The 118,043-nt window shown below is 35.4% G+C and overlaps 3 protein-coding genes across 3 annotated transcripts in view; 2 read left to right on the top strand and 1 right to left on the bottom strand.

Annotated features, from left to right (window-relative positions):
• The window catches only part of LOC142341294 (uncharacterized), a 36,648-nt gene extending 7,744 nt beyond the window's left edge, over positions 1-28,904 (bottom strand). The window contains exons 1-12 of the mRNA XM_075392215.1: positions 28,107-28,904; positions 24,768-24,911; positions 23,358-24,446; positions 22,893-23,035; positions 21,852-21,978; positions 21,292-21,417; positions 20,718-20,956; positions 12,992-13,181; positions 12,039-12,329; positions 4,454-4,597; positions 2,177-2,362; positions 1,050-1,706 (exon numbers count right to left, since the gene is read on the bottom strand). Coding sequence (XP_075248330.1) covers positions 1,050-1,706; positions 2,177-2,362; positions 4,454-4,597; positions 12,039-12,329; positions 12,992-13,181; positions 20,718-20,956; positions 21,292-21,417; positions 21,852-21,978; positions 22,893-23,035; positions 23,358-24,446; positions 24,768-24,911; positions 28,107-28,572 — 3,802 coding nt within the window. The 5' untranslated portion in view covers positions 28,573-28,904. The remainder of the gene's footprint in view (positions 1-1,049; positions 1,707-2,176; positions 2,363-4,453; positions 4,598-12,038; positions 12,330-12,991; positions 13,182-20,717; positions 20,957-21,291; positions 21,418-21,851; positions 21,979-22,892; positions 23,036-23,357; positions 24,447-24,767; positions 24,912-28,106) is intronic.
• A 21,154-nt stretch (positions 28,905-50,058) lies between these two features.
• On the top strand, positions 50,059-109,328 carry LOC142341293 (anoctamin-7-like). Its single transcript, XM_075392214.1, has 8 exons — positions 50,059-50,235; positions 64,449-64,588; positions 74,986-75,911; positions 97,962-98,180; positions 98,558-99,096; positions 102,381-102,456; positions 103,048-103,338; positions 109,144-109,328. The coding sequence occupies exons 1-8, from the start codon at positions 50,059-50,061 to the stop codon at positions 109,326-109,328; spliced, it is 2,553 nt and encodes an 850-aa protein (XP_075248329.1).
• A 2,915-nt stretch (positions 109,329-112,243) lies between these two features.
• LOC142341292 (anoctamin-6-like) overlaps positions 112,244-118,043 on the top strand; it is a 9,363-nt gene continuing 3,563 nt past the window's right edge. The window contains exon 1 of the mRNA XM_075392213.1: positions 112,244-112,247. Within this exon, the coding sequence (XP_075248328.1) occupies positions 112,244-112,247 (4 nt within the window). The remainder of the gene's footprint in view (positions 112,248-118,043) is intronic.

The raw sequence follows: 118,043 nt of genomic DNA, 5'->3' as shown, positions 1-118,043 counted from the left end.
CTTCAACCTGTAAGAATCGCCCTTCACACCATAAGTATAAGTCTCCAAAACAGTTTGAGCTGAAACAGAGCTGAAAAGCTCTAAGAGCATTTAATGCCCGCTGGGCGCTACCTGTTTATCCCGTTTTTGAGGACGAAAAGTCAAAAGCGTCAGACGAAAAATCGGTCAAGCGAAAAATTGCATTAAAAAAGACCGACAGGACTAATATACTTGCTACAAACTCCATTTGAGAGCAATTAATTACTCATTTTATTTTGGGTGCTACACTTTAAATGCTTTTATAACTTTAACGCGTTTAGAGTTCGCTTAATGCGTGTAACAGGTCATTAGAAAGTGAAATAAATCACTTCGGATAAAAAAAAAACTGATCATGGCATTCACGTCCATGTCGTCTGAGAGCAATTAATTAGTTAGTATTTTCACCTAGCTTTAGATCTCAACTTATGAAAACACCAGGCTCAAACAAAAAAGTGCAGAAAAAATCATGCTCAGCCCAAATAGCTCTTGAAAAGAATTAACCCCGAGTTTTGTTAATACCTAGACTTTAGCGTGAACAAGTTTTCCAAGCTGAATTTTATTGTGACCAAAAACTTGAAGCTGAGCTTAAATATGACTAAAATTTTGATGCTGGAGTTCAGCTTGACCAAAACTTTGGTGTGAAACTTTGATTTTTTTTCTCAATTGACAAACTTGCAAATGGCCAATATATCCAATATATTTTAATGACAATCTATAAACATTTCTAGCTATGTGCTATAGGCCATCGGTTATTTGGCTTGACCTATAGAAAGACTTCAGCTCCAATGTTTAAAATTGTTTACTTGACCCATAAAAACTTTTACACGATTCAAAAAAAAATTTGGCTCGATTTTAACTAGGAAACTTGACTGTCTAATTTTAGTCAACAAAGCCCCCCCCCCCCCCCCCCCCAAAAAAAAATAGAATTTTAAAGTTATTTTCATCAATCTAGATCTAAACCTGGAAATTTTCCAAGGGGTTTCTGCTGCAGCATTATGAGTCAACCTTAAAAGTTGTCTACTAAGTCTAACCTAGAAAACTAATTGCAGTTGAAATGAGCAGCAGAATGTAACACCTATCTTTGAATATCTTCAAGCCAAGCATCTTCCTCGCCCCTCGTTTAAATTTCACACACCTCCCTTCTGGTACCCTTTCAGCAATTTCATTTTCCTGAATTGGTTCAACTGCAGGTCCATTGTCAACCTTGAATTGATTCCTCCCTTCGCTTGACAAATTCAAACTGCTCTGACTGTAAAAGATATCTTTCTTTTTAAGAGGTTCCTCGTTATCCGAACTCAAAAAGGATGAAGTGCGAGACATTTTATCCCGATTTCTATGGCGAACTTTGCTTTCAACCTGTGAGGTCTGATCTTTCATTTCTTCAAACGATTGATCGCTCTTTGGCAATTTATTCTGTCTTAATAAGTCTGCCTGGCTCGCTTTTTCGGAGCCAGATATGCTTTCGGTTTTTGGCAACGATCGCAATCTATTAGACGATTGCTTATCTGTATGTTGAGAATAGTCTTCGGATAAATTTTGCACCTCCATTTTGGAATCGATATGAGACCGACTTGGAATTAAATCTTCGTCTGCGGATTTCAAATCGTCGATATCGGCTGCTGGGATTCTGTAATTTGCGGGAACTGGTCTGTAGAGAAGGGCAAGTGAACCAAATAAGACGACCAGGCCTTTGAACTGTTTCCTCTAATTTTCGTTACAAAAGATGATTAAATGAATTGAATGTTTTTAAACCGTTTTTTTCCTTACCCAGGTTGAGGTCCCAGACGGAAAGTCGATATGTCCAGACCTAAATAACCTTCTATAGAAATAACCTAAATTAGCCGGAAAATTTAGAGAGGGCTTTTTAGGACTGCTGTGCTTTCTTAGCATAAATATTGAGATCATATATCAGCCACAAAGTCTATTGAGAAATTTGGTAGAGTTTTGAGAAAGTGTTGAGATAAAGATATCAATGAAGCGCAATCAGTACCTTAAGGTCTTTTCCTCAGTCAAGTTTTTAGGAGACTGCCTTTCCACAACCAATAGAAAATGACTGTTACACAAATAATTAAGAGTGCTCTAACACGCATGATTAGTCAACAGGGAAATATAATAGATCTAATTTTAGCTACAAGAGAGGAAGCAGTTGGGAAATGACCTGCAACACCGTAAAGAGAGTTTCTCCAACCCCAGTTATCGATCATGAGCTGGGTTAAGGGGGCAACTACGAACATTCCCACGCCACTGCCTGTAACCGCTATCCCAGTTGCAATGCCTCGTTTCTTGTTGAACCAGAGAGATACTATCACGATCGAGGGAAGGTACATGAAGCCAAGAGCCAGACCTGAAACATCCGTGTTTGAAGTCATATGGGATCTTGTCACCAAACTTAGAGTTTGTCCAGATTATTTTCTAGACTTTCTTTCAGCTTTCCGGACAACGTAATTTCAAGAGCAGATGTACCCATTGTGCTTAAATGTGGTCTAGCCCCCGTACTTTACTCCAAGTGCGTTTCAGTGCTGGGCCAGTGTAAATGCAATTCCTTGTCATTAATGAATCATAGACTGATTCATGTCACTTTTTTGAATTGCCAGACTTGCGTTCATCCTGATTTTACAATGGTCAGACTTTCGCCAATTCTGATTTTATACTTTTCAGATTTGCGCCAATTCTGTTTTTTACTTTTCAGACTTAGGCCACGTCTGATTTTTTATTTGTCAGACTGTCACTCATTCTGTTTTTTATTCAAAAAAATGTCAAAAATAGCCCGGGAAACGTCAAAAATAGCCTGAAACCACGTCAAAAATAACCGAAAAAAACGTCAAATATTCATTAATTTTTCTGTGAAATCGGAACACATCTACTCCAGACCTAATAATTTAGTTAGCAAACATAATGAGCTTACTCATATTTGCTCACATTCACTCAACAAAAAGTTATTAACGAATGAGCACACGGCATGACTCATAATTTCGGGGTACAGGGTCTGAAATCGAGAATAATTACTTAAATACTGATCAAATCGGACACAAACCCGGTTCATTAGACTTGCCGTAAACTCAGATTTATAAACATATATAGGACGCTGTATTTTGACCAGTGGTTCGTGAAATATTGGTAACCGAGTGCAGCGCATGTTGTCCCATATCGGTAAAAGCCACCCTGTGCTTGTTCGTAAATTTTTCCGTGAAATCGGAACACATAGACTTAATAATTTAGTTAGCACACATAAAGAGCTCACTCATATCAAAATTTGAGCCCAAAACATTCGCTCAACAAATAGTTATTGACGAACGAACACACGGCATGACCCATATTTTCGGGGTACAGGGTCTGAAATCTTGAATAATTACCTAAATACTGATCAAATCGGACCCAGACCTAATTCATTAGAGTTGCCGTGAACTCAACTTTAAAATCAAATATAGGACTTTGTATTTTGACCAGTGGTTTGGGAATTATCGGTCACCGAGCGAAATGCATGTTGACCGATTTCGGCATATGCCACCCTGCTCTCGTTCGTAAAATTATGACCATAAACATTAGATTAACTAACTGAGGACAAGAGCGGCTCTTTTACTAGCTGGTACAGAGGGATAGAACACATTTCTTCAGAAACTTCGCCTTGACTATCTTCGGGTCGAGACAATACAACAATCTGAAAGGTAAATTTCGTTAAATTCCTGCCAGAAACGGGCTGAAGCGGCTGAAAAACGGCCCAGAACAACTGAAATACCCTCAATTGGTCCAGATTTGAGCAGAACATACTCCCGGGTGCTATTTTACTGTTTTGTACCCCCTGTCATCATTTCATAGCACCCCGGAAAAGTGAGCACCCCGGAAATGTGAAAATCGTGGCACGCTATAAAATTCTTCGAAATTCAAAATTTTCACATCAATTTCTTTGAAAAGTTAATTTACACTTGGGAATCACTTGCTCAGTGTAATTAAAGTCTGATATGACTAATACACTTGATATTGTACTGAATCAGTACTGATTTTTGAAGAAAGACTTGCCTTTATACTGGTCCAGTACTGAAACACACTTGGAGATCGGTACGGGCCAGAGGTTATTATGGTGTAGGGTCCCCGGTTGAGCTCTTATTAGGAATAAAGTGCGATTTGCGGCAAATAGTGGTGAAACTTTTTCGCCTCGAAAATGCCCATATCTTTTAGCTGTCAATGCATCATAGCAGTGAATTTTATCATTTGCGGTTAATTTAGAAGTGACACCTCGATCCGGGAACATCAACGTGGGATTTTAGAATTTAAATGCGGAAAATGCCCCGGTATAAATTTAAATTTAAAAGGAACGACGTACAACGAATAAATGAAAATTTTGATTAAAATGAAGAAAATTTGTTTATCCATGCTTTAATTTGATGTTTACTTTCAGTGGAAGCTCCTATAAATCATCCAAATTAATTTCATTTACCTGTGGATGCACCCATGAATACAATGAGCATGTCTATGTTGTTTGCGAATGAGGCAACAACGAGGGAAGAGGCAGCCCAACCTGTCCCTATCAGAGATGTCACCCTACAGCCCATCAGATTGGTCATGGCGGCCGCCATCGGAGCTTAAATAAGTCAATATAGCCTTAAGATCACATCAATAACAATAAAAAGCTAAAATCAATCATCTCAGCGGTATATGAAGTTGCGTATGAAGAACTTAAACAGTTCGCAGATAGCCGGAAAATAGCCGTTGTTGATCCCCTGAGAAAGATACAAAATGACCGTTTGTTTTTCAAAGTGTCGAAAAGTGTTCTAATTTTATGTGCACTTTAACTTTTTTTACACAACTCTTTGAGTTCTAAACTAAATCGTTGGATTCTAAACTAAAAAATTCTAAATGAATTATTGAATGAATCTATTCAGTTGAAACAGCGGATGAGTTAAGTCAGGAGTGAAACGTTAAAGATGTAAAACGAAACACGTAATGCAAACGTAAAACGAATTTAAAAACATACACGACACGTCTTGATGCACGATATTGCACAATATTGTAGTCAGAAACTTTTCACTATGGACTCAATTCAAACGTTCTCAGCAACTTCAATACATTAAGCACTTCAAAAATCACTAAAAACAGCCGAGTCTCAATTGCAAATGCCCGTCGAGATTCACCAATTTATCCCGTTTTTAAAGCTAAAAGTCATCAACAAAATGTGTGATAACAGGACATGTCTTCAATTACAATCCACAGAAATGAGCAAACTATTTACCCGACAATCAACATTTTTTACTTTAACAACATTTAAGACAACTCACAAAGCGCCTGACCATATAGTACGCACAAAAAACTAAAAACAATTTGAGGATTTCTGTTTCCAAGATCCAGTTTTCAATAACTATTTTACACATCAAATTATGAAAAAATTGAGTCTACTTATTCTTAGACTTAGATTGAGATCAAAATAGAACAAAACATGTGGGAAAATAACGATAAACAAAGTAAACTAAAGCAAAATTAAAGAAACGGCAAAAAACAATTTGGGAAAAATCCAAAATCAATTGCCTTAGAGCAAGAAAACCACATAACTCAATGCCAAAATTCTTAGCCAGAGCATAAAATTAAACTTTGGATGTCCCTTAAAAACTGCTCAACTGATAATGGCAGAAAAAGAGACAATATAACTACAAAGGAAAATAAAATTCACCTGATCATTCACAAAATTTTTCGATCATCTTGAAAACAAACGGTATCTCAGTCAACAAAAATGTAAGCTAAACTTTGAATTTTAATATAGATTTGAATGCCAAAAAGAACTCTGTTACTTCCGAGAACAACAATAAAACTACAAGAAAAGTAACAATCACATGCAAGACTAAACGATCAACTTTAAGTTGTTGAAGAATGAGTCAAAATCACGCTAAAGTTTAAAGTTTTTGAAAACAATTATTTGTAGAAATTATATGTATTTCGATTAAATTAAATATTTATGGCATCAACGCCACTTGTCATAAATGAGACTGAGAGATAAGTGACAAAATTAGAAAAAAAAATTCTCAAAAATTGGAAAAAAAATTGAATAAAATTATTGTCAATGTTACAGAAAGCCTTAAGTTTGAGCAAAATTTGTTACATCGATTAAAATAGCTTCAATTAGAGCCCCAAATTTTTTTTTAATGCAATTAAATGATGAGAGTGCAAAAAGTACATTAATTAGTAGCAGAAGAAAAAAAATAAGTAAAAATTTTAGAGAAAAACTGTGAAAATCATGAAAAGCAGTAGCTATTAAATCAAAGCATTAGTTATGTTCTTTTATGTCTCATTAGCAATCACTCAGATCTATCATGACACTCATTGATACTAAGTAATAAAGAAACAGAAATAAAAACACAGGGACAAAAAAATTCACCAACATGTTATTGTGTCAAAGTGATAACAGGCGTTAACTGACCGTTGATGAATTCAAGAATTTGAAGAAAAGCGCAATTAGAATACAATATAATATAACAATATGCGTCCGTGGAATGACTGGGCAACACAAAACACTTGTGGCTTAATCATGTTGAAAGCTACGACAACAAACGATATAAAACATACGCAAAACACAAAAATTCGCTAAATAATATTGAAAACAAATAATGTCAAAGTCAGTAACGCCATTAAAACAAATCTATTACCATACTGTTTTACGCCTCATTATGAATTGACGAACACCTTTAGTAATGAGAACTTCAAAACTGGACAAAACTCAAGACACCCCCTCTTTTTTTAACATAAGTTGTGAAAAATTAATTAAAACCTTTAGACTTCAATTGACACTTGTACATAGCCTCTTTTTTCAGATCTCATTAAAGAACCAATCCAACGATTCAGTAATGGGACGATAGCAGTACAATAAAGAGAACAAACGACAAGGACAAACAAAAAATCACTGATATTTTATTTAAAGAAACAGTGCCATGGTAATATAAACCATTAACAGCCCTTTGGTGAAAAAAAAAGACAACTATACCTTATTAGAACACATGTCTGATCTTGCGACACCATTAGCATTAGTCAGAGTCAAAATAAATCAGAAGAAAAAAACGAAATGGCTGTAAAATTGCCAATGTGAAAAAAGAATTCGTTTTCGAAAACCCAAAGTTAGTTGAAATACAATTTTCTTGATCCAATTTCATACTAGTTCGAAAAAATTAGGTTTAAACATACTCAATGTATAAATTTTTATCTACCTCAGCTCAACTAAAAACACCACTTCAACTTGACTTCTGATTGTCATAAAAAGTAGACGAAAGTGTGAATAAATTTTTAGGAACCAAAGTGCACCAATAAAATTCAAATCCTGCTATAAGTACAAAATATAACCAGATTGCTCTGAAATGCACTCAAAAAATAACCTAAATAAAGCCCTGACCAACCACTAACTGACCTAATAAAGCTGTTTACTTCCTTACAGATACCAATTTGAATGAGCAAATGGTAGAATGCGATTAGAAGGGAAAAGCAAACCTAAAAATGTTTTCCAAAAATGTTGTTAAAAATTGAGAATCAAATCAATAATTCGGATTAGAATAAGTGATACATTTACTTTCCGTTCAATATGTCTATCACAAATATCAGGCACAGAAACAGACAAAATAAGTTGACAACATCAAAGTTAGAGAAATAATAGACCAAATTTAGAATTAGTTTAATCAATTTTACTTATAAAAAGCTACTCGAAAACCGATGTAATTAAAAATAAATGTCGCCAAAAATCTCTGGAAACGCTAAATTTATCCACAAAGATCCCTGATGTAAATTGAAAAAAGATACCGAAATTGCTAAAAACTAGACTCAAAAGGCAGAATGACAAAAAAAGATAAAAATACAATCATAAACTCTAATGTTGGTTGCCAATGGATAATTATTGATCCCAATTTACAGTTGTTTGTTGATATAGCTGAAAAAAACTTGACTTGTTTGAGTTGTAGTTAAAATTTAGAAAAAATCGGCTTTCAAATGTTGCACAGGGACCAAATTTTTGCTTGCTTACCAAAAATGAATTAAAAAAACAACAAAAAATTCTCTCCCAAATTTTGACTTTGGTGCAGCAGATTGACGTAAACACTTTTTTACGAGGGTTATATGACTTTCTCTAAATTGCGTTCTCTAATATAGAAGTTAACGATTAAAATAAACAAATCCAGAAGAATTCCGAAAACAACTCGAAGAGTCGTCTTGACAAAGACACTAAATAACCTGCCCATGGAATAACGCTAATGTACTGCAACAACACACGGTATCGAGAATGAATCTGAATCCAAATACAAAAATAAGCCAAAAGAGTTTATAGTACGAAATCAAAAATTTTGTCTACCAATGGATGACAAAAATTGAGTGAACGGACAAAAATCGCTAAATTGGCCCCAAAAATCAAAAATTAATTTAAAAATAATTACATATGCTCAAAACTAATTTTTTACTAAAGTATGAGTTGAAACATTGTCAAAATGTATCATTCAAGAGTCTATTTTAATCTTAAATACAGAAAGAAAATTTAATATAAAAGCTCGAAGAAAAATCCCAAAACATTTTGCTAGCTTAGAGGAAACATTTTCCCACCTCAATTTCTCGATCACAGAAAACTGGGGATATGAACAGAAAACCACTCACTTTGGTTGAGCTCGTCGCATTTGATCAGCCGTAAAACAAAAATTTCTACGAGTTTCACTTCCTTTATCAATTTACTCCATTGAACTTTTAATTAAAAAGACACTTCTCCAAAATTTTGCTTCAAATCTTTGTAGTAAAAATAGATAAATAGATCACGAGTACTTTTTTAGTCATAAAAATGGGATCGCCAAACTAAAACTCTTTGAGAGGCTGAAAGCGGCTTTTAAAAATTATTAGGCGATCTATTGTTTTGATTGTCCCTTTTTACGTTATATGAATTCAAACATTAGAAGCTCAATTTAATTTCCTTTGCGAGTAATTGAGGGAAATTTGAAAAATTGACCCTAAAATGTTTTTCATGGAATAATTAGGTTGATTGGCAAACCTTTGCTTCCTAAAACTGTTTGAGAACTATTAAGTTTACATTAAAAATAAAGCTGCTAGCATCTTGATAAAATAATTGATTTTGATGAATATTTTAATATTTTATTCAACGATTTGGTCACGAGAATATTATAGATTTTTTCCCAATAAAAAATAAAAAGGCATGTGAAAGGAAAGTAGCAATGCAGCTACCCGCTGCGTTACGAAAATTTTTGTATTCAATAGGAGAATCATGAGTATTACATCCAAAATGACTAGCAGTTGTTTAGAATAATTTAAAACATCAGACAAACGAGTCAATAGTAATAAAAGTTATATGACTGCTAGTACTTTTGAAAAATGCAAAATTAAAAACAGTTGTAAGCTTTTGAATGAATGATACGAAAAGTGTTATAGCTTCATGGTGTCCTGCTATTGTGTCATGACTTTAATGAGAGATCAATCGAATGTACAGAAACAAAGGGTTGCTCTCTCGATTGTATGCGATTTTTACTCAAGATAATTGAATTAGGAATCAAGAATTGTAACACAATCAACTAATAAATTTTATAGCCAGAAACAATTAATTTGAAAACTTCAATAAAACAAAAGTAACTTTTATATCAAATGTAACTAATGGCCAACACTAATTCAAACCAGTTCAATCAATCTATCCACAAGTATCCCAAAACTCATGAAATTAACTTCCAAACCCAAATGATTCCATTAATCTCTGCCTGCCAGTCGCTATGTTACTGGTCAGAGACTTATAGATTTCGCAAGCAACGATATTGAATAACTTTGCAGTCTCATTCTGCAACTAATAAACAATGTTTTTTCACAAAAAAACTCACTATAACACTACATTTTTCACACCGAGAAATTTTTGAGCTAACTTATAAGGACTATAGTAAACAATTCCGGAGGAATTCCGAAAACATCTCGAAGAGCCATCTTGACAAAGACACTAAATAATCTGCCCATGGAATAACGCTAATGTACTGCATTAACACAAGGTATCTAAAATGGATCTGAATCAATATGACAACAGAAAATAACAAGACAAAAAAACTTAATTTACGAAATCGAAAGTAATGTCTGACATTGGATGACAAAAATTGAGTGATTGGATAAAAATTATGGTTTTTATCCTTTTCCAATTACGGATACGTGTCCAATTTAACCTATGGTTACCTTTTGCATCCCTCTTAGAATGTAGCAACGTTTGTGTACCCATTCTGGGTAGTGGAAAACGCTCGTTGTTTTTTTTATTGCTTAAGCAACTGTCCAAGAGTTCACCTGTTTAAAATTGATGTCGATTTGGCGCTAGAAAGGTGGTTTTAGTGAATTGTGGGGAATGACGACTTTTAACCACCCTGATATTTTCAAAAATGAATTTCTCTCAGCTAAAACTCTTCTAAACAATTTTTTTCTGTTGTACATTTCAATCTAGACTAAACAACCTTCTAATCAACAATCTGTCCTATTTCAAACTTAAAACCTACTTTGTAACTCGTTCTTTCTATGCAAAATTCGTCCTCGTAACATTTAGTTTTTACAAAGTGTTCACAACTCTTATTTTTGCATCCTTCTTGACAATTTTCATTCTTTCCGATGTAAGATTCGAACAGTTTTAGAGGTTATTTTGTCCTAGCTTAAGATTCGAGTAGACACTTTTGACTTTTACAAATTTTAGCCGATGTTCTTTCTAGTCCGACAGGATATGAGTTTTGAAACTCCAACATCTAACTGTATTATTTTCGATAATTCAAACTTGATTTTTCACGTAATCTCAAAATTACTTCAGAATTATCAATCCAATGGATATTCATAATCACTGCCCACTAAGTTTTGATCCATAAGTGTACTAGTACCTTGAAAAACAATCATTATTCCAATTCGGTTTTTTTAATTCCAATACTTCATGCATATCTTTGCGACGACTTCAATGCTATACTTAACTTTTTTCTTGGCTTCTATCATGTACAGCTGTTCTACCTAAAACTCAAAATTTTGCAAAATTACAACATAAACATCAAATTTTAATGAATAATTTCTAGGAATATGAATGCTTTCAAAAGAATATTTTCTAGGAATCTGCTCAAAATAAAAACACATAGTCAACATTTTCATGTACAGGTTGCTTTGGTTTTCCCCGCATTGTGGTTTTTCTGAAAACTTTTACACCTTTTATCCTGTTATCTGTCCCCACTAGTGGTAATCTTTAGTTTGCGAGCATATAAGTTTCTAATTCCATGGAATATTCCAAAAATTGGCGAACAATTTCTTAAAGCATAATTTTAGATTTTCTAATCTTTTATTGCTTTTCCATTTCGCTTTTCCTGAAAATATTATATAGTCCCCCAATGTGATTTTTTGTTATACCCAGCAGAAGTAACTTTCTTTAAAAGGAAACGTGAATTTCTTTAAAAGGTAACGAGTATTTATTTAAAAGGGAACAATTTTTTAATACTCATTGGGCTTTGATAAGTACTTTCTAAGTCTTTTTGTTTGGAATTCTGAACGAAATGCCCGAAATATCTTCAACTTACGCTGCTTAAGTTCGCTCTGATTGTTGACATAGTAAACATGTTTAAGATTAGCTCCGAAACTTTGCAACTTAATTAATTTTGCAAAAACTTTAATGTCATGCTTGAACGCCTCATATTAACAATTTCCACAGCTGGCTTTGCAAAGTAGTACCGGCTCTGTGGTGATATGAATATTGCTGCTATCCAATAACAATTGAAATATTTTTGGTTAGATAGTCGTATATTTTATTGTGACAAATTTATATTCAGTCCCATGATCCGCACAGGCATTGCCATGACACCCGATTCATGTTCAAACGATCTAGGTCACAACAAACAATGTTGAATTCTATTGCGACCGAAAAGGGTGCATTCTTCTATAATACCTGAATGTAATATTTTTTTGTAATAAGAAACGTCGGTTTGAAAACTCGTGGCCTGAAATCACTTGTCGTTCAATTTAGCAATCATTAACTGTTTGGCAATGTTGCTTATTCGAGATGCGTATTAACTTACAAACGCCTAGATAGCAGCCAGCTGTTAGAGAACTGATCCAAGCTGTCTTAGATGCCGACGCTCCGAATTCATCTTTGAATACTCGAAAGTAAACCCCGCTTGAGTATGCTATCCCATCCACAACTAAGGCATTGAAAAATGAGCCCACAACCACTACCCAACCCCAACCCCCATCCGGTGCCGCACTCTCTAACTCGGTGTTTGTTGTGCTCGGTTTTGTACTTGCTGTTTCTGCGGCCCGCTTGCCGTTTTCTTTTACAATTTCGTTATTTCCTAAATTTGCTCTAGCATATAGAAAATGGTGGAACTGTTCCGATATTTCAATTTCTTGAAAGCATATTTATATGATTAAATCTCTAGTTATTCCCATGTCCAATTGTGAGATCAATCGTTGAGAGACAAAGGCCAGAATTACTTCCGGCGCATATTCTGCGCTCGAATTGCCTAACTGCATGGACTGTCAATCGTATCAAAAACCGCAAAAATGTGGAAAATGTTCAATGACTGTCTGCTCAGAGGTCATTTTGGTAAGGGACTTCAACTTGGGAATAGATGCTACCCGTTTTGGAAGTATTATTAATAAATTGGTTCGCCGTAGTAGATTATGACTATTTTTGGGTATAACAACCCTCGAATCTATTCTGTTTCGGCTTAGTGGCTATGCAAATTTTACGTACCCACGCGCACGTCCTATTTTTTACACAGAACGTGCTATATAAAACGCATAAATGGTAAATAGGTGTCATAAGGGGACTTGGGGGGGGGGGGGTAGAATAGATCCTTACCCTTATAACGGTTTGTTAGTTTTTTGTTTAATTTATAATAACATGCATGCGGGAAAGAGGAGGGGTGTCATTTTGGAAAATAACATTTTTCTTGAGACAGCGCAAAAATCGAAAGTTCATCCAGGAAGCGAGAAGAAAATGGAACAGATCCGTCATATATAATGATACTTTTTTGGGTCCCTGTTGAAATTTCTTCGTTCTTTGAGACCACGTCTTTCGTTGCGTCTGTAATTGCAGGAACTGTTTCAGTCACTTCTTCCTTTTGTTCAACTGGGTTTAGGTTTTCCTCGTGTTTATCGTTTTCGTCTTTGTCAAGTTCAGACTGGTTGTCAGCCATGATGTTTTTACTAGTTTCAGCCTAGTTGAGTAGCCGGTTAGTTCTTTGTCAAGTCGATTCGATTTAGTTGCTACTTTTTAGCTCCAAAATTGCATGGTTTCTGTTTTAGTCTTCCATTGTTTATATTGGTTGAGCTCGCAGTTTTAGTTTTTGAGATGTTGTTAGTTTTTTATACAGATGAAATTTAAAGTCACATCGAAATGTACGCGTATGGTGGAGGTGAGTGAAGTTAAAAGTCACAGAAGAGAATTGTACTAAATTAGAGGACAAGCTTGAAATTGAACAAATTCAAGTGATATCAACAAAGCCAAGCAACAATTTTTTGAAAAGAATTGTTCATCATCGTATATGGCAGAGCAGAGAATTCGAAATCCAGGAAAATTTAATTTAAGAGCAATTAGCTCACTAACTTTTGTGCATGTCAGCCTTGTGCTACGCGTCTTGAGCTATACTTCTAGTCTACACACTCAAGAACAAAATTGTTCTCATTTAAATGTTGCCTGGTTATATTCTTAATGATAGAGAAAAACAAAAATTACAATGTTTAGTTCATATCAAATCGAATTACAATAATATAGGAACAATAATTTTTCAACCAAGGATCAGCAAATGATTTGTTGCCGGTCCTTGATTGAGAAATTATTTTTCAAATGTTATCGTTATGTTTGCTCTTCGAAACTGATGGTTCCAAACCGACATTTTTTCTTTCAGGCTGGCCCGTCTGAAATCAAAAGAATTAAAAATAGCTATTTCAATAGGACATAATAAACTTATGCGACTTCATGAAGCCAAATCCTCTCTTATTATATGATCCCATGCCATAAGGCCTTAGACCAGATTTATCTACCAGACAATTTGTTTATAAAACCCTCTTGATACCCAATATTTGTTTACTTCAATTTTTTTTATCAAATGATGATCAATTTTTTCCTACGCTAACAATCTGCTCCTTATGCGGTGCAAAATATCACAAAGTTTGTGTCACCGTTTTATTGGGTCCACTCAAAACTTAGTTAGTTACAAGAACTCTGACATGAAGTTAGCAAATATGCTGACGTTTATTTGAAATAAAAAACATGTCCATATCATTGTCCAATATTCGAAGAAGAGTACAAGCAGCTGTCCCAACGGCCAGTAAGTTTTCTTTCCTCGTAGGCAAATTTTTGGCTATAAATTACTCTACAGTGTACGGTTCTAAATTTAACTCGTTGTAACGCTTTAAAACGCTTTCATAGCCGGTTTCGACTTAGTCTAAGTCACAATTCAATTATGTGATAATGATAAATTCGTTTGTGTATGTTACAATCCATACATAACGTACGTCAATTAGGCTAGAAGCCTGTTTTCAGACGCCGTACAAGATTTTCAAAAAGGGTCGCTCAATTACAAGATTCTTCCTTCCTTACTTTCATTTTTAAAAAAAGAAAAAAGAAAAAAACCTAGAGACAAAAAAAGATAAATATCACTTTAAAGAAAAAGAAAAAAAAAAGGAAAAAAAAATTGTTCGGCTTTTTTTAATGCACGACATCTTTTGTGATGGAAGACTTCTTTGTGGAAACGTTTCAACTACCTAAAAAAATGGTTTCTCGTAAGCGTTAAAAAAGTAATTTAGGCGAAAAAAAAAAGATTTATTTAGGTAAGTTTTCAAACATTCTGGAACTTTATCTCAACAATAAACCTGAAAAAATGATGGGCGGCCCTTTTAGATTAATCTGGATTGACGCTTAAATATGTATAGTCAGTTCACATGCAAATTCTAGCTATTTCAGTGGAAAGATTTCACTCTGAAATTTTACGTTTAGTTTTCTATATGTGTTTTCTATTCTTTGTAGTCAACTAAACAATTAACAACAATAGTGTAGAGGACAATTTTAATTGTAGTTTTGTTCAACAGATGATCAATAAAGTTGGAAAAACCCTCCAGTGAAAAAATGACCAGGCCAAAAGAACGTTTTCGATATAGGTTTATGTTTCAAAAACGATCGTTAACTAATTAAACATGTAGTAATTTCCTGATGTATTAGAGTGCCTTCAAACTATTAAAGCATTTTCGAAGTAGAGAAAGGCATAATTAGCGGTACAAAATGCCCAAATATTGATCTAGACACAATCTACAAAAACAAATATTGATAATATTGCCAGCATCATTCAGAAGCTGGAATTTTTTTAAATGCAAAATAAATCATTCGTAATTTGATTTTCATATGGTGTCTTGTGGCGCTGAAAATACAGCGATGAAACTTAAACGTTTATCGTGGACAAACGTGACGAAAAAGCATCAATTTTGTGGTTACATGACAATATACCCAATGCCAAAATACCCAATGCCATTATATCCAATATGCCAATATACCCAAAGCCAAAATACCCAAGGCCAATATACCCAATCGTAATAATAACAATAATCGCTTTGATGCTAACTTTGATAAAGAATGCTCATCTTAAGTTCAAAGGCGAATTGGTATGGCCTAATTGTGCTTTAAAGAAATGACGTCAACTTTTAGAAGGCTTGCACAGAAAAACTTAAAAGAGAACAAAAAATTTTGACAATTGAAATGCCACTTTTAGGTTAAACAGCCTTTTAGGTCAAACCAACTTTTACGTCAAATCGCCTTTTAGGTTAAATTTCTCTAAACTTAACACGTAAAAGATAACAAAAAATATCACTGCAAACATCAAAGCGGACTTGGCGCAGCGGTTAATGCATGCAACAAAAAACATGGCGGAAGTTCGAATTCCGGTGATTAAAAAATTTTCACGAAAAATTAAAAGTTGACTTAATAAAGAGATTGGAAACTAAAAAACTGGGAAGGAGTCGGGAAACCTTGCCGATACCAGCTATGGGTGGTGTTGCGGTGGATGGGGAATGGAATGTAGAAAAGTACCCCACACAGAAATTCTGCTGTCAAATTATCAGCTCTCTAGCTCTTCTAGTTTTTGAAAAAAATTTTAACAAAAAATTTATTCAATAGCACCACCAAACGCACAAATAACAATTAAAAAAGCTCAGGAGGGTGTATATTAAGCAAGTGAACGTAAATATGGGACAATATCATCAGTTTTAAAGTTTTTTGTAATACTTTTGACGTTTTCATTCAGATCTCTGTACTTTTTTCGGCTCTTGTTCTCCTTTCCGCTTAAAGCTGTGATAAGGTTGAGTTTTTGGTTAGCGGCATCAAGTGATATATTCTCCGGAAAAGTCCAAATGCAGGGAGGGTTGCCTTGAAAAAGAGATGTAACCCCCAAATGCCAGCCTTCAACTGCATTTGTTGTTCTTGCTAATCCTTCAGCTGCATCTTTGTTGTGGTTCCAAAGTGCCAAAGGGTTTTGAGGTTCTCTATTGATTCGGCCAATTGTTTCGCCTCAGATATACGTCCTCTGAAAGTAGGAAGCGAGGTCGTCTATCATCTGCAAATACTCTGTGTCTAATTTAGCAATTTCACAGACATCTTGTTTTTCCTCAATTACAAGATCGAAAGAGGCCGATACCATTGGCTCAGGGACGAAACTGAGTGCAGGAATCATTCGCAAAGTCAATGTTAGTTCCGGGTTGTTTTCGTAAATCTTTTTCAGACCGAGTTTGCATATCTTCCTGTTAAAACTTTGACAAAAGTGAAAAAAGCAGCCTTTTATCTCACTTGCTGGATATTGTTCTGAGAAGATATTGATTGCCGCTTTTTCAAAATCCAGGAGAATTTTTTCCGGCCAAACTCCACCAGTAAGTTGATTCAAGCCAACAAGAAGCTTCCGATAGGAGCTCTCTCTTTTGTTGCTAAGTAGAGCATAAATACAAGGTGGATAAAATCCTCCAATCTGAATATGAATGGTGTATAACTGAATGGGAGATACTTTGAAAGTTCCGTCACAGAGCCAAAGCGCATTGTTTGTTTTCAAGGATTCTAGATATTCTTGTGTTCAAAAACGTAATTGTTTTCCAGTGGTAATGGCCGTAACTTTACATTTATAAGGGCTCCATTTTGAACATTTCCAATGCGTAGTAGTTTTTGTTTCTAACTTCTTTTGGAACTCATGTCCATTAAGGATTAAAGTTGATCGGTTCTGTTTAGACGTATCCCAAGTTATTTCGCTCATGTTTAGCGTCTGTATTTGGCCAAGTTTAAAGACTAGAATAACGCGTCAAGTTTCTTTGAACAATTCAGCTCCTGTGATAATTTTGCGTCTTGTTTACTTAAATTGCGTCTAATTAGTTAGTTTGAATTTAATGGTAGACTGGTACTCTAATTGTGGGATTATACCTTAATTTCAAGATTATAACTATTAATTTATAAATAAGGTAGTTTGGCATTGGGTATAATTTAATTGGGTATAATGGCATTGGGTAATTTGGCATTGGGTAATTTGGCATTGGGTATTTTGGCATTGGGTATTTTGGCACATTGGGTATTTTGGAATTGGGTATTATGGCATTGGGTATTATGGTATTGGGTATATTGTCCTGACACCCAATTTTGTCACTTGTATTTGTGAACAATGAAATCATTGTCCACGACTTTGATTGTTCAGTTAGACTACAATCTAACTGTGAACAATTTTCACGAAAAATTAAAAGTTGACTTAATAAAGAGATTGGAAACTAAAAAACTGGGAAGGAGTCGGGAAACCTTGCCGATACCAGCTATGGGTGGTGTTGCGGTGGATGGGGAATGGAATGTAGAAAAGTACCCCACACAGAAATTCTGCTGTCAAATTATCAGCTCTCTAGCTCTTCTAGTTTTTGAAAAAAATTTTAACAAAAAATTTATTCAATGGCACCACCAAACGCACAAATAACAATTAAAAAAGCTCAGGAGGGTGTATATTAAGCAAGTGAACGTAAATATGGGACAATATCATCAGTTTTGAAGTTTTTTGTAATACTTTTGACGTTTTCATTCAGATCTCTGTACTTTTTTCGGCTCTTGTTCTCCTTTCCGCTTAAAGCTGTGATAAGGTTGAGTTTTTGGTTAGCGGCATCAAGTGATATATTCTCCGGAAAAGTCCAAATGCAGGGAGGGTTGCCTTGAAAAAGAGATGTAACCCCCAAATGCCAGCCTTCAACTGCATTTGTTGTTCTTGCTAATCCTTCAGCTGCATCTTTGTTGTGGTTCCAAAGTGCCAAAGGGTTTTGAGGTTCTCTATTGATTCGGCCAATTGTTTCGCCTCAGATATACGTCCTCTGAAAGTAGGAAGCGAGGTCGTCTATCATCTGCAAATACTCTGTGTCTAATTTAGCAATTTCACAGACATCTTGTTTTTCCTCAATTACAAGATCGAAAGAGGCCGATACCATTGGCTCAGGGACGAAACTGAGTGCAGGAATCATTCGCAAAGTCAATGTTAGTTCCGGGTTGTTTTCGTAAATCTTTTTCAGACCGAGTTTGCATATCTTCCTGTTAAAACTTTGACAAAAGTGAAAAAAGCAGCCTTTTATCTCACTTGCTGGGTATTGTTCTGAGAAGATATTGATTGCCACTTTTTCAAAATCCAGGAGAATTTTTTCCGGCCAAACTCCACCAGTAAGTTGATTCAAGCCAACAAGAAGCTTCCGATAGGAGCTCTCTCTTTTGTTGCTAAGTAGAGCATAAATACAAGGTGGATAAAATCCTCCAATCTGAATATGAATGGTGTATAACTGAATGGGAGATACTTTGAAAGTTCCGTCACAGAGCCAAAGCGCATTGTTTGTTTTCAAGGATTCTAGATATTCTTGTGTTCAAAAACGTAATTGTTTTCCAGTGGTAATGGCCGTAACTTTACATTTATAAGGGCTCCATTTTGAACATTTCCAATGCGTAGTAGTTTTTGTTTCTAACTTCTTTTGGAACTCATGTCCATTAAGGATTAAAGTTGATCGGTTCTGTTTAGACGTATCCCAAGTTATTTCGCTCATGTTTAGCGTCTGTATTTGGCCAAGTTTAAAGACTAGAATAACGCGTCAAGTTTCTTTGAACAATTCAGTTCCTGTGATAATTTTGCGTCTTGTTTACTTAAATTGCGTCTAATTAGTTAGTTTGAATTTAATGGTAGACTGGTACTCTAATTGTGGGATTATACCTTAATTTCAAGATTATAACTATTAATTTATAAATAAGGTAGTTTGGCATTGGGTATAATTTAATTGGGTATAATGGCATTGGGTAATTTGGCATTTGGTAATTTGGCATTGGGTATTTTGGCATTGGGTATTTTGGCACATTGGGTATTTTGGAATTGGGTATTATGGCATTGGGTATTATGGTATTGGGTATATTGTCCTGACACCCAATTTTGTCACTTGTATTTGTGAACAATGAAATCATTGTCCACGACTTTGATTGTTCAGTTAGACTACAATCTTTTTGCTTGCGTTTAATACGTAATTACTTAAGACCTAATTATTCTTGTGAGATGTGATATGGGTGGGTGTAAATTTGGTGCCTTCTAAATCCCCAATTAGTATTGAGGAAATTTTGTGGATTTAGTCATCAAGTATTCTTTTTTGATTATGGTTAAATTAACATGTTAACTATCATTGTTAGTAATCACGGACAACAGTGATGATGAGAACAAATTTGAAAAGGGGTGAGGGCCAAATTGTTTCACTGTTAATGCTCAAAAACGCATCGTGGATAATAGTGACAAATATTTCTAAACTTGAAGGAACTTTGAACTTAATTTGTTTACTGGCCCAAATGTCCGAACAAACTTATTACTTTAATCCGGAATCATGGTCGTGATATAGAGTGACAAACTCTATTAATTTTTTTCTACTACATACCGTTGGCTTTGCTTTCCTTTTCAAATTTTTGTCATAGTACTCGCCTTTAAATCTGTCGTAAAAATTTTGATGCCGTTTTATATCTCTCCTCATCTTTCGCATCGAGGCCAGTTCAGCAGATTGTTCATGGTCTAGTATTTGGAGAGCGGTCAAAAGCCAGTTGCTGAGAAAACCTGTCTATTTCACGCAGACTAATTTAATCAGACTAATCAACACGAAACCATTATGTGCTCCAAATCAAAATTTTTCACTCGCTTGGAAAACAAACTGATGTGAAATATTTTTAGAAAAACATTCAACATCAAAAGTACATAATACCAGGCCCGCAACTACAAACTACGCGCAACATATCACTTCACAACATTCAGTACATAAACTGCAGTAATCTACTCAATATGATCAAAATATACTAGAGCATACTCTCTATCTAACTAATCTAAAATTAGCTTTCTAACAATACTTGAATGGTGATAACTTGATCCATAAAATGCCACAACATTTAAACTAACTAAACATTAGCACCTCTTGGTTTCATCTTTACACTATTTAATCAGGTCGTTTTTACAAATGAACGGTTATATAAAAAAATTTTTAAATCTTTTTTTAACCATTTTTTGTAACTAAAATCATGAACGAATGATTGGAAAAGCATACAAACATAAAGTTGGCCGCACTGTTTTTAAGATATATAGTTGTTGTTGACCTTCTGCAAATCGAAGATAAGTATTTTCTTGTATTTATTGCTCTTTGTACCATTTATTCACATTTTTGTTTCATTTTCTGGATGAATGAAGTTAGACTTCGAGTTGATTGTTGTGCGTTTCAGTTGCGTCATTAATTACAATGCCGTTTGTAGTGGTAGCGGTGCCGGGTTGTTTGGGCACGTTGACAATTTGGGTTTTCGATGCCATTTTCCGTCTTTTGATCCGGTTTGAGATTGTCTGCAGAGGGAGGCCCAGAATTCCACCCACCATTAGCATAACTCCTGCCAGAATGAACACCAACAGGAAAGATTCGTTCTCCTCGTTGTAGAACAAACCTGAAGAAGATCATTTCTGCATAATTTAAGCTATTAAACAGTTTTAAATTCTTTTGTCGCTTTCATTGTACATCGAATTGTTTTGTTGACATTTTTTTGTTTGACAAAGATAACCAATTTTAACTTTATCATATTTTTCAAGCTTTTGGACATTATTTTTGGTCAGATTCATTCAAGTCAACCGTTTTTCAATCAAAAATAAATTATTCTGTCTTGGTTTCCCTCATTGCGAGTGGAAGGGCGGTTGGAGGTACCCAAGAACCATGAATAGTACTTCATTGTGGGTGGTGGGGGTTATGCCATGGGTCCTCGTCAACAGGAAAGTTGTGACTAACCCAGGAATGGTCCTCCAAGCATGGCCGAGACTCCATTCGAAAGCAGAACAAATCCTAAACCGTTTGTCAGTGCATCCAGGCCCATCAATTGAACGAGAGCCAGAGACTTCATGCACACGTGACCGGCTGAAAAGGAGCAACGTAATTAGATTAGTTACTAAATTAACTGACATGAGAATATAGCATCTTATTACAGCACACCCCATTTTTTTAAAAGATCTTGCTTTGAAAATCGGGATTGCTATAGTGAAATAGTCTGTAACAGAATGAAATTTACCCTATTAGATTTGAGATAGGATTAACAGCGGAGAATCATGTTCAGGAATAACAATTATTTGTTATTTAGATAACCAAAACATATATGATTTTATTAATTAAGGCTGTATTTCTGCCATCTCTGTAAATTGGCCATCTCTATAATAGCATTTCATAATAACTAATATTATTTCGATGTTCCTACATTTTTCGTTTTGAAGTTCTGGTTTCTGGTTGAGACCTTTTTCATCAAAGAAAGGTTTAGCAGCGTCTATATGGAAGGTTTAGAGATGTGAACACAATACCTATTGAAAGACCGAAAATGACACAGTATGCTGCAATGGCCCAGTAGGACTGTAGGAAGGGCAGTGCCATTGTACACAATCCAGCCACAATTATAGTCCAGTTCAACACTCTCACGCTGTCCAAAATCTAAACATCAAAACAGGACTCAGTGAATGCAATTGTACATTTGAGGAATGGACGAAATACCGAAGTTTTATTTGAACAAAAAATAGCAGGGTTATTTTGGGTTCATGATGATCTTCAGGAATATTTTAAGCTATTTTCAAAGTTTTGATAACATCTTAAAACTCGGATGGGTACTTCAAACAACCCAATTTAACAATGTATACAGACAAACTCCGTTTACTTTTATTTTCAAGACAAAACGACGATTTTTTATCTAATTTTCAACGGAGAACAAATAAAAGCAAAAGATAACTGCCGATATTTGAATTCTTGTTTATTCTAATTTATGTTTTCAAATTCAACTCAATTAAATTCTCTTTAAAAAATGTCTATGGCAATCAGATGAAGAGATCATATACGGCATCAAATACCTCTTGAAGCATAATTGTTGTTTTTCAGGTCCATGCTACTACTCTTACACATAAAGTTTAATGCAATAGTTTTTCCTGAACCAATTCTGAACAGCTCAGCAATACAATGCATAAATTGACAGATAAACTGAGGAATCTAAGTATACTACATGAGAAACAAAGAGAGGTCAAAAGATCTTTTAATGAAATTGAACATAATAAACATATTACCAGCAGAATTGTTAATCCTTTAGATGATCGTTTTAATGTTAATAAGTATTCATCTAAATATTTAACTATCTGAATTTACATGTTTGGAACCCAAAATCTAATGCGTTCAAGATAATAGACCTCAAGCAGCCAAAAGCTTAATTCACCAATCACGGACCAGAGTAGAATGCTACGTAGAAGCAAAAATGAGCATCCAGCGAAAACCCAAAAAATTTTGAATGAAATTAAACACAAAATCTTTGTCGTCTTGATAGAGGTTCTTGATAACTTAAGTTTATATATTAAGACACTGACCTTAAGGGAGACTAGCATTCCGAAGAGAGGTCGCCCGAAGGTGTTGGCAATCCCAATGAGGGAGATGAGGAAGGCTGCACTGGATGAGTCGATCTGGTTATTCTGGGCAAAAGCTGTGAGAAACGAGAAGGGCGCGAAGAAACCTGCAAAACGAATTTATTTCATTTTAGTCTCTAATCCAGTTACAATTTCCTTAATTAGCAAAAGTTTACCAGCAGAAACAGGATTTGGATTTATTATAACTATGTATTGTCACAATTGAAATATTTCCACAAGTCTGTTTAATACATACAATCTACTCCAATCTAAGTAGAAAATTTTTGCCTAATTTATTTGGAAAAAAACTGTGCTCCAGATCTAAATTCAAAGAACTTTTCCCTGTGAGTCTTTTTATAAGAGAAGCGGAGGTGTAAAAATTGAATGCTCTCAAATCAGAAATTACTACTACCAAACAATGACATATACCTAGGAATCCGATAATGCCAGAGACCATTAGAAGATCGTAGCAGGCATCTTTGAAAATGTCCACTCCAAGCATGCTGATCAATCCGTTCAAAAACTTGTTCTTGTGCATTACTTTATGCAATTTTTCGTCCTCTTCGTTTTCTGCTGGCACATTGTCATTTGTGGTACCGGATCCTGATGCAATTACTTGTTCAGTCGTCGCATTGGTGTTCAAACCTTCTTTTGACAAATTGATAGTGCTTCTACTATAGAAAATGTCCTTCTTTCTAAGAGGCTCAGCTGCCGAAACGCTCAGATGCGACACATTTGACGGCCTCGCCCGGGATCGAACCTCTGCCGTTGGCGAGCATTCAGAGACAAACACAGAAACAAATGCCGACGTCTTCCGTTGATTGGAACGTGAGTTTTCACCGAATTCAGAATGTTCTAGGGTTCGATCGGTCAAATCTTCCAGGGTTCGGGCGCATTGTGGTTTGAGACTTCCGCATGATTCCTGGTTTTCATGGACAGCAGTCATGCTTTGACACATTGATGCCTTTTTCCTGTTCAAAACAGCTTTTTTCAGAAGGTTCGGGGCTTTGCTATTCTTGGACTTACTTGAAGTCGCGGCTTGCTCGACACTCTGAGAGCTACCTCGCTTTTCAAACGAGGTCTGGCGAATTGTAGGTACAGCTATTGAATTTGGTTCGTCAGTAAAACTCTCCGAGAAGGAGCTCGAATCGTCCAAGTTTCCGACTGAGTTTGAACCCTGGTTCTCGGGAAGGCCAATCTTCATTTCCTTATCAATCAGCGCAACTTTTCTGGACTTTGAAATTTTGGTTTTCTTCATATTCTGTCCATTTTTATATGTTGAGGGAACTGGCCGATAAAGTATGGCTAACGGGGCACACGCGAATACCATAGTCGCAAGTCCGTACATTGAGTTTCTCCAACCCCACACGTCAATCATTAGATTACAGAGAGGGGGTACCACGAACATTCCTACCCCACTGCCAGCCATAGTTATACCCATAGCCACTCCTCGCTTCTTCTCAAACCACAGACCAACAATCACTAGAGAGGGTAAGTAGAGAAATCCAAAGGCCAGACCTGAAAATGTACAAGATTTGCGTTTTTCAAAAAATTCGAAGATCTTGAAAATGTAATTCAAGAATACTACGCTAGAAAGGTACTCAAACTATTCATTAGTTTTCTAAATAAAGAAAAGTTGCGAAAGGATAAGGAGCTCTACGTTTTTCGAGCATAACTGACTTTGAAACAAATTTTGCTTAATTCGTAAAAACTTACGACATATTTCACAACAAAAAATGAGAAAAAAAAACAACAAAATTGTTAACCAATGATGATTTTCTGGTGTTATTGCTTCGAAATTGCTGATGAGCATTAAATTTAATGTTTATCAACACGTACCTGTTGAAACTCCAAGTAACAAGATAAGCAAGTTTATGGTGGGCGCAAAAGAGGCTATGACAATGGATGTTCCCGCACATAGACACCCAACTATGGACACTTTTCGACAGCCAAATCTGTTAGTCGCACCAGCAGCCACAGGAGCTAAACACAGAATAAAATGCAAAACTTGAGAAACCCAGGTCCATTTGAAATGCCGAATCTCTTCAGTGCCAAATTCTAGGTGTTCTGAACTCATCACCTGGCTGAATTTTCATTTAAGTAGTAATAGTTAAATAAATGATGACAAAAAGTCTGATTTCTCATCATATAGGTGTCGAGGCGTTGTATAGTAGAGACATAGTTTGCGAGCAACTATACGTAATACAAAACAAGGAGGCGCGGTAATGTGCGATCACATAGAAGGTTCCGACCCCGCTCATCCACAATTTTGGCATAATTGTTTACCAAATGAGGAACAGATAGAAAAACACAAAAATTCAAGTATTTTTCAAAAAAACTGGCGTATGAACGAAAAGATAGCCTCCAAAGCAAATAACTCAGTGGAATAAAAAATGATGCATTAGATTGATGAGATATGCCGATATTAAGACAGCGAGCGAAGACGAACGGCAAAATCAAACAACAACAACAACAAACATTAATTACATAAAAAAATTTATGTCCGTTTTAAAAAACAAAACTTAATAACAAAGTCAAAATAGCGTCCGATAAAACTGAATATAAACAAAATAACTTGTAATTCAGCAAGAAAAAATGGTTATTCACCAGTTCATAACAAGGCTTGGTAACAATTAGACAAAAAAGCACAGAAACTTTTAGAAGTTAGAAATTTCGCTGAATTTTTTTTCAAAAAAAAACAATTAATTTCAAAGTAAGGAAAACCATTAGGAATCAACTAAAATATTCCATAGGTTTACAATTACCAATGCTTCTCCAGAGGGTATTAAGATTTCTTGGTATTCAATTTTCTATGCTGTTACAAAAAGAACAACAAATAGGCAACAAACAAAAAAATCAATTAAAACTTGCCAGAAAATGATTTGGAAGCCGTAAAGCCATACTTTGGCCCCAAAATATGTTCAATTGCACCATCGTCGAACACCGCTAATGTATTATGTGACCGCTCATTAATGAAACTAAGTTACAATTAGACAAAAAAGAAAAAAAGCAAAATTATGTAACACTTGTTTTTTTCGAATAAAATTTATTTCCAAAAGTCATGTAAGCCATTAATTACAAAATGAAAAATTTAAATAGATTCGTCCATTCTTGCAAAGGAAGCCCTTGAGACCTGCAATTATCTAGAATATGTCTTACGTCTACAAAAAGAACATCAAATATGACGAAAATCAAAATTTCTTTTAAATTTTTTCATTTACACACTGAAAAACCCGAGTGGAAGCCAGTAAGATCATAACGAATACTCTTAAAACATTAGATTATGTATTACTTGTTTTTATCGAAAAATTCATCTCCAAAGATATGAAAGCCACTAATTACAAAATGAGAAAATTGAATAGGTTCGTTTATTTTTCCAAAAGAAACCCTCGAGACCTTCAATTATCCAGAACATGTCTTACGTCTACAAAAAAACGTCAAATATGACAAAAGTCAAAAATTAAATTACTTTTTTGTCAAGAACCCGTGTCGAACTCAGTAAAGTCATAACGAATTCTTTAAAAACAATAGTTTTTTTGACAACAATCCCTTTTGACACCTTCTTTTGATAAAAATAATGTCATCTTTAACCTTTAATAAACAGGACAAGTAACAAACAGACAAAAAAGGGAACGAAATTGCGAATTGTTTTTTTTTCATTTTGGAAAACAATTGTTTTCAAAGTCATGAAAGCTATCGTCTATCTTCTAATATCAGAACATCGGCTCATGTACTCTTCCATGAAAAGCCAATCAAACCGGTCATTGTACAGAAGCCAGTCATTGTACAGGAAATTGAATACGACTAAAAAGACAAGTTAAAATGACAAATAAAGACAAAATTAAAAATTTCAATTAAATTCTTCGAGAAAGTATTGTCGAAGTGGTAAAGAACCACAGTCTAGATCTTTAAGGATTTAAATATTATAAATTGTGCGTTATTGTGAACGCAAAAAGTGTGATATATAAACTGCCGATAACGTGATAATTTGACAAAACTAGAAAACCTGAAAATTGGGCAAATATCAAAAAATTTTCAAAAAAATGTGAAATCTAGTAGTATCAAAGCCAGAACACCATAACTTAAGGCGTAAAATCTCAATAAAGACTAACTTTGAAATCAGCAGAAAGATGGGGCATTCTTTGATTGCTGACACTAAGCTACAAGCTGACCAAATTAAGAGAAAAATGGAGGCAAAGTTCAATAAGCCATTTTTATTTAAAAATCAAATATTTTAAAAGTCAAAACGAACATAAGCTTTCAAGCAATCATCTAGAAAAATTAATTTGGAGCTAATTAGGAAGCCAATAGGACCAATCACTAGTGAGCTTTGATTTGAAATGTTCTGTTATTAAATTAATATAAAAAAAGATCGAATTTTTTATATAAAAAACCGAGTGATGACAATTCGAATTATTTTTTGGATTGTAACGGTCCAAGATTGGTACACAACTAGTCCTGCTAATGATGACTATCCATAAGGAGTATTTAATTTTTCTAATGTCATTGATATAGATATTTTGTTAGTTAAAAAACCAAAATAAATGCTGCATTTTTGATAATCAACGAAAAAAGTTAGCAAAAAACGGCAAAGTTTTAATTACAGAGCACTCTCAAGGGAAGTTGAAGTAGAATTAGCCCCCTTTACAGTCTAGAAAGATTGTGTTAGTGGTGTTTGGGTGTGCACTTCATGCAAATTTAATCAGAGTTGACTAAAAAAAACTTATTTCGTGCTGTTTTTGATGAAAAAGTCTGAATTTTGTGAAATATTTGGCCCGAATTTGTGACAAAAAAATTCAATGAAAATAGCCGACAATATATTTTGTCTTTAAACGTAAAATCAACAACGTTATTTTGAAAAATTCTATTAACTTTTATCAAAATTGGCGATGTTTTAGTCAAAAATTTCGAAAAAAGTGAATGAAATCAACGGAATTCATTCTATTTTCTCGAAAGTTTAAACCTCGATATCTCCCTGTAAAAAAACGAAAATCCAAAAAATCTTTTTAATTCCATATTCTACGCTGGACAAGCTTTCTAATGATACCAGTCTCAACTCTCTACGATGAATATATCGATCGGCCAAAATTGACTGAACAAAAAAAAACCCATTTGAGTATATACCTCATCCCCCCCTCAAGAGGGGTCGGAACAATTACGCGCAAAATTAAGACTTACAAATCGCCAGATAGCATCCGCAACATAGAGATCCAATCATGGCCGTTTTTGCCTCCGAGGTGTTGAACTCCTCCATCAAAACTGGCAAGAACACCCCCCACGAGTACGAAATCCCGTCCAGAACTAGCCCATTTAGAAACGCAGCCAGAACAACCAACCAACCCCAGCCTCCATCAGGAGCATCTTTCAACTCGGGTTCTTTACCCGATTCTATCTCCTCTTCGGCTTCGACAGCATAAAATCCGAGTCGAGGATCGTTCGGCTCCAGTTCGTCTGGGTCGATTTGGGTCACAGACAACAATTCGGTTGCCCGGATTGTGTCCAGATAGTTTGGGGGCACCAAAAGCGGCGGTTGTTTAACGTTGTTGACCGACATTTGTTTATCGTTGTTTGCGTCTTCCTTGCTATACTTTTTGTTGCTGTTTACCCCGAAGTTATTCACTTCTTCGGTTGAGTTTCGATCCATTTTTCTGTCGCTCGATATTTTATTGTTCGTCTTTGATCCAAACGTGCCTTTATGTGTTTTGTTTTGATGAAATTTTGCTAAAAAGGATATTGGAAATAAATTATTACTCAGTTATTAAATTAACTAAAATCCGCGACAATAAATAAGTGTTGAAGTTTTGATCTTAAGATTTTATGGCTTACACAGTAAAAATAAATTAGTCTTATTAGGTGTTGGCTAAAATAAGACGTATCGCTCTGATGTTACATTTTTGAATAATGAAACTAAATTTGGCTCCGAAAAGATTTTTTATATTATTTTTTGGCAAACCGCAAATCATATGACGTTCGAACTTTTTATACAAATACATGTGAACAGATTTTTGTAATATTGTATTTATAGAGGAGATATAATAGTTAAAAATGACTGCTCAGTCGGTGGTTCGTTTTCGTTTTACAACGACAATCGTCACGCTGTTTTTAATTTGTTCCGTTTCAATACCAACTTAAGCACTTATGCTCTACAAGCTCAATATAATGCGCAAACTGAAGGAGAAAAAACACATTTTGTAAATTTCTGCCAAAGTGACTTTTAAATCTGCAGAAAAAACAGCAAGTTTTGCAACGAGTTAAACTTAATTTGCAAAGTGCATTGATGCAAAAACGTTTAATTTGCATGTTAAAATTATAGTGTTTATTTATAGTCATCTGAAATAACTATTACGTAAAGCCTATGTTAGGTTTAAATTGCTTGCAGATACTATTTGTTATAATATGGGAAACAGAACGGGAAAAGAGTAATCAATGAGAAATTGCTAGATAAAAACTGCCCATTTTTCAAACAAGGGGGTATCTTATTAGAGCTGAAACCTATTCCATATTGTTTCTAGACTGCTTTTTATGCCTGAACTACTTCAAATGAAACTCAACATGTAGTCGAGAATTGCGTCAATACATGTAAACGGAATGATCGACGGACTTATTCAATGAATCAAAAAGGCTCCCTTGAGCTTCAAACAGTTCAATTAGTTCGCATTTTTTCTCTCAAAAATGGGGAGTTGAGCTAAGCCCACAGTAACTAGAGATGCAGACGAAATTTAGAATTGTACTGGAAACTGGAACCAATGACGTTTGAAGGTGTTTCTTCGTCAGCCTGATCTATTGCCACTAGAACTTTTTTGTTGACTCCATGGTGTATTATTCTGGTTACAATTTTTTTTCAATTTGGGGCAGCATATATGCGAGGCTGGCTTTTTTTCTACAGTCAAAATTTCACTCTTTGTTTACAAAAAGTAGAAAAACAGAGAAACATCATTTTTATTTTTAGATTTTTGTTTTTATAATTTTATTTTTAGATTTTTATCTTTAGAATTTTATTCTAAATCCTACACATTTTATCGCACGTACAGAAAGGTAAGCTATTTAAAAACAAATGAAACAGGAAAAGAATTGGGGGAGGGGGAGGGTATTGAATTTTATAATAACTTTGTTGCAAAAAAATGTTAATACATTATATTAAGGAATGTGCTGTTAAAATGCATGTTCAGATACGGTTTTATAATTTTTTATAGATAAGCCGAATTTTATATTTTTGAAAATTTCAGCTATTTTGCGAATTTTTAAACCATTTCAGCCGTTTTTTGGTCATTTCGTTGGTTTATCGTGTTAAAAATGACATGAAATTGATAAATTTTGTAACTATTTTATTGCCTGTTTCTTGCCGTTTTTCGAATTTTCTTCAAAAATATAAGAGTTTTTGAGCCTGCGATGGCTCTTCTATTGCTGTGAGAGGAAATTGATGGCAGCAATTTCACAGAAAATAGACTTTTGTTAGGTGTACCTTTATTATAAATAAGCTATATTACTATGTTCTTTATATTACTATATTACTATAAGCTATGTTACTATGTTCTTTAAAAACAAAAAATCTCTATACTTTTAAAAAAACATTATATTCCAGACAAAACAAGAAACAACTTTTTTTTGCAATTTTTACGGGCTCCTTAATTACTTTCTGAGATCGTTTTTTATTTTAAAAATTGTTGGTGGTTAAATAAGTTTCCACACAGGTTCAAAAGAGAAAAAAGTTTAAAATTTTAATACAGAAAAAGAAAGAAACGTTTGTAGTTTCATCTTTTTTTCCTTTGAACTCTAGAACTATTGCTAAAAATAGTGCTTTATTGTTTTTTTTGTGAACTTTGTTGCCTGAAAGTGAATCCAATTGGACAACTGTGATACACTTGATTAAAAAAATATATGAAACCATTTTATTAGAGAACGAGGAGAAAACTATATTGAATTACTTCTTTCATCTTTACTGATTTCTCTGACTTCCTGAACACGCTATTTTGTGTGAAATGCTCATTCTTGAGATTGTACGCTTGTCCATTTAACGGAGGCAGTATTTGAAAATTAATTACACATTTTCGATTAAATAAGATAAAAGAAATTCAAAAATCATTCTGCCAAATTCTGTAAGCACGTACGCAAAACCCAGATCCCATAAGTCATTTGACAATTCAAATATTACAAAATTTGCAGATTTGCACAAATTTGAGTTACTTGCCAGCAGAGCAACAGAAAATTTGTCTTTTTGAGAAAAACAGTCCTTTTTCTATTTTCTGTTGATTATTCTTGATGCTTCCAAAAAATTAACAACTTCAACTCTCAACTGAGTTGCCATTAATCAGAGATTTCTCTGAAAATTGAAAATGAGAGGGAGGCACTTGTATATTTATGCTTTCATTTATAATTTATAATTCAAATCTCAAAACATTCAGAAAGCAAACTTGGAACATTTGGTAATATTTATAAACACTATCGCTATTTCTTATAACCCTGCGTCCTAAAGTTAACGGCGTTTAATTTCACCTAAAAATTACGGAATTGGTTCCCTAGGCATGATTCAGAAACGTAAAATAAACACCTGGCAAAAAGCGAATAGATAACGTTTCTTTTTCAATTTCCATGACTTTAGAGAATGACTTTAGATAATTTCTTCGATGCCTGCAATGTCAAGTTGGACCACTATTGAACAACACTTCAAATAGTTTTAAATCAGAATGAGTAAAACTTCGCTAGGATCCAATTTAAAGTTCTAAAAAGATCTGTTAGTGAGGTGGAAAAAAAGTGTTTTGCTGCTAGATACTTTCCAGAACCCTGTACTCTAGGTAATCAAAGAATCTCTTTGACGGAGCAGTGTTGGTTCCATTCCACAGAATACTTTTAGAAACTTTGAAACAACATCAGAAAAAATATTTTAAAAACATAAATTCATTAGACTACGAGTTCATCACTACTCTTTTATCGCCACTGTTACTTAATAACAGTGGCGATAAAAGAGTGTGATAAACTCGTAGTCTAATGCTGAAGTGTTTTTCCAGTATCGATCGGTCATTAAAATTTAATCAACGCCTGTTGCGATAATATCAGTTAATTAAACTGCCAGTGTAATGAATTTTAATGCCCGATCGACACTGGAAAAACACTTCAGCATTAGACTACGAGTTTATCACACTATTTTATCGCCACTGTTACTATGTAAAGAGTGGCAATAAAAGAGTGGTGATAAACTCGTAGTCTAATGATGGCGACAGTTTGATAAACTTGTAGTGTAAAAAAAACAAACTTGATCGCAACAGAAGTTGATTAAAAAAATCACCACACGGTTGTTATTGCCCTTGAAGTTATCATAACACCTCGGCTTCGCCTCGGAGTTTAATAACTTCTCGGTGACGATAACAACCGTGTGGTAATAATCATTATTACAATGGCAGTTTATTTAACTGCTGTCATCGCAACAGGTGTTGATTAAATAGTATCTTTAAACCAGAAATTACAGAACGTAAGACGAATTTATTGACAGATTTCAAGTTGCAAAAGAAAAAAACGTAACCAACTAACGTCGGGCGAACTGCTCTCAAGTGACAGCAGGCTAGCTCGTTTTGTCAGTAGCCAGCTATGGTTTAGGGAGACTAGCTTTAGCTTAATTGAAGAGGGGTGGGTGAGTGCAGCGGGGGGATTGAGCGGGATAGGTTACAAGCAGAATGATGTGCATGCGCTGGGATTTGAGGATGAAAGGGGGGGGGGGGGTGATGTGGTCGGAGGGAGGGAAATGTGGGGAGGGGGGCAAGTGGGGGGAGGTGAAACTCCTACGGACCGCGCTTCATACCATGAATTTATGTCTGCGAAACAATTTTGGCGAAGTATATTGATATAGTTTTGCGAAAGGCTCTAAGAGCGCTTAATGCCCCCGGGCTTTACATGTTTATCCCTTTTTGAGGATGAAAAGTCAAATAGGTCAAACGAAAAAGCGGTCAAGCGAAAAATGGCACAAAAAAGACCACAGCACTAATGAAAAAGACTACGGCAACAAGTAACTCCTTTTGCCAAAAAAGTTCACTTTATACACCAATTTTTTTCCAAAAACGTCTGAAGCAGTTGTTTAACTAATGTTGGCTAGAAATTATAAGTATTGAAGAGAACATAGGTCAGTAACGTCATGAAAACTTGGGAGCAACCTATTTTGTACTCCATGAAACAAAAAATATTCAACATATTTCAAGGCATGCGGCTTTTCGGTTGGTAGAACTAGCAAATTTTAAACATAACCGACTAAACGTCGGAAAAATTGCTCTCGAAAGACTAATTGGAGCTCTAATAAATTGCAGCCTGCTTTAGTCAGGCGGAGGGGGAGCCTAAATGGGACTAAGAGGCTCATTAGTGGGCTTCAAATAATCACATTAGAGGTTAACATATACCACTATTAAAATTTAAAGTGAAAAATGGCACAAGTTTCGGCGCACTCTTCGTCTGAATTTTAGTATTAAATTGCCGCCAATTGAGTTTAGCTGCTTGAAATTGTGATTGAGAGAGAATTTTAGATCACGCGAAACGCAAAAAGTCAAGGGCGTAAAAGTCACTCGAGAAGTCAAAACCTTCAAGCGAAAATTTTGCATAAAAAAGACACACACGTGTACAATAATTGCTATGAACTTCGTTCAAGAGCAATTTAAAAAAATGATGACGCGATATGAGGATTAATCCTTAGAAGATCAATACACCATTCAGATGAAGCATTCAGGTTGACCGCAATTTTACAAGACCAATGAACAATACCCGCCTGTCGTACTATTGCCCCTACAGTTCCATAGCTTCATGATGTCCAAATCAAACATACTTGCCTATCTGATGCTCACCATACTACAAAGGATGATAAAAAATAAATAATGATCAAAGTCTTCAGGCATATCAATTTTAACAAGCACAAAGTTTTCAAATCTGGAAAATTAGAGGAAATAGGTCGGTTGGCTTGAATGAAATAAAGCTGTCCGAGAAAAAATAGAACTCACTTCATTGAAAAAAAAACATTTTTCAGTTGATTCACTAGTTTATTTGAAAAAAAAACATTTGAAAAAACGGATAATAATTTCTGCAACCGAAAATTACATAGGTCAATGACGTCCAATAACAGAAAAAATCCAGGAAAAATCTGTTTTGTAGAGGCTCGATTTTGAGAGTAGGTTGATCTTTTACTAATAAATTTGCTTAATGACTATTCATAACACCCAGTTTTTGAAACAAAAGACAAGTGCCGTGCGATCTATCAACTTATCTAGATGAGATATAACTGATCTGTGAGGTTCCAAAGTTTCAATCGCTGCATAGAAAAAAAAACAAAAAAAGGTTATGCCATGCTACCCATCATTCAAAAGCTAACCCTAACAGAAAACTTAAGTAAACTTGATGAAGCTCATTGTGGTCTGGAAATCCTTAGATATAATATTGCCCATAGGGGGCAGTGACTCAAAGTGACGCACTCACTTTGAACCAAAAGACGGAGACCCGAAATAAACGCAGAGCTCAAATAAACGGGTAATTTACAAATATTAGACCAAAACCATTCAACCATCATTAATGTCAAAGCTTTTCACCGCATCTCAAAATGTGTAATCATGCCAGAATTCAGCATCAGGAACTGCAGGACCAGATCAAGATCAAACGCCACAGTTTGTTGCATATAGAAATCTTTCGCTCAGCATACCCCCACGATTAAATCATATATGCTTTAACATTATAATCATTGCATTTGAATTACTTCGTACTGGCCGTATAAATATGCACGAGAATAAAAAACAGCGGTAGGTTAATATTGGTGGGGAACTGTACAGTGCAACTGTACAGGGCGATAACTTTTTGGACACGAAACATTGATAAGGGACAAAATTTACTTCACTTCTAGACAATTGGTTTTTGTCAAAATTACTGAGAAACAAAAAAAAACATAGCAAGACAAGTCCTGACGTACAATTCAAAGAATTTTCATTGACTAAACAAAAAACTAGACCTAGAACGGACTATGAGTGAATTGGGAAAACCATTTAGAAAAAAAATCCGATCCAAAAAATCAATAAAACCATAAAAACCGAGGTGAAATTGCCGCATGTCAACAAAAAACCACCAGCGAGAGAGCAAATTTTTGTTTGTTCAAACACCGTTTTCTCACTCTACTTTAAAATTAGAGCGAAAAAATTTCACGCCGCAAAACCACTCGCTTTTTCGCTCCATTTCCTGTTTCGGCGTGACCAAAATCACTACTCCAATTTGACTTCAAAAATAATGAAAATGTGTGAACAGATCTTTAAAAAAACATATCCGGAAGAATTCCGTAAACGACTCGAAGGCAAAAATTGCCCATACTTATGACTAAACAACTAGAATAACTATTGTGAACCTTGAACCTCCACAAATGCCATAAAAAATTTAAGGAAGAAAAGAAACGGCATTCAAAAACAAATTGAACAAAAAAAACTAGAAAAACTTAATGAGTTTTTTTAAATAGTATAGGGAAACATAAAGCCGAGTAAAGTTCCTTTGCGCAAAACAATGGGCAAGTCATAATAAACTAAGAAACTTGTCTAAGATTTAAAAAAATAAAAAAAAACTGCAAAAAAAGAGAAAAATTGTTTATATTTTCTCAATTTTTATGTCAATTTTCCTAAGAAAAAAATGATTTTTACCATGAAAACTTAAGTCAATTAGTATCTGAATATTCCATAAGAAACAAGCTTCTATTCAAATCCCACTTAGAGCATTAAAACAAAAAAACAGGTAAAAATCATTAAATTTCGTCTAAAAATCAGCAAAACTGATCAAAAACCTCCAAATTAGCATTCAAATCAAAATAACTACTTAATACCTTCATTTCCTATCAAAACAAGCCTAAAACTAAAACAATATCATAATCAAACCTCATAACCATCAAAAGTTGCAAAAAAACTGCTTTTAAAAGCCGCACATGAACAAAAAAATTTCGCTCGCTTAGAGAAAATTTTCTCACACATAAATTTCTCGCTCTCTCAAAAACAGCGATATGAACGAAAAACGGACTATTATTGAATTGTAAAAACAGTTTCTAAAAAATCAGATTATAAAAATTTATTAAAAAAATACAGAAAATCAGTGCCCCAATGCCGCATGTGAACAAAAAACCACTGGCGAAAAATGGAAATTTGGTTCGAACACAAAAAACTAGGCCTAGAATGAAATATGAATAGATTGGGAAAACGCTTCAGAAATAAATCCGAACAAAAATATCGAAAAAACAAAAAATCAAAGTTAAATTGCCGCTTATGAACAACCATCCACTAGCGAAAAAGCAAATTTTTATTCAAACACCGTTTTTTTTGCTCTACTTCAAAATTAGAGCAAAAAAATTTATGCCGCCAAACCACTCGCTTTTTCGCTCAACTTCCTGTTTTGATGTGACCAACGTCTTTACACCAAATTGACTTCAAAAATCATGAAAATATTTGAACAGATCTAGCCTAGAAGAATTCCGGAAACGGCTCGAAGGAGAAAATTGTCCCTGATTATGACTAAACAACTAGAATAACTATTGTGAGCCCTAAACCTCCACAAATGCCATAAAAAAATCAAGGAAAAATAGAAACGGCATTCAAAAATAAATTGAATAAAACAAAAACTTGAAAACTTAATTAGATTTTTAATGGCACAATGAAACTTAGAGCCGAATAAAGTTCTTTTGCAATTAAAGCAATGAAAAGTTCGCAAAACAATGGGCAAGTCATAGGCTAAGAAACTTGTCTAAGATTTTTAAATAAGAAGTGCAAAAAAATAAGAAAAATGGATTAAAATTTCTTTAATTTTTCTGTCATTTTTCCTAAGAAAAATTATTTATACCAACAAAACTACAATCATTTGGTACCTGAAATTTCTTTGAGTAACAAGCTTCTATTCAAATCCCACTTAAAGCAGTGAAAGCAAAAAAAACTGGTAAAAAAATCATTAAATTTCGTCTAAAAATCAGCAAAACTGATCAAAAACCTCCAAATTAGCATTCAAATCAAAATAACTACTTAATACCTTCATTTCCTATCAAAACAAGCCTAAAAATAAAACAATATCGTAATCAAACCTCATAACCATCAAAAGTTGCAAAAAACTGCTTTTAAAAGCCGCACGAGAACAATAAAATTTCGCTCGCTTAGAAAATTTTTTTACACTTCAATTTCTCGCTCTCTCTCAAAAACAGCGATACGAACAAAAACCACTCTCTTTTCGCTCCGCTCTTCACTTTTGTACACGACCAAAATCACTCCAAATTTTTTCACGCATTTCATTTCTCGCGTCAAAAATCACTCCAATAAAATTGATGTTAAAAAAAGGACTTCTCCAATACTCCTCTTCGAGTCGTAAAAAAGACAGCGACCCAATACAATTCAAATTCTTTGAATTGTAAAAAGATTTATTTGCAAACGGTGGAATATGTTGTCGCAAAAAAATTGGCATGCATATAATGATATGTAAAAACCCAGTACTGTGATATACGGATCACATTCGACGGTGAACCAATGGGAAAACTTCCACAGAGTATATACAAACGCTGTAAAATCCAAGCGACATGAGACAAAGCGGGAAAACATGGTAAAAATGATATTGCACGTGCGAGGGGTTAACGAGAATGGATGTCAAAAAATAAAGCATTTATGGAACAAAATTACAACATATCTGAGACACAAAAGAGTTTTGTCAATTTTGAAGACAAATCGAATATATTGCAACGTGGAGGAGGTCTTGAAATTGAGCGGAATGAGAGGTCACACATTAAGAACCGAAATTCAAACCATGAATTTATATCTCCCTAGTCGAGAAATATTTGGCTTTTTAACATACGAAATCGTCGGTTTTTCTAGCCGAAAATGACGGAAATTCCTACGATTTGACTGTCCACATCATCGTTTGTTTTTGTTCGGTATTTGGCATAAGAAACGTTCGGTTTTGACTGTTTTAAACATAAGACCAATTCGGTATCGTTGTTGTTTAAACATGAGAGAGATTCGGTATCGTTAAGTGAAATACCATGAATTTATATTTTCTGGCTTTCGAAAGCGGATTAATCCAGATTAGTTAAAAATTTGCTTGTAAACTACAAGAATGTATGTCAAAACTCAGTGAATATGAATTAATCAAAAAACATCAATGTTTAACAATTATGTTATATTTTTGAATTTAAAAATAACCAAGAAACTAATATTCGTTCAATTAGTTATGTGAACCAGCTAAAGAACAATTTTCACTAATTTTGCACATTCTTTCAGAATTTTTCTGTAAGAAGTACGTTAGAAATTCCTGCAAAAAGAACGCTATCATAACGTTTGATTTCATTATAAACAGAAAAAATCAAAAATTTCCTATGAAAAACCGACAATTTCTTACTCCTAAAACCAAACATACCGACGATCTCTTATTCTTAAATGCCGAATATACCAAATCTTCTAAAATCGGACAAAAGAATCTCTCCTGCGTCCAAAACTGATGATACCGAATTTTTCTTACGTTTGAAACCGTCAATACCGAGCAAACCGAACGTACTGCCGCTTTCTTACGTTTGAAACCGAACTTATCGAAGATTTCTTACAAATTTTTCGTCGTTTTTGATCTGTCTTCTCAAATAGGGCTCCTTAACAGTCTCATTGAGAATCGCGGATTTAGAGAATAGTAAGGCACTAAAGGGTCTTCTCGGGGGAATTAATACCCTAGGGTTTTTATCAGATTATCCAGTTGTTCAAGTTCAAAACGATAAAACGATGTTCAGATGAAAAAGCTATCAGAGGAAAAATTAATAGTGCGAAAAATCGCATTAAAAAGACCAGCTGGATATAATTGCTGCAAATTTCGTTTGCGAGCAATTACCCCCTAGACAGTTACTAGAACGACCAGTTGTCAATTTGTTGTTAAAGGTAACTGTTATTTTACACAGAAACTCCCTGTAATTTATTTTTTGATTTTGAACTGGCTAAAATATTGACTGCATGATTTCCGTGCAATTAAATTGAGCAATATGACGACAAAAATTTCCAAGTAAATTTATCTGCAATTGCAGGTAGGTTCAGCTATACGTGAAAAGTTCAGATTGTTCAGATAATCAGATTTTTAGTTTTATTTACGTTCACGATTTTAATATATAAAAGCGAATTTTGGAGCGCAAGACGCTCAATAACTCAGCATTTGCAGCAAATCTGGCACCGCCTTTCCGTTGTAAATGATGAAATTGGCGAATTTCTGGAAAATCAACATCTGTACTTACCGGCCCGGATGAGATGCTTTAAAAAAATCTGGGATCTTTTCTGCTAGCGCCCCCCCCCCCCCGCTTAGTTAGGCACCCCCATTTATAAATGTGTAAACATATTGTTAAAGCTACGTAATCTTGTACGTGAACATATATGAGCAATATGCATTTACTAAAAGCTAGCATAGCTATGGTTCGAAAGTATTACGTATTCAACCAAAAGTTGTTGCATATAAAGCATCAATAAAAATTTCTGTTTTACATCATTTTTGGTGTTTTCGACTACAATAAGGGCTTGATTTTTTAAAACTTCTTAAGGAAACTATTCTAAAAGTGCCTTCAATCTACCTAGACACTCTTGTTGCAATGAAATGCAAATATCGCTCTCACAATTCGCGAAATCTTAGATTTGGGGGGGGGGGGGGTGCAAATTTAACGGTTATATAAGGCTGGGGGGGGGGGGGGGGGGCGCTAGCAGAAAAGATCCAAAATCTGCACCTACACAACCAAACTTCTTTTTAGATGAATTGATATTGATAAAATGAAGCTTACCTTGATCTAAAAATGTGTTAAACCACTTCTGTTCCGATCGCCCACTCCACTTAAATTTTGCCACATTCCAGAGTCGATTTTCCCGATTGGTTGTTCTGGAAACGAACCACCACTTTGCCTAGAACTTCGACAACCAAAAATTTGCCCAATATCTCGCGCGAAGTTTGCCCGAAATAACTGAGAAATAATTTTCCCAGTTGCTTGACTCTTTTCCCACTTGAAACAGCCGCGTTTTAGTATTGTAAATCGTCTCTTGTAAAAGTGTTCACGCGTTTTATATTTTCAAGTTTAACTTGACCGTGTATAATATAAAATTTGTTCACACTGCAGTTTAATAAAAGTTAAAATGAGCAACTTGGATAACCACAAATACAAAACAGTATTCAAACAATTACATGAACGAGAGTCGTTTTCGATTCTTCAGGTCACGAGGTTTTCAAAGTTTACATATATAACTCAATTTATAATAAATTATGTTAATCGTGTGAGGGGTTTTAATTTAACTTCATAACATAAAAGAGGGAAATTGGAATTTTTAAGGAATACACCTCTATAAGCTTATTAACAGATGTTTACAAAAACGACGTTAGTCTTTAGTGCAACGATGTTTTGCTCCAAAAATAACCGCAAAATGCAGATATATACATGCTTAGCATAATGTGAGCTTTGGGAGTATATATGACAGCAATAAATGATGAGATATATAAGCGTGATTTGAAGTCCTTACTTGCATTATGGAAAAGGAACGGAAAACAAGGAAAGAAGCGCTGCTGTGTGTATATGCGTGTTTCCAAAGTGCTGTGGAAATATCAACAAAAAATGTTCTCTTGCTGTATATAACTTGCTATCTTTCATTGTACTACTTAATGTACACATTATGCATTTTCGTATCCGCTTCTTAATTTGAACTACCCCACTAAGAGGAAGGTTTATTCCGCATAAACTTGTTTCTTTTTAGTTTAATTGTTGCTTTTAATCCATATTAACATTAAATTCAGATTATATTTATTTCTCAACTAGTTGAGCTGTGTTGTTTTTTTTTCACTACTTTCTTCATCTAACTGCTGACCTTAACTAATTAAATTTCCAATTGGTAAAATTATAGTTGCACAATATAGTTGCAAGAAATATAGTTATTAACTATAGCCTTAAAAATGATATCTGATGAAAAGCAGTCGGTTAACTGAGCACTTGATTCGTACTTCGTTCCATAATCCGCTTCCTTCAGTTCAGCGCTTCGGTTGAATAACTTCACTCTTCCCTGCTTTTACTGAAAACGCGTGAACAAATTTTGAAGGCAAACCGAGGGAATGAACGAATAAATGATTGAATGAACGGTGCTATGAATATTGGCCGACATGTGGTTTAGCCGACCAGAAAAAAGTGAAAAAAAAACTAGTCGACAGCTTAATTCTGATTGGTCGACTAATCTCTTTGGCCAAACCTGTTCGTCAACCATAACAATTGTGGGATCTTTTCAACAATGCCCCCCCCCCTTTGGTACCTAGTAGAGAATCGCCTCCCCTTCTGTGCTATACTTTACCACAATATTAGTTGGCCTAGTTTCATTCTATCCAGTTTAACACAGTATGAGCATACACGGATACTTATTACTCGTCTCTGATTGGTTAATAAATCACTCGCTTAAATTCTATTCAAGAATAGCCCCCCCCCTTTTGCAAAAGGGGGGGGGGGCAATTGTTGAAAAGATCCCAATTGTGTGCTGCCGGGTTTCTCAATTTAAAATTTCATTTTTTGGTGTCGGCTAAACCCGCCATCGACCAATTCGTAGATCGCCTAATGAACAAATAGCAACCAGCAATTGTAGTTGTTATGGCCACTTTTCATGCATTAGTCGAATAGAAAAATGCTTAATGTGCCCTTTATCCATGGTCGTTCGAGATATATTAGGTCGAACTCCGTACTTCGTCTTTAGGAAAATAAACGGGAAGTAAAATGTTACTCTTAATAACACGCGACAAAGTATACGAGCGAGCATTAAGCCGATTAAACATTTACTAACAGATGTTGTTTATTCAACAAAATTGCATAAATCTTTCTTGCTAATCATTGCAAGTAAAACATCATTTTTTACTTCAAACCTTAAAACAATTTTTATGAATTTTTTATGAAAAGAAAACGTTATTGGAAAATACCAAAAACAACACGAATTAAATTATTTCTTAAAATTATCGGACAAATACTCCGTTGGCTAAATTGTCATTGAAAACTATATATTTCCATATCTTCGACAACGTAAAATGAAGAAGCATAAGGAAAGATATAAAAGTCAACATAATTGATAAAACAGGATAAACTTTCTGACGCAGGTAGACAAGTACGAAGATATGAAACAAAAGAGGGAGGAAGGTTTAATTCAATACATAATTTGAAGGAGTTTAATTCAATAGAGAATTTGAAGGATGTCTGTTTAGAGTAAAAAGTTAGCAACTGGATAAAAAAGGATTAAAGCGTTTGTTTGTTAAGTCTTATTTCCATCGTATGGTGTATGAAGAGAGACAAACCCAATTGCCCAACCGAATCCCAACTGAGTGAAAGCGGGTTACACGTGGTGCCCATACGTCTGATGTAGAAGTTGAAAACGTTGAGGATAGTGAGGAAATTATTAAAATGACCTCAAAAATTCCACCTTCTGTGTTAATTCCAAAGTGATACCAGGGTGGAAGTCTTCCCTAATTCTATCCTTTTTGATGCAGTGTAAAATGTTTGGACAATGTTACATAGTGAAAATTAGCATGTTAGATGAATGAAGTAAATGACCAAGAATTCGTCAGGAGTTCGTATAAACTTTATAAAAATCCATAATAGAAGGAGTCATCCTAGTTTATGTGAACATACTTATCGTTTATATATACCCCAAATTGATCCTGAGCATTACAGTTATGACAAAAAAAATGCTTTGGCATAATTCGGTGTCGTAGCATATCGGTGTCGATTCAGCAACTAAACGTCACAAAATACAAAACTTAACGATTGTGATCGCTTCAGCGCTCGAGGGATTTAATATAATCATATCACAGCCAAATGTGATAATCGTTCGCCCAGAAAAATCTTATTTGTAAGGCAATTTCTGAGCATATTTATGTTGACATTCTAAATTTATACATGCAAGTTTTCTTGTGTGCATTATATGTCAATCAGAAAACAGTCTTTAAATTTCTTCAACTAAAATTGGGCTGCATTAGTTTCTATTATTTAATGCGTCAACCGTTTCTAACTTGCGTCAAAACATCATCATATCTGATGAAGCTAGTTTCTCGGTTTTTACACGTAACAAATTGTCGCTACCGCCTTCCTTTCTCGCCAAAAACGTCAAAAACCCTATGATTTTTTGGGTCGGCATTTAACATAGGGAAGATTGGATATCGTCATTTTTATTGGATCACAGAAAAGAACTTAGAAAATATCTTAGAGCTTAGAAAAACTTATAAAACCAGACTTATAACGACAACTGCAGCTAACAATTTTAAAAATGTACGTGAATCAGTTTTGAGCTATATGTTTGTCACAAATTGATATTTATCCACTAATATTGAATGGTAAACACTACTTTATGAACGATCTCATGTTAACTGAACTTTTTCATGTAATTAAGAAATGAAACCCACTCACAAGCCTCAAAATTGCCCGATTTTTGATACGTTAACTTTTTAACAAATGTAAGCTGTAAAACTCGTTTTATTATTTAGACTAAAAATACTACTATTTTTTGTTAAAACCTTCAGTCTTTTCGTCTCTTTTTAATCTTCTAAAATAATTTATCTTATAACTTTTATGCTTAAACACTTTCAATATCTATTTCGTCAGAACTCGTCCTGCATCAACGGGGTTGTTGCGCTACCGTGTCCTTAAATCTGTTAACAGAGTATGGGCCCAGCCATCAGACCCTTGATACGCCAATACAGTCTTTGATTGAGATTGTACTGTCAGTTTTGGTAGTTTTTGCTCTTCTAGATTGACGAGAGTCTTAAAATCTAAAATTTAAATTTTCCCGCGTGTGTAAAAACTAAATCAGAATTTGCGACAAAAAAGTTGAAGTTTAAACTTCATAACGAGACCATCAAACAATAGATTGAAGTGGATGGCAATTAGTGAGGTAGCAGGAGACTAACCAACATGGAAAACTAGTTTCTCACTCCGCTTCAACCAAGGGCCTCCTCGAAACTCTCAAAGACTCAGTTCAATTACTTGACAGGCCAGCACCGCTGAGGGAAGACGTTAATGATGAGAAAACACGTGAGAATACGATTCACAGACTGAAGCTAGAGCTACAACTGTACAAGAGAATGGAAACCCAAAAATCCAGATTTGGTGCTACCTGGAGATGACACTAGACCCTAGCAGCCTCATGCTCATTCAGCATGACTGTGTGAAGAAAGCCAGGCAATTTCTCCAGCAATGGATTAGAAGTGACGAGATAGCTACAGTCATAAATCTGATGAGGCACTTGATCAGGCTGCAACTTCGAGGGGACGACGCCATTCACCAGTGCTTCATCAGAGCGCAAGAACTGGTGTACCGCCTGCATCATGCTGGAGAGGAGCTTTCTGAGACGTTGTTTAATGAAATGGTATTGAACGGCCTTCCACAATGCTACGAACACTTTGTGTTGCAGGAGAGTTTAAATCCTGCATTGAATTTTGTAGAAATTCAGTGCAGGATTGAGGAGAGCCGCAGACAGAGAGATGATCTGAATGAGGATCAGTTTGTTGCCATGTCAGCAAAGAAAGTATCTCATCAAATTGCACTATATACCCTCCTCATGCGAATCATATCTGCCAGCATGCAAATCACATCTGTGCATACAAAAACACAATGTCAGCCTTCGGAAAAATTTTTGTTAGCAAAAACTTATTTGTTCACAAAGCCTTTTCTAAAAATCGTCAAGCCAATAAAAATTCAAAAAGTAATTCAAAAGCCAAAAAATGTCTGTTTACTGGTTACTCAGATATCAAAACAGCTTATTTGTTGCAAAACAAAAAATCAAGACAAAAAAATGTTGCCTCTAGAAACGTTATGTTCAGCGAAAACAATCCACCAGGTTTCCAAAACGAAACCAACCAAAAAATAGAAGACAGTTTTCTATATCTAGACTGAGATGAAGTAAGAGAAGAAGTTCGGGATACAAGCAACACAAGTAAGTTAAGTTCAGAGGTTGAGACAACTAAAACAGACAGTGTTTCGCATAGAAAGTGAAAACTAAACAGAAACCGAAGTTGAACAAAAAATTAAACAAGAAAGACCAAATCCAAGTGTCCAACCCAAACCAAAAATTAATGTACAATTTAATACAAATTGCACATTAAAAAATGAAGAGAGAAAACCTTCAAAATTTCCAACACCTGTCAGAAAATTAAGACAATAAAAATAAAACCACCCTCAAGACTACAAATGAAAGGTAAACTAGGTCAAATATCAATTTCTTCAGGAGACCAAAAGACTATACAGCTTTGGACAGAGCACGATGAAATGAAAAGATTTAGAAAGGAAGCAGTGCAAGATAGAGAACCTAAGCGAAGCGCACCTCCGTAACGCTTTGGTAAAATTTTTTTTATGCTCTTCAAAGCGCAAAAAAATTTCATCAAGCCTAAAAATTTAAAAACTCTCTCAGTTTTGAAAAATAAGATAAATGGCTGGAAACAATGAAAACAGAGAAAAAAGTTTAAATGAAACAAAACCTTTGGACTTATTTCCAAAAAAAGGACAAAATATTATTCTTGGCCGATAGGTGTGCAAAATTAAAGATGATTCAAACGGAAATATCGATAAAACTCGGTATATAGCGAAAAGTTTTTAAAAATTGAAGGAATTGCTTTTTCAGATAATTTTGCTCCTACATGCAAACATGAAACCTTTATGATTCTACTAGCTCAATCAGCAATAAATTTTGTTAAAGAAACAAATGGACGTAAAAGCAGCTTACTTGCATCCTAAAATAGACAAAGAACTCTATCTAGAGCAACCGAAATGTCTTGAGATATTAGACAGCAATGGCAACAATTTAAATGGTAACTTATAAAATCAACATATGGACGAAAGCAAGCAGCTAAAAATTGGTATCGGGAGCATTTACTTTTCCTAATTCAGCGAGGTTTAAGAGAAGTAAACACGATTACTGTTTTTTTCCAAAAACCAAAGAAGATGGAAAATTGTTTGTTTTGACCTGGGTTGTTTGATTACCTAGTCATAGCAGGAAATAGTCAAACCGAGATCAACAAATTGAAAAATTAAATGGAATCAAAAATTAAAATGGACGACAGAGGATGTCCTGAATTGTTTCTTGGAATGCGAATGCTGAAAACGGAAAAAGCAATCATTTAAGATCAAATAAAGTGTACCTAAATTATTTTAAATTTGTTTAAAAAGCAAAACTGCCAACAAAACAAAACACCAACAGAAAACAACCGAAAACCATGAATTAACTCCAAAAGATTCAGTAAGAATGGATTCACAAGAGCTTAGAAATCTAGATAGTTCATTACTCTAATTAGCTAAGCAAACTAGACCAGGTATCATGTAGATCTCAAATGTACCATCACGCTTCATGAATGACCCAACTGTTGTGTGGGGATTTTTAGCCTTGCAAACGTGTGTTGAGACATCTGCAACCTTCTGAATCTCTTTGAATTTTTCTCATCAACCAGCAGCAGCACTCTAGTTGGAGAAACACATGCAGACCTGAGTGGAGACTAGAATGACAGACGATCGACCACGGGATACTATCTCAAGCTGGACGACAGCGGCTGATATGTCAGTTGGCAAGTCAGGAATCAACCAACAGTGTCACTTTCATCTTGTGAAGGAGAATACCAAGTTTTAGCTGCCGCGGCTGAGGATGCCATCTTTCTGTTTTGTCTTCTTAGATGACTGGGATACAAACAGTATGGGCCCACAAACATAAGAGAGGACAACCTGAGTTGCATAAAACTTGCAACTAACCCGGTTCTTCACAAACGATCAAAGCACATTGACATGAAATATCATTTCATCCGAAAACGAGTTGGTGAAATCTCAATCAAATTGATCTCTGCTACAACAGATGAAATGACAACATATCTTCTGACAAAATCTTTGTCACAGAAGAAAGTTGAACAACATCAAGAACAACTATTGGGAGAGTTCAGAATCTTACCTTGCGGCAACAATCTGAGAGCGGGTATTGGATCAGAGAAAAAAAACAGACAATATCTTAGAGCTTGGAATCTTAACTTATGTTAAGAAACCCAGAATGAAAACCAACTTATCAGATTTTTAACGACAACTGCAGCTAACAATTTAGAATATGAATATGAATAGGTTTGAGGCTGTATGTTTGTCAAATGTTGATGTTTATCTACTAATATTGAATGGTAAATGCAACTTTATGAATGATCTCAAGTGAACTAAGTTTTCGCTTGTAATTATGAAACGAAACCCACTAACACGCCTCAAAATCGCCTTACTTTTGTTACGCTAAACTTTTAACAAATGTAAACTGTAAAAATTATATTTACATTTCAGACTATATATACGACTAATTTTTGTTAAATTTTTCTAAAATTAACCAATCTTATTCTCTCTAATATCTTTTGAGCTTAAACAGATTCAATCTCTAACTTGCCAAAACTCGTCCTGAATCATCGGGGTTGTGCGTTACAGTGTCCTTAATCCTGCTAACAGTTTTTAAATGTAAATCAAAATTTATGTTGTCAGTTCTGAACTTAAGATAGGTTCGTTATAGTTGCTTACAATCGAAAAATATGATTCAGATAACGTGGTTTTCTAAGCGTATGTCGGTTTCGGTATCGTTGCTGATCAGAGCAAGGACAATTCTGCTGCATATTTATTCAGTGCAATTGTTATTCAACCTTGCAGAATAATAAAACAGCAGAAAAAAGTCAGAATCACACAGGCTAAACGAATGAAGAAATTTGTGTGATATTTTTTGAATGCTTTGTTTGGTTTCGCCCTCTTCTTTTTAAAATGTGGGCTTGGGCAGTGCTTTAAATACTGAAATCACATAATAGAGCGCAGATGTGTCACTGAAAAAACACTTTTACCGATCTCTTGAAAGACCAATCTAAACAGGGAGAAAACATAAAAAAATTCAAAAAATGCATTAATTTTGTTTGTGATCACGATTCAAAATCAAATTTTTGCTTTTGATCCATATCCACTGGTAACAATCAATAATTGACAAAATTTACAGAGAATTGTTGAAGCCAAAACTCGCCTTTACAGAAGTCAACTGTGCAGAGTACAACAGAAAAATACCAACTTCGCACACAACAATGAAGCATGATTGTATCTTGTTTAGTAGAGATATTTGAAAGAATCGCCAAAAATGATGCAAATTTTCTAATTAAAAATACAGATCTTTTTTTCCAAACTGGTCAAGTACTTTTCACGAATTAGTACTCAGTATAAAAAATCAACCACAAAAATAGGAAGCATGGCTTTAACCACTAGAAATTGTTTTGAAGTCAGAACCAAAGAAGATATTTTCTGTTAATCAGCATTTCAATTTTGCACCAAATTTGTGAAAATGGAGATTACCAAAACCTTGTTTTGACCAAAAATTTTAAAGCAATATTTTGAAATTCTTCACATCTCCGCAGTTCGACCAATACACACACACACACACACACACACACACACACACACACACACACATATATATATATATATATTTGTACTTGATAACAAAATTGCTCTAAATTAATTTTAATTGCCCATTTTGAATAAAATAAGCGGAACCCAAAAACTTTCACTGCATTGCTTTCAAATTTTTTATTTAAAAAACTGAAAACAATAAAGCTCAGTCCAAAACATTTGTTACATCATTCTAGACTCTGCAATCAATCATTAATTTTTTAAAAAATTATTATGGATTATTTTTTACCAAGCGCCATTTTGGTTTTGGATTCATTATATTTTGTGATTCCTTGTTGACTCGATCAATATATAACAATGCATTCAAAATGCAATCATTTTATTTAAAAAATTGCCAAATGTTGGGTCATTCTGCTGAAAAAAAAGTTTAAAATACGTTATCATCAAAAATCACTAGTAATTTTGCAGGACTATTATTTTTCCGTAAGTTGTGATCTATTTACGGTCAAACAACATAAATCTTTTTATTCGAACTGAACTTCATTGGCTGTAAGGCAAATTGATAAAAAAATCAGGACCATTTTAGTGCTCAAAATTTTCTGATGGGAACACTGCTGAGACAAATTTAGCCCGTAACGAACAGTAAGTTAGCACCCGGGGGTATCAGCTAGGAAAAGAGCCTTTTCTGCCATCAATTAGTTAATCTGTAGTCCAAAGTCAAAACTTTACGAACGAACTCAGGGTAGCATCTATCGACATGGATCAGCATGCGCAAAGCTAGCGTTATATATATATATATATATATATATATATATATATATATATATATATATATATGGATATAAAACTTATTTAACGGCAAATCTAAGGAGCTATGCACCATCCCAATTGGATCAGTACTTAGTTTCTGGGTTCTATACCCCCCACTTTTGGACTTTTCCGCTTGTTGTTTCTATTACTCTTTTGATTATTTTTTTCTTGTTTTGACACCAAAACCCTTCCATCTTTGTGAGTTTGCTCTTGAAAACCTTGTGCTTTGCTTGGCTTTGCCTGGGATCAAATACAAAAAATATCAAATCTGATGTCTTCGTTTTCAAATACGATGCTCATATGTTCATTTGATTACGTTTCGTCGCCTTTGATTTTTTTCATCTTGGCCCCAAAAACCTTATATAAACATGGTCTTAAAATTTTACCTTGAGTCAATCTGGTCTCAAAATTTTTACACTTCCATGTTTAGGGTCAAAAACAAAAAAAAATGTGGCGCTTTTACTTTCCTACGATGCCCTTGTGCTTCTTGCTGTCATTTTGTAAAAACAATTTTGTCGGTGTTTTTGTATTCTTTTTGGCCGCTTGAAGCCATTTGAATGTTGACGCACCATGATTTCTAATGTAATTTTAGACAAAATGGACGGTTTTTTTTCACTATTTTTGACATATTCCGGTCCTATTTAGAGTAAAAAAAAATCAGAATTGACCCCAGTCTGGGAAGTGAAAAATTGGAATTGACACCGGTATGGCATTTAAAAAATCCAAATTGGCGCAAGTTTGAAAATTGTGAAACAGTTTGAACGCACGTCTGGCATGTAAACAAATTGACTTGAATCAGTGCATGAATCAGTACTGTCGAGGAATTGCATTTAGGCGTGCCCGGAGTTCGGTACGGGAGTTGTTCATAAATCTTTTCACTTAATAATAATTTGATTTGTGAGGAAAGTTGAAGTTTATTCACAATTCAGTCACGTGACGCCAATGAGTAATCATCACCAGGAGAAGTCAAAGAGAAAGAAGAGAGTTAAACGGAGAAGGATGAGTTCGGAAAATGACGATTACACATCTGCAGAAAGAGAAGAGAGAAGACCACCGAAGATGCGACCTAAAACTGCAGATGCTAAACTGGTTCCCAGACCACAGACTGAATTGTCAAAGGTACACCGATTATAATATTTCCTGAATGTGTTTTAATGTTTGCTCAAATCAGAACATATTGCGTTGAACTTTTTGCAAATTTAAAGCTGGACAGCGTAGATTAGCTAACCAGAAACATATCTGGTATAACATTGAGGCCTATTATCTCAGTTTTTCATTGTACGTTAAAAGTAAGATAGCATCCGACTGTTTTACGAAGTGAAAATTAAATGTCGATCATTTTTTTGCCTGCAAATTCACGGGTGGCTATTAATTTATTCGTCCCGTTTTTCTTTGAAACATTTAACGCAACTGTTAACGAATTATAACTTCAAATTCAGTTAAACAAATGCCAAATGTTCTTACAAAATGAAAACATCAGCTGGACATCTTTACCACTTGCAAGCTACTGTTGCACTTAATCTAAATTTCAGGTGTAAGTAAGAGTATTAGCGTAAAAAAAATCAAATACTCAATTCAATATAAGGTAATTTTAGGCCTAACATAAAAGTTTAATTAATTTTTTGCCGGTAAAAAATTATGGCATTTGGTATGTAATAAAAGAAACTCATATTAAACAGTTAAAGATTACAAGCAGTTTCTGACAAATTGAGCAAACACTTCAAAGAACGTCAAATTTAAGTTTAGTTTAAGTTTTAATTTAATTAGCACCCGCTACTTTCATGAAGTAAAAATTCAAATTTTGGGATGATGCGTAACGGTAGCTTGGCAGAAACCCAATGTAGATAACCTTTCTAATTTTAAACTCTAATGCGAGTTCAATAATATCTTAATAAACGTGAAAACATATCACAAGTGGAAAAATCATTTTCCTGGTGAAGCTTGGATGGAGTTCAACAAATTTACATTGCTGTTTCTTGTAAGCAATCATAACGAATTATCACCATCCTCGAAACTTAATCATACTTTGCGTTATTATTATGTTCATAAAAGACTTTGTACTTCATGAAAACATTTGGCGTTTCCTCATGACATTAAGTACCCCAGTCGAGACAAGATGGTTATCTTGCAAGATTCTGCCAGAATCTTGCAAAAACTGTCTATCTTGCAAGATCTGCCAGAAAAATGGTTATCTTGCAAGATCTGCCAGAAAAATGGTTATCTTGCAAGATTCTTGCAAGTTCGTTCCGGTCGAGCTGTCCTTTTATTGGCTCCCATTCAAGCGACACATTTCATTTTGACCAGAAATTTACTTAAGAATCAGTTGCGTATTTTTTAAGAAAAAAATTAATAAATTTAATTAGATTTTGCATCTGGAAATATGAATTATCTGAAGAAAACAAATTAAAACCTGCCTTTGAGAACTGTTAACACAAAATAAATTACTATTAAAAACTGTTTTTTTCAACTTTATCAAGATTTAGTTGATTATTCACGGCTTGCCATTTTTTTGAGCTTCGAAGGACTTTAGAAGAGCTTTTGCGCAAATCTATTGCTGTCAAAGTTACCCGCATTAATCAATTCATCTTGTAGGATCTTGTGCAAAAAAGTGGATATGTTAGAGGATTCTGACAGAGAATTGATTATCTTGTAAGATTCTGGCAGAAAAATTGCTATCTTGCAAGTTTCTGGCAGAAAAATGGTTATCTTGCAAGTTTCTGGCAGAATGAATGGTTATCTTGCAAGATTCTGGCAGAATCTGCCAGAATCTTGCAAGATAAACATTCGAAATCGACTGGGGTATACACTCATTGACAAAGGTAAACGCATATAATGTCATTATACATTTAGTCAAAATCTTCTGGGCCATTTCTTGTTATTTTCTTATTAATCGACGCATAATCATAAGAAATTTAATAGATCTAGATTCGGATAAAATGAGAAGTTTACTTACATAGAAAATTCAATTAAAAGTGGGCCAGTTTTCCGTAAGTTGAGTTCCAACTCTTTTCAACTCGCTCTTAAAGTTGTTTAGTTCACAATACAATATCCTGATTAAATTTATCGTGGCATGAGCAAGTTGAATAGATTTTACATGTGACTCAACTTACTACTGCTAATGGAAAACCGGCCAACTTTTATCTGGATTTTCTTTTTAGGTAAGCTTCTCAGTTTATCCAAGTTTGGATCTTGTAAACTTATGTTGACTATGCGCCATTTAATATAGAAGTCATAAGAACAGAATCAAGTTATGTTGAATAAAATTGGCTTCTAAAACTGGCAGTTTACAATGTAAATTTGCATTTTAGGTGTTTACTTTGGTCAACGAGTAAAAATAAATTTGATTGAATTTACTGAACAGCAAAAGTAAGTTTAGCACGCCCTAGGTTTGCGAAGTAAAATTTCAATTTTTTTCCCGGAATATTACTCTAACATAAAACTGATTTTCAAAAACAATTTTCACACCACTGATCCCCTGCACTAGCCATCTCCTCTTACTGTGAAATTGAAACTCACTTTTGCCGTTAAGTATAAAGCAATGTACTCTTGTGTTTTTTTGAAATAGCAGGTTCAGTCTTTTAACATTCATTGCGTTACAAAAATATTCTTGAAAGATTTTAAGCTTTCTTTTGGTCTTAGTAGATCATTTGAGATTTTTTTCTTTCAAAATTCTCTATTTGTCAAACCATTTGTGGACTATGCGTAATTTTTCATAGAATCAACAGAGAACTGCAAAACTGGAAGAAGCAGAATTATTGAAAATTTGGACAACAATACAGGTGAAACATTTTTGTTTTCAATTTGTTTACACCACAAAAATTCAGATAGAAAATCCGGCGGCCAGTGTTCAGTCTGTAGCAGTAAAATGATGATTGAGTCCCTCTTGAAGTATATTCAACTTTGCCAGAAAGTTGTTAAACAATCTTGCTAAAAGTGATGAAGGCAAGAACAAGCTGACCAAATTTCTCACGAGACTCAATTTACTGCTACTTACAGAAAACTGGTCACCTTCTTTCTTATATTTCTCGGTAAATAAGTTTTCAGTTTTTTTTGATATATCAAGGTTCTGATTATTACGCGTCAATAGATTTATAAATAGAAAAGGTCCAAAATAATTCTGACTCAAATTTACTTCAAAACTGGCAGTTTACCAGGTAAAAAGACATTCTATGCCTGTACATTTGTCAACGAGTGTATATCGAAACTACGAATGTATTCTTAAAAACTACGCGGTTCATTTCAATGGCAAATATTTGAAAAGTGTTCAAAATGTTTAAAAATAAAAAAGATTAGCTGTGATGATTTTACTTAGTTAATGTGAGCACTTGCGTTTCTTTTTGTTTTCCAATTAAAATAATCAGAATAGTAATTGCGTTTAAATGTACGGAAATGACACAGATACAGTTGAGTATGACCTAAGATCTGGTCAATTTGATTTGATGCTCTCGATAAAAATTTTTAATTGCTCGTGAACGAAGTTAATAGCAATTTTTGTAAACGTGTGTGTCTTTTTTTATGCAAAATCTTTGCTTGACGGTTTTGACTTTTCGTGTGACTTTTACGCCCTTGACTTTTTGCGTTTCGCGTGATCCAAAATTTTCTCTCAATCACAATTTCAAGCAGCTAAACTCAATTGGCGGCAATTTAATACTGAAAGTCAGATGAAGAGTGCGCGAAAACTGGTGCCATTTTTCACTTTAAATTTTAATAGTGGTATATGTTAACCTCTAATGTGGTTATTTGAAGCCCACTAGTGAACTTCTTAGTCCCATTTAGGCTCCCCCCTCCTCCCCCCCCCCCCCCCCCCCGACTAAAGCAGGTTGCAATTGATTAAAGCTCCCACTTGTCATTCGAGAGATTTTCATACTCTGCTTTTTCTTTTAATTGCTCTCAAACGAAGTTTGTAGCAATTATATTAGTCCTGTTGGCTTTCAATGTGATTTTTGCTTGAAATTTTTTTTATCCGACCCATTTGACTTTTCGTCTTCAAAAACGGAATAGACGTAGCGCCCGGCGAGCATTAGGTTCTCTTAGAGCCTTTCAACTCCCTGGTCTCCAATTATGCAATATTCTCAAGAGCATTTCGCTCTTTCTTAGTTGTCTATTTTGTTCCTTTTTAGTGGATAAGCATAGCAATAATGATGATTCTGTGCCAATCTTTTTGAAACCAAGAACAAATAAACTTGCAATTAAGAAATTGAAATTGAATTTTAAAATCGGGAATTTTCTCATTTGCATGTCACAACGCTTTATTCGAAGTTAACTGCGGCATAGCACGAAATAAATTTTTGTCTGATTTCATCCATAAGCATAAAAGTGAATCGACTGATAATTTTCGGAAGGATAAATATATTAGTCCTGTCTGTCTTTTTTAATGCGTTTTTTCGCTTGACCATATTTTCTTCTGACCTATTTGACTGTCTGTCCTTAAAACGGGATAACAGTTGGCACACATTGGTCATTAGGTGCTGTTAGAGCCTCTTAGCTCACTAATATCAAAGTATGCGATTCACAAAAACTGTTTTAGAGAATTAAAAGACCGCCTCCGCAGCACTCAATTCGCGACCGTTCATTTAAACTAAAGCTTGCCTCACTAAGCCGTTGCTAGCTACTGACGAAGCCAACTGCTCGCCAGTCGCTTGAGAGCAATTTGCGCGGCGTTAGTTGGTTGTGTTTTTAATTGCCCTCAAACGAAATTTGTAGCAATTATATTAGTCCTGTCGGTCTATTTTTTTGCAATCTTTCGCTTGACCGATTTCTCGTCTGACACTTTTAATCTTTTGTCCTCGAAATTCAGATAAACATGTAGTGTCTAGTGGGCCTTAAGTGCTCTTAAATCCTTTCAGCTCTGTTTCAGCTCAAAGTGTTCTGGAGACTTATACTTATGGTGTGAAGGGTGGTTCTTAAGAACCCTCCACTGTTGACCCCCCCACTATTGCCCCAACCTCCCCTCTCGCTGTTATCCCAAATCCAAACCACTCTCACCCCAGCCCCCCTTCAGCCCTCGGCGCATCCCCCCCCCCCGTTTCTAGCTAGTGACGAACCATCGCTCGCTAAAATACGCAAATTTATACTTGCATTTTTGTTTCAAGCTTATTGATATTTTTTTGACATTTTTTGTTTTTCATCAGCTCTAGGTGTTAAGAAACATCCTCTAGGTTTTCACAATAGGTTACCTTATAGTTTCCAGTGGTAATGAAATGGTTTCTACATTTTAACATCACGAATTTCATCAATTTCCTGACAAAACGTGCTATTTTTTTCAATTTTTTTGACCTTTATTTTTCCCTATTCATGTTTTTTCATTCCCAAGGCACAGAAAACATCCTAAGGGGTTTAACAATAAATTACTGACAAATTTTTGTTGTGATTTTTATTGTTTTTGGAATAGTTTCTCAAATTTTAATGTCACAAAATTTAAGCACTTCTTGATAAATTTGAATCTTTTTCGAAGTTTTATGATTTTTTAGAATGATTCTTTACGGTTAAGGAGCCAAAGAACCTCCTCTAGGCTCTGAAAAAAGGTTACCGTTTAATTTCTAGATGTAATGGAATGCCTTGCAAAATTTCAGAGTCACAAAATATAGCGTTTTTTTTCGAAAATTTTTGCCATATTTTTTCCTTTTTTGACCTTTATAATCTTTTTTCAGGTTTTTTGATCCTCAAGGGTCAGAAAACCTCCGTTAGGTTTTGTTAATAAGTTTTTGGAAAAATTTTGTTGATTATGGATTGATTTTTAAATTTTTAATAACAGATGTTTTAGCAATTTCTTTTATAGAAATTTTTCCTTGTAAATTTTTAGGTTTATCTAGCACCAAGAGCCACGGAACTTCCTCTAGGGTTTGATAATACGTTACTGCATAGTTTTTTACTCTAAGTGAATGTTGTTCAACATTTCGAAATCACGAATTTAAGCAATTTTAAAAAAATTACAATCTTTTTATGTTTTTGACTTTTTTCTGGCACCAAGGGCCCTGGTTCCAAGATTTGATGATAAGTTGCTGTATAGTTTCCAGGGTTAAGGGGATGGTGATCATTTTTTGCTCCAATTTTAAAATTTTTTGGATAAGCTATAATTTTTTTCAAATTTTTTTTGAAAAATTTTTGATGTTTTTCCATGTGTATGGATTTTTACGAGCCAGTGAAACTATTTCAGACTTGAAACAGGGCTACTGGAAGCAATAGTTTCTGGAGGCAGTAAAATGGTTCCTAAGATAATCATATATTGCATTTCAGCGAGACTTTTCTTCAAATTTGCAATTCTTTCCAATTTTTTCAATATTTTAACAGTTTCAATAGTTTAACGTCCATTACTGGCCATTTTTTTTGCCTGGGAGATGCGTTACTCGACAGAACATTCGATTCAACAAACAGTTTTGAACTTTTTTAAAGCGAGTTTGAAAATTTTTTTTATTTTTTCCTTTTTCAGTTTTTAATTTGATTTATTTACAAACAAGGCCAGAAAATTAGAAGTTGCAAAGTCAGATCCCATCATGAAAAATATTTCTATCACTAGTTTTTTCTGTTGGTTAGAGTTCCTTTCCTTTTCTATTTCGTTCACGTTTTATCTCCTTTTCTCACTCTCTCTCTCTCTCTCTCTTTCATTTTTGATGCCCTTGGTCAGCTGCTGTTGTGTGGCGTAATGTCGTCATCTCTGATCCTCATTAACATTGACTTATAGTAGAAAAGTTTTTTATCATAAATGATTTAACAAGCATTTTTAGGAGATCATTGTTAATTGCTCTCAAAAGCAATTTGTAGCAAATATGTTAATCCTGCTTGTTTCTTTTATGCAATTTTTCGCTCTGACCGATTTTTCATCTGACCCATTTGACTTTCGTTTTCAGAAATGGGATAAAGAGGTAGCGCCCCGTTTGCATTAGGTTTTCTTAGAGCCGTTCAGCCCACTAGCATTCATGTATTCGATTAACAGAAACTGTTTTGTAGACTTATACTTATGGTGTGAAGGGCAGTTCCTAGAAATCGATCCCACAACCGACCCACCCACCGCCCCCAAATCAGTCCCCCAATACAGTTTTGCACCTCCGCTGCGCTCACCTTACGTCCCTCAAGTTAACCTAAAGCTAGCCTTACTAAACCGTGTCTAGCTACTGACGGAGCCAACCACTCGCCGGTCGTTTGAGAGCAATTCGCCCGACGTTAGTCGGTTATGTTTATCCTATGTTAGCAGGATTACAAACACTGCAGCGCGACGACCCCGATGACGAGTTTTCGCAAAATAGAGACTGAAGCTGTTTAAGCTCAAAAGATATTAGAGAGAATAAGATAAATTAATTTTAGTAGATTCAAAAGAGAAGAGAAAATATGAGGATTTTAACAAAAGTAAGTCGTATATATAGTCTGAAATATAAATATAACATTTACATTGCACATTTGTAAAAAGGTTAATATATCAAAAATCAGGCAATTTTGGGGCGTATGAGTGGGCGTCATTTCATTATTACTTGCAAAATTTTCACTGACTGGATATTGTTCACAAATTTGCTTTTCCCATTCAATATTAGTAGAGAAGTATCAACATTTGACAAACATACAGATCTGAACTGATTTACAATTTTTTCTAAAATCTAAGCTGCAGTTTTCGTTATAAATCTGCAAGTTTGTTTTCTTTCTGAGTTTATTAACATAAGTTAAGTTTCTAAGCTCTAAGATGTTTTCAAAGTTCTTTTCTGTGCTCCAATACCCGCCTCAGATTGTTGCTGCTAGGTGAAAATCTCGATTCACCCAATAGTTGTTCTCGATGTTGTTATACTTTCTGATCTGACAAAGATTTTGTCAGAAAATCTGCTGCAATTTCATCTGTTGGCGTTTAGATCAATTTGATTGAGTTGTCATCAACTCGTTACCGGGTGAAATGATATTTCGTGTCGATGTGCTTTGATCGTTTGTGAGGCACCGGGTTAGTTGCAAGCTTTATGCACTTTGGTTGTCCTCTCCTATGGTTGTGCGCTCACACTGTTTGTACCCCAGTTCTTAAGGAAGACCACGCAGGAAGATGGCTTCTTGAACCGCGGCAGCTAAACCCTGGTATCCTGCCTCACAAGATGAGAGTGACACTGTTGGTCGCTTATTGACTTGTCAACTGACAGATCCCTCAATGTCTCCCAGCTTGAAACAGTATCCTGTGGTCAATCGTCTATCTTTTACGTCTCCACTCCAGTATGTATCTGTTTCGTCAACTGGAGTGATGCGGCTGGTTGATTGGTATGAGAGATTTAGTATGTTTTAGGTATCTCAACACGCGCTTGTCAGCAATGAAAAAACAGTAGGGTCATTCATGAAGCGTGATATGACATCTGGGATCCACATGATATCTAATTTAGTTTACTTAGCTAAGTAAAGTAGTGAAACTACTAGACTGCTAAACTCTTGTGAATCTACTCTAACTGATTTTTCTTGAGCTATTTCAAGTTTTAGGTTATATTCTGCCGGTGTTTTGCTTGGTTTGCAGTTTTGCACATTGAACTGTTCTAAAATACTTTGAGTGTTCTTTTCTTGATCTAAAGTTATTTCTTCTCTGTTTTTGGAATTCGATTCCAAGAAACCATTCAAGATCTCTTCTGTCGTCCATCTCAAATTTTGATACTAGTGAACTATTCAATTTGTCGATCTCTCTTTGACTTTTTCCTGCTATGACTAAGTCATCAACCAAAATTAGAACAAATAATTTTTTATCTTCTTTGTTTTTCAGAAAAAGACCGTAATCGTGTTTACTTCTCTCAAATTTTTGCTGCATCAGAAAAGTTGAAAGCTCCTGATACCAATTTTTGGCTGCTTGTTTTAGTCCATATATTGATTTTTAAGCTCACAAACTAACTTGTTGCCATTGCTCTCTAACTTTTCAAAACGTTGTGGTTGCTCTAGATAGACCTGTTTGTCTATTTTAGGATACAAATAAGCTGCTTTTAGGTCCATTTGTTTTGAAAAGAAGTTTTCGATAGCTGATGAAGTTAGTAGAATTTTTATAATTTCAAAGACTTCAGGTTTGCTTGTGGGAGGAAAAGTATCCGAATATTCAATTTCCTCAGATTGTTTGAAACTTTTGGCTACATAACGAGCTTCAAACTTATCGATATTTCCGTTTGAGTCATGTTTAAATTTGTACACCCATCGGTCAGGAATAATATTTTTTCCTTTTTGCTCTGGAATTAAGTCCCATGATTCTGTTTCATTTAAACTTTTTATCTCTGTTTTCATTACTTCAAGCCAATTGTCTGTTTGTTCCGAATTATTAGCGTTATCGAAGTTTTCAGGCTCGATGAAATTTTTTGTTTTTTGAACAGCATGAGAATTGCTTTTACCAAAGCGTTCCGGAGGTGCTCTGGACCTATCACTTCGCTTAAAATCTCTATCTTGTGCTGCTTCCTTTCTCAATCTTTTCATTTCATTGTACTCTGACCAAAGTTGGGAAGTTTTGGTCTCATGGAATTGATATTTGACCTAATTTACCTATCATCTACAGTCTTGAGGGTGGTTTTGCTTTTTTCTGTTGAGTTTTTGACAGGTACTAGAAGTTTTGAAGGCTTTTCTATGATTTTCACTGCGACTTTCGGATTAAACTGTACATTAATTTTGGACTCTGGTTTGACACTAGGACTTGGTCTCTCTTGTTTAATTTCTTGTTCAACTTCAGTTTCTGTATTGTGTTCACTTTCCAGAACACTCTCTTTTTCAGTTGACTCAACCTCTGAACTTAACTCACTTAAGTTGTTTGTATCCTGAGGTTCTTCTCTTACTTCGTCTAAGTCTAGATATAGAAAGATGTCTTCTATATCTTCGGTTTCATTATGAAAACCTTTTAGATTGTTTTCATTGAATCTAACGTTTCTAGAAAGGAAAATTTGCCTAGTTTTTTTTATTTTGCAACAAATAAGCTGTTGTGTTATCAGAGTAACCAATGAAAAGGCACTTTGTTGCGTATTGATTGAAATTTGATTTTTTACTGGCATCACGATTTTTTGAATAGGCTACACAACCAAATATTTTCAAATGGTCCCTTCTCGGTTTTCTACCGAAAAATATTTCAAAGGCTGACTTTGTGTTTTTGTCATTGACAACTAAAATTCAAGCATAACATGCTGTATCTACAGCTTGAAACCAATATTTTTTTTGGCAATTTGGAATTATAAGCAGGCATCTAGCAGCCTCTACTACGGTTCTATTAAAGCGTTCTGCAACACCATTTTGCTTGGTTGTTTCAGGAACTGTGTATTCGCGAGAGAATTCTTTGCTTATGAAAAATTTTTGAAAGGCTTTGTTTTTGTATTCTGTCCCCTTATCTGCTCGCAAAATTTTTGGTCGGCCATATTGTGCAACAAACTCCTTCAAAGTTTGCGTTGCTTGCGTTTTGTATTTCAAAAATTTTGCTACTGCTTAGCCACTGAATTCATCTATGAAACAAGTTGCACATCTGTTGCCACCTATACTTGATAGACTCACTGGTCCAATAACGTCAGAGTTTTTTCTTCTAGTTTTTGAGTTGCTTTGTTATCGCTCACTTTTGGAGCAGGCTTTTTCAAAATTTTTCCCAAAGCACAAGTTTCATAAAATTTTGATTCTTGGGAAACTTCATCTGTTGTATTTGCTACATCTCTAAAGTTCAAATGTCCAAAACTTTTGTTCCAAAATTTTGCTTGACATGTGCCCACTCTTAAGTTTGATAAGTGTTGCCTTTTTTTTCTTTTCTGTATGGCAAGAAGCACACTTTGCCTCTTCTAATCAGTCTGAAGCTTTCTTTGCTGCTGAGTTTCAGCAGGGACTTAGATTTGTGTGAAATAATTCGTGTTGCTTTGAACTAAACAGGAAATTAAAATTAAGTTTGTTTTGCACTCTGTTACATGCAAAACTTTTTAAAAAGTCAACTTCTCTAGGATACTTTTTATGTCTCGTGCTTCCACATCTACATCTGCTACTCAAATTTGGAACTAGACAAATTTTGCTTTCTAGAAACGTTAGATTCAATGAAAACAACTTTTGGTTTTCCCTCCATCTGGATCGTTAATTGTGGTTTCAAGTTTTTGATAATTTTTTAACCAAGTTTTGTCTATCATCATGTGATCAGTGCTGCCTGAATCTCTACTAAATCAGTTTTTGAAACTTCAAATGAGCATTCAGCGCTTAAACTAGCCTTTATGAGGACTCTTTTGTTGATGTTTACATGCACTTGCTAGGTGGTTTTTAGCCTTGCAACAACTAGGTGGTTTTTAACAACTAGCTGCTAAATGCCCAGATTTGTTACATACAAAACACAATCTAGGGTTTTTGGAACTACTAGGCATAGGAAAAATCTTCCTAGGATGTGATATGAATGAAGAGTGTATACCAATTTGATGGAAAGCATTCTTTGCTGACATGGCAACGTGCTCATCCTCCTCCGCATCATCTCTCTGTCTGCGGTTCTCTTCGAAGTTGGTGAGACGCTTCCTCGATTTCACAAAATTTTCTGCAGGATTGAAGCTCTACTGCACCACAACACGCTCGTATCCTCGTGGAAGTCCGTTCAATAACATTGCTTTAAAAAGCGTTTCAGAAGGCTCCTCACCAGCATGATGCAAGCGGTTGACCATTTTTTGCGCTCTAATGAAGTACTGGTGAATAGTTTTGTCTTCTTGAAATTATAGTTTGGCCAACTGTCTCATCAGACTTTTGACTGTGGTTGTCTCGTTGCTTCTGAAGTGTTGCTAGAGAAGTTGCCATGCTTTCTGACCGTCTCCGAAACACTTGCCGTTCACACAGTCATGCCGAATAAGCATGAGGTTGCTGGCGTCTAGTGTCATTGCCAGGTAGCACCAGATCTGATTTTTTCGGCTCTCATCTTCTTCTACAGCTGTAGCTTTAGCTTGAGTCTTTGCCTCGTGTTCTCGCGTTTGCGCATCATTGACATCTTTCCTCAGTGAGGCTGGCCTGTCAGCTAGCCCAACTGTGTCTGTGAGCGTTTCCAAGAACCCTTGGTTTGAGCAAAGGCAGAAAAACGAGTGCTCCTTGTTGGTTAGTCCTCTGCCAACCCACTAAACGTCATCCACTGCAAACTATTGTTTGATGGATCCACTATGAAGTTTAAACTTCGACTTTTGTATCACAAATTCTGATTTAGCATTATTTATGAGGGAAATCTCAAATGTTTATCTTGAAACTCTCGTCAATCTAGAAAAAGCAAAAACTGCCAACACTGACACTACATTCTCAATCAAAACTCTATTAGCGTATCAACGGTCTGGTGGCTGGGCGCATAACCTGTTACCAGGATTACGAACACTGTAGCGCATCAACCCCGATGAGGCGGGACGAATTTTGGCAATTTAGAGATTGAATCTGTTTAAGCTCAAAAGATGTTAGAGAGAATAAGATAAATTAATTTTGAGAGATTCAAAAGGGAAGAGAAAATGTGAAGATTTTAACAAAAATCAGTGGTGTACAGATTAAAATATAAATATAACAGTAAAATAAATGTATCACAACATATAATATAACAGTAACATATAAATATAAAGTGTAAAAAGGTTAAAACGTTAACGTATCAAAAATCAGGCGATTTTGGGGCGTATGAGTGGGCGTCATTCCATTATTAAATTCAAAAATTTAGTTCACTTGAGATTTTTCACAAAGTTGCACTTCACATTCAATATTAATAGATATATATCAATATTTGACAAACATAAAGATCTAAACTGATTTACATTCATTTTCTAAAATCTTAGCTGCAGTTGTCGTCATAAATCTGGTAAGTTTGTTTCATTTCTGAGTTTATTAACATAAGTTAAGTTTCTAAGCTCTTAGATATTTTCTAAGTTCTTTTTTGTTCTCCAATATCCTATTTAAAACTACAAAAATACCATGTTTCTTACCAAAAGAAAACACTCGAATACTTCACCTTAAAGTCAACTATTTTTGTTTTACCAGAATTTAAATTATGCGTAATAAATACAATAATTTCAATAAGTTTTAGATTTTAAATTATTATGTCATTGTCTATGCCTTAGCAAGTATATATTAACAATTGTTATTAACGAATTTTAACGGCTATTTGTTGAATATCATAATTAAATTAGCACCATTCAGTTCACAAACTGAACACTCCTTTTTACTCAATTTTTTAAAATCAAAATATAATCAATTTTTGCCATTATTTTTGCACCATTGTTCCAAGCATTATTATCTAAATCTAACTTCCAGATAAATTGCAACAGTGGTTTACAGTTAGTCCCAATCCCAAATTGTTGAGCACTATTCAATTTTCGCAGTTGGTTTCTATGTTTGTTCCTATAAAACTGAACTTGCATCTTTCCTGCAAACCTTTTCTTCTAAATTCTATGCGAGAAATTACGTGAATTACTTGTGAAATTGTGACAATGTTCATTTTGCTCTCATGATTTGACAAAGCTCGTCTTTCTGATTTTTGATATCTGGTAGTTTTTCGTTCCGCTATATTGTCAAAAAACACGATGCCAAAAAGTTACTTTCGTAGAGGATTGATGTAAACAGTTTCTCCAAATACTTGCTGAAATTTTATGTAGTTCTTAGAAAAATTTGAGGTTTTTTGCATATTTTCTACGTAAAAAAATTTTTGCCTGGAAAAAATTGAATATCGGAACTTTATATGGTGGTGACTCATTATTAATGGTTAGCGTTTTTTCATGCTCTTAAATTCCGAAACTACCGGAGGATTTTCCGCAACTCCCATGATTTACTTTCCATACTATGAATTTATGTCTCCTCGGCAATTTTGTTGAATGGCACACTTAGAGACTAGAAAAGCTCTTGAACTTAAAGTCTTGCAAAAAGCTCATCGTCATCGGCTTTTCTCATTTTCATTTCTCAAGGCGGAAAATCACATGTAAAAATGGTCAGACAATAAATCGGTAATGGAAAATTGGTATTACCAACAGGACTATTATTAGAGCTACAATATTGATTGGGGAGCAGTTAAGATGAAGAGCGCCAACACGATAACTGTTTGAATAGCTGATTGTGGCTGATAGTAAACCTGAACAGTGAAATGAAATTCACCAAACAGTGAAAAACGTAGTTTGTTTTCAAAATTCACGATAAATACCAAATATGAATAAAGGTTTTCACATCTACTTTTCACACAAACTTTTCTCTCGGTCAGGAAAAATTTTTCACATTTAAATTTCTTGCTCTCTCCCTCTCAAAATGTTTGCTCACGTTCTTGAATCTAGATAAATCTAAATGTTACATAAATGGGTTATTTTACAGAGGCCCGTTAAATCTTAAAACTTTGTCTCGAAAACAAATTTTGGTGAGTATTTTATGTTTCACGCAAATATTCAAGTCTCTTTGCTGTATGTTAGGACATGGGTCTGGCACTGGAAGGTGTCCTAGACAGACTTGACAATGTTGAGGACTTCTACCTGGATCCATCAACTAACGAGTGGACCCGGATTGACCTGGTACTAGTTCATCGCATCAAAAACAAAGACGACACTCCTGAGTACGTTCACTTCTAATTGGACTATTATCTTGCCAGACCTTGAAAGAATACTACAAGATAACACGCCTTAGCTGCTGAATGGGTCTCTTCAGCACCTTCTTTGACTACTAGAGGCAGTGCATTACTGAGATCACTCTCAAGCACACCATGAACCAAGTGGCTACGCATACACGAAGATTTTCTTTATGAAACATAGAAAACTTTCAAAAATATCTAAAAATATTAAAAATATCAGAAATATTTAGATCTAGTAATAAACGCGTTACTATATAGTTGATTTGATCTTAAAAACTTTGTTAAGGTTTTTGATGTTTCATAAAGAAAACCTTCGGGTGTAAGTAGCCACTTGGTTCATTTCGCCTTCAGTTTCTATTGTCTAGTAGATAGTTTGCAGTTTTCATACACTTTTCTTACTCAAGAACCAAACTGTAAACCTTTTCTTCTAAATTCTATGCCAGCCACTTTTTTACAATCCAAAGAAATTAGGTTGTGTTGGTGCCATTTTGTACGACTCGAAAACAAGTAACGGTGCCGCATCCTTCTTTGATAGATAATTTCGTTTGAGTGTATATGAAACAGTATATGCAGCACGTGAAAACCACGTACTTAGATTAAATAGGAGCACACAATTGACGAGCAGATCAAAGTAAGAGACTTTTTGTCTCAGCTATATTTTTCAGTAAGAAAAAAAAGTAGGCTCAGTGAGAGTAGTAACAAAAGTTCGCACAATGACTAATTTTTTGGAAGTGTCCACAATTTATGACCATGTGTTTGGATGAAAAGTTCTGGGATGTTAATCACTGATTCAGGAGCGTTGGTCGGACCATTAAGGGATTTACCTTTTGTCAATTTCACCCGTTAACTCATGTCTGAATTTTAACTTAATGCTCGGCCAGAGAATGAAATGCAAGTGCCAGGGTCTATAATTCCATTTCTTTAAAATAAACATTCCTCCTGATTGCATTTCCTCTTTATTAAAAACCTGTGTCCCGGATCAGTTGTGAATCCAAAAATACGCGGTGCACGAAACCACGCAAGGACGTGCAAGATCTTGCCAAGATCTTAGAAACGTTCACGTTGTTGACGCTGAGCTATCAAACATGCTTAGGAAAATGCAAAGGCACAAAAACTGAGTTAGGGAAATCACTTTTGTGTCAGTTGTCTGTTATTCATTGTAATAGTCTTAGTTTTAGTTATGGTTACTAGTGCAGTCATAGTCACGTGATGTGGAGAATAAAGGGGAAATAACAAAAGCAACACAACAACACACATGAAAAACAGCCGCGAAAACGGCTTTCTTCCTGTAGATCAACAAAATATTGTAAAACTAAACTGACTTGAGCAGTAAATGAAGTTTTACTGTGTCTTGTGTTTAAATTAACCTTGAGCAGTAAATATCTTGTTACTGTGTTTTGTATTGAAAGTTATTCTTGAGCAGTACATTTTTTTACTGTGTCATGTATCTACTAAATATTGGAGCTGCAATGCAATTGTTACGAACCCCAGCTTCCGCTATTTCAACTCGTGAGTACATAACGCAAAACATACTTAATTATAAGTTTAAATAATTTTGCATAAACAGGCTTTAGACATATGTCTTTGTTTTTGGTTTGTTTTTCAGTTGGAATGATCTGGTATACATATAGAGATCTCGTATTGTGAGATATGTAGCAACCCAGTCTGATTCGATATTGAAAGGATTAGCTAAGATTAGCAAATAGATTGCGAACTGAATTGTAACGCAACGGAAAGAACATGGCGGATGTACAGTTACAAAAGCTAACGGCAAAAACAGAATAACCGGACAGATTTTGAACTGCTGAGAAAGCTGGACGACGTCAAAACTTTCGTCGTCTCAACCGATTGGGAGAGCAGCCGTTATATTTGGTCCAACGGCCCGGACAGTGTAAAACAAACTGCTGGTCAATTAATAGAGAGAATTACAAAGCTAATTTCTCAACAAAGTCATTAGTAGAGAATCAAGCTGTTGCCTTAACTAAGTGAAAAAGTGACTCGCTCAAGGAGTCGCAGCAACTTGGATATGAACTTTGAGACCTGCTCAGAGCAGCTACGACAAAAAAAACCGCAAGAGAGTTACGATATTATATAGAACAGGGACCGGCCTAGCGAACTAAAAACAGTTTATCAACAGATACAAGAGACTGATAATCAATTCCAAAAACTGCCCGACAAACAGAGTGGTTTCAATTCGCATCGCACAGAACAACAGGAATTCTTTGATAGTTTGAATAAAGATTGGTTACCATATATTCATGGACAGAAAAGTTTGTCAAATCAGCAAAATTCTTCGGTTCTACAGAACAAGGAAGGAGAACCACCTGCAGATAATTTACAACCATTACAAAAAAATCATTGTCTCTCACCGGGAATTGGTAATGAAAACGACGACAACGGCTCAAAAACTTCGAGCCAGAAGTCAAAGAAAGCAGAGAAAGTTGCTGCGTTGGAGAAGGATTTTTCCTCCAATCTGTTATTGAAGAGAATAGAATTCGAGATGAAAAGAAAGGAACTTGAGCTAGAACTGCAGGTTTTTGAAGAAAACGGTGTATTAATTCTGGAATACCAAAAAGAAGCCCTCGACATAAATGACTTCGACTCAGAGGATGATGCTGCTCCGAGTTTAAGCAGTCGATCCCCATTCAAATGGAAGGAGATCAGAAACAGAGATATAATCTCATGACTTGACTGATCAGATAATCCTGAAAAAGCTTACAACCATATCTGTGAGCGTTCTTAAAATGAACCAAAAAACACATATCTACGAGTAACTTTTGATGAAGATTGGTGACCCAATCCAAGATCATCAAGAAAAGAGCGTTACAGTTTAACCCAGGGTCAAGAAAATTTTGTGCACGACACACCTAGTGGCAGCAGTCAACTATACAAACCTAAATTGAGTTCTTTTGACGGTAATCCACTTGAATGGCCAGATTGGTTAAGAATGTTTGTTGTTACCGTGCACCGACGTAATATCCGTGACTCAGAGCAAATGAGCAACCTGATTACGCGTTTAAGTGGCAAAGCCAAGTTACCGATATCGGGTATGTGTTATTCGGGGTCCTTCTACACTCAAGCTTGGTCGCTGCCGGAACGCAGGTTTGGCCCTCCGCATCTGATCGTTGACGCCCAGCTTGAGACATTGCGTAAATAACAGCCTATAAAGGCTCACGATTCACATGCCTTAATTAATAACTTAATAACGATGAGCAATTTTGTTAACGTCCTTTATCAATACAACTACGACCGCAATTTGCAATCAAGTGCAACACATTATCTCGCGATAGAGAAGTTGCCTTCAAATCTTAATGAGAAAAAGAGGTTGTATGTAGATGATTGCCAGGAAGATAGACCTGATTTGATTCTTTTTAAAAAGTGGTTGGGATGAATGGCATTCGCACATGAAGGGTTTTCAGTTTTTAAAGAAGAACGCAATGAATACAGACGAAATAAAAAAGGAGATAAATTGTTCTCCAAGACATCAAATATTAGTTCGAGTTGCAATGTAAAAGAAAAGAAGCCAGCACAATGGGATCAATATCCGCTAGCAGATGGCACCCATCGTATTTGGAAAAGCCCGTTATTCACAAACATAAATATGAACAACCGATAAATAGCAGTGAGGAAACAACGCTTATGTTATGGATATCCGCGAAAAAGACGTGCAATCAAAGGTTGCAAAGTCAACGCATGCTGTATAAATGTATGTAAAAAGCACAAACTATTGGTACACTCGTAAGACCAAATGAACGAAGGCAATCACGCAGTCAATGTGAGCGCTGTCAATAGATAAAAGTAACGAAAGTCTATCCTGGTGGGACATAGAAACCTGCGGTACCAAATAAAAAATTGTAAATCAATAAAAAAAACAACAATCCCGGAAAATCTTAGAGAGCACAAAAAAATTACAGGTGAGCGATTCAAAGTAGGCATGCTCTGGAGCGGAACATAACCTAATCGTCCGAACAACTACCACTCAGCCCTAGGTCAACTCTATTCACTGGAACGGAGATTCATATGAGACCCGAATATGAAAGACTTGTATCAACAGTCAATTGATACAGATGTTCAAAAATGTTTTGTGAAGATCATGAACACATCGGAAGCCAAAGGCACTTTTGGAACGGAACGATATTTATCTTACCATCCAGTACTAAACCCCAACAAACCGGGTAAAGTTCATTGTATTTGCAACTCTGCAGCCAGATACAAATATGTATGCCTAAATGACAAGCTATTAGCCTGACCCGATCTATTATATGGATTGGTTGGCACAATATTCAGATTTTGAGTATCGAGAGGGACCAAGAGCCCTAACTGCAGATATTGAGTCTATGTTTTTGCCAGTGCAGGTTCCTGAATAAGATAAAAGCTGCTCCCGATTCCTGTGACGACCAACAATGAGCGAACTTGTGCGGATTTACGAATATCAACGTCATATTTTTGGTGCAAAGAGTTTACCCACATGTGCAAATTACGCTCAAAAGCAAGTAGCAATTGTCAATGTGGACAATTTTCCAATTGCAGCAAAGGCAATCCAAAACATCTTCTACATGGACAACTTAATCAAGTCAGTCGACACTCCTGATGAAGTAATCGATGTTTTCAAGCAATTGCGACCTCTTCTGTCGAAGCATGGATTCGAACTGAAAAAATGGATCACCAACTGAAATAAATCCCTGAGGTCTTGAGACAAATCAGCTACACAAAGCAAGTATAAATAAAACCTAGTAAGGTGGCTTCTTCCGTGCTTGGACTTCAGTGGACCGTTACTGAAGATAGTTTACAGGTTTGAAGTGGTACTAGCAAAGAAATTGAAAATTCAATCACCAGAGGGAGATATTGTCTCTAGTTTCATCAATGATTGATCCTCTTGGGCTGTTTGCACCATTCAACGTTCACATGAGGCGACATCTGAAGAGAATTTGGACTGGAAATGGGCAACATTGGTACAACTCAGTGAAACTTAACGAAGAAGAGGAGTTTCTGAAACAGAAAGATCAGCTTCCAGAAGTAGCAGAAACCAGCATTGACAGAGGATATTTCAGCTCAAACAGAGACAACTATGAACTTCATGTTTTTGCCGACGCATTCAAAGACACAGTGTGCCCGTTTGCATACTTACCTTCAAACCCCAAAAAATACTCAGTAGACTAAGCATTTGTAGTCCAAAAGTGCAGAGTTTTACCAATGCCACACCTTTCAATACAACGTTTGGAATTACGGCGGCAGTCATGGCAGTTAGAATGAAAGGATAGATAGTTAAAGAACACGATTCAAAGATTCAAAGTTGTAATTTTTGGACAGATTCTACAACTGTTCTGCAATGGAGACACAGCTCTCACCATAAACAACAAGTGTTTTTTAGCGAGATTTTAAATACACCTGATGTTTCACAATGGAATCATGCGGGTGGTATTAACAATCCAACCGAAATCGGGACAAGAGCCATCAATGTTGATCAATTCAAGAGAAGTGAGCGACTCACTGGGCGGGCCTGGTTGAAGCAACCAGATAACGAATGACTGAACAGGTGAACTTAGAATTCGCTTCCGACGAACAAAATGGACAAACGGCCTTCAAATTTTCCACCAAAGAAGAAGAAACTATTGTTCAATGGGAACCATTAAGCAATTTCAAGCTACTGGTTAACTCAATGACATACGTGGAACGGGTTGTTAACAAACACAAGCAGGCAACAAAAATATTGTGTCGAAGAAAAAGAAAATGCACAAGCACGGTTTTCTAGACTATTACATCAAGAACAGTTTGCTGAAGAGATCAAGTCTCTCCAAGCTGAGAACGAAAAACCAAAAAACAAAAAGTTCTTCAATTTGCACCATTCGCTGAACTGCAAGGACTCATTCGTGCCCAAGGTAGAATTGGTAAAAATCAATTGAACTTCGAAACAAAGCATCCAATACTATTACATTGGAAACATCATGTCATTGAATTATTCTTGCAAAATGAACACAAGAAGAGCCATCTCGAGGCACTGAACATGTCACAACCATAGTTCAGCATAAGTTCTGGATCATAGGCATTCGAAATGCATTGAGATCGATCAAAACAATTCCATTGCATGTCGGAAAGAAAGACCCCAAAGGTACTGTTAATGGCAGATCTACCTGAAGAACGATTAGTCGCATCAACGTTGTTGTTCTCGAATGTGGGCCTGGACCATTTTGGATCATTCACAGTGAAGATTGGTCAAAGAAACGAAAAAAGTTTGTGTTTCCTATTAACAAGCCTTACTGTGCGCGTGGTGAATATAGAGAAAGTACCAAAACTGGACACTTATAGTTGTCTGAACGCAATGATGCGATTCATTGATCGAAGGAGCAAAGCAGTAAAAATGATTAGCGATAAGGGGACAAACTTCATTGGAGCTGAAGGAGAATTGGCGGATTACATAGCAGCATGCCACAAGAAGCGAATTGAAGAACATCTGAGTCAACAAGGAATCAGAGGAAAGTCCAAATCAAATGCCGCACCACACTTCGGAGGATTGTGGGAAAGAATGGTCAGAAGTTGTAAGAAGACAATGTACCCAGTGCTGGGATATTGGTCAATTTCTGAAGATGTTATCCCAAACACAATGTGTTTTGTTGAGCAAGCAATTAATGCAAGACCATTGAAACCAGTCGGTTCTGACTTAAACGATTTGGAAGCTGTTACCCCAAACCATTTTCTGTTTGTTAACAGAATTGTTTGACTTCCATTTTTACCAGGCACAGAAGAATTCGTTGATAATCGGAAACTCAATCGACAAAAACAAGATTACGCAGACCTCATCTGGGTCAGATTTCGTTAAGAGTACTTGCCAGCGTTGAACAGTCAAAAGAAATGGCAGTCCACAACGGACAGAAGTCTTCAACAAGGTGATATTGTGTGGGTAGTGGAAAATAGTGACAAACGGGAGTTTCACAAACTTGATCGAGTTTCAGAAACCATCCAGTGTTTCGACGGAATAATTCGATTGGCAACTGTTCAAATGAAAGACGGAGTCTACAGGAGGTTTGTTGTGAAGATCGCTTCAGTACTATCAATTGACGTGGATGTTTTTACAAAGAAAAACAGGGCCGGCGATGTTGACGCTCAGCTTTCACAACATGCTTTGGAAAATGCATAGGCATAAAAACTGAGATAGGGAAATCACCTTTGTATAAGTTGTCTGTTAGTCATCGTAATAGTCCGAGTTTTAGATATAGTTACTAGTGTAGTCATAGTCAAGTGATGTGAAGAATAAAGGGAAAATAACAAAAGCAACACAACAATACACATGAAAAACAGCCGCGAAAACGGCCTTCTTCCTGTAGATCAACAAAGTATTGTACAACTAAACTGACTTGAGCAGTAAATGAAGCTTTACTGTGTCTTGTGTTTAAATTAACCTTGAGCAGTAAATATCTTGTTACTGTGTTTTGTATTGAAAGTTATTCTTGAGCGGTATATTTTTTGTTACTGTGTCATATATCTACAAATTATTGGAGCTGCAGTTCAATTGTTACGAACCCCAGCTTCCTATATTTCAACACTCGTGAGTACATAAGGCAAAACCAACATAATTTTAAATTTAAATATTTTGTGTAAACAGGTCTTAGACATATATCTTTGTCTTCGATTTGTTTTTCTACCGGAAGGAACTGGTAAACAAATAGAAATCCCGCATAGTGTGATCTATATCAACCCAGTCTGACTCGGTTTTGAAAAAGTTAACTAAGATTAGCAAATAGTTACAAACTGAATTGAATTGTAATGCAACGGTAAGAACATGGCGTATATACGGTTACGAAAGCGAACTGCAAAAACAGAATATCTGAACCGATTTTGAACCGCTGAAACGAACTGGGCGGTGAAATGCTTTCCTCGTCGCAACCGACTGGGAGAGCAGCCGTTACAAGCGTGGAATTTGAACAGCCTCTGAAGTGCTTGGGTGGAAAACTAGGATTCAGCAAGTCTTAGCGTGGTTTTCTAACCTTTTCTTGGGAGCACAGGAAACAAATGGAGAACGCATAAATAAGGATAAAAATTGAGAGACATCAGTGTCGTTTCATGGAATACACACAAAAAATCTGAAAAAAAGTTTTCACAATGAAGCTTCTCGAGATTACCCCAAAACAGAGTTAAAACACAGAGAATTTTTTTATAATATTGCGGAACTTGAACCTTATGAAATTGTCTCAAAGTGATCTAATTTGAGAAAAGTTGTGAGAAATAAGAACAACATAGGGTTAGGAAAGTTATGTTTCCTTTTGCACTTTTGAGACGACCCATACAGTCTAACCACTTATACAAACATGTGTGCTGACTTCGTGCGGTTGCTATTATTACACCAATACGTCAAAAAGGCAACTTTTGTCAAACAAATCATTTTGAGGTAACAACAATGTACTTCGCAAAATAAACCCTAATTGAGAGTAAAACTACATTCTCTTCTAAATTTCGAGAATTTAAACCAAATAAATTCTTTTTGGGATTTTTTTTACACTCAGGGCTAAAAATCACTGCGCGAAATTGCTTAGCCAAATTTGAAGTGATATAATTTGGGCAAAACTGATGAAAAGACCTCTCATAAGAATAACATGGGCCAGGAAAGTCCTGTTGACTATTGAATAAAAAAGCAACGACGAAATTGTGCGGTTGCTATTTTGACTTCGATACATCAAGTGAGCAACTAATGACAAGCAGGGCAATCAAGGTGTACATAAAGTAGTTACCATGATTTCCCCATAAACAGAGTATAACAACATTCTGTTATCAAATTAGGGCACTTAAACCAAATCAAAATGTTGGTAGTGTTTGTTTTTGTTTACATCGAGTGGTCTAAAGTCATTGTCTAATCTTGATTAAACAAATGATCTAGTTTGAGAAATTTAGAGGGGAAAGCCTTTCAACACGAAGAACATGAGTGTTAGAATTCATTTGTAATTTTTTACGGTTCAATCAACGCATTCCTATTGACAAATTAAACAAGGAAGTATGCTGAAAAGCTATATCAGGAAAACATTCACTGTAAAACACAAGAAAACTGGTTAAAGTACAAGCAGCAGCGAAACAAAGCCAAGGCAGTTATATGAGAGTCCAAAAGAAAGTATTTTGATGTATATCTCTCCTGCAAAGAAGAACAAGGGAGTAAAAACTTTTACAAAACAATGAAAATTCTGAAACCCTCAGCTGCAAGTCTCAATGAGAATGACCTTAGCCCAAATTGTGAAGTGCTCAATACTTTCTTCAGCACGATAGGATATGACTTAAACAATAAGTTTGACTCTAGTCCAAATTACTCCCTTTTTGACAAAGTACCAGCAACTATGTTGCTTCTCGGCAGTAATGAAAAAGAAATAGAGTGTGGTGTATTATAGATAAATTATCAAACAAAATCTCTGAAGATCAATATGGAATCAGCAACAAATTCCTTAAAGCCGTAAATTTCACCATAGCACTCCTTTTGACTGACTTAATAAACCGATCAATTGCAGACGGCTTTTACCCAAACTGTTTGAAAACAGCCAAAGTTGTTCCTATACAAAAGTCCGGAGACAAGAGCGTTTGTTCTAATTACAGACCTATTTCCCCACTACCTACTGTAGGCAAAATAGTAGACTATTTGGACAAAAATAGCGTCTTTACAGAAAAACAGTTTGGTTTTCGTAATAAAAGAAGTACAGTGGACGCTATAGCAATTGTGATAGATAGCTTGAGTTCATACAAAATCACTAGTACAAAAACCTGTTGCACGTTTTTGGATCTAAAAAAAGCCTTTCATACCGTAGATCACAACCTGTTGTTAAAAAAGTGTGAACTTTATGGTCTCAGAGGTCATGTTCGGTAATTAATTACTTCCTACCTTACTGACCGAAAGCAGTTTGTGCTACATAACAGCCTAAGTTCTAGAGTTCTAGCATAAACTGTGGGGTTCCACAAGGCTCAGTTTTAGGACCCCTTTTGTTCCTTTTGTATATAAATAACATGCAGAAAGTCTGCCATATTCTTGAGGTCACTCTTTTTGCTGACGACGCCTGTTTGCATTGTAGTTACGATAACAAAAACATTGATTGTGTACAACAAGAACTAACCAAAATTGAGAAGTGGCTTGGTGAAATTAAACAAACGTTCAATCAACAAGAAACGTACTTGTTGACCCCAAGCTCAATTGTTAAGTCAAACTTGCAGTGATCTAGTTTGAGCAAATTTCTCAGCAGATGCAATTTTTTTGAGCGCAAGTGGTCTGATCAGAAATGATTTTGAGAGCAATTCGAGAGCAAAAGATTGTGACTTCAAGGGCTCTTCGAGCACAAAAACATTTTGAAACAGGTCCTTGCTGTCTTTACTGGTCGGAGATCTGAGATCGTTTCCGTCTCCCTGTTACTTTTTAGGGTACAATCAAGACGAGCAAAATTTGAGAACAAGTTGATATCAAATGGAATCAAAATGGTCAAAGTGAGAAACACGTTTGAGTCACGTGATCGAAGTGAAAAGATCTTCACATTATGCACTGTAGAAAATTACAAGCTAATTGAACAAATATCCAAATTTAACTGGAAAATGCCAATAGTTAGAACCGATTCAAAACAGCACGGGAAGGAGTCGTCGTTTAGTAAATGCTTACAACCCAAGAAATTTCCAGAAAAACGTGAGCGATATGATCCGCATAAGTACTTTAAAGCCCCCTTCAACAAATCCAGAATGGCCTTGTTTCCTTTGGAGAAAATGGGAGTCGATAATTTTATTACAGATAATGAAAGGTCGCGAATTGCTCATTATATTGTATCACACACCGAACAACCGAAGTTAAGTTTGAGCGAAGACCCGCGAAAAGGTCAACGCAATTATAAATCTGCACAAAATATAGAAATGTCAAGACTTGGGATTGCTAATTTAATTGAGACTAAATTATACACGGACGCTTATCCCGTACACTCTGGGCCTTACTTATGGTCCAGAAACAACGAAAAGCTTCTAGGAAAATGGGAAAATAACATCAAACTTCTGACCGACAGACAGAAGTTATTTTATTCGTGGTCATGTCGAAAGGCATTCTTCAAACAGCAACCTCTGGAACAAGTTAGAAGATATTTTGGAGAAAAAACAGGACTTTATTTTGCATGGTTGGGTTTTTACGCCCGCTGGATGCTATACCCGGCATTGTTTGGGCTGATTGTGTTCGTTTTGGGTTGGATTTTGCTCTTTTTCGACCCAGTGGTAAACATTGCATGTTCTGAAGAGCCACAACCTGACCTTGTATTGTGTCCAACTTGTGACTTTTGTGGGTTTTCTTTAATCAACAGTGCGTGTCAACAAGGTACGCTGAATTTTGGACCAATTGTTTTATTTTCTGTCATTTTTAAGTTCATTCGACATTTTTTTCTAGATTATGGTGTTGATCATTCCAATTTTTGTGCTAAACGAAATCGATCGAAGTTGTTCAGAAAGGAAATACGTTGACTTAATTGCGAAAACCGAGTTCCTTAAAGTTATTTTCTATCAAAGCGCTTTACGTTAAGATTTTGCCATGTAGTCTGTTTTTTTTTCAGTTTTGAACTGAAGATCACTCCGGTTAATTAACCATAAAGGAACCATATAAGAACCATATAAGAACCATATATGGTACCATTATAGCATAAAATGTTATTATGCGTGGAAAGGTTTAAATGTCGTGTGGTTTGTTCGAAGGTGCTCCTAGAACAAAAAAAATAAACTTGAAATCTTGGATGCCATATAAGAATAATTTATGGAATTCTTGGCAACCATAGCAAGACCATATGAAAAAACTTTGTATAGCCTGTATGGATTCATATATGAGTAGTATATCGTATGCAGACCTGGGGGGGGGGGGGGGGTAAAAGGAGGTACCTATGTATAAAGATTACCTATAGCCTATTTTCATCAATTTTCCAAAGACGTACCTAAAAAAGTGAGAACAATAGACCTGTCAGGTCTATTGTTCTCACGTACCTAAAAAAGGTCTATTGTTCTCACGTACCTAAAGATGACAGGTCTATTGTTCTCACGTACCTAAAAAAGTGAGAACAATAGACCTGTCATTTTATCGTAATTACCCAGGGGTAATTATCTTAATTACCCCAGGGAAATGCATCCGCTCTAATGCACTTCAGCTAATCTTATCTACTTAATAAAATATAATAATTATAATAAAAATCTGCGGAACTTTTACTTATAAGCATTTTCTCATTTTATTCATTCGCGGATAGATATCACAACTATAACTTTCTTTCATTCATTTACAAAAGGAGAAAACTATTTTATCATTTTTTCATTGTAATTCACTAGAATTTACACGATTTTGTGCTGATAAACGTAAATTTTGACAGTTTTACCATTTTTTGCCAAAAAACACCCAATTATTGGTAAAAAATACCCAATTCTTCCCAAAAAATAACCAATTCTGACCAAAAAATACCCAATTTTTATCAAAAAATACACAAATCATACCAGAAATACCCAATTCTGGCCAAAAAATTCCCACTTGGCAAGAAATACCCAATTCTTCCCAAAAAATACCCAATTCTGACCAAAAAATACCCAATTCTGACCAAAAAATAACCAATTCTGTCCAAAAAATACCCAACTCTTGGCAAAAATACCCAATTCCTGGCAAAAAATACACAATTCCTTCCAAAAAATACCCAGTTCTTCTCAAAAAATAGCAAATTCTTATCAAAAAACACTCATTTTTTACCAAAAAATACCCAATTCGTGGCAAATAATAGCCAATTCTTATCAAAAACTACCCGAATCTTACCAAAAATACCGAATTTGTGGCCAAAAATTAACACGTATGAGTTGAAAATTCCCAGTTTTATCAGCATATTTAAGAAAATTACCCAAAGTTCAAAGAAATTTACCCAAATTTTTCCTTAACTGTTCGAATTTCTTCCCATTATTCCCACAATTTCGCAATTTTAGGACCTTACAAGTTTCAAAATCTTTATTGTAAAAACAAAATCTCTCACGTGATCGCATTAATTTTGTCTGGAGGTAAATGACCTCTGATTTGTGAATTCTCCGAATAACAAATTTACTGTGTCATCTGTTAATGTGCCTAAAATTCTCACGTGATTAGACAATTAGTCACTATATTATTGTCACAATTACTCGCAAAAGTACAATTACATCATAGAAATCCACAATTACATCAAAGTGTTGTCATGATTAGGTCATAATAACGTCACAATTACGTCATTCTGTCATCACAATTACGTCATTTTGTCGTCATAATTACGTCATATTCAACACAGAACTTTTCATTTTCGTTTATTTTCATTTTCCTGATTTATAGAATTGAGTGCAGTTGAGTAAACTAATCTCTACAACTTCTGACAAAAATATTATTTCATCGCAACTTCCATCTTAACAATTTTTACTCCTCCTTTTCTCACTTCTAATCTTACAATTTATTTTATTTTCAGAGATGCCTCGAAAGTCGGACCAAAAAGAGCTTTGTAAGTCTTGCGATAATTTTATTTTGAAATCCAATATGAGTAGATATCAGAAACGTCACGCAAAAGTTTGCTCACATTGCACCCAGTCATTTCCGGACGACGAGAAACTGCGGAAACACATTGCTTCTGTACATGCACCGTCTCTGGTTATCAAGAAAAAGTTTTCTTGTAGCAGCTGTCCCTTATCCTTCTCTACATATTATCAACTTCTCCATCACAAACGAAACAGTCACCAACGTTCAATTCCTAGCACCTACGAGGACGTTGACTTAGCTATCTGTGGAAACTCTGCCGCTCTTCATAGTGAACTTCAAACAGTTCAACACTTTTTACAAGACTCAGTGCTTGAATTGTTTAGAAAGAAAGTGCATAACTTCAAGTTAGTCGAACTCAGCCACGAAACAGTGATCAACAAATTGAATTCCGTTTATAACGATTTACCCAGTTCAGCGAAAATTAGCATTTCCTTTGGTTTTGTTCTTCAAAGTGTGCATAACTCAGACGAATCTCAATACTTTTACGCCGCAGATAATATCCCCATTTTTTAAAATCCTTTGGTTCTCTCGGATGACTCAGATCTCAGTTATATCAAATCGAAGTTGAGAAGTGAAGATTTTCTACCCAATCTAATAAACCAACGTCCAGACACGAAATGGAAGTTTTATTGTGTTACAAATGTCACTTTCTTAGTATTTCTCCTCAGTGGTGTTCCTCTAGGCTGTATGACTCAAAATATTCCATCTATTTTGCTCAGGAACGGTTACGTTAAGTGTTTTGTTTCGGATTGTGAAAAAAGCCCTATCAAGACAACCTGTGTATGTTCCGTGCTTTGGCTTACGATTTGTACGGTAGTGATGAGCTACAACAAAATACGTTGAAATTGATGCAGTCATTCCTCTCAGCGACAAGGAGAGATGGCGAAACGTTTCCAGGAATACATGAAGACGATATTCCTGTACTTGAAGAGATAACTGACAGAAATATTCAAATTTATTCAATATTCTTTGAGGAACAATCTGAAATGTTTGCTGAACTAACTCGTCGATCCTGCTTAAAGTGAGCACAGACAACTTCGTTGATGAGATATGAAAATCATATCTGTTGGACAGCGGACATCAACAAGTTCTTCAAAAGATTCCGCTGCTACATATGTGATCACTTTTTCGATAGATCAAACAATTTGATGGTCCATCTAAGGAATTGTTCCAAAAACACACAACATAGGTATCCCTCAGGAGCTTATCAATTAGCAGAAACTATTTTTGATCGACTGCAAGACGTTAATATTATGGTTCCGCAAGAACTCAGGCTTTTTTCTCATCTTATTGTATTTGATTTTGAGTCAATAACCGTCCCCGACAGTACACTCAGAAACACAGATTTGACTTTGTGGATTGGGAAACATGTTCCCCTTAGCGTTTCGATAGCCACCAACCTACTTAAAGACCCAATATTCATTTGCAACGAAGATCCATATCATCTAATCTGTGATTTTGTATCCAGCTTGACTAATATAGCAGAAAAAAAGCACACCTATAATGAAGGAAAAACTCAATGCTTTTGTGCTGGAAGTGGAAGAAAAGTATTGGGCAGTTCGACAATTGGTTCCAGTGAAAGACAAGCAGGTACCCACTGGAGTGGAAGACTTATTTGACAACGAAGCTGAACCCGACGAAGAGGAGGATGAAGAACTTGAAATTAGGAGACTGAGGTGCGAGCTCAAGATGTTATCAAAATTGAGACAAGACTTTGAGAACTATTACAGCACCACTCCTGTTTTCGGGTTTAATAGCTCTCGGTATGATTTGAACCTGATAAAAGAATCTCTTCTGCATCATCTGTTAATAGAGAAAAACGTTGTTCCCAAAGTTATTCGTACGGGGAACAAATATATTGGAATGATTTTTCTTGGATTGCAATTTCTGGACTTTCTTAACTTCCTGGGAGGAGCTTCAACTCTGGATAATTTTCTGAAATTGTATGGAGCCAGTGAAGAGAAGGGTTTTTCCCTTATGAGTGGTTTGACAGTGCTGAAAAGTTGAATGAGACACAACTGCCACCAATTGAAAGTTTCTGGAGTAAGTTGAAAAACCATAACGTCTTGTCAGTCGATTACGATAGCCTCATGGATTGCAAACAAGGGGGAAATGAAGAAAAGGAAGCTTTAAAGAAGCTGAAATTAAAAACAGTTCCTAAAATTGCAGAAGAAAACTACCGGGAACTTCAAAACATTTGGGAAAAGGAGAACATGAGCACATTTCGTGATTTTCTCAAGTGGTATAACAACAAAGACGCCGTGCCCACTCTTGATGCGATGACAAAGATGATTCAATTTTACCACTTTTAAACAAATTGACATGTTGAAACTGGGCTATACGCTTCCCAACTTGGCAAACAGGTTTCTCCATTCATCAACAGATGCTGCATTTTTCCCATTCTGCGAGCAAGACAAGGATTATGATAACTATATCAGAAATTGGCTGACGGGAGGACCCTCGATTATCTGCACCCGATATGCAAAAGTCGGCGAAACGAAGATTAGAGAGTCCGAAAATGTGTGCAAGTCTATTGTGGGTATTGATGGGAGTCAACTCTACCCATTCTTAATGACCAAGGAAATGCCAACGGCACTATACACAAAATGGGAGTTCAATGACGATACTGCAAAGTTTCACCCAAAAAGGAATTGGAGGAGTTTGTTTGAGAAGCAAGTAATCGATTACTTGCAGAGCACTCGTACAGAATGTTTAATACAGTCACAGTTCAGTCACAAAAAACAGAAAAAAATTGGAACTTATCTCGTCGATGGCTTCTGCTCTCATTGCAAAACAGTGTTTGAGGCAATGGGATGCTACTTTCACTTTTGTCCCTGTCACGAAGAAAAGCTATTGTTATTTGAAGATATAGAGAACGGACTAAAGACACGGGAACGAGATAGTGATCGAAGAGAATATCTGCAGGGATTAGGATACACGGTTGTTGAAATTTGGGAGTGTCAGTGGAAACAGTGGAGGAGGGAAAACACAGATGGAGTAAAAGAGTTCGTCAACAAGAAATATCCATTTCAACCACCCCTTTCAAAAAATGCTCTTATTGAAAAAATAGAGATTTGTTTGGTGTGGTCGATTGCAGCCTCGAAGTCCCCGAACACTTGTACCCTTACTTTGAAGACTTTCCTCCTATTTTTAAGAATTGTGAAGTTGGACGAGACAACATCGGGCACCATATGAAAGAATTTGCTGAGCGACACAAGTTATTATCAAAACCAAGAAAAATGCTCATCTCTAGTTTCAAGGTCGACAGAGGACCAATTATTACTCCGCTGTTGCTGTTTTACCTTGAAAAAGGGTTAGTCCTAACAGATGTCTTCTGATTTTTACAGTAAACTCCACGAGAATGCTTGCAGTCCTTTGTGCAAAACGTTGTTGATGCTTGCCGCCAAGGAGACCGAAAAAAAGACTCTACAGTCGTTGCTGAAACTATGAAATTGATAGGTAACAGCTCATACGGGTATCAGATAATGGATCTTAGCCGGCATACGACCACAAAATAGGGCCGCAAGTTGATAAGTTTATCAACAACAGATTTTTCAAGACCCTAAATGATCTACTAGAAGAAATTTATGAAGTAGATATGAGCAAAACACGTATCGAGCACAAGGAACCAATAATTGTTGGCTTTTTTATTCTGCTGTACGCTAAACTGACAATATTACAACTCAAGTACAATTTCTTTTCGATTTTCTGCGACAAAAATAAGTACGAACTCATTGAAATGGATACCGACAGTCTGTACATGGCGCTTAGTGAGCAAAAACTTGACAAAATCATTCGACCAGAAATGCAATCATTGTGGTACTGGATGAGACAAAGCGACTGCAGTGATAATTTTGCAGCAAACTCAAGCAGCAACTTTTTCCCACGTGAATGTTGCAACAAGCATGCGAATTTTGACAAGAGAACTCCAGGCTTGTTCAAAGAAAAATTTAGATGCTCAGAAATGATTGCTTTGTGCTCAAAAACTTATTGCTGCTACGATGAGCAATCAGATACTGTAAAATTATCCAGTAAGGGGCTCAACAAAAACAACATCGAGGAACCCTTAGCCAAATACAGAAAAGTATTGTTTGATGAGGAGCGAGTATATTCAACGAACAGGGGATTTCGCGTAGTCGACAATAAGAAAGTATGCACATATGAACTCAAAAAAGTGGGACTGTCATACTTTTATCCCAAGCGTAAAGTCTGTGAAGACGGAATTCACACTACTCCTTTAGATATATAGGTCATTTTCTTCAGAATTTGTAAATTTTTAGCCTTCTTTCATTTTATATCTTTTTTAATTCACTGTTTACCTCACAAAATGTCTTTTGAAAAAAAATCTTTGTAAAAAATAACTAAATTAGATACAAATACACATACAAATGATTAAGTACAAATATTACAAATTTTTTTTTAAAAAAGTTTTGAAAACCATTTGCATCATTTTACGGATTAATGTTTAAACAATTAAAGATTTTGGTTGTCAAAACTTACAAAACATCAGCAAAGAACTTCAAAATATGAAAATCATTTAAATATTTAGACGAAACTTTAGAAAATAAAACATGTGCAAAATAAATAGCAAATAAACCACACAATTCTGAATCTTGGAGTTTTTCCTGTACTAATGAACAAAAGTTTGATTTTGTCCTGATGCCATATTTTTCCAAAACTTATCCCATCGAATCACCGTAGAACAACTTTCCAGTTTCATTGGCGAGCAAAATCCAGTGCGAGCCCGGTTCAGTAGATGGATCTGTATGGATTATACAAAATGTGTTTGTAGGTAAGTATTTTTGGTCGAGTATCTGCAGGGAAGGAACCGAGATATTTGAACTTTAGGTGTGGGAACCTGTTGACAACATGTAAGAGTTGTTGACTATCCATTTTTAGTAACTGATCCCTCCTTATCAATTGCAATTGAACTTATACGTTCACCACTAACAAATAATTCTACAGTATTAGCCAAATTGTTAGCAAAGTAGAGCTCTAAACGAATTCCTGCTCCAACTACATCAGGAAAATGGGTTTCGACATTGGCCTCTTGTGTTGAAGTAAGATCGAAAAATAAATGAAAGTGATATTCAAAATCCTTGTATTGAATGTTTGGACCGTCATCATCAAATTTGAGTGCTTTCATTGTTTCAGCATAAGCTCTCACATGATTTTCTGTTTGCAAGTTAACTATAGTTTGATTCCCACGCACAATTTTAACTTGTCGAAGACCAAATTTACGAAAATGGAACGGATTCGTGCTGTATGTTCCACTGAACTCATTATTCAGATTCATAGCAATATCAATCATTCGAATTGGCTTGTTTGAAAATATATTTTCTTGTATAAACTGATTCTGTCCAGCGGGAATGATAAACGTTTTTGGAAGTTCCTCATTATAGTAAAATATGGCAGGTTCTCGCAGCAGTCTGCTTTTGAAACTTCTCATCCAGTTATCTGAGATTGCTACCTGTCTAGTAAAAAGGCAAGCTTCCAAAATTAAAGCCTCAGAGTTCAGCCCACCAGAATCGATCATATAGAACGCTGGAGATGACCGGATCAATTTCAGTCTGAAGTTGACATTTGGGAGAAGTAAAGTTTCACAAGCAAATAGACCTATTGCCAACGGACCGTAAAATGTAAAATCATCTTTATCCTTTTTAAATACAGTATCTGTAAATGCTCTTTTTGTAAAATTGTTTGGCTCAATCTCGTATCGATATCCTTGGCATTGAGAAAAACGTTCCTTCGTTCCTTTCGTCCCTGAAAATTCAGCAGAGACAAAAGCTTGATAAGCATAAAGAGAATTGGCACTGTGAACTTGTTCATTGTTAAGATATACTTCGCAATTAGAGAAAAGAGAATGAAGAGCATTGTTTACCAATAATGTTTCTTCGGCATTATCTAAACGTGTTCGATCTCCTTTAATAACCCTTCCTCTGATGAATAATCGAGTAGAGCGCAAGTCAGTAAAAATATTACGATCAGTTTCCAATTGAAATTCGGTTGTTGACTCGTTTAAGGAATTTGTTGGAAATATTTGTTGTTCATTGGACAAAAGAATGGGGTCTAGAATTGGAACTTTCCCAAAAAAGTCTAGCATAGAGTGAGACAAGGAATTCTTTTCCATTTTAGCCGACCGTTTTTTATAATGATAATTGAGGAAATGATCAAGATTTTTTCTGGAATAATAAAGTAAGCTGAACTTGACCAATAGAGAAGAAGGGAACAAGGTACCCAGCAGCGTTTCTTAATTCTACATGGATACTGTGGAAGTTGGATTTGATTACTTTATGGAATCTCAAGTGTTCTAAACTGCGATAACTCAGAACCTGAGATGTCTTAAAAATCTCATCGTTATCTCGATGTTTGAATGGGAAGGAGCGTAGAAGAGGACATTTCACATCACCGACTGAATTGGGTTCAACTATATCCAAGTAGAGTAAAATTGTATGTTTTCCAGTAATATCAAAAGGGAGATCTGCCGTTGCCAAGGACTTGGTGTTGTATGATCCTTTCGAATCAGGCATAACAGGTTTGTCAGCTTCAACGCCCAAGTTAGCAGCCAAACTTTTGCTGAAGGATACATTTTGAGATCCTCTGTTGCAAAAAGTTAATCTTGGACTTTTTTTGTCGATGTTGATAGAAAATTGAGGATCTAAGTTTTTGGGATGTCGTGCTTTTTTGGGTATATCTGTAAGACTCTTCGCAAATCCGTCCATAGAGTTAAAAACCGCTGGTGGAATAGCGAATACATGCTTAAATTTCTCATCATAGTGAAATGTCATCAATCCTCCTTCAATGTTATAACATATACCGGGATATGATACTTCGACTAATGCTACTTCCCAAGAACCATCCAGTTCAATTTTGTCTGGAAGAAAATTAGTGAACGAAGCCATTGCATTTTGAGGATAAACTTGAGAGGAAGCGTTGGATACAAGTTCTATATAAAACGAATTCATGATGTTTGACTGTTCTGTGTGACGTTTGTTTGGGAAAATGATTAGTCAAGGTTCTTCAGAAAGTCTTTCCAAATTTTTTGTCGAGTAATACTTTGTCTAGTGTTTTTCCTCTCTTTAATACCTCCACCTACTTGTTTCCGTATTGTTGGTTTTGCAGCTTTCTTTACTGCTTTTTTAATTGAAGTCTGTCCTGATAAAACACCACCAATTTCGGGAATTGCTGACTCGATTACATCTCGTCCAATTTTTTTTTGCTGCAGATAAAACGTATTTCTTGAGAATGGGAAGAGTTGTCCTAGCGACTGTTCTAGCCAAGGCTCCAAAGCCACGCCCTCTCTTTCGAGGAACTCCTTTAAAATAAGGTAGATTGTAACCGTCCATTTTCTAGCGCGACTAATTGAAAAATGATTATGCAACTTTTGACATTTCTTGTTCATAAAAGATTCTATCAATGTTTTCACCTTTCTGATCAACAAAGAACTAGGTCGGGAAGGGGGCTAAAGTGTTTATTTTTCGAACTAGGAAAATTTCATGTGTATAGTGAGGTTTATATCCTTTCGGAGATTTGCCCTCTGCTAATGCCAACCTAACTTTATCTACTACTTGAAACTTGGGCTTTGTATTTTTTCGTAGCTTCATTCGCTTGTACATGACAGCCAAAAAGTCAGCATTCACTACATCTTTGGGCGCCAACCCAATATCCCGATTGATTTTCGAGTTAATGACGTCAACAAACATTTGCAGTTCCTTGATATAGGATAATGTGTCGTTTTCTTCCAGGTAAAGTCAAATTAAACTTTTCAGGGTTCGTATAGCTCTCTCGCCAAAAGCTACTTTCGTTTCACTATAAGTGTGATAATATTTGATTCCCACGTCCTCGCAGAAATTGGCCATATCTCCAAAAAACTCTTTTCCCTGATCTAGCCATAATTTTTTTGGGAAATTGAGCTCGCTCTTCTTTGAACACATTTTGATAAAAACTGCTTTCACGGCCTCTGCTCCTTTTCTCCGTAATGGTTCTACTCGCAGGTATCGAGAAAAACATCTACAGTAACGAGTAAAAAGTTGATACCTCGATTCCATCGTGATAGTTTATCCATTTGCGCAAGATCCAAGCACCAAATCTAATCAATATAGCGAGCATGCGCATTTAGCCGGGGAAATTTTTGTCTGATTCCTTTGTACTTCGTATAAGAGTCTTTTGACTGTAAAAATTCTGTTACTCTCTCACGACCGATTCCACTTGCTTTTGTTAGGTTGTTGATAGAACCGAAAGCTGCTGGTCCCCTCTCGTTATACAAGTTCTGCAATTTGATTCTATTTGAAACTGTAATTGAACTAGTCTGAGCCATATTGTAACCTAAAAATGTTGTTTTTAACCAGATGTGGTCTCAGATTTAGAACTTTAAGAATAAGGAAATAGTTTGGATCAACTGGAGCGTTCTTCAATTTTATTGAATGAAGGAATGTTTTTATGTCAACTCCTGTGTCAACGTTGTCGACAATAATTGTATTGGAAAGTGAAATTTTCAACCGTTTTCTTTCGTATATCTCTTTCGAAGTTTTCAATGTCTCAGGATAGTTCTTATAGTGAAATTCCAGGTCTGTCTTAAGTTCTTTAGGTGGACGATTGGCTTCTTCGGAACGTTCTTCTTTCACTTTTTTGATAACTGGGAAAACTGTTTCTTCTTTTTTATAGATCTCGCTGTAGGGTTCCGATGGTTTTTTTGGTCTCCCACAGTTCTTTTGGAACAAGAACAAACTTTTGACCTCACTCATTGAAGAAAGTTTAAAATTTGTTCATACAAGGTTGGTATATGTAACTTAATATTGTTATTCCAGCTTTTGAGCCCAATATAAGTCTTCTGGAACTTAGGGTTGTTAATTTTGATGTGAGCTTTCAAAGTTGTTTTTGGAAGCGAGTGAACTGATTTCTTCTTAATCCTGTGAGGTTTCCTTTAATCAAGTTTACAATACACTCACAGAGAAATCTGATAAATTCCTTAGGACAATGTAGAAGGAAAGTTGGTTGAAATTTCTTGTTGAGATTCCAAAAGAGCTTCAGAGTATAATAATTCTGTGCGTTTATCATTATTATCACTAATACGAGCACGACTGTTCGGTACGAAGAATTCTGAAGGAAATGAAGTTACATTTGAACAATATCTTAACAAATCAGGTGTAGATGGTCTCAAGTCAATCATAAGATGCCCATATGGTTCTTGTGTAGCGTCTTCATACCATTGTTTTAGTTGTCTTCCCAGACCCAGTTGTCTTCCCAATATATCAATTTGCTGCACATCTCTGGGTGATTTGAACAAAACAATGTGAGTAGTCTGAAGCGCGGCATCACGTCCAGTTTTATTTTTGTGGAAGAGATTATGTTTGATATAAACACAATTTAAATTTCGATGTCTGTCGGCTGTCGCAATTTCGTTGAATTTTTCCGACTTGGAAAAAGTTTCTAATGAGTCATCGAATATAAGTAAAAATTTTGTGCCGTCAGCTGGTAAGTTCTCAATTAATTCAAAGTCAACATCATGAATGAATTCTATGCCTGCAATTGATTGCATCATTGTATCGTAAATTGTCTGAAAGTGCTTATAAAAGTACAAAATTCGATCAAACGAGGGTTGAAGAGTTTTCATTTGTAGCATATCATTAATGAAAACAGTTTTCCCAGATCCGGAAGGACCAACAAGATACATCAGAATGCGTTCCTTTGTTGATATAATCTTGTTCATTTTATGCTCTGGGATTAGGAAGTATGTAACCAACAGCACTTGAAAGAATAGCTGTCCAAACTGTTCGTTCGTCACAAGTTCTGGCAGAAATAAGGTTGATAATTGAAAAAAGAAGAAGTATTAGTACAACTAAGCACTGGAATATTGACAAAAAAGCTGTTCGAGAGCAAGTGCGTCCACAAATTTTCCAAGGCGGTCGCTCCTGATTGTTATTATCGAAAATAAAGTCAGCTGCGTGGTTGTTATGATCTGTCATTAGAGTGCAACTGATTTTTGTTCGTGTTTAGGAAAAAATGATTCACACTTTGATTGAATGGAATCGTGGTGACAATTTCAGAAAACAACAAAATGCTAGACCTGTTATATGTCCCAAGAAACAAAGTTAAATTTTGAATTAAGGAATGGAACCATGTAACCGTACCCAGGACTAATATTTAGATTTGTTTTCAGGTATCCCGTTGCATCATGAAATGTGGCATGTAAACGAAAAAATTTCGACCAATTCAAAAGTTTTTCTAACTTTGAATCGCCAACCCCTATTAGTCCTCCAAAGGGAACTTCTCTGTTAATTTTTTCTAGGTCTGCATTTTTGTCAAAACTTCGACAGACAGCCAATAAATAATTTTTTCTTTTTGTATTTCCAACAAAATGTTGACTGATTTTTTTTTCGAACTCTACAATTTCCTCAATATTCAAATCAAGCAACTGTTCTGAAGGAATTTAATTCAAAAAGTGAATAAATAAAGACATCACATACATTATAAAAGTTTACAATTACTTCTATGCACTTTGCAATTTTGTCAGGTTTTTGATTTTGTTCAGCACTGAAATAATTTCATAGCTTATTCGATGTAATTTCTGCAACTCCCCAATTCTGACAGAAAGGAAGCATTTCCTTCTAAAACTGTCCTTTTCAGTCCCTCGTGTGAACAGCTTGATGGTAAAATAACATCGATTCGGATCATCTTGGTAAAATGTTCTGGTCACACATACTTCTCGCCTAGCAGTCTGACTCAATTCCCAGAACACATCGAATTTTGCTTTTTCCTCCACATCAGTTGGCTGGAACAAAGTTTCGTCAATCATCAACTTTGCAGTAACTTCTGTGGGTTCAAATTGTAGTGCTTCTTTTAACATCTCGGGTAATTTTTGAATGAAAATTTTCAATTCCAAGACCGACAGCATCAGAAACTGATGTAGAACAAATTCACCTTCAACATTTTCGCGAAAGACTTTCAAGTGGGTCCAATTCGAGCTTGTGTTGATAGTCTCATCTGGGATGCTGATTTGAAATTTCCGGTTGCTGTATTCTTGGAAACACCAAAGGTTGTTGTTTCCTTGGCGATCGTCATTTGGTTTGCAAACAGTGTCCTCAACTTTCACGTTGGTATCGGTAAACAAAGAATATATGCTTTCATTATGATAATCAAACTGGGAAGAAGGAATAACTGGTTTTCCTTTATGGTTTTGTTTGCGGAAGGGAAAGGCGTAGGGTTTTTGCTGTCAGCTGAGACTGAACTTTGATCCATCTGTGGCGTGTGAATTAAGTAAAAGATGAGTTTTTAAAGCAAGAAAGGAAGAATTGAATAAATAAGGTAACTGAATATTGAAAACAAAAAGCAACAATTGAATGAATTATCTTCAAGAAAGGGCTTCATAAATCGAACCAATGAAATTTTAGTAAAAACGAGATATATTGCGACTTCGTAACCAATGAGATCATGTAAAAGCAGTCGTAACCAATGAGATTTGAGTGTTCATCATGACGTAATAGTCATTTCTATTTTTAGAAACATCACGTGACGTGACAAATTTTGTCACGTGAGGGAGAATTTAGGAAAAAATACAAGCAACTGTTAAGACTTATATTGGAGAGCATATAAAGTTCGAGAAAGGAACTTTTTGATGAAGTGAGTGGTTTTCATCATTGTCATTTTCTTGGATAGGAGGAAGAATAAGATCTTGGAAATTGGGAGGATCGAAGGTTTCTGATTTTGTAGAAATTGTATCGGCATGTTTGGAGAACATGTCTTCTACCCACCATATACCGTAGTGATTTATGTCACGAGAGTACGGGAACAAAATACCTTTGCAGTCTTTCAGTGGATGAAATTCTTGTTCTTTTCGAATTCTCTCAATGGCTTGGAAATAAGTGGGGAGAGAAAGTACTGAATTGTTGACTTTTTTTCTGCTAAGTGGAGGTTATGATGTCTAGCAGCCTCTAAAGTTCTCCACAAATCTTTCGGAAGTGTTAAGCTAGTAGTCTGTGTTTTTATTGTTACTCTTGTGCAATCCACCTCAAAGGATAATTCGATGTTGTTATCGGTTACTGTTGTTTTAAATTTCGATTCCTCTTTGTTGGGAGCGAAATCTAAATCAGAATAAAGTGTCGACAGAAAAGATGTTGAAGGAAGTCAAGGAAGTATTGGAGTATTTTGCATTTTTTTAGACCACTGATGTTCCAATGAGACAAAACACAAAATGATCAGAGTTTCTCGATCTTAACTCATTTCAAAATAATTTATACAAATGATATGATTGGATAAAAAAATTTAGAATTTCGATTTTTGAAATAGTAAAAGAACCTTATGAAAAAAAAATTCATTACAGTAAAACATTTTTTTTAGAAAAATAAATATAAAACTTTTACATAAAAAACTTCAAAAATTGAAAACTGGAATGATAGAAAAGTAAAAAACATCAAAATCTGCATTTTTTGTTAAAAACCTTATGTAAAAAATGACATTTTTGAAGGAAATTTGTTTTAAGAAAAACGATTTCTTTTTCAAAAGTAAAAAAATTTACATAAAAAAAAACTTCAAGAACTGAAAAGTGGAAAAATAGAAAAATAAAAAACATAAAAAACATCTGCATTTTTTGTTACAAACCTTATGTAAAAAACGACATTTTCAAAAAAAAATTTAAGTAAATTAACGTTTTTTTTAAAAAAAATATTTTTTAAAATTAAACTCAAAAATTCAAAAAAAAAAAATGAAAACTATTTTTTTCGAAAATTAACAAATGGAAAAAAAGAAAATATCAAATTATGCAATTTTCATCAGAAACCTTATGTAAAAAACGACATTTTTCAATCAAAATTGTTTAAAGTAAATTAACATTTTTATCAAAAAAAAACAATTTTTTTAAATTTAAACACAAAATTACCAAAAAAAAGAAAACTGTTTTTTTTTTTCGAAAACTAACAAATGGAAAGAAAAGAAAATGTCAAATTATAAATTTTTATTCATAAAGCTTGTGCACCTGCTGGATCTATCCGATAAAAATATTATTTCTTTGAAAAAAAAGGTTAGGTAGATAAGATTAGCTGAAGTGCATTAGAGTGGATGCATTTCCCTGGGGTAATTAAGATAATTACCCCGGGTAATTACGATAAGATGACAGGTCTATTGTACCACTCTCTTTTTTAGGTACGTCTGTGGAAAATTGATGAAAATAGGCTATACGTAATCTTTATACATAGGTACGTCCTTTTACCCCCCCCCCCCCACCCCCAGGTCTGCTTACGATATACTACTTATATGGTTCTTGTCTTGGATACGGTTCCCTAGAAAAGTCAACCCGGGAAAGTCTGAATTTAGTTCTTAATTGCATAAGGTCTCCGAAATAAACTGTGATCTTTTCTATGCGATTTTTCGTCTGACCATTTTATTTTTTGTCCTCAAAAATGGTATAAACAGTTAAAGCCTGGAAGGCATTAAGTTCTCGCTTAAATCGCTTAAGAATGCGTTTCAGCAAAACTTATAACATATGTTTTTGGTGTGAAGAGCAGTTCTTGCAGTTTGACCCCCCTCCACCCACTTCACGCCCAACCCCCTTCACCCCCTCAAAGCGCGTTAGCCCCCGCTTCACTCCCAGTTTTCAGCCACTGAAAAAACGTTCCACCGTAACCCAGCGCGACCCCCCTGCACCCCGAGTGTGCTTCCCTAAACTACAGCTGCTGACAAAGTAAAACGGTTGCCAATAGTTTGCGCGAAGTTGGACTGCTATGTTTATTATAGCTGCAAAGCTGTATGCTGAGTGTATCTATATTGTCGGTGGTGTTCGTCGTTTTCGTCATCTGGCGTTCTCTTTTCTATAATTGTTCACACGCCTAAGCCGAAATAGTCAAACAAATTTTCTGATTTGTTTCTTCTCACTGAGAGCGTTTGAATGTGATGTCATTTCTCGCTTTCTCTCAAGTAACAAATTTTAGGTCCGTCGTTTTCGTGACTAAATTTTAATAATGCGTGATTTACCTCATTCAATAAAGAGACTTTGCACTTTAAAACCTAAGGTGTAAACTGATTTGTTTTATGGTCGAAGGAATTCAGATGTACAATAAAGAAGTTTCCAAATAAAAAGGGTTCAGCGCAAGAATTTCAACAAGATTTTCAATTTAGCACTCAATATGTTTTTACATAGTTTCTCGAGGAGCGAAAACTATTTTGTCAAATTAGATTAGCCATTTTTTCATGTCTATTATACGTCACGCAAGTCTATTCTGCAGCTGTTCTTGGAATCTGACTGCTATGTAAATTTTTGGCTGGAACTAAATTTCACACTTAAATTTTTTAAACATTATAATGTGAGGTAACGATATAAATCAATCATAAAAATTGTGTTTGGTTGTGATGCAAAAGTTTTGCTCCGTCATTTTCATTTTTGGGTGCATTTTTACGCACTTTACTATTCGAGATGTGCGTGATCTGAATGTTTCACTCTTTCACATTTTGAAAGAGTTGAACTTAATTGGCAATAATTTATCACCAAAAGACATACGAAGACGTGTAAATTTTGTTGCTTAATATTTAAGATCATTTTAAGGCCTTTAGTGATTTTTCCTCCTCCCCCCGCTGGTTTTACCATCAAGCCATGCCCTGTCCCCATTAAATAAGTCTGTATTAGAGTCCCCCTAGTCATTATAGAGAGCCTTTCAGAGTCATTTGTTTATTTTTACTGTTTCTCTGCAATTTGATTCAATTGCTTCTAAACGAAGTTTGTAACGATTATTATTAGCCACCGTCGTTTTTTCAGTCGGCTATTATTGAGCTTCTATATTTCTTATAACGGGAAGCAAATATCTGTATTACATCATCTAATTTTTCCTTTTTCGAGGTTTTAAGTGCATTCTCTTTCCATTTCAAGGTATTTTTTTAGTTGCTCTCAAACGAAGTTTGTAGCAACTATATTAGTCCTGTTGATTTTTTATACAATTTTGACCAATGTTTGTCTGACCAATTTAAATTTCGCCCTAAAAAGAATAAACAGGTGACGCCCAGTGGGCATTAAGTTCTTTTAGAGACTTTCAGCTCACTAGTTTCCAACTATGCAATTCAGAGAAACGGTTTTGTAGACTTATACTTATGGTGAGAGTGGTGGTTCTTACAGGCTGACCCCAGCACCCTCTACCCACAACTACCCTGCCCCATACACTCCCCCCGCACATACACATCAACCCCCCTCACATCACCCCCAATCCCCACTTGTGCTCATCGTTCAGGCCGTAAGGGCCCCGTGCAGCCAAAGAGCTCCCTCTCACAGTTGCCCCCAACACCTCCCCTCACAAAAACAGTGTAGCCCCCATCAACGCCCCCTCCTCCTCCCGTAGCGCTCACCTCATGCCCCTTCAATTAAACTAAAGCTATCCTCACTAAACTGTGGCTAGCTGCTGACAAATCCCACCGCCCGCCGGTCGTTTGAGAGCGATTTGCCCGATGTTAGTCTGCTATGTTTTCTTTTTTATTGGTTGGCGTTGATAACAATCTTAGTCTTTTTTCATTAAGATGCAAGAGTATGCATAAAATCAAAATTCAGTCTAGCAGACACGTCTGATATATTTTTTAAACCAATCATTTCTATTTTTGTTTCAATCCCAATTACTTCACTGTTATCAATTGCCGCTATTTTCCAGCAGTCTCTGGGGTATGGGGATTTGCGAAGGGACCGGGAAATTCCTCCAGCCTACTTTAATTTCAACAACAAAAAAACAGGCCTAACTGACTCGCGTTCAAACATATCGGACCGCACACATTAAGATTTAAGATCTGTTCACACATTTTCATGATTTTTGAAGTCAAATTGGAGTACTGATTTTTGTTGCGCCGAAACAGGAAATGGAGCGAAAAAGCGAGTGGTTTTGCGGCGTGATTTTTTTCGCTCTAATTTTAACGTAGAGTGAGAAAACGGTGTTTGAACAAAAATTCGGTTTCTCGGTAGTGGTTTTTTTGTTCACATGCGATAATTTCACTCTGATTTTTACTGTTTTTTCGATTTTTTGGATCGGCTTTTTTTAAATGGTTTTCCCAACCCATTCACAGCTCATTCTAGGCCTAATTTTTTTGTTTGAATTAAATTTTAATTTCTCGCTAGTGGTTTTTTTGTTCATATGCGGTATTTTGAAATTGATTTTCTGTTTTTTTTTCTTATTTTTTTATCTGATTTTTTTAAAAATGGTTTTCTCAATTCACTCATAGTCGATTCTTTAATCAAGGAAAATTCTTTGAATTGTACGTCAGGAATAGTCCTGCTTTGTTTTTTTTTTTACTTCGTCGAACTTTTTTTCGCTTTACCATTTGCCGCTCTTTCAGCATTTTGCGTGAAATCTTTTTGACTTCTCTAGGCTAGTTTCTGTCTTCTCTCATTTTGCTAAAAGTGAATATTACCATCAGTTGCTCAGCAAAACAATTCAAAATGAACAGAGTCAGAATTAAATTGAAGTCAAATAGAAACGGGATAAACCCATAAAGCCCAATTTTAGATGCCCGCTATTTGAACGTCGTTCCTATAAGTCTTAGTTACCATCTCTTTTGCTTATTAGTATTGATAGTAGCCCCTGTAGCCTCTCTCTAAGAAACAGAAGTATGTTTAACGACGAAAAGCCATCAAAATAAATTGGACTGAAAAAATGTTTTTGTACAAAAATCTTTTTTCGATATCTTCTATTCATTCAATCCCAATCATGCTTATTGGAATCAACGGCGGCTATTTTCCGGCAATCTGCCGGGTATGTTTCACCTCTTCAGTATTTTTGACCTATTTTTTTGTCATTTTTGATACAACATGTCAAAATGCCTAACTGTACTGTTAATGATTTTATCTCTAAAGATAGAGAACAGTTGCTCAGATGTTCGATCAGAGTTTTTTGGCTAGAATTTAAGCTAAATTTTTTTAAAAATCAGACTTTTTTGTCGAGAAAAATGGGACCACATTTGCTTTTTTAGCCCGCTTGCTTTAAATATTCTGAAAGTAGACACTTTGAAACTGCGGTCGAATTCATCTTAAACTCCGAAAAGAGCTATTTGTAATCACGATGGCTTTAAGAGTTTTCTGGATCAAAATTCTGCAAGTTTTTTGCAAATTTAAACTCGATAATTCAAGAGAAAGCATTATTTTTTTTGACAAACTGAAAAGTTTTGTTTAAAAACTGATCTATTTTGTAATCCTTTGAACAATTGACGGTTTTGTTAGGTGCGCAGCTATATCTGAGCCGATGTTGACCTCACCGTGGATCCTTATGAGAAAAAGTTTATTGGATTTAAATGGGCGCGACCTTTTTTCCAAAACCTTTCCGCTATATAAATGCTTTTATGTAAATTCCTGACAAAAATCACAAATCAGGGCTCAATTAATGACATATACTATTTACAAAAAAGATGTCCAACGAAATTATAACATGGTTTGAGAGCTAAGCTCATGTTTTTTATGGCTTTGACCAATTGGTTTCGTAAAAACTTTATAGACTTCTTTAGTTTTGCTTTCATTCGTCATACTTTTTGTAGCCCAATGACTTAGTGTCCTCAATCAAAGATGCAGTTAGCTCTTTAGGAGATATAGATGAACCTAGACTTTTCTCTTAATTGTTATCTAATGTCTGTTATGACTTTGAATATATTTGTAAAGAAAAAAATCGGTGATTTGTTGAACTTTGCCAATATTTTATCTTATTTCTCTCAATTTGGGCGCGGCGTCAATAAAAACAGGTAGAAGCCAATTTCGTGTGAGTAAAAAATTTTTTGTTGGAAATGGTTTTACATTCAACTAATCTTTTCCTGGTTTTGATGCTATGCTTTTTCAAATATTTTTTATTCATTTATTTCTGTTTATAATTGCAATTTTATGGTTCCATTTTGTTTCCTTCTCGAATCATCTTATGTTGACAAATCTAATTGAAATAAGGCATATTAGGAAAAATGTACAGTGTTGAAAAAATGCTTATCTGTATGTGTTAATTGTTTTCACTGAATAGTTTATGCTTTTTGGGCTGAGACCAAATTATCTTGCAAAAATTTGTGGATTTTTTGCTGTTTTTTCTATGTTTGTCTTTCCTTTTGTTGTTGTACGTCATATACCTGATAGCAATGAGTCTCAGTTACTTCTCCAGGACGTATAAGTTCACCTAGACCTAATTAGAACTCTCAATTATCTTTGATGATTCAACCACCCTTACGGCGCTTTGTTATACGTTGTGACGGATTGCTTCGACCATTTATTTTCAAAACGAGTTTTTGAGATTTCTAAACTGTTCATTTTTTGGGTTTCTTTTTGTTGCCGTGTCTACAATTTTTTAGGGAAGACTTGTTGATGTTAGGATGAGGGATAATTTACAGTTCTTACAGGTAACATCCTATAGGTATAGTGCCTTGAATAGTGTGATTTCGCAAAAATTGTTTGAAGTTTTGGCTTCTTTGTTTGTTTGTTATGTGTTTGTTTTTTTTTGGTGGGGTCGTGACGTGGTCTCATTATTAACAGGCTCAATTGGCTTCCTGGGGCGTTGCAACTTAATCCATCGCTTTTTGTTGAAATCTTAAATCTGTTAGGACTTCTGGAAAAATTTGTATTCAAATTATATTTGGGTTTTTGAGCTTCGAAATTTTTTGAAATAGGTTTTCGGTCAAATTGTAACTGAGTCTTTGTAAACACAGGTCACCACCCGTTTCCAGTGAGTTATAAATTAAACCCCTTTAACGGTTTTAGCTTCAAACTTCTGTTTCTCAGCTTTGTTACTACTTTTACTGCAAGACTTCATAAAAAGTTTGAGATTTTTATATATTCATTTATTTTAGAGGATTTTTGTCTTTATTTTAGTTTTTACAATAATTGTAAGTGGCATTGTCTTTGAAATTGTGCGCAATTGAAGATTGGTTTATGGCATGTCTCAATTGCTTCCTATGGAGATGTATTTGAAAATTTCAGTGATTTCAGGTGATATCTAATGACATTAATAACTGTGAAGTTAATTGTTTTCAAAAATACAAACGTATTTTTTAAGTTTGCACCTTTTTGCTATTTTTTTCTCTTTTTTGTCGACCTGTTAACCAGTTGCATTGAGACCCGTTCCCATATTTTTCTAATGAAGAATATGTTAAACTGTTTTGTTTAGGTTTTATCTGATGCGAGTTTGATTTTGTTTTAATTTTTTTATCATAGACATCGAGTTGTGGTCGTAAATATTGTTTGTTTTTTGATTTTTTAATGATCTATTTTAGTAGTTCTATTATCAAAAAAATTATCGGCCGTCTAGCATTCCATTGGTTGTTTATTGAACGATATGTATGTTTTTGATCTCTTCGTCATTTGGTAGCCAATTAAGTCAAGAATGTGGATGAGCGGGGCCGGAACATTATGTGCGTACGCACATTACCGAGCCTTCTTGTTTTTGTTTTAAATTACAAGTTCTGGTAGCATAAAAACGCAAGATAGTCTGATCGCAACGAGATTCAAATGCAACTGAGTCTGACCAGAGTTGGTTCCCAGCGCATATGGATCTAATCAGAGGTCACATTAGTCTTTGACTGCTTGGTCAGAGGTCAATTACAGTCTGGCATAGTCTGATAAGAAGTAATATGATGCTCCATCAGGAATCATTTTGGCCTGGGACTGCTTGATCAGAGGTTCTTCCAGCCTGGGACGGTTTCATCAGAGGTCATTTCGGTCTGGGAAGGTTTGATCAGAGGCTATTTTTGGCCTGGGATATTTTCATCAGAGGTTCTTTTGGTCTGGCATGGTTTGATCCGAGATCAATGTTGTCTAGAACGACCTGATCGTAGGTCATCTTAGACTGGGACGGTGTGATTAGAGGTCATTCCGGTATCGGACCTGAACTTGGGACTTCTTGTGCCCTTGCTAAGACAAAGTTTTATTGACAGTGAAATTTGCTCATCTTTTCGACAACCCTTTGACATTAGCCATGGCCTTATTTATTTCAATTTGGGCCGTGATGTGTCTGGAATTCTGGAAGAGAGAGCAGAATGCCTATTCGTACGATTGGGATCTGTTCACATCCAATGAAGAGAGTAAAATTGTGAGGCCGGAGTTTCTGGATTTTGTCAGAAGAAATTTTGTGTTTCACAAGAAAGCTTCACCGGGTTTTAAAATCTCAAAATCTTTCCAACAACTTTTTTCAGTCTTAACGAGTATTACGTTTGCGTTCAACATGTGGGGGGGGGGGTAATGTCTATGATCTGATCGAAACTGATTTTGGATGAAATGAACCCGAGCAATTAAAATGAACACAGTAAAATGGGCGGGGCAAACCCAAAAGATCAAAGAACGTTGAATTTGAACATAATCAAAGAAAGGGGGCACTGATCATAAATGAATTTGAATGCGGAAGCGCAAAGAATGATTGACCTTGTTGAACAATAAATGAAGCTTTGCTATTAACTTAAGATTTATTCTTCAGAGTTCACTCTAATAGATGCGTGAAAATTCATTAAAAAACGACTGAAAAGATAATTGTCAGGCCACCATAACCAGCAGTCTGAATGGCGCCAGAAAAGCCCTATTGATGGAAAATTGGAATACGTAATACCGAAGCATGTCAAAATTGTTCGAAAACTTCTCTCTGGTTTACTTGTGGCATTTGTGCTTTTGGCAGTTTTCTCTTTCTTCGCGTTTCTAATGATAGTGGGCGCCTTATTGACTTATGGAATTTATCAAAGCAGTTCTAACGAGTGGGTTCAAAACCAGGCGGGTAACATTTCCTATGGATTATGTACTGTAGGAACAATTATCATAATTGAAGTTTTGAATAATCTGTTATCAAAGATATGTAATCGGATCACTCAAATGGAACAGCATAAGACGCAGGCACAGTTTGAAGAATCATACTCGACCAAAATGTTTCTATTTCAAATGACAAATAACTATTCAGCCATTGTGTATTTGGCCTTTTTCAAATCGAAGTTTGTGGGCTACCCGGGTAACTATCACCGCATATTTGGACAGAGACAAGAGCAGTGTGGTTTAGCTGGCTGTATTACAGAAGTGGCCTTTGAACTGGCACTAGGGATCAGTTTTATAATTATGATAGTATTTTAGGATATTTGGATAGGATTTTTTTTTGGGTTTCGTCTGTCTAATTAAGCTATTAGTCGCGCTACGAGCTTTTTCAATCTTTTTTTTTCATAGAACGAATAAATTTTCAAATTTTATATGTGAAGCAAACCTCAATTTGATGAAATTTTTTAAAATGAGAATTAAATCTTATTTTAAACAAACACATTTGGATAATTCTTGAACAATATGTGGACCAATACACAAATTATTTTTTTTGGCACTGACAATTTTTCAGATTTTATAAAATGCGTTGAGCTATTTTAATTCATGCATGCATAAATTCATGTTGTCAACAAATGTAAGACGAATAAGTTTAAATTCGTAGAGACTATAGCAAGGTCTACTGAAGTAAAATAGAGTTAGGGTTGTCATTTAAACTTCCTTTGATAATTGGCTATTGCTACCCGAGATGTGTGATATATTTTAAACAACTAAATTAGTGAACAAAAGCATATTGAGCGTTATATAATTTTTTGAATTACTGTAATTGCATTTTTTGCATCAAGCAAAAGGCAAAATGATTGACCAAAACTCAGTTTGTTTTAGACATCCGCTAGAGAGCAACAAAAATTTTGAAGAGAACTTGGTAGTACAGTAGTAAAATGCAGTCTACAATTTGAAGTCAAGAGTCAAAACTTATGGGAGAAGCGCACCAAAATACATTCTAAACAGGACATTGTTTACTTTATTAATAGCCGCGTCCTCAATTCCAGGCGGCTATTATAGCGCTCCTAATTTTTTTTGTTTACTTCGTCTAACAGATTTTTGTTTCGTCTTACCCTGACTTCTTGGAATTGACTTTTTCAATGACTTCAGTGACTTCTACAGCTTTGCAGTTAAAATTTGTGTTCGTGAGGTCTTTTCTGCTTTTAGGTCAATTGCGTGACTTACCTCACTAATAAAAATGACTTCTGAACTCACTTACGGAACTTTAAATTTTATGAACATTTACTTGTTAAAGGTCAATAGTGTGCATCTAAGTAGTGCCAAACATATATGCCCTAATTCTTGATTATTAGAGTCTTGAGTTTTTGATTTCGAATATTAATTTTGGTATCTTCTCGTTTGTGCCCCAAGTACGTTATGCGTCCACCCGTTACAGAGTACGTGCCATTACATAGTAAGTAATTTTGTAAAAAATATTGCGCCTGCATCTGAGGGGTGCAAATAATATGCGCCCACTAAGCTGAGGGGGCACAAAAGGAAAAGATCCTAATTTTGAAAAGCCCTATTAGGGCTTTCTCCTTATAGAGCTTATGTGTCTCATAAAAATGACAGTCAAAAGCTAACCCAAAAAGTCTAGTGGTCTATTAAAGGACTGGTGGTTGATCTGTCTATCTAATCTTTTGAATGTTTTAACTCATGGAAGGCCCCATGCGTCTATCGCGGCTATTTTCCGGCAATCTGCCGGCTATGTTTTTGATCTAAGGACTTGCAATTTTGAGATAAAAATGTCGCCATGCTTAGTTCGATGTGGGAATCATTTGGGCCGTCCCGCACCTAACTCCAAGTGAATTACTGAATCATAGACTGACTCATGTCGCTTTTTTGACTTGTCAAACTTGCGTTCACTTTGATTTTAAAATGGTCAGACTTGGGCCAAGTGTAAAAATAAAGTTATGTATGGTGATCGAACCCACAATCTCTGGATCCCTAGACGGCTTCTCTACTTTCCGCGCCACCATGGCGATTGAAAGTTTGTCTTTTGCGCCGTTAATGAACGCTTGAAAGAACCAAATTCGGAGCGAGAAAGCGATTAAAATATATTACATTGGAGACTTGTATTTACAATTGCCCAGTACTGATTTACACTTGGAGTTATCGGTACGGGGTGTCCGTCGAGCCAGTCTGAACATTTTGCAACAGGATTTAGATCTGTTTGAAGTTTCTTATTTTTGCACAAAGTTACACAAAGACCAAGAGCTTTAACATTGATCAATAGGAATGTGCTTGCACAAATATAAATATAGTAATAAATAATAAACGCCATTAACCGCCCGAAGGCTATATCATTTAGGCGATCTCCTTTTCGTTTCATTTAGGTCACGATTTCACACTTGAGTTCTGTTGGAACTCAGTCACTGGTTCATCTGAAAGGAATTTAGATTTCATTCAGAACAATAACGGAATTGGGGACAATGTTAACCGAAAGCAAAATCAAAAGAAAACGATAAAAAAGGCCAGCACTAAGACTTGATGCCTAAATGATGGTAAATTAGGTAATCCTCAGAGAAAGTTAAAGTTTCCTAGAGTTTGCTGCTAACAGCTATTAAAAATTAGTGATAGAATTTTCAAGTGATTTTTCGATTGGCATGAAAAGTTGAGGGCAGACTACTTAGCTACTTTCGGCCCGAAAAATACAAGCATTTGAGGAAAATTGACGACCAACAATATTTTTTCGGATTCAACTCACATCGGTAGTTCTAAGCTTAGCTCTTGCATAGCACTGACCTATCTATAGTAGCCTTAATTGTTTAGATGGTGACTGTAATTTTTAATGAGCGTTTATTGTTTTTTTTCGCAGTTCATACTTTCCTTTTCGGACCTAAAATTGGCGACTTAGGATGAGTTGACTCTCCAAAACTCCCAAATTTTAGTTAATTTTGGTTTTAGTAGTTTTCCATGTTCCATGACCCCTTACAAAACTTCAAATGCAAATGTTTCGCTTAAGCACAGAAAATTTTTGTATGGAACAGTTCTCAACCAACAGTTTTGTTAAAAAATTTTAACCTGGGCGATTTTGACGTCTTGGTCAGGTGATATGACCTTTTGAATTATTGACTCGAATGGGACATCCCAAAATACGTGAACAGACACTGCTCATTAACAATTGGGAATTCGATGATGTTGACTATCGGTATCCCAATTGTTAATGAGCAGTGTCTGTTCACGTATTTTGGCATGTCCCATTCGAGTCAATAATTCAAAAGGTCATATCACCTGACCAAAAGAACCCAAAGTTTGTTTACTTAAGATAAGGTAATAGTTCAGCAATGGCTGATGTTTGTAGACAGGCGGAGAACATATAATTTAGTTAGCCTAAACTGATGATGAACTCTTCCAGTGCCCGACCAAATGGGATTTTGTGATTACTTTACTAATTATTTGTACTTAACTATTATTTGTACTATTAAAAAAAATTACCATTGTAAATTGTCTGGATACGGTTTTTATTAATCTAGCAGATGAAGGGTTACTGGTTTTATTGCAATTTATTTGCTTTTCAGACACTTGCTCGCAATAATTTACAAGAGCTGAAGAAGGGAATCAGTAGAGTGACAATGTATCGCTTGCTTCAGCAAAGTAAACGGCTCTTGTGTTTTATTTAATCATTTGTTGATCTCATGGCGACAGAGGCCCATCAATGTTTAGATTAGCTGAATTCAGAAGACGTGGAAAAATGAAGCAGTTTGGAATGCTTCGATTTTTTTTCTATCATGTTATGAACTGAAATCGGCCTTGTTTAACTTGAACTCTGTTTAACTTAATTTAAGAAATTTGATTCAAGAAAAAACTTGCGTATTCTGATTTGTTGTTATGTTCCGTGCGGAGAATGCAACATTTTACACAATCATCATAAATTGAACACAAACAAAAACTTTCATTCGTAAAAATCCCGCATGAGTGGTATTTGAGGCTGAAAAAGTTGCTTCCTCAACGAGGCGTTGGAATAAGCAAATTTCCTTGGCTTGTAGCAAATTTGAGTACTTCAATCTATAGATTTTATAGTTTTTGAGTTTTATATAATCTGAGAATAATTTTAGTACATTCAATTCTAACTATCAGTACTAAGCTCTCTTTTAGTAGAAAATAAACTTTTTATTTCTATTATGTTGATGAAAATAATTATTTTGGAAAACAATACTGTTGAAAAGGAAACTGATCCCTCTTTAGTAATGATTGGTTTGGAGCTCATTGCCAATGTTAAAGAAATTGGCTATATATTTCTACGAAATAGACGGCTGAAAAAACGGCACATAGCCAAGATTGAAAGTGAGACAGGATCTGTAGCTTGTTGGGAGGCAGATTTTTACTTATCAGCTCAAGATGACCTTCAACTATTTGAAGAGTATTTGGAGCAGGTCATTCAGTTTGGGTTTGCAACCCTATTTGCAACTGCATTCCCTCTAGCACCCTTCATTGCATTTTGCAACGCCTGTTTGGAGTTGAAATTGGATGCGTTTAAAGAAAGATATATCTCTTCAACACTCAGCTTTTTTGAAATGTTCCAATTAATTTTAAATCGGTTTACGAGTGCACTGATTTCTAAAGTTTCTCCCTTCATAGCGTTTACTGTGACAGTTGTATAGCGCTATTTGTAAAAATGCTATATAAAATTATGCTTTTGATGTGAAAGAACTTCGGCCTTGGACTCAGTCAGTGCAGCCCGTCTATCCTTCATAAGTATGTTTAGGTTCATCTCTCTAAAAAAATGTATAGCAATCACTTGAATCCAGATGATTTTTTGTTCGCTTTTTTGTTTAATTGATTTACAGTCTCACCTGACAGGCTGATCAATTGCTTTCGAACGAAGTTTTAAGCAACTATTGTATATATGTGTCTTTTTTTTAGTTATGGAAAACTTTCAGTAGCTTGAACGATTTAAGTTGACTTTCCGTTTTCAAAAAGGGGCAAACTAGTAAGGCCTCTGGGATTCAAAGTTTCTGATAATTTTTTATAGAGATTAAATAATCTCTAAGTGTAAGGTTCAGCGAAGCTGCTGAAAAACTATTGAAAGGCAGACTTCCATGGTTTAAAGGGCGATTTTTAACCGCCCCCTCAATCCTCATTTTTATCCCAAGCCCGTAGTTTTCTTTGTAATCGCGTTCTGAAGCTAAGCCTATCTGTGCCTCAGCTATCCAAAACCGAAGCCACTTACTCACTTGTGCTTCGAGAGCAACTCATCCCGACGAAAATTGATTATGTTCATTATTTAAAGCCGCCGTCAGCTTGTCAACGGCTATTATTTATACGCTCTGTTTTTTCAAAAATCAAACAATTTGAAGTTTTGGATCACTCTCTTTTCTGTTTATTAAGATCTATTGCCATAATTTAATGATTTTTGAAATCAAATTGAAGTGATGATTTTGTTCACAGGAAATCGAAAAGAAGCAAAAAGAGAGTAAATTTGCAGCATGACTTTTTAACTCCAAATTCAAAGTAGAGTAGGAAAACGGCTTAAAACAAAAATTTGCTTTCTTCCTTGTGGTTTTTTTTTGTTCATATTTGGCAAATTGATTCTAACACTGCGTTTTTTTTTCAATTTTTTAATTACAGTTCCTGGTTGGTGAGTTCACATTCCATGGATTGTTTATTCTATTTCTAAATGTTTCTGTTTACTCAACAAGAATTCTTTGAATTGCTCCAGAACTAGTCCTGCTACGCTTTTTTATTTCACTTTAGCTTTTGATCACTTTTTTTTTGTTTTACCTAAGTCACGATTTTAATCTTTTGACTCGTGACTTATTTCACTCATTGCTACAACTGAAATGAATTTCAACTCTTTTACCCATTGAATTGTGCAATGTAGTGACTACGACCAATGTCAGAGCGAAATGAAAAAAACAGGACGAAAAAAGAAAACCCGGTCATTAAGTCATAGTGCATTCCCGGTGAAACAAAACTTGATACAACTTGCCATGTCCTGCAAGATTCTGACAACTCTTGCAAAACTCGAAAGATCTTGGCAAGATCATGGTAGCAAAACTTTCTTGGAACACCTTGGTGAAATCTTGACAGGATCTTCTTAATACGTGCCATGAAATTCTCCTAGCGTAAAATGCTCAGATCTTGACAAAATTTGATATACAGAAAAATATCTTTGTTGCATGTTTTTTAAAATCATTTTCGAAATAAATTGAAGGTTGAAAATTGGGGAAAATTGTATCAACAACAATTTCGAGCACACTTTTTAAAAAAATGTGCGATTTTTTAGCACTTTCCAATAACTCCGCCAATTCCAATCCCCAGCTCGGAAAAAAAGGGAGAGATGAACCACTCAGATCACAGCGGAAAATCTGAATGTTGATATTTTAAAATTGAGAAGAGACAATTTTCCGACAGTAGTTGCTTAATCTTATAAATACTTGTTTTCAAATCCCTTAGACTTGCCAAATCTTTTTAAAACCTTAAAAAAATTTTTTTGTTAATAGACGCTGTCAGCCTCTCACAAAACTATTATTTAGGCCCTCTCTTTTTTACAATTCGAAGAGCGCTGTCTTTTTTTTAAGATCTGTTCACACATGATTTTTGAAGTCAAATTGGTGTAGTGATTTTGGTCACGCCGAAACAGGAACTGGAGCGAAAAGCGAGTGGTTTTGCGGCGTGAATATTTTTGCTCTATTTTTAAAGTAGAGTGAGAAAACGGTGTTTGAACAAAACTTCGCTTTCTTGCTAGTGGTTTTTTGTTCACATGCGGTAATTTCACATCAATTTTTACTGTTTTTTCGATTTGTTGGATCGGATTTTATTTGTAAATAGTTTTTGAAATCCATTTATATGTCACTTTAGGCCTAGTTTGTCGTTTGAACCAAATTGCTCTTTCAAGCTAGTGGTTTTTTGTTCACATGCGGCATTTTCAGTTTTTTAAATAATTTTTTGATCTGATTTTTTTGAAATGCTTTTCCCAAATCATTCATATTCTGTTTAAGGTCTAGTTTGTGTTTAGTCGATGAAGTATTTTTGAATTGTACGTCAGGACGTGTTGCACTAAGTTTTTTTTTACAATTCAAAGAATTTGAAATGTATTGGGTCGCTGTGTTTTTTTAAGATAAGTTTACACAATTTTCAATGACTTTGATCTTTCAAAACGGGATAAACAAGTAAAGCCAAGAAGTCATTAAGTTTCATTAGAGGCCTAAGGCGGGCTTTAGTGATCCTTCAAGTGCTTAGAGTGGTGTAGCTGTTGGCATAGCCCTAATTTAAGGTTTAAAGGTCATTTTTTGGAGTTTTGGGCTCAAAATGGTGAAATTTTTTGTGTTTTATTTTCAAATTTTTCATTGATTAATATTAGGTTAAAGTTTTAAAAAAGTGATGAAGGCTTTTTGCGAGACAAAATTACTTGTTATGACCAATTTATGAGCTATAGGTTTTAGTACTACAAACACAAACTCGCAAAATGATACTATTTTATGCAATCATTTTTAACATTTTTTGAAAATTTTTGTCACTTTCAGAATTTTTTCAGCTTCGGGGAACAGGGACTCTTTTTTAAGTTTTGATAATAGGCCACTGCATAGTTTCTTTTAAGAATGGATTTGTTTTCAACATTTTAATGTCTCGAAATTAAGCAATTTTTTGATAAAATCTGCCATTTTATAGGGATTCCCAAAGTTTTTGTTAATTTTGAAAATTGTCCATTTTCAAGTGCCAGGAAACCTATTCCACAGTCTTAAAAAATGTACTGTATGGTTGATAGTTTCATAGGATTTGTTTTCAACAATTTAACCTTTCGAATTTTGAAAACTTTGTGTTAAATTTTTGCCATTTGTTTCAAGTTTTTTTCAAAACATTTGTCTTTTATTCAGTTTTTCTTGCCGCAGTAGCCAGGTAACCTCATCCAGGGTTTGATATTGTATTATTAAATAGCTGTTACGGGCAATTGAATGGTTTTCAACTTTTTAATAGAATGAAATTCTATTTTTTTAAATCTGAAATTTTTGAAATCTATTGCCTATCGATTTTTGAGCCAAATTTTTTTACGGCTTGGAATTGGGTTACTGAATAGCTCATAGAGACAAAGGAATGATTCTGAAATAATTATTATCACAATTTTGAGCATAATTTTATTAAAATTTACAATTAATTTCATTAAAAAAGTTTTTCGGTAATTTTCGAGTTAATCGATCTTCAAGGGCCAATGAATTTTTTCCAGGTCTTGCAGAGATAATACTGGTTCGATTTCAAAAACAAAAAATGGTTCTGAACATATTTTTGATATAGGTAAAGCTTCAAAAGTTTTAGCATTGAGTACTTTTTTGTTTAGTTTGTTTGATTCTTTTAGTTTCTCAATTTTTGAGTTGATCTCGTTTGTGTTTTGGCTGGCATTGTTCAGTTCAATTTGTCGGCTGGTCAGATAGAGTACTTCTAAGTTTTTTATTCATTTCTTTGAATTGTATTTCAGTACTTGTCCTGCTATGTTTTTTTGCTTTACGTTCTGAGCACGTTTTTCGTTTTACATAAGTCACGATTTTCACATTTAATTTCTGATTTACCTCACCCACTGTTTCAACGGAATGCATTTTAATTTCATTCACGCATTCAATTACACAATATAGTGAATACTCTCAATGTCAAAAGAGCAAACTCAAAATCCAAAGGAACGGGATAAACCGATAAAGCCCGGTCATTTAGTCATAAAGCATTAGGATATCAAAGTTCATTAGAGCAATTGCTGGCTGAAATTTGTTTTAAGCTTAATACCCTTGAGTTTAGAAGCTGAAGTAAGTATACTTTCAGAATCTAACTGAATTTGCACAATGAATTTGAACAATTTACAAAAATTTCGTCTGCCGGCTATGTTTTATTTTATCAAGATCTTATTTCTTGAAATTTTGCAATGACCTTGCATGTCCATATAAATCCTGACATTTTCTTGTCAAGAATCAGACCAATATCTTATCAGGATTTGTCAGTTTTTATTAAGCTTCCTATCAAGATGTTTCAAGTTTCATTTCACTGGGCTATGTTATCAACTGAAGTTGAAAATAAATTGCTTGCAAAGGTAAAATCCAGTGGAAGTTGTGTTTTTTATGAGCCGTAAGCTGGTATTAGTGGTATTTCAAGCCCTTAGCGTGATGGGAACGCCAAAGTTCACGGGAAAACTGTTTTTTTTTCTCCAAATGATGCTTATTTAAACGCCATTTTTTTGAATTTTTTTCAGACGGGTATTCAATTGACCTTGACCGTAGATCATATAGACTTTGTGCAGGACACAGGATGAAGTCCGCGACCCAAGACAGGTATTGGCTAGACCGACTTGGGTCGCGGACAGGGGGGTCCGGTGCGTCTGGAAAAACTTTTTGGTCACGCTGGCCAATGGCAATTTTAGTCTGTTCGGCCTGGCGAATACCCATATTTCGGTCTGATCGGTCTGGCCAATACCCATTTTTCTGCCTGTTCGGTCTGGCCAATACCTAAATTTCGGTCTGTTCGGTCTGGCCAATACCCATATTTTGGTCTGTTCGGTCTGGACAACGGTCTGGCGGATGGTCTGGCCTACGGTCTGGACAATGGTCTGGCCTAAGGTCTGTTCGGTCTGGCCATTAATCTTGACAACGGTCTGCCGGATGGTCTGGCCTACGGTCTGAACAATGGTCTGGCCTAGGGTCTGTTTGGTCTGGCCATTGGTCTGGACAACGGTCTGGCCGATGGTCTGGACAACGGTCTGGCCTAAGGTCTGTTCGGTCTGCCCAATGGTCTGGACAATGTCTGGTCAGTCTGGCTAATGGTGTCCAAAGTCTGTCCAGTCTGGCCAATGGTGGCCAAAGTCTGCTCGGTCTGGCCAATACCTATCTTTGGGTATTGTCGGTCTGGCCAATACCTGTCTTGGGTCGCGGACTTCATCCTGGGGACTAATGCCTTTGTGTCTGTTTTTTAAGGTACTTTCTGGTAATGTAAACTTCAACACTGCAAATAGGTTACTAATCTGTATTACTTTCTGATTTTCTCTTCTGGGCATTGTCTCCTTAAGTTCTCGTTATATTTCACGGATTCACATAATATACGATTCAGTTCAACGCCAGTCAATAATAAATTGCCTGATATTGATTAAAACCACTGATGAGAACGTTCTGGTGTGTATTGTGAATCGGTTGCCTAGCTAGAAATTCGGTGCAAAGTAGGTAACCTAGCTTAAAAAACAGGCAACTTGGCACCTTGGAAGTCTGAAAAGACCAAAAATTCAATTCGTTTGATCATAGGTTCATAGATCTTTCTCATATAAAAAAGAAATTCCATAAAGGGAGAGTGTTGAAAAGATTATAATATTACAGTTTACGACTCAACTGAGACGTCCGTTTCCCGAGAAGGTGCAGAATATGGGACCATGGCTTAATATTCTACAGACTATTGCTATAGTGTCTGTCTTAACCAATGGCTGCATTGTGGCCTTCTCCTCTCAATTCTTAGACACTCTCTTCTACAAATCAACGCATTACAACAAGCAGTGCGAATAGAAGTTCAATAGTAAAAATATCAGCACATAAATAAGCATAAAAAGTTGACAGAATATGACAAAAAAGTTTGTGCCAAAATAGCATTAAACAGCTCGAGATAATTTTCAGAAATTGGGTAAGCAATAATTGATCTAATTTATCAATTTTTGAATATAGTCTTAAGAGATTCGAATGCGGTCATCACTAGAGATACCCAGGTTGAGGTGTCAGACCGAAAGTCGATATGTCCAGACCGTCCCAGACGGAAAGTGCCTATGTCCAGTCATTCGTGCGTTCAAAATTTTTGTGCGTTCATCGTGCGTTCAAAACTCCCTATGTCCAGACTTTCGTGCGTTCAAAATCTTAAATGACCAGACTTTAGTGCGTTCCAAATTAAAATTCGTGCGCCCATTTGTGCGTTCAAAAAAACCTATGTCCAGATTTTCGTGCGTTCAAACGTGCTTATGTCCAGACTTTCGCGCGCTCAAAATCTTATATGACCAGATTTTAGTGCGTTCTAAATGAAAAATCGTGCGCTCATTTGTGCGTTCATGTCCAGACTATCGTGCGTTCAAAAACAACTATGTCCAGACTTTCGTGCGTTCAAACGTGCTTATGTCCAGACTTTCGCGCGTTCAAAATCTTATATGACCAGACTTTAGTGCGTTTTAAATGAAAAATCGTGCGCTCATTTGTGCGTTCATGTCCAGACTATCGTGCGTTCAAAAACACTCATGTCCAGACTTTCGTGCGATCAAAAATGCGTATGTCCAGACTTTCGTGCGTTCATGTTCAGATAACGTTCTTATAATGTATTCGTTTCAAGTATAGATACGTTAGGGTGATGGTTGTGATGAAGTGCCCAAGCAGTTGCTACATTTTGTTTAATAAAAGATGTTCGATGAAGGCATTGGCTGAAGGGGTGCCAGCGACCTAGTTATTAAAGTATGATTTGCTTTGCAACTTCAGCAAGGGTTTATAATTCTAGGTGTGAAATTGTTTTAAAGAAAGCAAAATGTTGGATGCGAATTTTCCTGCGTTCGATGTTTTGTAACTTTTGAGCTCAAGTGAGTTAAGGTTTTCTTGGTAGAAAGCTTTCACTTGAGTGAGCACTCTATTAAGAGTGTTTTGTCAAACATGGACTCATTAGTTTTTGGCATTCTTGTTTCCATTCAAAAAATTTTCGTGCGATCCGAGTCACAATGTCCAGACTATCGTGCGTTCAAAATTGCATATGTCCAGACTATCGTGCGTTCAAAATTGCATATGTCCAGACTATCGTGCGTTCAAAATTGCATATGTCCAGACTATCGTGCGTTCATTTTTTTCCAGACCGTGTAATTTTGAACGCACGACGCCACCTTGTGCGTTCATTTCGGTCTGGACATATCGACTTTTGGCCTGGGACCTCAACCTGGGTACTCCAGAGTACGTCAACTGCTAAAAATTGTTTAGAAATTGAAGCGATAAAGTTTGGCGAAAGAAGAATGAAAGATAATCGCATCAAAGTTGGCTTATGATACAACGTAACGTGGATAGAAATTGAGGATCTGTTTCTTCCCCCACCCCCAATACTATATGGGAAATTTTTGCTTCAATTTGAGAGTCGTTCTTTTTTTTCAAAAATGGTTCAATTTGATGACGAAGTCTTCAAATCGATGGGTTGCTTTAAAAAGCACTAACAGTTCGATGATGTCAAATCGAATGCAATTTCGCAACCCAGCTTTTTTGTGAGCTATCTTTCTAACATTCTTTCGCCTTCTAGCTAAACATTTTTAAAACGCAATCGATCACTAATATTTGATCAGTCTTCTACGTTGAGTAAATGCAAACAGTAAAAATTAGAATTAAAAAGTTTAAATTTACCTCAATTTTAGCTCAAGCTATTCTATCTGGAAATGACACTTCGTTAATTTACCATGCTCAGGAAAATTAAAAACATCTGCCAACCAACAAAAAAGGAAGTAAGTTTTCGATCAATTTATCTTTATATAACTAAGAGCAACGCATTATACATTCAGTATTGGAAAAAAAACCCCATGCGAGGCCAAGATTTTACATTATTTGACAAATAGCTGTTTTTTAAAAATTCGGGCCTTTTTGTGAAATAATGCAACTAGATTATGCTTACAAAGGTTTCCTCACGAGCATGCAAAAGTGAGTTACGCGCCTTGTGACTAACAACGAGAACTACAGAACTTATGGTCCTCTATGTTATTCGTTTCCGCCCTCCTATGTGACTATTTTAATTCTTATTAACTATTCTAATTCCTAATACTTTCTTTGACACTTATGTAAATCAAATTGTTATTGTTAATTGCTCTCAAACAAAGTTTGTAGCAGTAAGATTACTCCTGTGGTCTTTTTAAATTGCAATTTTTGCTTGAACAGTTTGTTATCTGAAACTTTGGTTTTTTGTCCTCAAAAACTGGACATACATATAGCGCCCGGTCTCATTAAGTTTTCTCAGAGCCTCTCGGCTTTCTAGTATGTAAAACTTTTTTGAGACATAAATTCAGTATGTGAATGGCGGTTCAAAACATTAGCTCCCCCACTTCACCCCTTTCGACCCAACTTCACTCGGCCCACTTCACGCCCCTTCACCCCAATCCTCCTCATCAGACCCCTGTCCTGGCCTCCTTTAAATCGTTCCACACAACCCAGCACGCTGAACCCCCGTGCGCCTCCTCAAAGCTCACAAAACACCCCTTCAATTAAGCTGAAGCTAGCCTCACTTAACCGCAGCTAGCTAATGACGAAGCCAACCACCCGCCAGTAGTTTGAGAGCAGTTCGCTCAAAATTAGTCGGTTATGTTCATTATTGTTATTAATTTATTTATTACGTTTCTTTAACGCACCATATTTGGAAATAAATAAAAACCAATTAGTTTTAACCTTATGTACTTAAACGTAAAGTCTCCGAAAGGCCTGCGTAAATGGGTAACGATTTGTATGCGAGCATACTTTGAAAGAAGCAGAAACGTTTGAACACACGTCTAAAGATAGATGGAGAAAAAATTGTGGTAACAAGTTTTTTTTCAAAATTTGATCACAGGATAATTAACAAACTGGTTGCATTTTGCGGAAGAGACTGAGTTTATACATCAATTGGCAAATTGATTGATCACATAATCAAACGGATTTTTTTTGTTAGTGATTTAAAAAATATTTCGATTTGAGAACCTGAAATCTCTAAAATTACTTTTGAACATCCTATGCTTTTCAGTGATTCACTCTAGAAAAGATATTTAATCCCTGCCTTTCAAATAGTTGATTTTTTAAATTTCATAGCCGTCCCAGTGACTCAATATGTTTTGGATTATAATCTGAACCAGGCGGCTCGTTAATGTGCGTTCGCACATGATATTCCGACCCGAGCTCATCTACATTTTTGACTAAATTGTCAACCAAATGAAGAGATAACAAAAATAGAGTTTAAAGCAAACGTTACACAACTTATCTAATAATTGAATTACATAATGCCATGCCTAATTACAACGCCAACGTGATCTGACATTGAAAATAATAAGAGACAAAAAAAACAAATAACAAAATTAGCACAAACAAAAATTTCACGGCAAAAACGGAATATCTAAATTTAAAAGCACCTAGTAACAACGTCAAAGTGCAGTCAGGTAAAACCTTAACCACACAAGTTTTCTTAGTTCTAACACTACAGCAGATGGACAATTTTCCTTATGAGACTGGGTAACAAGTCGACAAAGAGAACGAATAGTGAGGCGAAACCTAAAAAATTAATCAACATTTTTTACACCAAGAAAAAATATTAAAAATCATTAGCTTTTAACTAAATAATCCTTAAAAAATTACTAAAAACTCATTACAAAACCGAAAGGACTTGTCTTTGGTTAGACTAAGCCATAGGAGCGAACTAAAGAGAAACTCAAAAAATTACAAACGATTTGCGAAATTACAAACTATTGCTACCATTAAAGTCATTAGCTATCATCTGAAAAATATGTGTTTTTAATTCAATTGTTCAATTCTACTGATTCAACTGAAGGATTTAAACTCAGAGATTAAATAAGTTTACTTGCGCCACATTTGAAAACCCTTGGGATCTGTTATTACGCGATTGTTCTGAAAGAAGAGAAAAAGAAACACAAAAATTGGCCAATCAATAAACGTTCAGAAAACCGAATATTATCCAAAAAACGCATATAACAAAACAAATATTGTGACAAATAATGTCAATAGATAAATTATCTCTTGAAATACAAGAAATGGGATGGAACCTCTCATTGATGAAAATAAGTTACAATTTGACGAAAAAGAACAACAAAAACTGAAAAGTTTGAAAAAAAAACGTCAATATGATAACCAACAACTTTAAGACTATTCGCTATAAACTGACTGCTTCGGGCAACATCATTCATTGAATGCTCAATTAGAAGCCTATGAGAACTGTTAGCAGTTTAGGGCTACCTACGGAACAAAAACAGCAAATTCAAGAAAAAATTGAGCGAGAGAAGTGTCGAAGGCATTAAAAAAGTGATCTTTTCACAAAAAGTCTTTCTATTTTCAGTCAATTTTTAAAAGCAATGTGATTTCTATTATTTATCAATATAGTTTCAAAAAATCAATAGACATAAACAAATACATTAGAACAACGAAATTTTCGAGAAAACACGTATTATCAACGCAATTGATTTCATTAACCTTCAACGCAAGCCAGTAAATACGCAATATTATTCCTCGACGGGACAATGAGTTTGTTTGATAATCATATTTCATCAATCAGAACTTACAACAAGTTATTGACTTTGAATACGACAACACAGACAGGCAAATCCAAAAATTCAAAAGAAAAGTGCAAGAACAATATGTCGAAGCAATTCAAATCATAAGCTCTTCTCTAAAAACTTTATCTATGATCCGTTGAAATTTATTCCTAAACCAATGAGGCCCATCAGCAGTAGGATGAGGTGATAAGAGTTCAAAGGGATCCAAAAATAAAGTAACGTACGCAAAAATTAAAAAAAATTATGAAATCTCGTGGCATTGAAGTTTTAAAACTAATAGGTAGAAGATAAATTAGATTAATTTTGGATGCAGTTGAACGGAAAAAGATTCCACTAGTACTGACTTTGACCAACAGTTCAAGAAAAAAAAGTTTAGGATTGGTTAATATTCAAAAAAATTCGAAAAATTATTTTTAATTTTTAACAGGCATTAAATTCAAAATCTTTCAACGGAGCTCAAAATCTACGCTCAGATATAGCACGATGGGAGAAAAAGGATGTTTGTTTATGACTGTGAAAACAATAACAAAAACAGGAATATCCAAAATTCGGTGAAAAAAAAGTGCGAGAAGAAAGTGTCGAAGCCAATTAAACCATTAGCTTTTCTCTGAAAACTTTATCTCTGATCCACTGAACGTCTTCCTGAAGCCAATGGGATAAAAATAATATTCGAAAAATGTGTATAATGTTTGGATAATGTGATAAGAGTTCAAAAGTAATCAAGAATAAAAAAAAATTACCAAAAAATTTTTTTTAAAAAATTGAAATCTTGTGTCATTGAAATCATATAACCAATAGTTAGAAGACTAAACCGCTAACCAGATTAAATTGAGTTGCATTAGGAAGGAAGAGGGTGCTGTCACTCCTGGACTGACTTACAGTTCACGATAATAAGTTTTATTCTTTAATGTTCAAAAAAAAATCGAAAAATTCTTTTTTAAGTCTTAACAGCCATTAGCTGTCCCCTCAAAGCACTAGATATGATCACTTAATGCTCAATGTGGAACATATTGCACTTTTAATCAATGAATTCATGCCATAGGACTCCAAAAAATAGAAAAACCCCAAAAAGAATTTCAAAATTTCATTTAAAATTACGAAAACTTAGAATCGAAGCCAAAAAAAACATGAGCAATTCCTTGAAAAGGATGTTTTTTGATCATTGGGCTTAAGTTGACTGTAAAAGAGTTTTGTCATTAATAGAACCTCGATACAAAAAGTGACTTGTCTCTTGTCGACTTAAAGAAGCAAAAAGAAAGAGAAAAGTTTTATAAAAAAAGGACTCTGAAATAGAATTCGAATTTTTTTTTGATAGTGAACTTCCCAATGAGACCAGAACTAGTCTTTTTTTATCGCCTTTAGTCTATTAGGAACAAAAAGTTGATCCATTTTTTGGCGTGAAATTTGATTTTGAATTTCTATTTTTATAGAAATTTTTTTAATTTGGGGATAAATTACACTAAAAGTGAACAAATATCGCGTGTTCACACAAAACTTCAATCCTCGATAACTCCTCGAAAAAACGAAAATCAAAAAAATCTTTTTAATTTTGAATTCTACGCTGAACCAGCTTTTTAATGATACCACTCACATTTCTCTACGACGAATATATCGATCGGCCAAACTTGACTGAACAAAAAAAACACATTTGAGTATATAGTTCCTCCCCCCACAAGTGGGGTCGGAACAATTATGATTGGACTACCTCCATCTGTACTCTGCTGACGAGCCAGATAATGTTCTGGTCTTATTTACTTAAATAAATTGATGCAATTTCATTCAATACGTGAAAGCTGCTCTGCTTGACAAAAATCAAATAAAGACGTCTTTTTCATGCGTCTCTGAGAAACAATTTTTAAAAAAGTATGTGAGTTGAACTGAAGCTTTTCTTGTGAAAGAAATCTGATAATTTTTTTGCTTAGTTTGTCTTTAGAATTATTTAAATGGCTAGTTATTCAGTCTCTTGTTACCATTGTCTACCTGTGAAACTATCGGACTTGAGTTCTAAAATCTTAAAACTTGAGGAATTGAAGGAATTTTGCGAAAGATATTTCAAGGTTTTACATAACAACGAAAATGACCCCAAAGGAAACATACCGGAATATGCTTGCTAAAATATGTGGGCGTTTCATCACACCGGTTTTGAGCGGTTTTAAAGTCTGCAGCTTGTAGGAACATCCAAATCGTTCATTTAACTTTGGTTAAAGCGTTCTTGGACACCCAGGATGAAGTCTGCGACCCAAGACAGGTATTGGCCAGACCGACCATACCCAAAACAGTCATTGGCCAGACCGATAATACCCAAAGATAGATATTGGCCAGACCGAGCAGACTTTGGCCACCATTGAACAGACTGAACAGACTTTGGACACCATTGGCCAGACTGACCAGACATTGTCCAGACCATTGGGCAGACCGAACAGACCTGAGGCCAGACCGTTGTCCAGACCAACGGCCAGACCCAACAGACTCTAGGCCAGACCATTGTCCAGACCGTAGGCCAGACCATTGGCCAGACCGAACAGATCCTAGGCCAAACTAATAGCCAGACTCATTTAAACGTGTATAAGCATCCAATAAAATTGATAATTTATTCATTTCATTTTTTTGAATGACAAATGAATATGAGATTTTAAAAAGAAATTATTGAAAAAAAACCGTCGATTTAAAGACAAATGCACATTTCAAAAGAAGGTTAATGAAGTATCCTAATCATCTAGAAGTAGATTTCGTTTACAATTTATGGGATGCTATTTTGAAAAACAGTCAATACAGCACGCATTTATACAATTTGGCTCTTATTTGGCTGGACCTCTAGGCCTTGAAATTAGGTATTGGCCAGAACGAACAGACCGAAATATGAGTATTGGCCAGACCGAACAGACAGAAGTACGGGTATTGGCCAGACCGAACAGACCGAAATATGGGTATTGGCCAGACCGAACAGACCAAAATATGGGTATTGGCCAGACCGAACAGACCGAAATTTGAGTATTGGCCAGACCGAACAGGCCGAACTTTGGTATTGGCCAGATCAAACAGACCGAAATATGGGTATTGGCCAGACCGAACAGACCGAAATATGGGTATTGGCCAGACGGAACGGACCGAAATATGGGTATTCGCCAGACCGAACAGACTAAAATTGCCATTGGCCAGACGGAAGGCGCGACCCAATTTTTTTCCAGACCATTGTGGACGGTCGCACCGGACCCCCCTGTTCGCGACCCAAGTCGGTCTGGCCAATACCTGTCTTGGGTCGCGGACTTCATCCTGGGCATGCTTGGTCGTTATTCGACATATTAGACGCAGAAGGTATTGACTAGATAAAATCGCGGAAATTAGTTACTTTGATTTGATTTAAACTAAAGAACTGTAGAATATATAGAATTACTGTAGAATATTTGGAAAATAGTTCACTTTGATTAGGAGAAAATTTGTTACAAAATGTCACGGATAAATATTATCATTTGCAAAAAACAGTAGCTAACTCATCACCGTCACTATAATAACCGCGTTGTAACGATTTTTCATTTCAAGAATAGTATCAACGGATTGATTAAATTTTAAAACCGCCGACTGTAATTAGCTTACCTCGAATGCTTTAAACCCTTATCTTAAAACTCGAGAACGAAAAAGAGTTACAAGTGGAAATAAACTCGCTAAAAACAGTTATTTGCCAGGTAGTGTATGAAATGATATATGAATTGAAGGGGTAAATTTTTTCTTTAATTGCACGGTCGAAGAAGCTAGTAGAACCTATCGAGAAATGTTTAGTACGTCTATTCCCTGACAAAAACGAACCCACCAAATTATTTTCATAGTCAAAACAGTCCAGCCACGTTTTTTTCATAGATAAAAAGTCTAGCCAAATATACATGAAAAACACGGACCAAAATCCTCCATGGACAGAATAGTCGAAGCAATTTCTAAATTTACGTCTTTCATTGTTAAATTTCAAACATTAAAGCAG

The sequence above is a fragment of the Convolutriloba macropyga genome, chromosome 6 (assembly GCF_964194025.1).
Source record: "Convolutriloba macropyga chromosome 6, txConMacr16.3, whole genome shotgun sequence".
NCBI classification, from domain to species: Eukaryota; Metazoa; Xenacoelomorpha; order Acoela; family Convolutidae; genus Convolutriloba; species Convolutriloba macropyga.
Note: the sequence above shows the minus strand (reverse complement) of the source record. Positions and strands in the feature narration are given on the sequence as shown.

Bases quoted from the DNA above. Each gene is read 5' to 3' on its own strand.
- LOC142341293 (XM_075392214.1), top strand. From the start codon at position 50,059: ATGAGTAATCATCACCAGGAGAAGTCAAAGAGAAAGAAGAGAGTTAAA. The intron at 75,912-97,961 runs GTACGCTGAATT...TTTTATTGACAG, and splicing joins CAACAGTGCGTGTCAACAAG to TGAAATTTGCTCATCTTTTC. The intron at 99,097-102,380 runs GCACTAGGGATC...TTTGCTTTTCAG, and splicing joins CAGAAGTGGCCTTTGAACTG to ACACTTGCTCGCAATAATTT.